Below are 141,648 nucleotides of genomic sequence, written 5' to 3'. Positions count from 1 at the left end.
GGGGTTATAAGGCTTATTTTGAACCTCCCCATGAGATCTCATCTTGATATTTCTCATTTTGAGACTATTGGGTGGTTAAAAGTAGAAGATCGAGTCTCTCAGATTCACCTGTGCATGGTACATAGGACTGTGTATGGGGCTGTCCCCAAATATTTGACTAATTATTTTAATAGAGTGAGAGATGTTCACAGCTACTCCACCAGGGGCAGCTCTACTTATTTTGTACCTCCTAGAGTTAAAGGGGTGGTTCAGGATTTTGGACATCGGACCTCATTTTCAAGTTAGCCTGGTTGTTATTCATCAGTGGAGACAGTTTTCAAAAAATTTCATCCAGTCCTTCCAGTTGCATAGTTCGCCGATGCTAGGCTAGCGCGAGTCAACGGTATAAGCTAGCCTGCCATTAAAAACAGTTTTACCCACTCCAAAGTACACCAAAAGCAAATAAATTATAACGGCAGACTGTCGATGTAAATGTCTGTTGAGAGAATAATGTTAGAAATCAAACTACCCTTTCATTGCATTGCAATAGTTACACTTTGTTCCCTGTATTTATTAGCACAGTCTACAGCAGCGGCGGAGTGATATTAAGTTACCTAGGCAACCGAGAGAGTCTCCACATGACGCAAGTGTATTTACCTGCCGCTGACACTCATCACTACAGAAGCAGAGTATATTTCACTAAGAAATCAACATAGGACTATGGCCACGTTTGAAAGCCATGCCAATGTTTCAGACTTTGGAGACGAGGAATGTGTTTTATTCAACGAACCGTACATGTATGAGCCGGAATACACAGACGAAGAACTAATCGAGATAGATACTAAAAGGGCAGAAATTGAACTGTAACGTTATCTCCACTAACGCTGTCATTGTCATTCTATAAGTTATGAGAAGGGACTAGCTTAATAGATAGCTATAGTAGCCTAACAAAAGTTATTACCTGTTCATCTGCTGTTGGTGCATATGGAAAGACGGCTGGAACTGCATTCCTTGTCAGTGACTTATGAACGTTTCGATTATGGGGTTTTTCAAAGTCGTCTGGTCTAAAATAATCACTACAAATTCGCAACTTTAATAGTCTCTGCCGGTGTCTCGTTGTCCAAGCCAGCAGAAAGAAGCCACAGTTGGTTCCTTTCTGGATCTCTCAATGGAAATTTGTGGAAACTTTTTGCATGACCATCTATTTGGTTTATTTTTACAATTTCGAAATGCACAACGAATCACCATGTTGCCAATTCCTTAGTTTATAATCGAATGTTTTTCAATATCGTTGTTCAAGGCTACTAACGTTACTAGCTAGCTAGACGTCCCGTCTGTAGTGCGCGCGCTTCTGTTCTGTGTTTACTTTTCGGCGCAGTACTACTAACCGGAGCAAAGTAAAATTCCGCCGCTGCTGAGAAACTAGTTCCTGTAAATGTAATGCGATCATTGAGATGTAAGAGTACCGGACCGGTACTTTGATTTCTAACATTATTCTCTCAATAGACATTTACATCGACAGTCTGGCGTTATAATTTATTTGCTTTTGGTGTACTTTGGAGTGGGTAAAACTGCTTTTAATGGCAAGCTAGCACAGATACCGTTGACTCGCGCTAGCCTAGCATCGGCAAACTATGCAACTGGAAGGACTGGATGATTTTTTTTTAAAACTGTCTCCACTGATGAATAACAACCAGGCTAACTTGAAAATGAGGTCCGATGTCCAAAATCCTGAACCACCCCTTTAAGAGTAATTTAGGTAAAGAGTCCTTTTTATATGTAGCAACAAGCTTGTGGAACAGGTTGCCAGGAAATCTAAAGATGATTAGAAGTTTAGTAGGTTTTAAGCTGGCACTGAAAAAATGGTGGTTTTGTAGATGGTTCTATTTATTTTACACCTGTATATAGTAGTTCTCTGGGAAATATGAAAAAAAATACTAGTTACTGATTAGCTAATAGTGAACTACCACATTCAGCTGAGCGCTATTACCTACTTAGTTTCTTGTTAGTTAATAGTAGTTACTAGAATGTTAATAGTTTGTTCCTGTGTAGTTATTCATTAATAAAGGAACTGTATTCTAAATGGTTACCAATACTTCTTTCAAAAACATAGAAAAATCGTACTAACCCTAAACTTTTGGTAGTGTATGTAAAAAGCTGTAACTGAATTCGACTTGTATATCCACGTTTCCTCCTTCGCATATACTTTCCTGATTGTGTGCGTTTGTGATCACATTCAGATCTGCAATGTGGGGCCAACAGCACCTACTCCTTCTGTATGACTCCATGCCCGGCGTCCTGCGCAGACCTTGCGGCTCCTTCAGAGTGCGAGCAAACAGTATGTGTGGAGGGATGTCAGTGCGCCTCTGGCTATGTCCTGAGCGACCAAGACTGTGTGCCTTACAGCCAGTGTGGATGCACTTACCTAGATCGCTACTATCTGGTGAGGCTTTTGATGCATGTAATATACCACAGGCTAAAGGTTATGATGTAAGATTTGAATTGCACCGAAAGATGAAGCGAGACATTGCACTTGCTGATCATGTTTCTCTGAACCCTACAGCTCAAGGAGACATTTGTGACAGACGGTTGTTCACAGAGTTGTGAGTGCACTACAACTGGTGCTGTGTGTCAAACAAAGAGCTGTGGAGACAACGAGGTCTGCACTGTGTACGAGACCAAACGCGACTGTTATAAAAGTGAGCTTTGGATTGAGATTACTTTACTCTTAAAGTATTTTACCAATGAATATTGGATTTTCTGGCTCAAAACATATTTGATAAATATATCATGCATAGCTTGAGACCTTTCTTAGTCTACAAATGATACCAGACAGGATATTATGTGGATTCATTATCATATTACAGATGCTTCAGAAGAGTAGTGCACTGATTTTTAACTTCTTTTGCTCTCTATCTCTCTCAGTGAGTCCATGTTTGAGCTCACCCTGTCAGAACGATGGTACCTGTGTGGAAAAAACTGATGGTTCTGCGTACACCTGCACTTGCGCTGAAGGTTTTGAGGGCACAAACTGTGAGCTCTTTAAAGTCCCCATTGAGGATGAAGATGAGGAAGGTCTGGGTAAGTGAATGTGAACATACTGTATTCTTCAATGCTTAAAAATGAAACCATATATGCCAGTGATGTGTAATCAGAGTTTTTACCTGCTTGCTGTTTTATAGATAGAACATCTATCATCTTGATTGGAGTCCTTGTGCCGCTTGGCGTCATCCTCATAGTCACTGCAATTGTGTGCATTTACAAGAAGTGCTGGTAAAGCCCATTTAAAGCATAAACTCTTATAGTGCAATGATGTCAAAAACGTCGAAAGCCAAGCATTTACTTAAAATAATTTGATTCTTTTTTTGTGATAAATGTATGATTTTTTTTATCTTTTCAACAGCCGCAAGAAAACGAGTAATGAGTCAAGTAAAATTGAACTGAGCAAAACAGGTACATGATAACTGATTGTCTTTCTAAAACACACTATGAGAAGTATAATATGAGCTGTAATATGAGTGTTTTTGTTCACAGCGCCTCCCTATAAAAATCTGGATAGTAAGCAGGGAGCAGACAACAGCGAGCTGAGTGCAACAGCATTCTGAACTGTTTGTTGACATTGATTTGCTGAAATGTGAAGATTTTTTAAAATATTTATTCACTTTAAATGTCTTTGTGGAATATGTCAAGTAACTGGCAAAGCCTCTGTTCATAGTTTTTTAACCTTCAGTAACTTATTTGTAAACTTTATTGTAATTTTTGGTGTGATATGATTGGGGAAACAAGTGCAATTTTTAAATGTCTGTGAACATCTGATATAAAATAAATGATATTTTCTGTCCTTTTATGGCAATTTATTATTATTATTTTGAATAAGTTAACAAGACGATTTATGCCCTGACTGCTTTTATTCAACTTGTTCAAGTGCAACAATCCAATATCCAACAACACACATTTCCAACAACTCTGAACACTTTTGTTAACACTTTAAACAGCATTGTAATTAAAGCTGTATAAAAACAAAAATCCACAAAGCAGCAGTTCAGCAGAAAAGTCCAATTTGTCTTTGCCGACTAGTTATCTATATGATTGAGTGCCACAAGGAACGTCCTCCAGAAGAGCTTATTGGCAGGTCTTTGCAATTCAAAAAATGCAAATAGTCCAAACACACAATACAAGCGCAATACTCAACATATATTGCCTCAACAGCTGATACCTTTTGCACAACTTCTAGCCTCAGTATATTTATACAGACTGGGAGTAAATCCCGTGGTTAGAGTTGACATTTCTCATCCCTGCCACGTCAATTAATAATTGTTCCGTTAAAAAAAAGAGAGAAGAAAAACGTTTTTGAACTCAAAGCATATGGTCCTTTGTTTGAACATTCCTTCTTTTTCCCCAATAAAATAAGTTACAAAAATGTAAATAAAGTGCTTACAAAAAACAAGATCGTCTACATGAAAATTAAATGTGATGAATTGATGCCTTGGAAAGTAAACGTTTTCTGAACTTTTCCTTCTGCAATAAAATGTCTAATTGTGCTAAGTGACCTTTCTTCACAAGTTTTCACTATAAAATAATAACAAATACATAGTCCAAAAAAAAGTAAACTGGCCAAAACGCAAATATGGAAATTACATGTGAAATGGAATGAGAATTTGAAAATTACAACAAAAAAAATCACAGTGTTTATATTAAAACATTTTATCCACATCAACAATATGGTTTTGGATCAGTGTGTTACATTTCTGCAGAATAAGAAGTCTGTCCAAATATTTTTGTTCGAAAAGAAAAAAAAACATTCAAGGTCCTATTCAGAGACAATCTAAAACCATGTGCAATATTCCACAACAAAAGAAAAGCTTTTTCAGTCCTAAGGATGATTTAGTAGTCCTCACATGTAAACATTGATGCCAAGAAATCAATCATAACCCCATTAAATGGCTCGATGGGGTGACACTTTACGCCAGTTTATAATTGATTAGAACTACAGCCAAAGGGTTTGTAGATATGAAGCTCTCTGTGAAAGTCAAATGTTCAGCTTAAATGCATAGAAATCAATACTACTGTATGGCCAGAATCTACCCTGACACTAACCGGGAATTTGTTCCTGGATATCTAACGGGAGAGGGATAAGATCATTCTGGAGCAAAAAATTAGACCACATATTTGAGAGCGCACACTGCAGTAGGAATGTGACCGAATGTTTCTAAATCCAGAAAAGGAGGAGCAGAAATAAAATGGCACAAGCCAATAACACAAGCTCCACCTTCGAGAACCAGAAGTGACTTGATTTAGCTGCTCTCAGGCAATGAAAGGTTGTGTGTGATTACATGGGAAACCTTTATAAGTTGAACACAGCTTGATGAACTGGAGTGTTAACATTACAACAGTGAAATAATTCGATGAAGACCTCAAATAAATATGAATTTTACAACACGTGTGTGTGACTATTGACTGAGTAAGGAATATTTGTGACATGGAGTTACACTGCACGGTACAATAAAGGCCAGACCAAAAAAAAACAAAAAAACATTTCAGTGTACAGGACTGAAAATTAAAGAAACTTTCTGACTGCCCACAGGCACAAAGTTGCGAACCATCTTTCAAGTATTTAAGAAAAACAATAAAAGCACTTTTTACAAAGTGGAATGCAAATGATAAAGAGGAATTAAACATGGGCAGGGAAATGCTGGCAGTGTTGACAAATGAAATGTAAAGACATCTAAAAAAAAATCTATCCAAAACTGAGTAGCAAACAGAGAAGGGGGGGAACGTACATTCGCATGTTACATGCTTTTACAATAGGATTGTAAAGTTGACCATATTGTCTGCACTGATTTTTGAGGACAGATCTACAGAATGGATTTAAAGAGCAATATGGGTTTCATGGAATGTTAGACTCTAATTGGTAGCTAAAAACGTTACCAAAATAGCCAAACTATTTAACTATTAAACCAACATCCTTTGAGAAATTTCAGTTTCTTCAGAAATCCATGTTGACATTCCATGTTGATCTGTGCATGAGTACCCAGACAGCAACATAGTGTCGGCCCAGATCCAGGCAACATCTGGTACATGTGGATTCCATTCGTATCGTACCAGATGTGGGCCGGATCTGGGCCGACACTATGTTGCTGTCAGGGTAACCATAACCATCCATTCTTCCCTTAAACAGTCATAAATACCGGTACACTCTTTTTAACTTTCAGAACTTCTTGACTTCACGTCCTATGGATAAACAATAAAAACCCTGTGTGTTTATGCTTTCTTTTCATTCCTTCAGTCAAAATTGTCAGTAGCTGCACATAAATTGCATCAAAATTCTTTAAAATAAATCACACTGTACAGCATGTAAACAATAAATGCTGGTAAAAAGAACAAAATAAATAGCTATAGAATAGAAACTGAAAGACAACGGACTTTAAACCATTTTTCCAATTACACTACTTCATGACACATGATTCTTTCCCAAAGTTCGAGAATATCCGTAACTCCTCTCCCTGGGTGCGTGTGCATTTAGGTGTGTGAATCCAGAACCAGCACCTTGCACTCACGCTTGGCTATTTTGTCAAGTGACAAAATGTTCCTGTCTGGAGGGAGGTACAGCGGCCGACCAACAGGAGAGCCCACGGGAGGGGTGATGGCCCTGCGCTCCATAACACTGCCTGTCCTGTAAGACACAAACGAACATGAACACTGATCAGTGCTGCAGAAATGAGACAATCATGATTTGACAAAGAAAACATAGTGAAGTGAGGCAGTTGCAAGAGGATGTACCAGTTTGCCATATGATATATCAGAGTTCCTGAACATGTAGAAAATTCTGAATCGGTCAACTAAGATGCTCCATTTCAGTCAGGATGCTGCCTGGCGTGTAAAAAATCTTTATAGAGAAATTATGGAGGACAAATTGTTTCTACTATTAATTTAAAATATTTGTATATATATATATATATATATATATATATATATATATATATATATATATATATATATATATATATATATATATATATATATATATATATTACTGTTTAAAAGTTTGGGTTCATTAAGATTTTGTAGTTTTTGAAAAAGTCTTATGTTCACCAAGGCTGCATTTATTTGCTCTAATACAGCAAAACAATAATATTATGAAATATTATTACAATTTCATGTAACCGTTTTCTATTTTAAGTTGTTTTTTTTGTTTGTTTTTTATTCCTGTGATGGCATGAATTTTCAGCATCATTACTCCAGTCTTTTTTTTATTCCTGTGATGGCATGAATTTTCAGCATCATTACTCCAGTCTTCAGTCACATGATTCTTCAAAAATCATTATAATATGCTGATTTAGTGCTCAAGAAACATTTCTTATTATTATCAATGTTGAAAACAGTTTTGAAACTGTTTTTTTTTTTTTATATTTGTGTGAATCTGTGATTTTTTAATGAATAGAATACATTTTTTTTTACTATTTAAAAGTTTAAAAACATTTCTCAAAAAAAAACACCAATTTTTAAATGGTTGTGTATATTTTTTGTACCAAACTAAATATTAAAATATTATCTGAAATGTATTTAAAACATTGTTGTTTGGCAGTTCATCTTTGTCCTTCCACTATGTGAGTAAAATCAAATATAAAAGAAACATTTAAAATTCATTATTTCTTACTGTTAAAAAGACAGAAATAAACATTTTATATTTACAGAATATATCATATTACAGAACAGAATATAATAGAAACAAATAAGACTTTAGTCAATTATAATGTCAAACTAATAAGTCCCCCGACAGGCAAGTCCCCCCAGACAGCTCACTAGGTTTTGCAACAAACTGTGTGTGTGTGTGTGTGTGTGTGTGTGTGTGTGTGTGTGTGTGTGTGTGTGAGAGAGAGAGACAGACACTGAAAGATTAAACCATATTTACAGCATGTCAAATATGTGCAGGTCATCTGTGTGAATGAGTATGTGCATACCTTGTGAGGTGAAACTTGGATGGTTGCTGGTGAGAAAAGGACTGAGAGCGGCCCAGACTGAGACTGGCCTGATGTCGGTCCAGAATGTCTCTGACCGCTGGACTCGACGGACTGTTCTTGCGGGACAAAGGACGGGCATCAGGGGGAGGGTTGGACACGGATGCTGTGAACTGTAGCTTCAGTTTCATGTGCTGACTCAACTAAAGACAGGAGATAGAATAGCGGATACTGAGGTGTTTACATCCAGTCAGTCAGCTCATTGGTTTTGTTGAAGGAAGTGAAACAGAACAACGAATTGCTCACATGCAACACAGACTTAATGACTCTTGTCTTTACCTCAAAAAGGCCTGCTCGGAGTATCTGGAAAGCCACACTGACGGAGAGGGTACTGCCTTTTCGACAGTAACCCAGGTTACTGAGAGGAGAATGACACACCACTGCATTCACTGCAGGATCCTCTTTCTGTCCACGACCTGAGAAGACAAAATGAGGATCAAAAACCAAAAGGACATGCAATAAAAAGCATAATCGAGAAGTTAGCACACATGCATCAGGCACACAGAGCTATGAGCAGAATACTCATGCAGGAGATGCAGGTTCTAATATGGACGTGATTAAGTCCTAATTTTGATCTCCCCATCATTTCCTGTCCTCTCTGCACTTTCTTTAAAAATAAAATAGCAAAATGTCCCAAAAATGAAAACACAAACAAGCATAAAAAAAGAAGCCAAAACTCCAATAACCATACGGATAAAAGAAAACCTACAATCAAATACAAATGAGTTAAAACAAGGCTGTTAAGTTTGTCCATCTGCAATGAAGTCAGATTGGATTCTTTTGCTTGTACGTCTTTGATGTATTAACTGACATTAGCTCATCTGGCATTACAAATACTCACATAGTCACAGCTGGAGACTCAAACTCTGTGCTATCTACATCTACAAGAAAGAACCACACCCTTTATGAGCTAATGACATTCAGAAATGTTCACCTTTGCTCTCTACTTTGCCTTTATCAGGCCTATAACTGATAGTGTTGCAAAACTTTTTTTTCTTAACTTCACAAACAACACTTCTTGATTTATTGGCAATCTCTCATTTCTTAAAGCCGTCTCACATTTATTGCTATATTCAGGTGCAGTGTTGCCAGATTGGGTGGGTTTCCGGTTTTTAATTATTATTTTTTAAAATAAAATAAAATATAAATATGGGGTGAGGGTGGGGGGACTTGGCAACTAACTGAAATAAGATAAGTTGAAGTACTAAAATTAAAAGTGAAATAAAAATAAATTAAAGCCAATTCTAAATGTTTAAAAAAAAACAAATAAAAATGACAAAAGCTCATAATAAAACTTAAAACGTCATACAACAATCTGACACTAACCCTGACACTTTTTTTTAAACTATTTTACCAGTCCTCAAGGTTATTACAATTTTGCATTTTTAAATTAGTTTTTATTTTAATATCATTTTAAAAAACGTTTTAGTTAGTTTTATTAATGGTTTTGTTAGTTTTAGTATAGTTTTTATTTTGTGAACACATTTCTATTTAGTTTTTTATATATTTAGTTTCAGTAATTATAGTTTAGCAGTTAACAGAACACTTCCAGTTAAAGACATTTAATTTCAGCAAAGTTTAATGTTTGCAGTTCACAGTTAACTCTTGTGCAAACCTCTTAATAATAAAACATTAAATACTTGTTTGAGATTGAACAAAGAAACAAACAAATGCAACTTAAAAGTAAAAATTATTAATTAATACTCATTCATATAAAAAAATTAAATATGGTGTATAAGAAAAAGGAAAAAATATGCGTATGATTATTCTATTATGGTTATTTCAATGATAAATCCTTAAAAAAATATTCTTGTATTGATCCATTTATGCTTTTTGTCTATTGCATATTTTAATATTATATACTCATAGTTATACTCCTATTCATGTGTTCTATTCAGACCAGACATTTAGTTTACTTTTATTACTTTTTACTTTACTATTGTGGGCTAGACATGCTAGGCTACTTGTTTTTTGCCTTTTCGTCTCAGTGTGGTATTTTGTTTAGTTTTACATGAGATGGTTATCCTACTTAGAATTAAGTTCCAGCTGTGTTTGCATAAGCCTAAGGTCTAGACATGATGGAAATATACGTGTTTGGCCATTTCTGCTTCTTAGGCCTGGTTCACACAGAAAGCGGGTTTTGCTTTTAAAAACGGGAAAAAGACACGGGCAATGGAATGGGGAAAATGCGCGCGGTCTCGAGACGCGTCTTTTAAAAGTTGTACATATTTGAACTTGAGTGCAACGTTTTTAGAACGTCATATCATGCATGTGACGCTGCAAAAGACGCAAGACTCAAGCGCAACGGTCAAACATTGAAAAATAAAGTAGCGCAGTGGAACAGGAAAACATGATTGTCCAGTACAGGATGAGAGCTTATTAATTACAAAAAACGATTCTTTCTTTTTACTAATTATTATTTTATTTCAGTTAGTTTTTCAGTAACTGTTGTTGGTTTAGTTTTAGTTTTTCGTTTTTGTAGAAATTTCAATTTTATGAAAATGTTTTTTGACCAATAGTTTTAGTTTCAGTTTTTGTTTACGAAAATAATGTTATTTCTCACCTTCAGGCGTCCAGACTAGTCGGACTGCCAGAAAGTCCTGCAGGTTGTTGAGGAGGGTATATCGCACTCGGAAATGCTCACGGGCCTTGACCGCACTGGGACAGCTGGCGGTCATAATGAAGCGCGGCTGGTCAAGTCTCACGCTGGGGAGACTATAGTGAGTATAGATAAAGTTGGTGAAGGGCAGTTTAGAAGTAGACCACTGTAAGACTGCAATTAATGGCACCTCCAGTCCCTGCAGCAAACAGAAACATGACATTTTATTACAAATATTTATTTTGTTTTTAAATAACAACAAAGTTTTAAATGATCAGAAAGAAGATACACAAAAAACAGGCTGTGAGATATATATTTTTTAGCCTGTACCAAACTAAATTTTACCACATAATGTACTACATAATGACTGACGGCCCACCTCAGTTGAATCATCTTGTGGCTGGTTATTGAGCTGCAGCTGGAAGAGAAAGTTCTGCTCCTCTAGAGCACTGAGCATGCTGGGAAGGTGGCTAGATTCGCTGTCCATTCTATAAAATGATGCCATGGCAACTTCTCCTGACTGATGACTGAAGAAGATAAATGTAATATCAAAAACCTTTCAAACATCCAAAAAATTATATGCTATGGCAACTTCTCCATGACTGAAGATTAAGAAGATAAACATAATAACAAAAACCATTTAAAACATCCAAAAAACTTCTCCTGACTTATGACTGAAGATAAACATAATATCAAAAACCTTTCAAACATCCCAAAAATGATATGCCATGGCAACTTCTCCTGACTGATGACTAAAGAAGATAAACACAATATCAAAAACCATTTCAAACATCCAAAAATTATATTTATTGAACGTATAGAGAGGCTGTGATTTATTATTAAAGAATGGTAGAAAAATCCAAATGCATGACTTTATTTTCCCTGTAAGCCATTACAGTTAATACCAATATTTAGATTTCCTCAGAGGAAAAAGCAAAACGAGGTTAATTTTAGGGCTTTGGTACTATATAAAAGAAGTATGCACCACTTTTTTTTTTAAAAAGCATGCAAATATGAAAAAACTTCCTCATGACTGGTTACATTTTTAATGCTGAAAATGTTATAACTTTTTTAACTTTTATCTTAAATGTCTTAATAAGTATAATAAGTCAATATATAGTCCAACAGATCTTGTGTTAACTACAAAACAATTTTTGAATGTTCTGTTAAGTGTTTCAACTTGAATTAATAGTAGATAGTTTACTTTTTATAGTTTACTTAAGAACAAAACCCTAAACTTTATAAAAACAAGACTTTATAACAAACGATAACCAAAATGTTTGAGGACATTATCAATAGACTGATAACTGTAGTTGAATCACACTCACAGGTGTATGAGGTCACACATAATGTTTTGTCTTACCAAACATTGTCCACCAGCAGCACCGAGCCATCTGGCATCACTGGTAAGTATGAAGCATTGAAGTTGGGAAAAATCTTGACGTCACGCACACACACTTCCTCTTGAGAACTCCCGTTTAACACTGAAACAATCAGATGTTCATATGTACATAAACAGGATGTCTATCACATAAAGAGACAGGAAGCCACAAAGATCAAAAAGAAAGTGAGTGCAAAAGCACTACAGAATGCCTACTGCCCGTCCCACGCACACATACCATTTTAGCCCAAAGATGTCTACTGATGTGCTTACACTATAGCAGTGATGACAAAATGCACTGCATGTAGAACATCAGCTGAATGAAACGGTCACTGTTTGAACATAGTTGCCCGATTTAAAGAAAGGACAGTCTAATAAAGTCATACAAATATAACATACAAACATATCCATGCATCCTCCCTTGAAGACGGTGTGAATAGATATGGGAATAATTCTATAATGAGATATGAATATATATTTCTTCACTCCCTGACATTTGGAACTAATAAGGACCCATTACATCATACTCAGAAGACACACAGACACTCACGGTTCTGAAAAAAATCATAAGAGGCCTTCGTTTTTTTAAGAGAATCACAATTATATTAATAAAGCCTATATATATATATGCTCATCAAGGCTCTTTTTATTTTATCACAAATACAGTAAAAACAGTAATATTGTGCAATATTATTACAATGTATAATGTCTTCTACTTGTAAATATTGTCACATGATCCTTCAGAATTAATTCTAATATGCTGTTTTTCTGCTAAAGAAACATTTTTTTATTATTATCAATGTTGCAAACAGTTGTGCTGCTTTATATTTTTGTTGGAACGGCAATACATTTCCCCCAGGAATCTTTTGATGAATAGAAAGTTTTGATCAAAAGAAAAGCATTGTTTTTTTAAATAAGAAATCTTTTGTAAACATTAAAAATGTCTTTAATGTCACTTTTGATCAACTCAATGCATCCTTGCTGAATAAAGTGAGAACAATTTCTTTCAAAAAAACAAATCTTACTGAATCCAAACATTTTAATGGTAGTGTATATGTATCATTTGCACTCATAAAATGTGAGAAAGAGAAATAGGGCTGACATTACCTTTGAGCACAGTTAAGTGTCTCCCTGAAACTGTCATTTGCTGACACTTCACTGCGGGAGGGGGCAGGACGTTGAGTGTGGTGCTGACTGTTAGCAAACAAGAGAAAATGACACCAATTTAAAACCACCATTCAAAAATTCTTAACAGCATAGGTATCTAAAAGGAAAAATGCCTTTTAAAATACATAAAACACAGCAGGAAAAAAACACATATCTAAAAACATGACACTGACAAGCACACAACAAAATAGTAGACAAAGAAAGAGAGGAGAAATACTGAAATGAAAAAGAAAACTAGGTGATGAGTGAAAAAGGCAGATCCCAGAGGTCCTGATTCAACAATGACATCATGCAGTATTGTGCTGAAGGAAGCAAGAGCTCACCCTGCGCTTTGAAGGTGTTTAGGTCCTGGCGGAACGTTTGGCAGGGGCTCTTTTGTTGGAGGATGCTGAGGTAGCCATGTTCTTGGATCTCAGCTTTCTCCTCTTCTTGCTTCCACACAGTCACAATTATCTTCATCGAGGTAACACAAACATGAACATATAATCAGAAGTGTGATCAGCAACACAGGTGATGTGGCATAGCGTGAGCACTGGTGTTTGATTTCATCATTTCTTTCATTCACACCGTTTGTATTAGAACCTTGCACAAACATGTACAAGTCAGCAGCATAACCGTGTGCCAAAGATGCGTGTGATGATAGAAGTTCCTGTTCTATTTATACCACAATACCAAATCCAAAACACATAACCACATGCATGGATGCCAGACTGAACATGAAAACAAAGACAGTAGCCATACCTTCACTTTGAGAGTGTTGACAGGGAGCTTATCCAGGGATACAGTCAGAGGGAAGATGACCTCATCGCTTAAAACAACTGGCTCATCTACAGGAGACTGAGAAACAAAGTGAAACATGAGACATGGTACGAGTCAAAGCGTCCCTATTCTGCCATTTTAAAGATTCCTAATTTTGTTTTAGAGGTCTCCTACAATAGATTTTTATATGCATCCAAGGTAAAAAGAAAGAAAAAAACATGTTAATTTTCTCCTAATATACCTTCCTGGGCATAAAAATGGGCCAAGATGGGTGAAGATAAAGTAACTTAGCACAGAATAGCCTTCCCCAACTTGCAGACAGCTTTTTACAGGAAGAAGAGTCAGTGTTTTCCCACTCCATGTTAATGGCTTCAACCAGTTCATGGGCAGTTGAAAAAAATGTCTCCCGATTCAATTGAGTTTAATGTGAGACCAACTATTCACTATAGGGTTCAAATCTGAACTCTGACCAGGCCAACACATGAGCCTGATGGACTTGTTCTCAAGCCACTTCTTGGTTGTCTTTTCAATTTGGGCAGGAGCATTGTCTTTCATTCTTGTTTAGAAAACAACATTTCATTTGTGGGAAGCCATTCTGTAATATTATCCTGTACTCCAAAGCATTAAATTACTTTTCAGAGTGAAGTAGCTCACCAAACCCAGCAGATACTAAGGCTTCCCACACAATGACACCTCTTCCTCCATGCTTCACTGTGATAGTGAGTAGTTATGCATTTATTATTATATTTTACAGCAGATCATCGAAGGCACCACTCTGGAGCATCACCACGCAACTCATGTTTCATTATAATTCATCACTCCACCACACACACAACTTTCCATATTCTGGCAAAAACTTAATTCTGTCTTTGATGCTTTTCTAAGACAGCAAAGTAGTGTAGTGTAAATGTAGACAGGCTTTTTAAGTAGTGCATTTGCTTAAATATTTGCTCCTTTCCTGACCACTAATTTGTGGTTAAGACAATTAAATGCTTAATGTTTAACAATTTTTGGGCTTGGCCTTTTTTCTTTCTTTTTTTTGCCCAGGAATGTACATTGCAGCATCACAAAAAAGAAGAAGAAAAAAAGGCCAAGCCCAAAAATGGTTAAACACAAAGCTTTTTACTCCACGTGTAGAGTATCTATGTGTTCTTATGCTTCATAGATAATAACATTGGTCAGTTAGCCACACAATCTTGGGCTAAAGCTTGAGCATCATGGCTCTGTAATGTCTGACTTCTAAAACTGGTACATATTCAATTATTTGCACTATGGGGTGCGACTACCAAGAAAGCAGAGCAAATAGCATGCACTGAATGAACTAAGCCCTCATTTCAATATTGGGTTTTACCTCCCTTACTTGCACAGTCTGTTTGGAAAACTAATCACCATGCTTTGCTTCTTATAAGAGTCTTCAATGTGGGAAAAAAAAACACTTGCGTTGCATGCAACACATGCTTGACGGGCTATAACACTTTCGTTATGGGTGAAGAATTTGCCCTAAACTCAAATAACTGTCAGCAACCATGTTAAAGATATGACTTGATTGCAATGACCATTTGATTCTCTAGACATCATTTACAATCTGCAGATGTTATTTAACCTTCAAAGAAATACAGACGTTTGAGAGGGTGGGGGCTGGGAAAAGCTAATCCGTGAAGTTTGTTTCCTAATGACTAACTTCACACTGAAGCAGTATTTTTCTGTCTTGTTCATATTCAGTTTTTATCCATCTAATACTACTCTTATCCATTTATCCATCATGTGGTGTCTACATGGCATCAGCTCATAGGTGAACCCCTCATGTGAAATAAAAAAATATTAGTTATATTTTTTATAAATGCAGTTTTTCTTATAAATGCATTTCTTTTTGTGTAAAATCTTTCTTGGTTAAAGTTGGAGTGAAACGGAAGTTGCAATAGTCTTTTCTTCCCTACTGTAACGTATATATGCGAGTGAAACAGCTTCTCAGACAAGAAAACGTAGGGCGGGACTTGATTTTGTCAATCAGCAATTGACTGGAACGCTGTGGTTTGCTATTGGTGGATCTCATGTGAGTGACAGGTTATCCCGCCCTCGCACCAGTAAACACGTCATCAGAGAAGAGATGAGAATATTCTATATATAAAAAAAAAAAAAATAGTTATTTTTGATATCATGGTGATTTTTTACTTGTACTTGTAGGTGTTGGAGTCAAGACCGTTATGGAATAATACACATAACATTTTGTCCAGAGCACTAAATAAGTAATAATAAGACTACCCTCAATTATAAATTAGGACAGTGTTCTGCATGGTTAATTTACCAGCAGTCAAGGCACACATCTCTCAACAGTACAGTAACAGGAAATATCACCACTTCCGTGTTATTATAGAGTATATTTGCATTCATTCATTCATAGCAGTGAACTTTACCTCTACAATGAACAGCTATAATCCAAAAGACAACATTGTTTGTTTATGCACCTGCACAGGAGCCTTGCGGAATTCCCTCACGCCGTTGCCGGGGTTGTTGTGAATGAGGAGCGGCTTGCAATCCCTGAAGCCCCGGTACCTCGGGCCCCCTCTACCTGCGCAGCCCACCTCCGCAGCATCATCATCGTCCGTATCCTCCACACACTCGTCCCCGCTGCTGTGGTAGTCGTGATACAGAGGCTGTGTCCGCTGTCGGTTGTCGCCCGGGCTAACGCTGGCCACGGCGCAGAGAGAGCCGGCCAGCTCCCTCCAAGAGCGGCTGCTGTGATGCTCCGAGCCGCTGCCATCAGCTGCCGCAGTGCTCGAGCGCAAAACCAGGAGAAAGCGCACCGTTTCCCCCAGATAAAGGTGACTGCGACGCGGAAGCGTCCGGTATTTGGCCGGGTCCGACAGGTCTGAGATGGGGACGGCCGGGAAATACATAAAGTATTCGCATTGCGATTCCATCATTAACACCATAACCATCACAGCGCACTGCAACCAGACAGACAGCGAAGGTATCCGTTTAGCCTGTGCAGTCTGCAAATAACCCTCCCATTTAAATAAGAAACAATAAATTAAACAAACTCGCTTTACCTTTCAGCTCAATTCACATTAGGGTTGCCCAGATTGAAGAAAAATTACATTCATCTTATTTTTCCACATTTCGGTTGTCTGCCAGTTGACGTATACAATACATTCAAGTGCGGTATATGGCAGGCATGCGTATCGAGTTAAGATGGAGTAGAGCGCGATGATAACAAGGCGAGAATAGTCGCTTGTCGATGAAGGTAAATAAGGGTCTGGCTATTTTGAATAATTCTGCGAATATATTATAATTACTTTATTTGTACTTATATTCAATTTAAATGTATTCTATTATTATTTCCAATAAAATAGTATTTATTTATATTCAGCCATGAATGCATGAGAAAAGTCCAGTGTTTTGAAGCTGGTGTCTCTAATGTCTGAATTTAAATGTAGCTGCAAACACGGCAATTGCTTGAGCTAATTAAGATAATAACATGGTAAATATGGTTAAGTTAAAATGTGTTCTCGTTGAGAACATTTTAAACCTAAGAGTTGATCAAAAACCACTCCTTATTGTCATGCAATGTAGCCCCTTTCTTCACGCCTCTTGGTACCTTTGGAAGTCAGTGAGTGCTTTAATATTATTTTATTTTAGCATAATTTCATTGAAGGCAACACAGATTAAATTGACTAATTTGAATGTTTGCATATTGAACTAGAATCAATGCAAAACTGAATAAAGTTGCCCATGAGAGTATTATGTTCTTATTTACATGCTACAACATGAAAAAACATATGCAAACTTACAGTTCCAGACATTTTTTCCATTGTTTTATCTAGTATATCAAAATATAATGACCTTATCTCATTCAGTACAGAGATCAATGATACGGGCACCACCAATACTAGCTATTAGAAAACATATCTGAAACAAATTCATCACAAAAGGTGTAAAAGTTTAAGTTGTTTTATTTTACTACATACAAGTAACCCAAATCAGGTTGTCCACAATCAAATATTTACAGAGGTTTCCCCATATATTCAAGTAACAAAAAAATAATAAATATGGTAAACAGGTTTGAAAAATCTCAAAGAGAAACCCAACCAGAAACATCATGTGAATCGCATTATGGCCTCAAAAGTGCAGAACAGACATTAATGAGTTTACTTCTCCTGCTCAAATGAAACTGAATGACACTTATAAGAGCAGTGTAGCATTTTTCTCATTTGGAAAGCACACTTTTTAATTAACTTTCTGCCCGTGTCTTTTTATTCCCTTATGAGATGATAGTTGATGTCAGTTGCATCAAATCTGCAAAGATGCAGAATGTGGGCTGCATTTGCCCCCTTTGCACGCCTTCTGAATTAATTTTCTAGTCAATCAATGTAATGAAAAACTGTGTGCCAAATCAAGATTCCAAGCACAGAAACATCAGTACCTCTTTGGTTTATCTTTAAATTGCAGTACCACAGATAATCTAAAGAGTCAGGAGGACACAGAACCTACTGATTTGTATGAGACGCAGGTATTACAGCACAATATTGCCAGACTTATTACAGTCTCATAGAGTATTCACTAAAATGAGGTGAATGAATGTAAAAGTTATTATACATCTCAAGCTGAGCAGGAAATCAATGCTTAAATTCAATTTAGGGTGAATTTCTTCCAAATGTTTTACAAGCAGTAGCATTAATCTTTTCTTTTTCATGGCAGAAGCATTCAATTAGCCAACATCAAAGTTTCTAAAGAGAAAGGGGTATTATCAAAATGGATCATTATGTCTTGAACACTTTCAAATCAAGTCTTTTTTTGTAAAATATAATGCATCTTAATGCAAGTTTAATGCATCTTCATGCATCAATATGTTTTTTAATTTAGCTCCATCAATAACTACTGCATGTGATCTGCAAACACAGAAGCTACTCAGGCCGGAAAATAAATTCAGCGATAAAAACAGTTAATTAACTGGCAATAGAAATGGAATGGGGTATTAAAATGCAAGTCAAAATATGCAGTTGTTTATCAATTACACAAGGAAATGATTGCTACTTATAACCATGCATATAAATTCTAACTATACAATAAATGACACATGAATAGGCACATGACTGTGAGCATACCTAGTGTTTTCTTCATTTCAATAACGTCTGAATTAGAACAGAGGAAATAAATTAATTTGTAATGTAAGATATCGTCTTGCTCTGTGCATTGAAATTTGCATAAAGCTGGTTGTTCATACATGGGGCAATTTGCACAGTGCATTCCAGTCAAATTTCTACACTAAGTTTTCTCAGCACTCACAATAAGAGAAAAAAACATTTACGTTTGAGAGTATAAATGCAGTAGATACACAGAGAAATTTATACAAAAGCATAATAAATACAGCAAGCTTTGATATTAAAGCACTGCTTCACAAAGGTACTAATAGTAAGGCAAAATAACCATTGAGTTTTGGAATTTCAGGAGGAGTATTTTCTGGTCATTAAAGTGTCTATGACAGGCCTCAGAAATTACAGCATTTATCATGCTAATAAACATTCACCATCATTTTTTTTACTCAAAACCTCAAAATAAAAATGCAGAAAATATCAAACTCTAGCAAACATCAAGAGGTAAACAGACTGTTACAGGAAGTGCATTGGCCAATCAATGAGGTTGATAAATACAAATCTACAGCCCATTTTGCCTTATATGAATGGTCATAATTATTTCACAGTGTTAAAAACTGGAGATTTTGTTTTCCCAGACCCATGGGACTCATGATAGCTTATAATGTTTCACGGAAAATCTAACTATTTTAAGCCAGCTTTTGTGTCTTCTCTCAGTTCCCAGTTTTTCAAACTGAACGTGAGGCATATAAAACAAAAGTTTGCAATTCAATTAAAAAACACTGTCAGGATTCCTGTTGAAAAATTACCCATATAAATGGATATCAAATTAAATTCAAGCCACTCTAATGTGTGCCAGACAATGAAGGGTCTGTGAATCCACTTTTGTGGAATTTCTTCATACAGCAAATGGATATCCATATTTGTTTTGCATTTCCAATATCGAATTGCTATTTCAATGGATGCAAAAGCCTACTTTTTTTTTGGTAGTGATACTGGGTGTTCATTTTCAAAAGCTTGGGATCGCTGGGGAAGAAGTCTCTTATGCTCACCATTCATTTAATAAAAAATACAGTAAAAACAGTAATATTGTAAAATATTTTCTGTTTTCTATTTCAGCATCATTACTCCAGTCTTCAGTGTCACATGATCCTTCAGAAATCATTCTAATATGCTGATTTGGAGCTCAAGAAACATTTCTTATTATCATCAGTGTTATATATTTTAACAAATATGTTTGTGGAAAACGTGATACATTTTCAGGATTCTTTGATGAATACAAAGTTAAAAAAGAACATCATTTACATGAAATAGAAATCTTTTGTAACATTATAAATGGATTTAAAGTGGTGGTATAATGCCCCTTTTCACAAGATGTAAAATAAGTCTCTGATGTCCCCAGAGTGTTTATGTGAAGTTTTAGCTCAAAATATTTTTTTACAGCATGTTAAAATTGTTACATGCTGTAACAAGCAAAAACGTGTAGTTTTGTGTGTCTCTTTAAATGCAAATGAGCTCCTGCTCCCGGCACAGAGGGCGGAGCTTCATGAGCTTGTGTGTTAGTAGCTCCGATTACCTCACGCAGACAAGCACTAAAATGCCAGAAACTGTTCTGCCTTTTTTGTTTAAACCGGTGTCGGACAATTATGGAGATACTCAAGAAGAAGTGACAACATGTCGAAGCAACAGGACATTTCTGAATGGTTATTTAATTGATTTATGTTGCTGATGTGGAAGTTAACTATCTTCAAGTCTTTGATTAGCATATTCTGTCATGATAATCTATAAAATCACTCATGGGGGAACTGTTGTAAGATGCCTACAGAGTGACATGCTATTGCATTTGTGTTACGTACTGTATTGCATGTGAAAAGACGGATGCGATAGCTTGAGCTGACTCACAAATGTGCTGTACCACAACAACTCTTCCTCTTCTCAACATGGACTGCGTTCCCGGGGGCGGGGTTTATGTAAATTTTGGGTTAGTGATGTTACTAACCCGTGAGGAATCTCGTGTAGTCCATACCAGCCGTTTGTTGTAGTCCTTAAAAAACGATTTCTTTAAAAGCAAATATCTTCCTTTGCTTTGAACTTTGAGCATTGTAACTTTGCAGATGTTGTTTATGCTCAAACAGCAACATTACACACTAACTAAAGTTAGAAAAGTGAAATCATACTCAACCACCCCTTTTATGTCACTTCTGATCAATTTAATGCATCCCAGTTGAATAAAGTATTAATTTCTTTACAAAAAAAAAAAATCATACTAACCCAAACTTTTGAACGCTATGTACCAAAGATACTTCATCTGTTTAAGAGTGGGTTAAACAGTATGTTTGAAACACTGCAACCACTTACATGACATGTATACTGGTATGTTGCGTTTTTGTACCATTCCATGGCTCGGCTTGGACATGGAAGCACCATTCTCACTTATTCTTAATATCAAACTCACCAACAGTGAGCCACCATCTGGCATGTTTGTACCATTATATCACTCCAGCCACTGCAATGTACCTCTTTACTCCGACACTTACTGTTGTATAAAATAGAGTGTAGAAGGTTAAGATGAGGAGGAAGAGTTGATGAAAAAGTGGTGTGTTGTATGTCTTGGAAATCCCTTCTCCTCTAGTAGTGCAGCACAGAGCCCCGTGGAGCCAAAATGGGTCAGAACTACTGACCTTGAGGCAAAAAAGGTGCAACTAGCTCACTATCTAAATCTTACTTTTGAATCAACCTGATGATCTAATGATTGATTCCGAAACATAATGGTCCCATCCCAGTCCTTCTCCACAAACCTCTTTCCCCCATGGTCTTCAGTCCTGAGTTTTGAGGACTCCCTCCATATTGGAAGCCCTCCAGCGACTGGGGGTTGCTGAGCTCGCGGGAATTGCCGAAGATCCAGCAAGTCTTTGTACTGAATTTCAGGCCTGATCATGCGTAGGCAAGCTTCCCACGTGGCATTGTCCAGTCCCGACTGCAACTCATAACCCAAGATCTTCACTAATCCACTTTGGAAAGGGCGGATGGTCTTGTCTCGGATACGACTGGCTTCTATGGGGCGGCCACCGTCGCGTAAGCAAATGCGAGTGAGAATCTCCCTTTTGGTCCTAAGCAAGCCCACCTCAGTCTCCATTCGACTACGCCCAAAGCGCTCTACTTCCTGCCAAAAAGTGAGATTGAAAGCTTGGTAAAGGTGCCAGTCCAGCGCATTCCACTCACGTAATTTTGATTTTTGCTTGTCTGTTAAAGCCAAGGGGGCTGGAGCTGCTTTGACTACCCATCCTGACCTTCCACTGGGCACTTGCTGCCTGGCGTTTAGGCTAAAAGAAACCACAGCATCTAGTGGCCAGCACAGAGCGTGGCGCAGCAGCACCATAGATTGGTCAAAATACTCTGAGAGAAGGATGAACTTGAAGTTCCGACGCACTGCTGCCACACCGCGCTTGACCAGCGCTAGGCTGAAGTTAGAGGTATGATCCAGACCAAAGTCAAACCACATCAGGTTACGGGCATAATGGTTGTTTCGGAGTCTGGGGTCGTAGTACTTATAGGGGTTGTCTGCAAAATCTCCCAGTCCTTTGGCACGCCTGAAGGCTGGGGCAACGTTTTTATAGTAGGCATAGGATGATTCAGCTAGTGCCAAAGGGTCTCGAAGGATAGAGAAATAGAAGGTGTCAGCTGGCATGACCTTCTCAACCTGTAACAAAATTGAAAAAGAGAATAACATTCCATATAGGATTATTTTCAATCATGTAACTGAACTCAAATATAAATGGCTATAGAAGAGTATATTTCTACAGTTTTTCCTGATCAGAAAGTCAAGATTCTGGACTAGAAGAAAATAAACATGCTATAAAAGTAGCATGAATCTGCAATTAGCTAGTTAATTAGTATCTAACATCTGCTAGCGTCAATCAAAAGAATTTGCATGATTATGTGGTATTTATTATTAATGAAAACATAATTGTGATTATTATTGCATCACCTAGTGTTAGAAATGGCGCTTTTCCACTGCATGGTACGGCTCAGTACGGTTCGGCACGCCACGCCACGGTTCGGCTCACTTCGCTTTTCCACTGCTTGGTACGGCTCGGTTCGATTTAGCTCGGTTTGCTTTTCCACTGCTGTTAGTACCGCTTCAAAGTGGGTGGGATTATAGACTGATCGTTATAGTACCATTATACCATCGGTACCATTTAAAGCGAGCCGTACCGTACCATACCATGCAGTGAAAAAGCGCCACAAAGTGAGCCGTACCGTACCATGCAGTGAAAAAGCGCCACAAAGTGAGCCGTGCCGTACCATGCAGTGAAAAAGCGCCACAAAGTGAGCCGTACCGTACCATGCAGTGGAAAAGTCAATTAAAATTGACTTTTAATAGTCAAGGGTATAATCTACGTTCAAGTAGATATATTCTTTTAAATGTTCATTTAATGAAGACAGAGTTTGGAAAAACTGCTTTTATTTATAGCGCATCAGCTGCCTGGAATGAGATCCAAAGTTCATTGAAACTTGATGTACTTATTTCAATTAATGAGTTCAAGTTACATCTAAACAAATTATTCAAATCTGTCTGCACTTGCTCTTAAAGTTTAATCTTGTTTTATTGTTGTATATGTGTGTGTTGTGTAATTTGTTTTATGTAGTTATGTATATTGTGTGCTGCTACCTTGGCCAGGGCTCACTTGTAAATGAGATATTTATCTCAATGTGATTATTTCCCTGGTTAAATAAAGGTTTAATAAAATAAAAAAAATAAAAAAAAGCAGTTTTAGGCAAGAAAAACAAATATTAATACTAAGGAATCAAATTAGTTTTGTTGCTTTGACGCCTAATTAATTTGATTAAATATGTATGAACAGAGTTTAATTGCAACAGATCTGTCCGAGAAAATGGCAGCTACCATATGCTGTACCTCTGGTTTGTTGAAACGCATGTGATTTCCCATAATGTCAAATTCTGCCACGTGAGGGCCTCTGTATCCTTTCACCCTCTGGGCGATAAAGGGCAGCGGGTAGCCAAATTGGTAGCCCACAGGCAGGGCAAATTTAAGGCCCCGCTCCTCTCCAAAGCGATAGAGCAAATTGAGAACGGTGCTGCTTGCTGTCTTGTGAGTCTTCAGGAACATGATGTGTATGTGGGGCTGACAAGACCCCAGAGAGTCCCCTTGGGAATTGTCAGAGGGAAAAGAGTAGAGGGAGTGAGGCCTTTCTGGCTGCATCCAGCTAATGGAAAGAAAGAACAAATTATGACACAAAAATTATAACAAGAACGAAAATGAAACTCCCGTTCTACTCTAACGGGATGAACAGTGAAATGGGGAAAATAAATTAAACAAGACAGAAAGGCCTGTCAGGTTACAGATAATTACACAAGAGAGATAATTGAGATAAAGTGATTAAGAAAGTAGAGAATAAACACTTCAAAGAGAACGGGTGAGAATAGATTAGCCACAAATAATGAATTCAGAGATACTCTGAGAATATGGAATGCATAATCACTTATTTGTGCCAAGAGGCACATTATATATTATTAGAATAAATTACGTAATACGATACCATACAGAAGAATAATTACACAATACTCTTGACTAGCTAAATAACATTTGATGATTTTTATTTATTTTTGTCATCGTTTCCCCATGTCATTCGAACCTGTAAGACTTACTTTATAAATATTATTTATCTTTATAATATATTATTTTATGTTCAACAGAAGAAAAAAAAGTAATGCAGGTTTGGAACGACATGAGAATAAGCAACTGATGACAGCATTTTCTAAAATAAACAAGGGTAAACAAATTTCCTTCTCAGAAGAGCCTTTCGCAACATGTCACAGATGACTTGACTTTATTTTGCTGCAGGAGTGTTAACTGACAATACTATGTATTTAGGATTTTTATTTTATAAATGTTGTATATAGAGTACAGCAAACAAGAGGAGAATAAATATTTGAGAAAGAATGAAAATAGAAATGGGAACATTTTCTTACCTCTTGTTGAAGATGACTCCCAGAAGTTGCCCAGCAAAAGCGATGACAACAAATACCAGGAGTGCTTTCCATATGGGCCCCAGCCGATAACATCCCAGCCACCGCATTCTCCTGCGACCAAGGGGAGAACTGTTAGCCTCGACTGTGATATTATGCAGCACAGGAGAGTGAAATGTTCAATAATAGAGTATCAAATGATAAAAGACCAACAAATGTACAGTAAAAGGGAAGAGCGTGACCATGCGAAGAATGGAATGTGTTAGAAAGGAGAAGCCGTGATTAGAAACACAAAAGGGACATTATGCCAGAGAAGTGAGAAGACATTCAATATGACAGAAAACCGGAGACAAACAGGCAGGTGTATCTGTTGTCAGGTCAAATCCACATATATAGTTAACACATACAAAAAGCTTAAAGGCTTCTTTTTAAAACTCTTTTCCATGCCTCATGTCGCTATTATATATCTGCACCCTAGACTCTCTACCACTCAGGCTTCGATCAAAGCAAACAGACTTTTGTTCAATGTTCATTGCAAACTATATTATGTTTGCATGAAAACGGGTGTAGAGGGAAATTTAACCGACCGCGAGACAGAATAGATGCAAAAATTGGCCTTTTTCCACACGCTTGCCTCATCTTGTTTAAAAGGATGTTGCAGATTTCGTTCGGACAAAGACAGGCTGCCTCTGTCATAAATCACAGACTGCGCCTAACAGTCTGAGCCTGATACACTTACCGAGCTGACCGTCTGAAAGCCATAATAAAACCCGGCCGGTATCACTATAGATCGGCGCTTGGCAATAGCCTCGGTGCATCTCGGCCGATGCCTTTCAAATCCGCCCGACGAGGTCTGTGTAATGTAAGTGCTCCATCCGTGCGTATATGGTCCGACAACAGAGCGCCTGCACGATTGTCGTCAAGTGCGTTCAATTTCCCGTTTGCTTGACGTGCATGCATGCGCTTCTCTTCAGTTTCTCGATAGGCTAAGACGGAGAAAGGGACTGCTTTGTGTTTTGGGAGAGTGTGGGCGGTGTTTAGGGACCGGTCTGCTGCTATGCGAGTCGAGGTCTGACGTCAGACCTGCTCTTTGCTTACAAGCACAAATCCAGATTTGCAGGAACGATAAGCGCAGACATTATTGCAAGCGGAGCACATAAGTAAACGGCACACCTATCGTTATAATCATGAGATTGCCACGAACACGATACTCTCCGATTTTTTATGACATTTTAGAGCATTAGAGGTACACATGCAATGTTTTTTTATTTAATTTTTTATTTTTTTGCGATAGATATTAGATCAGCCATGGGTAACATAGGTCCTGGAGAGTTTAGCTGCAACCCTGATAATTATTATTATTATTATTTTATTTTTTAAACCTGTATTTAGCCTTAGTAACCCTAAATACATTGATAAGCATGTTCAGATGTGTTTGATTAGGTTTGGAGCTTAACTGCTGGACAGCAGCACTCCAGGGCCGACGTTGCCCATCCCTGTGTTAGATAAACTATTATTTTGCATAAAATTAACTTTGCATGTAAAGTAGCTAGTTTTAAACACATCAAGACCTGACCTTTTGCCAAGTCTGTTGTGTGAAATTGAATATGCCTACTTCCATGCAGTTAGGTATGCGAAAAACATTATATGAGCTGAGTAATATGTCTAAATTCACAGTATTCATGAAACAGTAGGCAAAAAGTACCGGGATGACCTACTTCTTCCACTGAGATTCGGAAGTGTGCATTCAATGGCACGTTACTATCCCATGAGGCCACTGGAGTGGATCTGTGAATGCCGTAGGGTACTTCTCAAACGGAAGGCTGCTCCTAGTGAGGCTGTGTCCTTCCTAGTCCCGCGGAGGCTTGTAGGCTAGAGTCCTCAGCATTGAACGCTAGAATGAGAAGGTCTAGTAAGTGTGCATGCCTACATCCAGTGGCGTAGCGTCTGGGTATGCAGAGAATGCACATGCATATGGGCCTGGGCAGATTGGATTATATGCAGCGTGATGTGGAGCCCAGAATGCAATTTCAACCGATGGGGTCCGTTAAAAATGTTTTGCATGTGGGCCCAGTGCTTACTGAATTATGAACGGTCATGACGCGAAAATACTATTCAAATTATAATTAGAAAAATACTTTACTGCAAAACTGGCTTTCTATTAATGCAGTACAGGTAATGACAACAATCTGTGGTCTTAAAAGTAACAAAAGAAAACATAATATCTTTAACTCCAAAATAATTTTTTGTCTTGCATCATGTAGTGAAATTGGACAAGCTCAATGCCGATTCATCTTCTGCTCATCTTTTTTGTGAATTGGAATGTGTCCAAAGGATTGTGGGTGATTGGGGGACGCGAAGGACACAATGGTCGCGTCCTTCAAAACAGGCCACATGAAGGGGCGTGAAACGAAGGCGGTCTTTAAAGGATCCTCTCAATTGAGACATTTGACGGAGTTTGGTGACGTGGCAGCCGAGACATGCAGCCTTACTAGAACGCAGCCTTCTGATTGAGAAACACCCATTGAAGGCGGCAAATGATGCTGGTCACATGACAGTGACAACATGGCGAATGTAGAATGTCCAAATTTATATAGAACAGAGCTTCCCAAATTTTAGAGAGGCGTACCACCTAAGGCATTTACCAACTGCAGTCGTACATTTTCCTTTAAGGGACAATATATAACTTGATTTTCAGGTGCATTTTTTACCTTTATAAAGGCAAGGTTTTTTTTAACCCTATTAAATGTATGTCATGTTTTGTCAAATTCTGAAAATGTCATTAATTTAATTATTTATATAATAAATAAAGCAATAAATTAAACTAAATCAATCATTTTAATCAAATGAAATCAGATCAACAAAAGTCATCTTTCCACTGGTACAAGCTGCATCTTGCTGCTCAGAGGTGCCCTGAATGCAATTACAATGGCATAAATATAATGTAATGAGATAATGTTTTGAATAAAAAAAATTAAATAGAGAAATCTTACATTTGTCTTAAATTGATCTCCATGCACTCCCTGTGTCTATATATGTTCTTCGTGCTAGTAAGAGCTAAATCCCCACTTTTACAAAGGTACATGTCGAGAATGGCAGTAATGTAGCACGCTTTGCTAATGCAGCATATGCACGCAACCATATCTACATCACATGCACGCTGCTTGTGTGGATGCAGTCAGTTTTGACCCAAATAGATGAGGTAGCCTAATTGATTGGATGTCATGTATGAACCTTTTACGTCCATGTCACGTGCCACAGTTTGGGAACCACTGATATAAAACATTTTTAATGGTGCCAAAGTAATTTTTCAAAAAAACAAATGTATTATCTACTATATAGTACACGATTTCGGACGCAGCTTTGGTCAGCTATTGGCATATGAGATAGCTTGAAACGTTTAGCTTGAAAAGTTAGTCTCAAATTATTGAAACATTCTCAGACATGGTACTTCTTTTTGTATTTAATTTTCATCGGTGATCTGATACCAATTTAATATTGCAGTGTTTGTTCATTTTAAAGTTGCAATGTCTGTATTGAGACATCCATCTACATAAAATTGATTATTGAAAAAGAAAAAAAATGCAGGGTTGTTGATTAAATAGAGGCAGATCTAACCCAGCATGCAATTTTGCTTTTAAAAGATGTCTTATAGGCATCTAAACATGCACAGACATGACGTCTAGGCCAAAACAATGCAAAATTTGGCCTGTCAGTGAAAATTTTATAGACGTCTAACCATAGCCCAAGAGATGCACAGGTTACGCATAGAATAAGCTCATTATTTACTCCCCCTCAAGCCATGTAAATAATATACACCTAGGATGGCTTGAGGGTGAGAAATCATGGGCTAATTTTCATTTTAAAGTGAACTACACCTTTAAGGGTGAAATTTACCTCTTAGTCAAAGAGCTAAGATGCACTATTGACCCGATATAGCCGGACTATATCGGGACATTAGTTAACCTAGACAGTGAAATGTTGGCTATTGCTTGCTGGGAAATGTAAGCTTGCAGTTGATTATAAGAAAGAGAAAGAGTTTATCCAGATTATTCCAATCGGAATCGGACATCATGGATTGCAGTGTTGCACTGTGTTCAGTGTTGCCTAGAGTGAGGACAATGCAACAAAGAGATGCTGAATAGCAGTGCAGAAAACACTGGCATGTCCTCTAAAGATGTAATTAACTAACACCCGCTCACCAGATAAAATCTAATAAAACTGCTTCAGGGATTCTTGGGATGACAAATAGCTCAAAATAGAACCAATAACACTCACTCAATAATCCTGGAAGCATATCCAAGCAAGCAGCTCCAAAAGCTTCTAAACAAAACTGTTATTTTTGAAGCCCTGATCACTAGTCAGTTGAGACAGGTGGCCATTTACACCTTGTATTAATGTCTCGTAACCGCTTGTGATTGGATTTTGTTGAGGGAAAGGATTCTGTTTTGTCACAGCATGCACATTACCTACAACATCAGTGCTATTGTTTAGTACACTTTTCTTTTCTTTTTTTATCCCCAAAAGGAGTGAGAAGGTAGACATCAGGTTTAGATGCTGCATCTGGTGTCTTGGATTTTATCTTTTTTTTTTACCTCATTGGCGATATTAATGTTCTTAATCCATTTTGTTGTAAGTAAATGTAAACATGCTGGACATCTGTGTGTAAAAATATTGGATGCACAATAGGATTTGTGGATGACTTCATGCAATTAGTTGCCATTTAGCAGCTTTAGCAGCTTTCTCTAAAGCAGCTTACAGTACGCTAATTGCTGGAACAGTGCCTTGTAGTAAGTTGCTAAGGAACAGTATTGATACAAAAGTTTCACAGCAATGCCATAGAACCATAAAAGCCACAGGTTCCCCAAAGAACTTTTCAGCAAGCAGTTCTTGTTCTTTGTGCAAAGAACATTTTAATAATCTAAAGAACCCTTTTCCACTATAAAGAACCATTTATTCAATCAAAAGATTCCATGTATGTTAAAGGTTGTTTATTAAACTATCAATGTCCATAAAGAACCTTTATCTCACACTGTTAGATTATTATAAAATGTCTGAATGGAAAATTTGTAGACCAAGCATGATTCGGACTGTTGACACTTCACACAGTCACTTCCCCTTATCCTACCGGGGCGGCAGTGGCTCAGTGGTTCATGTAGGTTGTCTACAAACCGGAAGGTTTGACCAAGTGACCAAAATCCCCGGTTGATCAAGTGTCGAGGTGTCCATGAGCAAGACACCTAACCCCAGCTGCTCCCGACGAGCTCAGTCGGTGTATGAATGAGTGAGTGAATGGGTGAATGTGAGGCAAAATGTAAAGCGCTTTGGTGGCCATTGGGTCTGTGAAAGCGCTATATAAATACAGTCCATTTACCATTACTGCATAGTTTAGAAGGTTAGACTGCATCTTAGAATGCAGTGAATCTGATGATAAGCTGCCTGTATCTTGAATTATGTGTAGAAGGTGACTGTATATGGTGATGAATAGCTTTCATCTCTTTATGGCTCTATTAGTTGAAACCTTTAAATGCAACATTTTGCATGGTTTTGTTTCAGGACCCAGATTTTACAAGTGACAAACAATAAGAAAATATGTATTGAGCAAACGTAACAAAATGTTACAAAAAGGTAAACATTTGTATAAAATTAACATGACATGCATAGTTGGAATTTATGCATATTGTTTTTTTTATTTACTTTTTGATTATTTGTTCCAACAGGCATCTTATAGTTTGAGTGTTTGGTTTCTAAATGCTTCTTAACTTTAATGGTTTCATTCTCTCTGCATCCAATATTTCACTGCACAAAACATTTGATCCTAGGCTAGCTGAAAGTGAACCCAAATTTAATTTAGTCTGGGTCATTTTAGCTTTTGTTTAGTTTTGTTCGTGGCTTTTTGAGGATGAGGGCATGTCACGCAACCTGACCATGTTGGCATTTACCTAAATTGTCTATATGCACAGCCTTTGACGTCAACAACAAAAGGTAAGTGAAGCATTTTCTCTTCCCTTTTAAAACTTGATACATGTATTTATTTTGTCATGATTATACAGTTAGTTGGATATAGCACTTTTTCCTTGCTGTCTAGGATCCAATCAGAACAGAGGTGCGACTTTTAAGTGTTCTACTAATGTAAACTTGTGGTACCAGTAGTCCTTTACATGCATGCCTATATATAGACTTAAACCCTATTTCGTTTAACTGTGGTAGACCTCTGGCCCATCCCCAGATAATGAGCATCAATGAAGGATGATTGGACAATCTCTTAAAGCAATCTTGAAAATATTTAAGTGGAAATTAAAAATTATGGTTCCTGAAAAGTGTCCATCCATGTTTTCTGTTCAAGAAACAAAACACAGGTAATATTGAACCAGTGATAAAACAGTTAGTAATAATCATCCAAATGAACTTTTCATTTGGTGCACCTCTTTCCATCCAGAATCCTGGACTAGAACAATACAATGAGAGCTAGATCATTTTCATAGGTTATTTTTATATCGCACATAAGCCACATGGCTCACTTTTATAATATAAGGTGTTTTTTATTGTTTTCATCATTTCAGAGCTTGACAGTTTCAGTCATAATTCATTTTTATAATGAAAAGTGACCAGGATATGCTTCCCAAAAATCAAGTAAGTCAATCAGTCAGGTTTAGAAAAACATGAGGGTGAATGAGTAATGACAGCACTTTTGGAGGATTCGCTATCCCTTTACGCTTTGTGTGAGAAAGACAATCCCTTTTAGTGAAACTTCAGAACAAGTCAACAGTTGGTCCTTTGCAGAAAGTTGCATGTGTGTGGAAAATTGGAGTGGACTTACAGTCCAACCTTGTTCCACAGGCCATTCACATGAGACCAAAGAAACCCTTCAAGAAACTTAGCAGCTGCTAAACAAGCTTACCTTCACTAATCGACCCCATAGCCGAATAATCTACTTATTTACTCGGGATGACTATAGCAACGGAAAAGCGCATTAGGGTGGATATGTCATTAGATGTTGACCCGACACGTATTCAGGACAAAAGTAAACAGAATTAGCCTAAATAAAATATTAAAGTGACTAAAAAGTAACCAGACTATGCAGAAGAGCGAATACAATGTAAAACTTAATCGCAGGGCAAATGGTTTCCAGAAAATAATGATCAGTAACGTAATCACTGTTAGGTGCGGTCAGATTCAGATATTTTAAGAACCCTGGACGACGCTGAAGTTGGAAATGCACCCTTAGTATTTGTTTGTACAGGTCTACTTACCCAAATTGTGTCTCAGAGAGGCGTCAGTGCAAATCTGTGGTTGTTCCTTTACTCCAAGAGCAGAGAAATTAGTTCGCGCGGCACTCCAGCATTCCCTGTGAATCAAGCCTACGCGCGTCTTCCGTTATCCACCAACTGGCACCCAATGCAACAAAGTTTTGTGTTGATAAACAGCCCACCACGCTGAGATAGTTCACTGTCCTTCAAACTACATTAAACGCGATCTTACTCGTTTAAGAAGTTCCTCGCGTCTGCCTGCTAAGACAATCCATCTGTCCCAACCCCCATCCATTACTGTATCCCCGTCTGTAAGCTCTCTGTGCGTGCACGCGCAGCGCGCTCTCTTCACTCCGTAGGGAGAGTGTAACTTTATCCTGTCTGCTGCAACATCTTAATACCATACTACATTTCAGTGCTTTAGTTGCAACACTGCAGAAATAAAACTGACAGTTGTGTCAGAACAACCATTTATTTATTTATTTAATCCATGATGAAATCTTCTCAACACTTATGAAAATAAATGTCCTTTGACATATGGTTACTTGAAGATCCTTTAACATCCATGGAACCTTTTCATCCAGTTTTTTTTTTTTTTTTTTTTTTTTTTACGGTAAAAAAGGATTTAAAAAATATTACTCACACTAAGTTTCTATGAACTGTTCCCTGAAAGGTTCTTTGTGGAATCAAAAATGGTTCTTGGTCCAAAAAAAATTATTTTAAGAGTGGATGTCTGTAGGCCCATATCTAAATGAGGACCTGACCAACATTTAGGTTTAAAATTAAAAGTTTGGGGAAAAAATGAAAGAATTAAACTTCTATTATAGATTTGTGTAAAATATCAGGTTAAAATTCATGAATTATGTATTATTTTAGGTTAAAAGAGTTTAGCTAGGAACTGTTTGTATCTTGTCAAAATCTCCATAGAGCTTTCGATCATATTTTACCCTCACTAGTTCATTTTAAATTTACCTGTTTCGTGATAAATAATTTTTTTAAATGTTCAAATATTCAGTTTTCTTTGAATTTATTCTAAAGTCAAGTATAAAAACACCTTACATATTCCTAGTATTACTTTTTTGCCATACTTTTTAAAGTCAATAAATGTGGAATAAATGTGTGATCTGTTGCTTCTGACACTGAAGAACTGACAACTGCAAGGTTTTATGTGTCACTGTACACCCAAACTATGCGACCCCCATCTGTTTCGATCACATACAATATCCAAAGCCAAACAAAAGCCCCATTCATCTCCGAGCTCTTGCTCCGCCAGCTGATACTGAATAATGAACCTCAAGGGGAATCTGGGGATCACAAGGCTCATAGTTTTCATCGTCTGAAATCAGACTGAGCCTGGTCACTGAAACCCAGTCTTTTCAGTCATTTGTATATGAATAATGCTTGGCCAATGTTTTGAGTATGTGGGCCTCACAAGCTTAAAGACAAAAAGATGAAAGTCTTTATAAGCAAAACTTAGCAACCTTGTTCTGTCAACAAAGGGGCCAGTTAGAAGATAAATGTTGGCCATCCCAGTCCTGTTTTGTCTTGTTGAAACGGTCAGTTGCCACCTGGATGCATGGTGAACAAGAGTGGGTGCAGATCACTCTGTCAAGGACGTGTCCAAACACATCGGTCGGTGGCCCTGATGAACCACATTGGAGAAACAGCTGGAACCCTAACTCACATCTAAAATTATATTGTCATTTTGTGATGATTGACGATGACAAGAAAAAATGTCTGTTTTCCATTCTTGCAATTGTAACTCACGTCTTGAACATATGGATCCTTTTTCATTTTCAGGAATGTAAAACGAGGCGTTGAGAGATAGTAGGCATACTGTCAAGTCTTTTGTTGTAGGCCTACAGTACCGTGTTGCCATGTACAGTCCTACATCAAATTTTCATCACATGTTTTCCAGATTTTTCAGGATATTTATTATTAGATTATTATTATTATTATTATTTAGCCTATTTGTTTATTTTCCAGTTAAAAAAAAAGGGTTTTGGAAATATATAGCCTATATCAATGCTGCATCAGATTAATGATTGACATCCAGCTATAGGCCTGCAACATCACAGAATGAACTGTAGGCTACCTCAATCTCATATCATGTTTGAAAAAATAAATATGCGTCCACCTGACTACTGTCTGTTCACTTTCAAAGTCAAACTCCACTGCCTGCTCTAATCCAAAACCTGCTTAAATCACACTTTAAGGAAGAGTGGGGGGAAACGACCCCTTGACAATTCGTTTTTTCAAACCTAGTCTGTGGGGTAAAACGCACCCAGCCTCTTGGGGTAGTCATTTCCTGTTCCCACTATCAAAATGACTGTAATTAGGCGACCATGCTCTTGTCACAGTGGTGTTTGGTTTAGTTTGTTTTCATTTGGACATGTCACGTGTCATCTTCACTGTCATTATAAGTTCAGCTGTATCAACTGTGTTTAGTCAATCCTCGTTATCTATTACCTGTGTTTCGTTAATCATGACGTGTTTGCATTTAAGTTCCGTCTGTTCAGTCAGTCTTGGTCCGATCTCCGTTGTAAATAGTGTTGTTGCCTGTTCTGCTGTCTTGTATTTTGATCATCATTAAACCTTCGTGTTGAAAAGATACCTTCATCTTGTTCTGTCTTCCTGCAACCACCCATGACAGTTCTAAACATCACATCCTTTGTTTACATTAAATGTAATCTAAGGTGGTTGAATACAAATATTTGGACTTGTATTTCAAAATTACCTCAAATTAGCATCAGCTAGCCAGTTTGCATCAGCTAACAATATTTTTCCAAATAGGCTGATTTTAGGCTTTCAAGAAGCTTTAGATGTATTATCTTTAGATGTATAGGTAACAGTCAAGGGAGGTGGGTGATAATCAGGGGGCAGTTATCTTAATTATTATTTTTTGAGTTGATTGGTTGATTACCTGAAAATGCTCCTCCCGAACTTTGTTACATAAAACTTCATAAAAAAAGCCATTATCAATGGAGCGCAGATATTATGAGTAACCATGGCAACAGCGCCAGACAAAAAGAGGAATTACTGTACAGTGTTGTTGCTGGTTGTAATTAATTACCAAGTAATTAAATATTGTAATTTAATTAAAGGGATTACTCTTAATTCTTCTGTAATTTTAAATAAAATCTGATGTAATTACATTAAATAGGCTACTGCATAGACTGTAGAAAAATTCTGTATAAAACAATAGTGGATTTGACATAGATTTGTAAAAGGTATTTTTTTAAATGTAACCTTCTCCCTCTACACACTTTGGTCAATTCAAGAATAATTCATGCAATTATATATTGGCATAGGCCACAGCCATTAGGCTACAAATTTAAAACAGTAATATCCTATACTAAACCTAAACTAATCTTGACAAACTATATATAATTTGAAAGCTTACAATCTCTAGTTTACATATTTGGTGACTGATTTTCAAAATAAATTACAGAGGAGCCGTAATTTATCAATTTGCAACAAGAATATTTTCATACTCCCAAGGCGTGTTCAAACCTTTATTTTGAAATGGTGATGAACATGAAAAGTCATGAAAGAATGGTAAACCTCAGTTTGTTTTCATGCGAGAGTTCAAAAGATAGCATCCATTCAATTATTTTAGAAAAAAAGGTCTTAAAATGTTTTGAATATAAAGAAAAAAATAATAGATTTACCATTTGTGATGTGGCAGCGAGCTATAATGCACATACCTGTTCTTTTTGTGTTTCTTAGAGGTTGAATTAATTTCAAAATCTGCCAAACTTCCAATACTACTTCTAAATAGGATTTCTACATCATAAATTGTATGAAAATTGTAAAAAATATAGTTCAGATCACTCAAACAACATATGGAAATGGAGGCGCCAGTAATGTCAACTAGTGAAAAAGTTTGGTACTGCGACCAAACAAAATCTTATGAAAGCTTATTTTTTGAGATATCAACCTAAAATTTGAAACACAACTTGTTCAGATTTTTGGCTTTAATTTTTTTGCATTTTTAGAGTCCACCAGGTTTTGAAAATATATATTTGATATAAAATATGAATAAATAACATTGTACATTTTCATAAACTCAAACTTCTATAACTTTTTTTCTGTTTAACTTTTTTTAATTAATTTCACTTCTACAAAAATCTGCCAAATGTCTTCTTTAAAACAACCAATCTTCCATCTATATTCCAAAGCATTCTTGAATTACAACCATTTAAGTTCAGAATGTGCATTTTGTATTAAAAAAAGAGGGGTGACTAAATTAACCCCCTTTAAGGGGTTAATTTGAAAGCATTAAAAGTGCAGTTTCTTGTCTCTCCTTGTATTGTTCAAGTGGTTGAGGTTGATAAGGGATTTAGTAATTAGTAATAAGACCAATACTTTCTAAAGTAATTATTACATTAATCCAATTACACTGTTGAAGATGTAATTTGTTAGTAATTAAAATTAAACTATTTTTGAGTAACTTACCCAACTGTTATAATATCAGAGGTGAAACTGGAAGAACAGTATGTTATTCAACCTAATTTAAATTTTAGGGTTAGGGTTAGGGTTAGGGTTAGGTGCAATCCTGCAGGCATTAAAGGATGCCTGCAGGATGCAATCCTGCAGGCATCAGGATTGCATGTGGCTAGGTACAATCCTGCAGGCATTAAAAGAATGTGGCAGCAGCAGCTGAAAATGAAATATAAAAACATAATTCAATCAGGTAAGGTTTGAGCATATTATGGGTGTAGGCTACCTGACTTAACAAACATTTGACATATTAAATAACTAAATAGCATCCAGTGTCTAGCGGTGCAGCAGCATTTTTGGCTGAGGGAATTATGGAGGGACTTCATCAGAGCCAGTCACTCCCGAAGATCCATATGTGCCGCCTTGTCTATATGTGTTATTTTTTATATAGGGGATTTTTGATATTTTCATTTATTTTACTTTGGGTTGGGTTTTTCGTTGGTCCCAACAGATTCTGATGGTAATATCTGTCTTTTGGAGCCTCCTGTCCCAACAGAACCCCAGGCAGTAAAAGTAGCCTACTCAATACACCAGAAATTATGACAAATAGTAGGCCTATTATAAAGTGTACTCAACCAAATCCGAGACCTACAGAGGTAATGTTAATATTATGTGTCTACACATCAGACAATCTACACATGCATATTTTTATGAGTAGCCTAAGGCCCGGATCACACCTAACGCGTTTTTCAGGTTCGAAAACGCGAGGCGCACAGCACTGCTAAAAAAAATACCCGATCACACCTGAAATACTAGTTCGCTGCGGGTTTTATGTTGCTAAGCAACCACAGAGTCAGCTGTCAGTCTAATAGCGAGCGAGCGAGCACGCGTGTGCGCGCGCAAAAAAAACAAACAAACTTTGGTTTGTTGTCAAGTAAACTGTCACATTGTAAACTCGTAAAATCGTAGAGCTCCGGGGGTGTATTCCAGAAAGCTGGGTTAATTTACCATCAGATTAACCCTGAACTCTGGGTTGATTAACCCAAAACCTGCTTACTCGGGGTATGTCGGTTCCAAAACACCTGTGTCGAGTTAGTTTAATACTGTCTATGGTTTAAATCAACCTACTGCTAATAACCTTGAGTTAATGCGCGCCCACGGCGAACATATAAAGGCATTTTCAATGAAACGCCGAATTCAGGAGTCACCATGGAAACTAAGGGTGAAAAGTTACGTGCCGCGTACTTTTCCGAAGCGGAGTTAGAAGTTTTAATGTTGGCTTATGAGGAGTTCAAGCCCATTATAATGAAAAAAAGCTATAGCAATCTTCGCCCGTGACGTCACGACGCGGTTACGTGCGCTCTGGTTGGCAGAAGAAAAGTAATGGCCGCTTGCTGCGTAGCGCAAACACAGAAGAAAAATGGTTGTATCGTGCTGTGTGATCGGCTGTGTTAACAGGTTCGATAAGAGTAATTAACCCCAAGAGCTTCTACCGTGTACCTAAACAGCCCGAATCAAGAAGAAAGCTTTGGATTTAGGCGTCTAGAACCCAGCGGAAAATGTCTTGGTTACTAACGTAATCTCGGTTCCCTGAGATGAGGGAACGAGTGTTGCGTAAGCTTGCTTGCCCGAGGTTGGATGCATCTGTCGAGACTACTTTTAGCTTTGAGACAGATCCCATATCGACGCCTGTCTGGTACCAGTCGGCTGCCTTCCAAGGTTCCAGGCGTTCCAAGGTCGTCCAAGCGCGGGGCGGGACTCGGGACTTCAGCCATAGCTGGAGGGGCGCATGTGTAACAGCCCCAGCTGAAGCACTGCTGAGGCCGAGGCCATGCGGCCCAGAATCCTCTGAAAACTTTTGAGAGGAGTGACGTTGCCGGCTCTGAATGATGCCACTAGGCGCTGAATAGAGAGCGCGCGCTGTGACGTAAGCCGCGCTCTCATTGACACATAGTATATTTCTATCCCCAGAAAAGAGATTTTCTGACTGGGCGACAACAAACTCTAGTTCCAATTGATTTTGAGACCCAGATTTTCCAAATGACTGAGTAACAAAACTTTGTGAGATATCAGTTCTGCCTCTGACTGAGCTAGAATTAGCCAGTCGTCTAAATAGTTCAGAACTCGCATGCCCTGTTGTCTCAGGGAAGCAAGCGCCGTGTCCATGCACTTTGTGAACGTACATGGTGATAAAGACAGCCCGAACGGTAGGACAGTGTACTGACATAAATTAATAAACTGACAGATCCACTGACATAAAACCAGTCCCCCGGGCGAATTTGCGCGAGGATCTGTTTGGTCGTCAGCATTTGGAACGATCGCCTCATGAGCGTTTTGTTCAAATGTCTGAGATCTAGGATGGGACGGAGACCGCCATCCTTCTTTGGGACGAGAAAATAACGACTGTAAAAACCCGCCTCGCTCTGTGTCAGAGGGACGGTATCTATAGCCCCTTTTTTCAGCAGTTTGCTATTTCAGCGCGAAGCGTGCTTCGTTTTTCACCGTCATTTCGACCACGGCTCGAAAGCGCGGGGGTCTGCGTGCGAACTGCAGCGAGTAGCCTCGCTTTATTATCTGTAGCACCCATTCTGATACACCCGGGATGATTTCCCATGCTTTTGCACGTATGGCTAGGGGTAGAATTATGTCTAGGCTCGGATCGCTGTGTGAAAGGGATCCGGTGACCTGAATTGTTTGTGCTTGTGACACTGTATTTACAGCGCTTATATGAGGAGGCGCGCATAGAGTTATGGGCGTCTGCTCTGCATATGATACACATGCCGCGAGAGCGGGGAAATGTTTTATGGGAGGGAGCCCTAAGTGTGTGTGGGACACTGAACGGGCAGTGTTTATGAGTAGGGGTGAGCACTGAATAGTGGGCACATTTCCTACATTTAGAACACATTTGGCATAAACCGGGTAAAAAACTCTTAAAAAATAAAATTTTCTGATTTATTTGGGTCGCCGTGAAAACGGCGTTTGTGTGCAGGCGAGCATGTTGTGCAACGGGCTCGTTTGCTGCAATATGAACAGTCACCTTTGAAGCGGGAACAGGGGAAAGTGTGCGCAAGCATTTCAACGGTGGTCCGGTCGCAGCGAGACTTAACCGTCAACGTTTTCCCCTCGTGGTCAGGAGGGCTTTGGAGGCTCGGGATTCACCGCAATCCTTGGTCTCTGCCCCCTAGGGGGAGGCGGTCTTCGACGACTTGACGAGCTTGAGCGCTGCCGAGCATCGGTGAACTGACGGCGCTGGAAAGCTGGCGGCGGAGGCGGCAGCGCCCTTGAAGTCTGGGTAGGCGCCTGCTTCTTCGAGCGGCCTGACACAGAACTAGAGCGCCGTGGAGAACGCCCAAAACAGTGAGAACTGCCATGTTCCTGCCGATAGCTTGAGCGGTGGTCTTAGTAGCTTGCAGGGCTAAGTCTGTTGCGCTGCCTCGGGCGGCGCCCCTGCAGATAGCACTCGTCGAGCCTGTTGCGTGTTGGCTCCTGGGGGGAAGACCACTCGAGGCCGAGGTCTTCGATGGCCTTCGTCAGCAGGCGAACGAGTTCAGTGTCCACACTGGCCCTAGTTCCACTGGTGCTGGCTTGGGTTGAGGGGGCGGGGTCCGGAATGGAGCCTGACCAGTCCTTGCTTCCCGAAGCGGCAAGTGAACAGCTGTCTTTGTCGACATCCTCATCCTCCGGTGCACCGAAAGTGATGGGGACGGAGGCGGAAGCAGACGGGCGTTGGCCATCAGGGACAACCGGTGAAGGCAAATCAGAGAGCGAGGCACGCGGGGAGTTATCCGGCGTGAGCTTGCGGATCGCTGAGGCCTCTGGAGCACTCTGAGAGTGGCGCTTTTTACGGCGGGGCCCTTGAGAGAGCGGCAGTGTGGTGCGGGCCCTTAAGCAGGATTATCAAGGCGGGCCCCCCTACTACAACACGTGATGACGCTACACGCACAAAAAAAAAAAAAAAAAAAAAAAAAAAACTGGTGACGGCGCACCATAACACATTGTTACTGTTACTGTCACTGCTATATAGGCTACACATAGGCCTAAGTCCAAATACATAAAAAATATGCTCACTTACATTATAGCTGCATTTTCCGGGCTTTCCTCTGTGCGAAGCTGTCTATCATATAAAGATCCAGATATCGCGCACGGGCATTCTCAATTGACAGTATGGCAAGTCCAGAGAGACGACTCTGTCCCATTGAGCTCCTGAGATAGCTTTTTATCAGTTTCAGTTTAGAAAAAGAAAGCTCTGCAGAGGCCACTGTCACTGGGATGGTCAGAAAAATCATGAAAGCAGTGCAGTGCAAACCTCCCCGAAACTCGCAGTGATGCAGCTGTTCTCGACGATCAACATCTTTGTCAGTTGTTGCACTGTTTTCATTTGTGAAATACTGTCTTTCAAGCATGAACGGAATGATAACAATTGCATTGGGAAATCAGTAGTAATGTCATCTCTGTAAATCTCCACCAGCCTGTTTGCGCTTTTGAAATCCACTTTTGTGTTTAAAATTTGACGACTCCATATCTGTCTCAAGTTCACCGGTTTTTACTGTTTTGCACGCAATGCGCATGTTCACCCGGGTATTCCCCAGTCCCAATTCGAAACAAATTACACCAAATTCATCATTGTTCGTTTCAAACATTTTATTTAATGATCAGTCAAATATGTTGTTGTCATTATTTATTCAAATCAATAAGCAAAAAATTAAAATGCGATCAGACTATAAGTAGGCTAGTAAAATGCGATAGGGGGACCCGCCTGGGCCTGTCAATCAATATCGTCCAGTCACGCGGGCGGGCCCCTGATTGGTCCGGGCCCGTAAGCACCGCTTACCCTGCTTACCGATAGCAGAGGGAAATGACTTGGAAGGACGCGTCCTGCCAAGGAAGTATCCTTGACATTGAGAAACACCTAGAGTCTAATAAGGGGAGAAGGTTCACTCTCACTACACTTCCGGCTTCTGACTGGTTGCAGTTCCACTCTGATTCCATATGAGGGCGCTCACAGGTCGAGTGCAGAATGAATGGTGGTCTATGGAGCTATACCCCTCAAAATCCACTTTTCTCAAGATATAATTTTTTGTCTAGTAATTTGAATGTTGTATTCGAAAGGAGATGCAAAAAAATTGCACATTGCTGGGTGTTAGATTTTTTAGAGTCACTTATTTGCTTTAAAAAGTCTTTCAAAATGTCAATGACGTCATACACATCATACGACCAGAGATACTGCTTTACGGCAATCCTTCAGGCACTGTGGTGCTTTCGCGCTCTGCACTTTATTTTCTCTCGAGGCATCGCCAGCACAGCTGACACAGGTAAACACACGTGCTAGAAGAGTTTCTGCTAGAATACATTCTGTTCCCGCTTCGGACGCCATGATGCAATCAAGCGGTATCTCTGGTCGTAACCAGTCATTCACTGACCAATCAGCGTTCGTTAGCAGAATGCTAGCGTGTTATGGGCAACAACAACTCAACCTGTAAGAAATCGAAAGGACATAAGTACTCGTTCATTCAATTTTCGACCTATAACCCATGTTGAACTTGCCAAACCTACAATCAAATCTGAGATTTCTCAACGGCAATCGGGTGAAAGAGACAAATTTAGCCGTCTAGCCCGATAGACTCTCATTCATTTTGCACTCGGGCGATCGCCCCCAGTGGAACTCTGGTGGAACTACAACCAAAGGGAGTGAACAGGCTCTCCGCAGACGGGCTCTGCCGATAGTTACGCCCCTGCGTGCAGACCTCACTGCCATAGGCGCAACATTTCACTATCTTGCAAGTCTTTGGAACGTATTTCCTAATTATATATTTAATACTCTTGGAGGCATAGATTTTTTGTTGAAATGTAACTTTTCTGCTGACAAAATTCCTGTAAAATTGGCCAATTTTCACAGACAAGCCCTGCTAGCATGGAAATTGGCATATAAACACAATTTTTCACCACACAACTATTTCATATGGAATAACAAAGACATACTATTTAAAAACAAATCACTATTCTATCATACTTGGTTCAATGAAGGGATTATACTCGTAGGACAATTGATTAATTCAAATGGATATTTGTTATCATATAGGCTACTGAATTTCTACAAAAATTTAAATTACCAGTTAAACCAAGAGAATTTGCCATTGTTCTTGACGCGATCCCAAAGAGTGTGATGTTACTCTTAAAAAATGCTGAGTCAGTGGAAATCAACATGGATAATCTTTGTAGTAAGATTTTCATCGATAATGTTAATGTTTTAAAACAAAAATGTAGCAATAAGATTATAAGGAATGCTCTTGGTTCTGTGTCTTTTCCTGCAGCAAGATTCTTTTGGTCTTCTTTATTTGGATATATCTCTTGGGGTAAAGCATGGAAATTGCCAAGTAAGTTTTGTGTCAATAACAAAATTAAAGAAGTGTCTTACAAAATACTTCACAGAATGTATCCTGCTAAGCATGTTTTGGAAAGATTTAAACTAAATATTTCATATAGCCTACTTGTGAATTTTGTGCAATAGAAAAAGAAACAATTTTGCATCTGTTTTTTCACTGTATTTACTCAAGATTATTTTGGAAAGATTTAGAAACCTTTATTAATAGAAAACTGAAGTGTATGATGGAAATTAGTGTTTTTGATGTGCTTTTTTATACTCAGAATGACAATTTGGAATGTAAAGAACAACATATTATACAGTTATTTGTTTTATTAGGAAAATACCATATACATAAAAAGAAGTGGGCTCAAGATAAACCAAATTTTCCACATTTTATAAATGACTTTACCCTATATGTACATCTTTTGGAACAAACTAAAAACAAAAAAGCAATGAAAACATGTAATGCTTTGAAAGCACTGGATTTTATGTAAATTATATTACTTTTTATTTTATTTTATTTTTTCTCTCTTCCTGGCAGCTAATGTTAATGTGATATTGTGAATATGTAATACCTCTTGTTCTTGTGGCATTGAATAAAAATAAAATAAAAAAAATTTCACTATCTTGCTGAAATCGGAATGTTTGACGGAGCTCCTTCTCCTTAGTTACAGTTGCTGAGCTAGGATTGGACGAGAACCATTCGAGGGCGGGGTTTTGCGAACGGTCAATGGCTTGGCAAAAAATAACTGACAGAGTAAAGTTTTTTTATTTATTATTACATTTTAAATATGCTTGCCTTTCTTTTGTTAATTTGAAAAGTTGAACAATTGTCTTTTTGAGCATATGTGGCATGACTCGACAAGCATTTACTTTTCTCTACATCAGTTTCTTAAGAATAGCCTACAGTGCAATGTATAGCCAATTGACAAGAAATATTTAGGCCTCTTCTCTTGTTTTATAAAGTGTAATCCTTCTGGAGCCAAAATAACTCTTTCCCAAGTCAAAATGAAACACAAAAGCATTCTCCAAAAAGGTAATATTTTATTTTAACTGTTGTAAGATCAATGTCTTTAGTTACTTTTCAGTATTCTTCCTATATAGCTAATAGAAAGAAGGCTGAGGCCCGTCTAACTGGCGGGGGTCCACCTCCACCTCCTCTCACCCCATCTGAGGAGTTGGCTCTTTCACTTAATAAAGGTCGCCCTGTGGTCGATGGTATTCCAGAGGGCACTTCGTCAGAATTTGCTACCTTCCACAACAACTCAAGTGACTTGGTACAATGTAGGTATACCATATTAGTACTTATGATTATTTAGTCATACGTTTGGACAAAATTATCATTAACTCTTGTCATTAGGAAGAAGGCTAAATGCTTCCCAAATGCAGTCATTGTTTCACTTGTGCATTATGCATACATATTCTATTTTACAGTATATGCTGTATACAGTAATCTGTTTTTTTTATTTTATTCTTGCATGTTCCTAATGCCTTTATTCAGTGTCTGTCATACTTTAGTAATTTACACATTATTATTGGATCCTCCTGAACCACACAGTCTGTCACAATTGTTAGTGGTGCATTTTAAGAACCAGTTGCTTTTAGATCTTTCACTTTGTCTGCCAGACAAAGTAACTGTGCATATTTCCACTCTAGGATGATGATGAAGGGACCACATCTGCTGTGACTGAATTAGAAAGTGCTGGGAGACCCACAGAGGTATAATGCATATACTGGACAATGCATAGCTTTTTAGATGGAGTGACAGAGTCTGGGGATGTACATGCAGATGAGGGTCCATCTACCTCTACACATAATCTTAGCAGTGTAAGAACTTGTACCTGGTTATTTACATAATGTTACTATGTGGCAGATTTTCTTCTTTAACCATCTTATTTACTTTGCCTTCCTAGTTGTCTGCAAAGAAGCTGTGTAAGGTCCATCTAAGGCAAATAAAAAAAACTGACATGGACATGGACCTTATACAGCTTCAGAGGAGAAAAGGCTGGCCATTTAAAAAGGACAAACTTGAAATAGAACTACTGGAGCATCGCCTTAAGGTGAGAATCAGATGTGAACATGAATCTGTTTTTTTTGTGTGTGTGTGTGTATAAAGCAATAAATACAAATCTGTCATGTCTCTTTTATTTCAGGATATGAAGAAATAGAACACATTAAATAAAGTGATTTTGACAAATCATGTCTCTGAGCATTCTGCCATCTCTGTGATCTGCTAGATTCAATGGGTGTTGTTCTAGGTCATCTTCATCAGGACAGGGAGGATGCCTCTCTCCTCTTATTGTGGCAATGTTGTGAAGTACCACACAAGCAACTGTGATGTCACATGCCCTATTTGGAGTGACCCTGAGCCCACGCAGACACTGAAACCTCGCCTTCAGAATGCCTATTGTCATCTCCACCTTGGCCCGTGTTCTGCTGTGAGACAGGTTGAAGCGTGTCTGTGGTCCGGGCTCAGGATCAGGGTAGGGTGTCATCATATAGGGGAGGCAAGGGTATCCTCTGTCCCCCAGCAAGTAACCATAGAAGTGTCCTGTAATGTTTGAGGTGTTTTGTAAGTGTAATAAAGACGCATTTGTCTAACAAAACGTACCCTGTTGAAATTTGTTGCACAGAGATGACTCTCTAAATATTCTGGCATCATATACAGACCCAGGCCATTTTGCCTGAACATTAGTGATGAGGTGGGTTCAACAGAATTAAACTGTGGCATTTACTGAAAATCACTGAAGTGTGTTCATCTGTGCACCAGAAGTTGATGGACCTTCCTCCTGCTGTTCTTCCACACTTAGGCCCGGATCACACCTACCGCGTTTTTTTCTGCAGTGAGGGGCGCCTTTTTTTCTATTGTTTTCCTATGGCAGTGAGCGTTCTGCGTGCGGTTTATGCTGTTATATCTAATATTTCACAGGAATATTGATGTATAATTTATTTCCATATTCACTTGTGTCTCCCAAAATGCCTGATAAACATGTTGTGCTAGTGAATAGTGACATCTAGAGGCTTTTAATTGCACCTTTTTCTCACATTATGGGACACATATTGTTTGCCTTAAAAGGTAGTTCACCAAAGAATGCAAGTTCCGTCATCATTAACTCACCCTTCAAACCTGTTATTTCTTCTGTTGAACACAATTTTTTTTTTTTTTTTAAGGATGTTGGTAACCAGACATTTGACAGTAGTCACTTACTTCCATAGTAGGAAAACAATACTTTGGAAGTTAGCTGAAAAAGTGTGTTCTAATTTTTCATATTTACACAGTATATTGAATGGAAAGCAAAGTTACAGTATATAAGCTGTATTGTTCAAGTTAAATTTACTGGCACAAGAAGTGAAATTACAATGGGATGTACAAAATATTGTAATTTGAGTAGCCTACATCAATTTAAAAGTAATGCCTGTGATGCTGTTATAAAAGTAAATCATAATAAAATTCTAAATTCTAACAGTTTTTGTTTTTCACTGGTTAACGGCAGATATCAGGTACAAGTTGTAAAATATTAGTTTAAAAAAAACACCACACACACACACAAACTGATCGTAATTTTATTATTTTAAAATCACCTTTATCATATTCATCATCATTTTCAAATGTTTTGAGAGTACAAAAACAATACACAGTTCTGATTTTTCATAAAGAAAATCAGTTTTAACTGCTTCAATATGAGGTACTAGTCAGACTCCTCACTTCTTGTAATATACAAGGATGGAGTATTTTTCACAAATGATCTTGTCCATTCTACCTTTTCTGAGTCACTATTGCATTTAAGGTAGAGAAATATGCATAATTTCAACAAACCCCTTTTACTACATGTACAAAATACACCACATCTAAAACCCAGCTAGTAAAAATATCATTGTTAAAAAAAATGAAAACCAAAGTAAGGTAATCTAAACTTTGCCTATAAGTAGTAATGCAGCAATACTAGTATATACAGTCAATGAGGCAAGCTTTGGTGTCATTTATGATCATACCCTAAAAGCATGCACATAACATAATTTGCTTCTAAGCATGCAGTACAGTGCTTTAAATGATAACACAAATCCCCATGGGACTTTGTAACCCAATATGACGCACCCCTCTGAGTGGAAAGCACTACAACCTCTCAAGAGATCAAATGTAATGGAAACTATTAGGTAGAAGAGGGCAGGCCAGGAAGGGCAAGGGGAGGGTAAATGGGGGGGGTGCTGGATTCATTCACCAGGGCCTCCACATGGAAGGATCGGCCCCTAGAAAGAAAGGGGGAAGGGCCGATTGTGCTGGAGACTGAGGGGAAGGAGACCTGGGGGGAGAGGGCTGTTCTCGGGGTCTCTCTCTAAGCAGTGAGACTCTGAGCGAGTGAGTGGGACTGGAGGGAGGGGAAGGAGATCGAGGGGATGGAGGGGTGTGCAGGTGGAGAGGGTGAGCCTGTAAGGAAGGCAGGTTTAAAGGGGAATGGGTCGGGGACAGAGGAACAGGGCTCAGGGTGCCAACAGAACTTGTGCTACCAGCCTCAGAGCTGATATGGGGAAGAGATTTCAGCAAGTGGTTTAGCAGACGTGCACCCAGAGTCTTGTCCATCCCGGGACAGCTCAGGAGCAGGTTGTGCACCTCATGCATGCATTGAATGTACCCGCTACCGTATCTTTGTCGAGACTCAAACCCAGTGCCTGGACTGTGACTACCACCTGAAAATCAAAGCAAAATAGAAGCATGGGAGGGATTTTACCCCATGTAATCATAATACAATCCTGCACACAATTTCCTTTGAGAAAAAGTATTGCCTAAAGTCTTTATTTAATAAAACTACAAAAGTGCTCAGTGCATATCATCAGTACACATATAGATTTACATATAGATTAAGCACCTGATCTTATTTATAGATCTTTTACCATGCTTTTAAAACATAGCTTAAATATAGTTGTATACGTCAAGGATATGATATATATAAAACATTTTTTATGTAAACAATCATACATTTCCCCTTAAAGATCAGTAGAGTTTGTTTATATGTTTGAAATAATATTCACTTAAAATGTACGGGTGGAAAAAGTAGGCTGCAATGGTTTTAGCCCAGAAAGTCTGCCTAACCTGGTCCGTGACCTCTTTGAAGGTTCTCCATGTGCTGAACTGTTATCTCAAGAACATCAGCCTTCTCCAATTTAGATTGCTGTGGGAAAAGTGAAAGGAAAATTGCATTTCAATTTATTTATTTTCACTTTCTTTTTATAAATGTATTAAAATGATTTGAATTATATTAGTGCAAATAGATTTCAAATATAAAGAGTGTTTATATTTTAATGATATTTATTTGGGTCACTTACATCCAAATTGTAGGCATCCACCATTATACCCTTTAGTTGCTCAAGGCTTGAGTTTATCCTCTCTCTGCGTCTTTTCTCTATCAAGGGTTTCCGCATCTAAAATTATAAACAAGCTGGTTTTAGTGAGTATGAAATATTCATTAGACATCCTCAAGGGATTAATTCACAACCAATTTGACAATACAAAACTCACAATACACATGCCAATTCTGTAAGGTGCATGTCTGAAGTGTGAAATATTCTCTGGACATCCCAAATGAGTTCATTAAATGTGATTATTTAACATAAACTAGCCTACTGTAAAGTCTTGACTAAATTTACTCAGTCTTGTCAGTATTATTTAAGATTCAATACTTAATCACTGTCATATTCTAACAGCACTAGCCTACTTGAAATATATCAACTGATTTGAGTCAATCCAAGCAAATAATTGTAAGACTGCACAACAACAACAAAAACATGCTAATTACAATTTATTTTCAAGTATAAGGTTTCATAAGGAACTACTCAACATTTAAAAGTTAGATACTAAACAATGTTTAGATTTGCAAAACAATCTAATTGTCTAATGAAATAGCCCATTTAGTAAGTGCTACTGCTATTTCTGACATTTAGGTCTTGTGTTTTTTTGGACAACTCAAACAGCATGTCTCGAATATGCATAAGCTAACTTTTTAAAGCTGCTCTGTAAGGTTGTCTAAAAATGTCCTTTCCTTCACGTTTAAACGCCTTCTACTTGTATGCCGCATGAATAAATGAGTAACGTTACATATTTTGCCAAAGTTGCATACATCACAAAACAACACAACACAAAATGACGACAGCGTCGTGACACAGCCTACCTTTCGCTCTTCTTTTGCGTTGAAATTCTTCTCCGGGCCATTGCCGATATTGGATGCCGTCATTTTTCTGCACTTCTAGTTAACAACTTTTTCGCTTTCCCACGACTATTTCTGAAAGTTTGCGGTGGCGTAGGCTTGATAAAACTACGAACTAAACAAGCTCACTTAACCTCGTTTAACATGTACTCGCACTCCCCCTCAAACCTCCACCCACCGAAATTACCATGACAATACATGGGTGCTTTTTGCTGCACAATTTCCCACAGTCTCGGGTTCGGCCTATTAAATAGAACGAATCCCACGTTCCACGCACAGTGCTGGAGCACTGAGATGAAGCACAGAGTTCAAAAGTTTGAATTCACAAGTGACTCACTTTCAGAAATAGTTACACGCATTTGACTCAACAGAAAAAAAAGAAAGAAAGTGGCTCTTACTTTATTTAGGGGCAATAGGCAACACTAAAACTAAAACTGATATTAGTATACAATAATTGGATGCACCTGTGGATGCATACAATTTATTTATTATCCTGTTAAATTATGTCCTTTAACCAGGTAGAGCATATAGATAAGGACATTAAATGCATCACGTTGCATTTAAAAACATATATATTTCACTGTTGAATTTTAGATGCAATGTTATTCAATATGTAAACAAAAAGAATGGTGTATCCGCTACCCCAACAAAGACAGAGGATGGTAAAGGTTGGAGGATGGTAACGCGCAACAATAGCAAAGAAATCTTAGTTTTTAAGTGTTTTCACAGTGGGAGAACTATACTATTATCTCCTATTTCCCACCCCTTCCTCCACAGCGCGCGACCCATCCCCTCTACCCCTTCACCATTGTTCTTTTCACCTACGGGACGGGCACACTCCACTGAGGCACGCCAAGATCTCTTTTTCTGCTGTTGTCCGGCCATAATGACCCACAGTCAAGGGAATAATAGACAGGGTGCCAAATCCCTAATGGCCATCTTAAACTCTTCAGCAGCCCAGAAAAACACAGCGCCCACAGAAAGACTGATTCGATTAAATAGGAGAATTGGTTGTGATTAATTGACAGTTTGCTGTCACCAACCAGGAAAAAACATGTAAAATTAAACATTAATTTAATAAGTCCTGCGTTTTGGGGAAATAAAAAAAGGCCTATAACATTCAAAAAGTAAAACTTTACACCCTATAAATTAATATAAATAGCCTAACGTTTAAAATATACATGAAAAAATATTAATCAGCTATAGCATATACATGTACAATTTTTAAAGACAAATCAGTTTATTCAAAGCTTCAAACTTTGGCTTCCAATGGCTCAAGTGGATTTTCTTATAATCATTACCTCACAGGTTTTGAGGTTTATGTAAGCCTACTAACTCTGTACAGGGTTTTCAAAATAGGGGTCTGTACAACTCTTCAGAAGTTTTCAATTCTGAAGTCATTCCACGAAACATGTACGATTTGAGTCCCTCTGACTTTTTTTGTGTGTATTTTACCTATTAGGTCACCAAAATCTATTTTGAAAAGCTTTTTCAATTGAAATGTCTCCTTTAATAAAGTTTTTAAAAAGTGACATACATTTTCTTTATATTAGAAATTATCTTTATCTTTATCAGTTGACACCACCTATTTTGTCATGTCCCTCATGGCCTTCTATGAAAGTACTTGGGATATGAATAATAAAATTAGAAAAAAGACCATGCATTTTGCCATTCCCATGAATATCTGTGATTTTTTTGCTGGTAATGTTTTTTTTTCTAAGTACGGTAATAATTATTAATTAAAATCACATTATTTAGTTCCGTACCTCAGTAATCCCTCAACCCCGTTACACAAATCATTCTCCCCCATAAAAATAATGAACAGATCCTTAAGTGACATCAATAACAGGAAGTAACATCATAGAAGTCTTCTGAACAACATTGTGTATAGACACAGGCAAGTTACCAATTCTTTTATAACTAACTAATTTAGAATTGTGATATTGTGAATTCTATTACTTGTGAAAATGATCTTTGTTATTTCAACAATATACATGATTTCTTAATATCATGCATGCCATGTGCTCTCCTGTTATTCACTACATGTAGCAGTGGCCATTTTCGAGCAAAAAATCACATCCCCAACACACTCAACCCCGTTACTTTTTTGCCACGATGCGCACGCATGCAAAAAACACACACACACAAACACACACATCAAAAAAACACACAAGTTATATGTTTTATTTTGATGACCTATTTAGTCCGTTTATAATGTTCTAATGTATACTACGTTGTTTTTCCTGCAGCCGGGTTAATAAAACTGAGTTGCAATTGCAATTTATATCTGTTTTTTTTCTTGGTTACATAGTGAAATACAGTGCTTATAGAAAATCTTACAGTGAATTTGAGTAAAAAACAACTATGTATATTAAGCTGTATTTGTCTCTTCAACCCCGTTACCATCTCCAACCCCGTTACCATCTCCAACCCTGTTAGTCTCAACCCCGTCACACCTACATTTTTATGAATAATTAATTGAATGTTTGTTGAACTTAGTCTGAAATGTTCCGAGCAATAATAAGAATACTGATTTTAGTTCAAATTCTGAAGTTAAGCCACATCTGTGATCAAAAATGATGAGGTTGCTGTCACAAAAAGTGCCCATTTCAGGCTTTAGTAGCCTATAGCATAAGTGTAAAATTGTATGTCAATTTTACATTTACAATTACATTACAAATATATTTTATAATCATATTCAGAGAGCTCTCATAGTGTCCATAACGGGGTTGAAGACTAATAGTGCCCATATCTTAAAATAATTACCAATAATAATAGGGATTTGATGCCTGAGGTTTTTTCTGGAAGTTAAATAAGTAATTAATGTTGTGAGGTGTTCAGAAAAGTAATACATATTGGTAAAAAAATCCAAAAATGTGTAAGTCCAAATCGTACCGGTTTCGCTAAGGCAAAACAATGTTAGGCTTATCAGAATAACGACTCGCAATAAATCAACAAAAATAAAATAATCAACATGATCATCATGCATAGCCTATAATAGGGCATATACTTGTTAATTACCAATACAAAGTTAGTTAATTCGACAGACAAATGTGTTCAATTACAACAGTTGTAAGTAAAATATTTGATTTAGTCTACCACCACCAGGGGGTGCTCAATTTACAACAATGACGTTAGAGTGCAAAAAGAATGCATGCATTTAGCTCAGTGGTTCTCAAACTTTTTACACCAAGTACTAGGCTACCTCAGAAAATATGTGGCTATACCACCATGATAACCAACATGAAAATACAGTAGCCACAGCACCCGTGGGGGATGTGGGTGTTTTAACACCCACACTTTTTCTGCAGTTTTTCCGCAGTTTTGCACAAACGCCTTACTACAGTGGCTCCTCCGTTTCTCTGTCCGCTCTGTGTCTGCGCTCGCTGCGGTTGCCTCCTCTCCCCCTCCCTCTCAAACGTGTGACTGGCTGATGATTGGCTGTTCTGCCTTAAGTCCCGCCTCTATTGGTGTATTAGATTTATCGGTCATCTCGTGCTGAGATTACGCTGTTCTGCACATCCATCCCCCGCACTTTTAAAAAGCTTGCTACGCCCCTGAGTAGCGTAGTAGGCCTAACTATTCAGCTACAGTTATGCACAGCTCAAAAAGGAAGCAGCTGTATTTCTAATAAGAATATTTATCATTGCCAGCCACTTTAAACATTGTAAAAACACAGTTTGTATATTAACACTGCACTGTGCTGCTTGCATACAGGTAAATAAAAAAACTTAAATAATGATTCAATTAAAATGTATTGCATCTAAAAGTGAAATAAAAACTGTAGCCTACTTATAAAGATTATATTATGAAAATGTATTGTACTTAAAAGTTAAATAAAAACTGTACTGTACTTAAAATATTAAGTAAAATATGTACTGTAATTAATAATAAAAAAAAGAACTCAGGCTGTGTATTCATATTTAACCTTTTTACATGTACATGTAAAATATTCTGGCTGACCCATGTGACGTGAGGTTTTATTGTTTCCATGGTGACGTGTCATTGCTTGTCACGTGACATAGCGCTGAATGACTGATGATCTGCTTTTATTTCCTTTTTTATTCAAAATATTCACAAGTTTGATAACTATAGCATGAAGTATCTGCTATTCCAATTGTCAAATATGTGCAAGTGTTGTTTAAACACCTTCAACATTATCGTATTGGTTGAGTTGGTTGAGTAACATTATCGCAATGGGCGGGACCATGTTAACGTTAGTTTGTGCCGTAGACGCAGTTCAGAGAATCGGATCTCACTACAACACGTGAATTCATCCACTTCTCCCGAAATACATGTTGCCGCTTCCATATACATCAGTGTGTATTTTACAAACTCTAACGTTACATGTATTGTTTTTTTTAGTACTTATGTGAATTTAAATGTCTGAAACCTAAAATAATAATTAAGTGGTTGAAAGCACGTCTCTGGCTCAGCGCCAGCCAACACGCGAAAGCACCACGTGATGCACTGACCGTTCTACTCACACCGGTGTGACTGTAAACTCCAGGGACCAGGCTAGACTGATTACACCGGTTTGTTCGTAAGTACGAAATTCTGTGATTCCTCTGGTACCACACTTTGAGAATCGGTGCGATTAGATGATAATGCTACCTCTGATGCGTATGGCCTCGAGAACTTCTGCATTCAGAAATTATGTAAGGTAGGCTATTCCCATGGGCCACTTTTGGGTAAGTCAGTCAAGCACTAAGACACGTTGTGGGTATTTACATTCATCTCTATCAATATCTTGGTACCATTTTACAATAAGGTTAATTAGTTAATGGATTAAACTAACATGTAGGCTACTAACAATGAGCAAATTTGTTACAGTATTTATTAATCTTTGTTAATAAAAAATACAGCTGTTCGTGTTCATTGTATGTTAATGTTAGTTCACACAGTGCAAAACTAATGTTAACAAATAAAGCCTTTGATTTTAATAATGTAGGCTATTAGTAGGCCTAAATGCTGAAATTAATATTAACTAAGATTAATCAATGCTGAAGAAGTATTGTTCATTCTTAGTTCATGTTAACTGGTAACGTTACTTAACTAATGAACCTTATTGTAAAGTGTTACCAATATTTTTATTTATTTTGGTATCAAGATTTTATCCCTGAAATCAGACCTATCCACTCTATAAGTGATCTAGGGTGAAATCGGGTTTATTGGGACACTTTCCGCAGTAATCTCAATGGCAAAAAGTGTCCCAATTCTCCCCAGTGCTTATTGCTGCTTGTCCAAGGAAATGTGCTTCTTTAATGACAAGTTGTTGTTTTTTTTTCTTTGACATCTCAAGAAGAAAATCACATGGATGTATAACAATAATTAAAACTGCAAAAAGAGAATATTAATCACTTTTATTAACATATTTACACATGAGAATATGTACGTTATACCAAAGACTTAAAGGAGCTGTGGTTATACTCAAAACAAGCTGCACCAGGTCAAACGGATGTGGTAGAGAGGGGGAAGGGTGTGGAAATGTGCAGGAAAGAGGGTTTTGGTGTTTTTTTGAACTATTTACTATTAACAATACTAATAGCAAAACGTTCTAAGCAATTATCTAAGCACATATGTCCATATGTTATTTTATGGAAAAGTAACACATTTTCAAAATTACACACATGCAAAATTATCATGCACAAGTACTTACAAATATAGTAACATTTAAAAATACAACAAAAACACCACTGCTGCATTAGTACCTTACAACTAAAAGGCTATGAATCGGTAACAAAATGTAGAAACTTTACAAATATGTAAACGTGGATATAATGCTCTAATATAACTGTATAAGAACATGTTCACTGTAAATAATTATCATAATTTGTTAATCATGTTTGAAATAACACATTACAGAGGCTTCCCAGTGAGAGTCCTTTTTGAAAACAAAACAAGTGGTTCCACATCAATGGCTAAATGAGTCATTTACTTTCTCATAAATGCATATGTGAGACGAAAACCAATGCCCTCTAAAAGGACTCTATACTTTACAGAACACTCATTTTTGCACGTGTGCATGCAGTCAGCAACTCACCCATGAGGGTGAAAAGACTTGTGGCTTCCTTTTTTCTTTTCTTTTTTTGAGTCATATTTGAGTAATCTATCATCTACATCTTTCCTTCCTATTAAAATAGATAGCTATGAGAACGGTCATGTAAACTGTCACTAAGCATGAGACCTGCATGAAAGTTTTTTTTTATCAAAAACGTTGAGGTTGCGCTTACGTTGTGAGCGGGGCACGTGAACGGTTGTTTCCGTCCGAGCTGTGACTGTTCATTTGCCATATTTTGCGTACAGCCTCAACATCCATTTTTCTTCGAAACGTCTCTGTTGTGAAGTAGTACGCCAGGGGGTCCAGCATTGCATTCAGGCAAGCTATCATGAGGCTGTACCGGTAAGCTGTTAACAGTGAGCATGGCCTGGTCTGGGGAGATTTATAGGCATTAAGTAGCAGAAGCATAACGTGATACGGCAGAAAACAGAACAGAAAGATCGCCAAGTTTGTTATTATCATCCTTTTAATCCTTCTGCTGTCTATTAGGTCACTGGTCTGAACAGCCGTGCTTTTGCTTATAGCCCGGACAAGCCCCCATGAGCTGAGAATCATAACGGTTAGTGGGATCCCAAACCCAATAATTAGCGTGGAAATGAGAGCAGCTGTTTGAGTGGCATAGCTAGGAAAATTTCCAAAGCACATGCTGTTGTTTTGCTCCATACTGGAATTTTTGAAATAGATCGGTAAGCTCGTTCCGGTAGTAAGGATCCAGATCCCCAGACACACACACCATGCTTTCTTGCGGCCCTCGCGGACGTGAGGAGACAACGGGAAGCAGACTGCTATGCAACGGTCAAAGCTAATGCACATGAGGAGGAAGATGCTGCCATACATGTTACTTAGCAGTATGAGACCGCTAACATCACATAAAGTCTGGTTCGGATCCCCCAAACCCCCGTGGTAATAGATCCTCACTGGAAGCGTACAAACCATAAGAATATCAGCAAAGGCTAGGTGAATCATGTACACGGTGGTGTGCGACCGTGATTTAGAGTTGCGGAAAAAAATGACAAGTGCGGTGAGGTTGAGGGTCAGTCCAAAAATGAAGACCACTGAATACACAGTAGCAAAAAGCACATTCTGCTGGCTTTGTGTTGAATTCAGACATGTATAATTTGACATTGCTGATCTTAGAATTTACCTCCTTGACTAGTCTTTAATAGCCTGTAATGACATGAAACAAAGGTTGTGTAATGAAATGTTATAACAGGCTTATCAATCTCAAAAGAAAACGTGCACCAAGAAGGGATCTCGCTCTTAATTTACATGCAGAAGTTCTTCAAAGTATTGCAAGCACAGTAGCTTGCATCAGTAGGAAACTTTGAAAAAGGGTCAGAGAGTAAACCTTTCCTCCAACTCAAAGCATTTAGAAACCAGTAGCTATATTTTTTAAGGTCAAGTGACATGAACATCTCAGAAAGTGTACAATGTGCATCTCAGATCTTGCCAGAGTTCTGTACAAGGGTTATGTGAGATAAAGAATAAAAATGAAAAACTATTTTGGTACATTTTATGCTGTTTGTACTGTACATCCCTTGTTTTTACCATGGAACATAAGATGGGTTAACAAAATGTCAAAGTTGTCAAATTCAGTTGCAGTGTTGCTTAGTTTATTTAAATAAATGTATAATCTAATACTTGCACACTACATTTTTACTTAACACTAAACTTTAAAAATACCTTTAAACGAACATTTAATTTTATATATATAAAAAGTTAATCTATTATTCAATATGACATATGCAAACAATGTTTCATATACATAAAAAAAAGTTATTAATAGTCAAGACTGCCCATGTAGACAAGCCATGTAGAGAAGTGAAATGCACTAATACACCTTTTAAATATCGTTCAAATTTATACTTTACATTTACAATATTTCAGATGTCAACAAAAATAAAAAATGTCTCATTCAGATACAGGCACATTTTATTGAACACATTTGATGTGAATAAATGGTTCCTTAAAACAGGTTATTTTTCAAATAAGGAATCTTTAAACAGCTTTGAGTTTTATGTAATAAGTCCTTTATATAAAACTCAAAGCTGTCAAAGATTCCTTATTTGAAAAATGAAACCGTGGAAAATAATAATGTGGATGTTGTAAATACACTCACCGTTTTTGTTATGTGGAAGAGTGTTTCTTTTCGGTTGGTAGTTGGTACTGATGCAAGATAGTTCTTTTGTTGCAGTCTCATCGAGGGCCTTTACTTCAGGAAATGAGTTTGCGGTGAGTGCCTGTCATTTCTGTCTTCTTTTTAATGTGTTATCTTATGCAACATAAAACAAATATAAAAAACACTACTCATCCAAATACCACATTGAACTCCTCCGTAATAGGTGACATAGGTTATTTAAAAAAAGAAAAAGAAACATGCAATAAAAGCCAAAACCTGGTAAAAGTTTTATTTAGAATAAAATGTGTTAAACATCTGGGTACATTAAGATCTTAGTCAAAAAAGGTCTGCCTGACATAAATGTTCATAAGAACCACCCAATCCTTCCTTAAAATTTCTATGTAAATATAAATACATTAATTTTAACATAACATTGAACTATTATTTAAAAGATATCTCAAATTTACAATATAAAATAAGAAAAATACAACTTCAACTATTTACATTTATACAACAAATGAACCCATTTTTTCCACATGGATGGATCAGTGAGTTTCCGGACACATTTTCTCAGTCTATTATTCAATATGACATATGCAAACAATGTTTTGTTGTGGCAAAAATTCATCAAACAAACATCACTGCGTAAGAGACACTCAGAGTCAAATTATAAAATAGAAGTATTTATTCTTGCAAGAATAGGAGCAGTCTAATACACAGTTGTTACCCTGTGCAGAAGAGTGACACACCCCCAGACAGACTGAACCACCTTTTTATCCTAGCTCTCCCAAGGTCTTCTTCCCCCCCAGAGCCTTCCTCCCAGTAGTTTTCCATCCAGTAGTTTTCCATAGACAAGGAAGCCATAACACTAGTTTAGATTCGTCACTAGTTGGCCCACTAAGCCCTCCTTCACCAAATGGCCTTCTGACATCTAGGTCAGAGGTCCTTGTTCGTCTGTTCTCTGGAGTGCCTCTCCCTTCTGCCTTCCCAGGTACATAAACAGAATCTTCTCTCACTACAAGTTCTCACTATGATTCTTTGAATCATCTATATTTTACTAAAGATCAATGAATATCATAAAATCGCCACCACAGTTTCAATCGAGAAGATATAATGTTAATCAGTAGAGTTAAGTTTTAGAGATCCTTTCTTGTTAATTACTGTTCACTTCCACATTTGCTAATGGTCACCGATCGGTGTGGACAAGTGTCTAGTAATAAATCTTGATCCTGTGTTATCTGGTCTGTTGTCCTTTTGAACTTATGCCACCTAAAGGAATAAAGCATAATTTAGACCCACTATCAGAAAGTACCATGCTGAAACCATAAATCAATCAATCAATTATTAGCTATTGCAAGACCATCAGCAAAAAAGCAGTAAATGAATAACTGTAAATGAATAACTGATTGACCTTTAGAAATCAAGTCACCTTTATGTACAGTACATACCTCTTTGCGATTGCATGTACCACAGATGCAGCCAAAGAGGCCGTTGAGCGCCTGGAATCCACAGAGCAGCAGTTCTAAACTAGCAGCCACCAGCAGGGTGGCAAACAGGCTGATGTTAAACTCCACAACATTTTCTGGCTCTTTGCAAGTGTCCCAGATGTCAGAGTTTCCCAAGTAGTTTTCAGTGCTGCAAAATATGTCAAATAAATAATAATAATAATAAAAAGAACAACAAAAAGACATTAAAGGGACAGTTAACCAACATTTTTTAATTCTGTCATTACTCACTCTCATGTCATTTCAAACCCGTAAGACTTTGGTTCATCTTCAGAACACAAATTAAGATTTTTTTGATGAAATCTGAGAGCTTCCTGTCCCTCCATTGACAGCCTACACAACTACCACTTTAACTCTTCAAAAAGTTCATAAAGAAATCGGAAAACTAATTCATTTGAATTGAGTGGTTAGTTAAAATTTTCTTAAGAGACTGGATTGCTTTATATAATTAACAGATTTAATTTAGGCTTTTATTAATCATTTGAACAATGATCAGTGAACATGAACAGAAGCTCAACCGAACCTGCTTGACACACGAGAATGAACCTCATTGGTTCTCGCACGTCAAGAAAACATGCTTGAGCTTCCGTTTACCACAACTGATGTGTGTTGGTGAATGTTTATTAGTGAATAAAAGCCTCAATTTAATCTGTTCAATTAATAAGCTGCTGAATTCATATTGTGAAACGTGATTGTTGTGGTTCTCCATGTAATATATTTTATGGTTTTGTTATAACTTATGTTTTGTTTATTGATTATAAATTATTTTTAGATTTATAATATTGTTTGTATGTATGCACTGTAATAGTTTGTATTTCATGCTTATTTTATCTATTGTCTATGTAAAGCGCTGACTTTTGAGAATAGACTTTTAAAAGCGCTATACAAAATAAAGTTATTATTATTATTATATGGATTGGTTTTAGAAATTCTTTATGAACTATTTGGGCTTTAGATACTGCTTTGGATGCGACTAGTTTAGTGAACACTGTACATTGTTCGGTTCCGGCTGAAGTAGAGCCCGTGCTGCACTATAGTATCCAGCTGCAGACCCGCAGCACCACCAGTTTCAGAACCCCAGCGCCAGAACCGGAAGTAAGGGGCGGAGCTTACGTTCTAAACCGAGTAACGGCACCTAACGTTTTGGAGCGTAATTTGCTTAGACACGAAACGGTATGCTTTTATTACACACGAAACGTCATACTTTATACGTATGTTATAATGATACATTAAGGTACAGAAACATTGGGCTTCACCATATTTTTAATATCGTGGTCCGTTGTATGCATTTATATTTACTATGGTTCTTTTTTTATAATAATTTTGACAATGTATTTACCTACATATTGTAAATACAGTTGTTATGATAACACATTTATTTCTATTTGTATATAGGACAGTTAAGCTGTCATTTGTAACTATACAAGAATATAGAAACTATTTAGCTATTTTAGTAAAATGTTCTTATTAAAGTGACCTATTTACAAGCAGGAGTATGTTGTTTGTGCACCACAAATTGACACTTACCAATCAGGTATTTCAAATAATTGTAAACTAGCATGAGAGAAAATGCCACAAACTATTGTAAAGTGACACATACCATTGTTAAATCAATTATGAAAACTGGCACCATGATCATTCAGAAGTGTGCTGGACCTTGACACTGGCTTTTCAGAATGCAGAGTAGTGTACATCTGTAGATCCTATATATAATGTGGATACAGCAAGTCAAATATTTGAACAAAACATTCGGGCATCTCCAGAAGGAATATATATTAAATTAATTTGTAGTTATTGTAGACTTGTATTGCTTGTCTCATTGTCAATAACTCCGCCCCTCGCTTCCGGTTCTGGCGCTGGGGTTCTGAAACTGGTGGTGCTGCGGGTCTGCAGCTGGATATATCTCGTGCTGCAGGGCAATTGGGTGACTACGACGCTATAGTCGCGGGACAAAACACCGCTCTTCCGTTACGATTACCACAACAAATAAATTCTCCCCACTCAGTGAAACACCCACTGACGATCCTGTTGAATGTGCCCTAGTTATTGGCGATTCTATTGTCACAGTGTCTGGTTTGTGTATTCCTGGTGTCCACTAGAGGTCCTCTTCCTCACGGTGTCATCCACATTATGAACTGCATTCCCCACAATCCTTGTCTGTACCAATCACTGTTCATTGCACTCAGCTGTTCCCCGTCATCATTGTTCCCAGCTGTTCCCTGTTTCATTGTTAGTTCTGTGTGTGTATATATATATATATATACCCTGGTTGTTTCAGTGTTTGTCATGGAGTCCTTGTCTATTATCACACCACTTCCGAGTACTGCTTTGTTGCCTGTTTTGTATTGTTTTATGTTTTGGATTGCTTCTTTGGTTTTGACCTCTGCCTGGACTGGTTATGATTACGGATTACCCTATTAAAGCTGCTATTGGATCTAACCCCTGTTTCCCGTGTGTGGATCGTGACATCTATTACACTGAACGTGAACATAGAGACACCAGCCACCATAGTCACATGTTTGCCGGGAGCCAGAGCGCCTGACATAAAAGCTAATTTAAAAGTGCTGGCTAATGCTAAACGTAAATTCTCTAAGATTATTATTCACGTCGGCACTAATGATGTTCGACTCCGCCAGTCGGAGATCACTAAAATTAACGTTAAAGAGATGTGTGAACTCGCAAGTACGATGTCAGGCACTGTAATTTGCTCTGGCCCCCTTCCTGTTCGCAGGAGTGATGAGACAGTTAGCAGATTGTCATCACTCAATGGCTGGCTGTCTGGGTGGTGTCTGAAATAATATAGAATTCATAGACAATTGGAAAAGTTTTTGGGGCAGACCTGACCTGTTGAAAAGAGATGGTATTCATCCCTCCTGGGATGGTGCTGCTCTTCTCTCTAGTAATATGGCTCATATCTTAGAGGTAAAACATGACAATCTGGGGCTCAGGTCAGGAAGCAGACAGACTGGCTTAACCGACCGTCTGCTAGCTGTCTAACGTCACCCAGGTCAGATAAATCCCATCACATGACTCTTTCACCTAGATATCATCATATAGAGACTGTGTTCCTCGAATTAGGAAATACAAAAAAATTACAAACCCATCTAAGGGTAAAAATTTAATTGATGTTCAACAAATAAAAAACAGATATAATACAAATGAACAAATGATAAAACTCGGGTTGCTGAATATTCGATCTCTCACATCAAAAGCACTTATTGTTAATGATATGATTACAGACCACATGTGCTTTGTTTGACAGAAACCTGGCTAAAACCAAACAATTACATTACTTTAAATGAGTCCACCCCCCAAGATTACGGTTATAAACATGAACCTCGTCTGAAAGGCAAATGGGGAGGTGTTGCTGTAATTTATAGTAATATTTTCAAAATTACTAAGAAGTCTAGTTTAAAATATAATTCTTTTGAAGTGTTGGTGCTAATATAATAGCTAATATCTAGTGTAAATGATAAATCATGTTTGAGATTTGTACTGGCTACTGTATACAAGCCACCAGGGTACCATACAGACTTCATCAAAGAATTTGCAGATTTTCTATCAGAATTAGTATTGGCTGCAGATAAATGACTAATTCTTGGTGATTTTAATATACACATAGATAATGAAAAAGATGCATTGGGATTGGCATTTAAAGACATTGTAAACTCATTGGAGTTAGACAACACGTGTCAGGACCGACTCATTGCCATAATCATACTCTAGATCTAATACTATCACATGGAATAGATGTTGATGCCGTTGAAATACTGCAGCAGAGCGATGACATCTCAGATCATTATCTAGTCTCGTGTAAATTACATTTAGCCAAGGCTGCAAAGCCAACTCCGTGTTATAAATATGTTAGACCTATAACTTCTGCCACTAAAGATGGCTTTATCAATAATCTTCCTAATCAGTTTCATCATCTCAGCATTCCAGATAGCTTAGAAGAACTTTTAACTCTCTCTTTTCCAGCACTTTAGACACAGTTGCTCCGTTGTGCTTAAAGAAGATTAAAGGAAATAGTCCAACGCCGTGGCACAACGAGCACACTCAGGCCCTTAAGAGAGCAGCCAGAAAAATGGAGCACAACTGGAAGAAAACAAAACTAGAGGTATTTCGTGTTTCATGGAAAGAGAACTCGATTACTTACAGAGAGGCTTTAAAAGCTGCTAGATCTGCTTATTTTTCAACCCCATTAGAAGAAAATAAACATAATCCTCCTAGGTATTAACCGGTATTTGAAACAGTGGCTAAACTTCTTCACTTATAAGATTGATAATATCAGGAACAAAATTATAACTATGCAACCGTCTAATACAGTATCGCATCAGGGAGTGCATTGTAGTCTCCCTGAGGAAAAATTTGATTTATTTTTTGCTATAGAAGAGGTCGAATTTTCTAAACTCGTTAATTCATCTAAATCGACATCATGTATGTTAGACCCTATACCGACTAAGCTACTGAAAGAGATGCTTCCAGATGTCATAGATCCTCTTCTTAATATCATTAATTCGTCTTTGTCTCTAGGATACGTACCAAAAACCTTTAAGCTGGCTATGATTAAACCGCTTGTTAAAAAACTGCAACTTGATCCTACAGAATTAGTCAATTACAGGCCAATCTCGAATCTACCTTTTCTGTCAAAGATACTAGAAAAAGCAGTATCCTCACAACTGTGTTTCTTTTTTAGGAAGAAATGATATCTGCGAGGATTTTCAGTCCGGATTTAGACCGTACCATAGTACCAAGACAGCTCTCGTTAGAGTCACAAATTATTTGCTCTTATAATCCGATCGTGGTTGTATCTTTCTATTAGTGTTACTCAATCTTAGTGCTGTATTTGACACTATTGACCACAACATTCTTTTAAAGCTTCAGTTGGTAACTTTTGAAAAAAAAATTTTTTTTACATAGGCCTATTTGTTAAAACTAGGGCCGGGACTCGATTAAAAAAATTAATCTAATTAATTAGAGGCTTTGTAATTAATTAATCGAAATTAATCGCATATAAATATTTGACCTGAGAACAGTGAGAAGTAATTTTTTTCACATGGATTTTTAGTATACCATTGAATAATGACTGAATACATAAGCTTAAGCAACAAAATATTGTTTATTTTTGTTCAACCAAGTCCAGCAGACCAGTGCTATTTTTGCCATTAAGTGTAGCAATAGCCGTTCCGAATTCCTTGTTGCATAGCTTGCACACAACCATGCTCTTATCGACGCTTCCATCCGTTCGTTTTTTATTACAAAATGTCCCATCCACGGGGCCAACCAAAGCGGTCTTGTCAGCTTCTTTGTTCATGTTCACTGTGGTTTGTTGTTGTCTGAAGTTATCAAGTTATGAACATAGACGGTTATGAACGCTGGTGCTCCAGTATAATCGGTCCGCCTAAACTCATCCAGTGAGAAACGCTCCGCGGTGCAAAAATAAGTGTGATTAAAATGCGTTAAAAAATTTTAACGCGTTATTTTTTGTGTAATTAATTAATCTTAATTAACGCGTTAAAGTCCCGGCTCTAGTTACAACTGTTATTATGTCCTGACAGTAGAATATGAGACAGATAATCTGTGAAAAAATGAAGGTCCTCTGGCTCCTCCCAGTGGTCCTATTGCCATTTGCAGAAATGCACCGCTCCCGGTCAGAAACAACCAATCAGAGCCATGGAGGAATGTCTTAGCAGTGTCAATCAAGCTAGTGTACGCGCTGATCACACCCCTCTCTTGCACAGCACGTACCGTCGTTCAAAATCAAGATTGCCGGTGTGCCCCAGCTGTGCTAATGGCAGACAAACAACCAAAACTGCCAATTTCTCGAGTGGCACCTGCTCATACAACAAAGACGGGTAAACGGAAAAAGACCGATGACGATAAACAAGCGAAAAAGAAAGAATTAGAGCCGAAATAAAAGGAGGGTGAACATCGGAGCGGCTTTTCAGAGGTGGATGGAGCTAACGTTACGTGTCCTGAAAGTATTAAAAAAACGATCCAGAGTTAGCCACATTTCTGCTTGACAAGTAAGTATCCCTGCTTTATTTGTTTCATTTTATAAGAACTACACGCTGTGTGGGTGAATTGCTCGTCGGAGCCTATTGACTCGGTGTCAAAACTAGCTTTCACTGTTATGCCGATGATACTCAGCTGTATATTTCTTCAACGAAACCTACCAATTGACAAAATTAACAGAATCCATAGCTGATATAAAAAATTGGATGACTAGTACTAAATTCTGAAAAAACTGAGATTCTAATTATTGGACAAAAAACTTCCTCACGTAATAACCTAGAAAACTGTCTAACACTTGATGGCTGCTCTGTTAAGTCGTCATCGTCGGTTAGGAACCTGGTGTGCTCTTTGATACCAATCTTTCATTTGAAAATATATCTTAAAAATATATATCTAAATTACGCCATATGCTCTCATTGACAAATGCGGAACAATTTGTTAATGCGTTCATGACCTCAAGGCTAGATTATTGTAATCCTCTACTGGGTGGTTGCCCTGCACGCTTAATAAACAAACTACAGCTGGTTCAAAACGCAGCAGCTCGAGTTCTTACCAGAACCAGGAAGTATGACCATATTAGCCCCGTTCTGTCAACACTGCCTTGGCTCCCTATTAAACATCGTATACATTTTAAAATATTGCTGATCACTTACAAAGCAATATATGGTTTAGCTCCGCAGTACTTGAGCGAGCTCTTAACGCATTATAGTCCTTCACGTCTATTGCGGTCAGTTGATAATACCTAGAATATCAAAATCGACTGCTGGCGGTAGATCCTTTTCCTATTTAGCACCAAATCTTTGGAACAGTCTTCCTACCATTGTCTGGGAAGCAGACACACTCTGTCAGTTTAAAGCTAGATTAAAGACACATCTCTTTGACCTAGCATTCACATAATACATTATAGACTTCTATAACTCAATGTTAGGCTGCATAGATTAGGTCAGCCGGAACTGGGAACACTTCCCATAAATCCTGATGTACTCGTTACATCATAAGAAGAATGGCATCTACGCTAATTTTAGTGTCTTTGTTTATCCCGAGGTTTTCCCGCAGCCTGCCGGATCCAGGCCGTATCCATATCTGACAAAAAGACCTTCGCCTGGACCCAATGACAACGCAGTGCTGAAGTGCCAACTAGTCTCTCCCTATGGAGGATCCCTTTACCACTCTACAGATAAAGCATCGTCGGGATAATTTCGGTTTCGCGTATCTACCCTGAAGTGATACAATTCTGTCTAAAAATGTTTAAGGCCAGACAAGTAGTTTGTTAAGGCTTGGTTTGTAGGGAATTACAAACCTGCACACATATATTCAAATGCGCATAACTATAGAATTAATTCTTGATGCGCACGTGAGCGCCATCAGCGTTTCTCACAGGTTCGCATTTAAAGTCTGTGTAGAGAGAACGGTGTCGTCTTAGCGGCCCCTAATTTAATAACTAATGATCGTTGCGACGGAAGTGAATCAATCAAAACAAACTTTAGCTGGAAAATATCTTTATTTAAGAACCGCTATAAAGCCAAAACAATCTCTGTTACCTTAAATGATCCGTTTATCACTGTAAAGCTGTTTTGAAACAATCTACATTGTTAAAAGCGCTATATAAATGAAGATGAGTGGTAGTTGCGTAAGCTGTCAATGGAGGGATAGAAAGCTCTCAAATTTCATCAAAAAGATCTTCATCTGTGTTCCGGAGATGGACGAAGGTCTTACGGGTTTGGAACGACATGAGGGTGAGTAATTAATGACAGAATTTTGAATTTTGGGTTGAACTAACCCTTTAAAAGCAGTTAAGCTCCACAAACTATTTTGATGTACACTATTATGTTAACATTATTTTAATCTCCTGAACATTTTTGCACCCAAAAAAGTTATATTTTAGATGTCATGACCATTTTTCTCTCTATGAGCTCTAGAATTGTTTTCTATAAATGTTCTTTTAAAACTGGAGAGGATGTTTTGGGTTCTGAATATGGGATGGACCAATCGTTTTCACACCTGTTCATGAATGGTCTGCTCCATTGGTCATCTTCAGTCAAGCAAACTGGTCCATTAATCAATGCAAACGCAGCTATAACACCACTGTACAGAGCACCAACCACACCAATTGCAGCAAAGATAATGGACAGGAACATCTATAATAGACGAAAAAGAACACAACCGACTTAGGTCAGTTAAAGGTTCACTAAATGGAAAAATGTGAGCATTGTAATGTAAACATTTTGTTTATGTTAAAGAGAAAATTCTGTCATTATGTACTAATTTTCCTTATGTACTGACTTCCCTTTTTTTGAAACACAAAAGACATTTAGAATGTTTCAACTGTTTTACCCATACAATTGCACAATTGTAAGGTTGAAAATAATCAAAAATATTTGAAAATTAACAAAGACAGCAAACAGTAAAAGCAGATGTCTTTGTTTATTTTCAAATATCTTTGAATATTTTTGTTAATTTTCAAATATCTTTGATTATTTTCAACCCAAAGTCGACGAAAAATGTTTTGGGGAGACATAAGGGTAAATGATGACAATGTGTTACATTATGGGTGAACTATCCCTATAAAATTATTAATATTCCTTGGTAAAGCTGACACACCTGCTGTCCTTAGGCACTAATTCAATTAAAGTCAAGAGAAATAAATCAAATCTGTGACCTTAGCAGAACTCACCCCACATCGGTTTGCACAGCAGCCTTGCCTCCCAGTGCTATGGATGTGAATCGCAGGAATCAATACCTAAAAGAGAAAAGCAGTAGCCATATCAACATAAAAGTATGCTGAAGAAGAGATATAACCTACAATGTATTCCAGAAGCCAGGATGGATGCACTAAATAATGCCAAGAAACTGGTCAGACAACACCAACAGTAATGTCAAGGGAAAACTCAGGGATAACAATAAAATGAGATAGAATTTCCTTACCAAGATACCTCCTCCAACAACGCCTCCCATGTATATGATCTCATCCGTAAGACGGTAGAGCCCCTCTGCTTCCTCCTTTGAATAAATGGTTTTAAAATCAGGGAAAAACAGAAAAATGTTGCAGATGATGGACAGCAGTGCCAGCGGATAGAGGCTGATGCCAATAAACTTGGCACACTTTCCTGTACACATGATATAATTATTCTGTTTTATTAAGGCTCAGAAATATTAAACAGTCTTTAAGCATGCAATACTTTATTCTCGAGTGCTAAATTGATGAGAGGACAGGTTATAAATACTCTGTGACAAGACTAACACACCCATCTGACGTCAGGTCAGGAACTGATGTCACATCTTTATCATATATTAGCTGCCATAAAAATGACTGTACTTTGAAAAGCCAATGTCATTCTGTCAAAAACAGTCCTTATAAACAAACTGAAATATGCTAGACAGAAAACTATTCAACAGCATAACATTCATTGATCAAATGATCCAAGATTCCAGGATATTACAAATGTCATGTGATGCCCATGAATAGATATCATTGCACCTCTTCACTTGGATAATTGGCTAGCAATAACAAAAGCATATGTATAACAATAATCCGTGTATCATTCGTTCAGTCATTTTTTTATTTAATATTGAAAGTAGAAAAATTAGAAAATAGTTCCTTTTTCGTTCCCCCCCCCCCCCCCCCCCCCCACGAAATCAGCTTGATTTTTCGTTCTGAGGTAGAAAAATGAATAAACAGCTTGAATATTTGATTTCTACACGTGAGTGGGAATGAAACGCCCCTTTCCTCCGATTTGTCAGCCGAAGATCAAACTGTTCCGTCATCAATTCTTCCTCAGTTCCGCACAGCAGAATAAGAGTCCTCCGCTGCTGCAGCTGATGTGCGGATTCTTATCTTGTCTTATTCTTATCTACCAAACATATAATTAATCAATTAGGCATTTTAAAATTCAAGCTAGGAGTCTTGGAGTTCTTTTTGATGCCGAGTTAAAGTTTGATAAGCATATAAATTCAGTGGTTAGAGGTAGCTTCTTCCAATTAAGGAATATAGCGAAATTGAAACCTTTTTTGTCTTTTAAAGATTTGGAAATTGTTATGCATGCTTTTATTACAACCAGACTGGACTATTGTAATTCTTTATATTATGGTATTCCTCATGCATCACTTTCACGTCTGCAGCTGGTTCAGAATGCTGCTGCCAGACTTTTGACCGGGACTAGGAAATATGAGAGTATAACACCTGTACTAGCATCCCTTCATTGGCTCCCAGTCAGATTTAGGATCAAGTATAAGATGTTACTATTTGTTTTTAAGGCCTTAAATGGGATGGCACCAAGTTACATTAGTGAACTTTTTCAGAAACATACATCTTAGGCCTTTAAGATCTGCACAAACGTTTCAGCTAATCATTCCTAAGTCTCGACTTAAATCAAAAGGAGACAGGGCCTTCTCCGTTGCAGCTCCTCGTTTATGGAACAGTCTACCTCTCCATTTTAGATCTTGTGCCACCCCTCATCTTTTCTCTCTTGCATTTGATTGTAATTAAATGTCTTTTTAATTGTTTTATACTTTGTTTCAAAATCTTAGATTATATGTGCTGGGCTGTATGTAAAGCACTTTGGACAACGTGCTGTTTTTAAACGTGCTATAGGCCTATAAATAAATGTGATTAATTGATTGATTGAATTGTCATTGTAAAACAATCATTGTAAAAAACGCATTTTATTATTAACCTATTCAGAAATGGTGTAAAAGACCGGTAAATAAAATACTAAATGAACATTATAAACACTATTAATAACATATGCGTATTACTACTTGCCCTTACTGTAGCCTATGCTTTGTCAAATCCTTAAATAAATGGTAGGCCTATTCAGAAAAGGTATAATCAAAATATACATAGTAGCCTATAATGGCCTATTGTGCCCTTTATTACAAACAACATTTAGCCTATTTTAAACGCCAAGCCTAAACAAATTTATTTGAATCTAAACTGAAACTGCCGACGTTGGGTTCGCACATCCCTCATTCGGTCCAACGTTTCGACATTTGCAATGTAACAATTGGATGCTAACTATTAATGTAAAGGCTTCGTACTTAAGTCGAGTATAGCCTACACGAAGGCCAAATCAGCATCTTCAAGGGAAATTAGTTTGGAATAGCAGCAAGTTATGACTGACCGGCACATCCTTTAAATTAAGCTGAATAACTTTTTGCAGGTTTGGTTGACTGTTTTATTTTAATAATGAACAGGCTTTGATGTTAAGTTAGCAATGCCAAAAGTGAACTGATAATATGTTGTGTAAGGCCTAAGTGTCACTTGGATTTGTTCCTCAGCTGGGGAAATAACTTAATAGGCCTACTCTGTCATTTGAAACAGTAAAATGTATATTTGTATTTGTGTAGGCCTACATTCAAAATGACTACAAAATGTCATGCCTTTAAAAAATAAAGAAAACAACATGATGCGCTGCTTGTCCTCCGTCTCCTTGAACTTCTTTCTGGCGCACACCAAGAATTAACCAAAATAGCATACAGCGAATAGCCTTCTTGGCGCACCTACTTTTGAAAGTCAACATTTAGATTATTTGAAGTAAAATGCACTATATAGGCCTAAGTTACTTAGGAATAAATCACAGCGTATTTCATAATAAAAAATGGTAACTTTACAGTCCGGAAAATAGCAAATTATTTCACGGACCACCCTGGCACTTTTGAGAACTGCTGGTCTACACAGAAGAAAGCCCTGTCTAGGCTCTTCCTCGGTACGGGTTGTGTTAAGCCATTCGTTAGAATGTTTGTTTGATGAAAAAAAGATGTAGTTGCAATAAACGTGTTAGGAATCCATTCAGCTGCAGCAGCGGAGGACTCTTATTCTGCTGTGCGGAACTGGGGAAGAATTGATGACGGAACAGTTTTATCTTCGGCTGACAAATCGGAGGAAAGGGGCATTTTATTCCCACCCACGTGTAGAAATCGAATATTCAAGCTGTTTATTCATTTTTCTACCAAAAAATGAAAAATCAAGCTGAATTCTTGCTTTTCGTTTTTTTTGGAAAAAATTACAAAAAACGAAAAAGGAACTGTTTTCTCATTTTTCTACTTTCAAAATTAAATCAAAAAATGACTGAACGAATGATACACGGATTATTGTTATAGATAATGCTTTTGTTATTGCTAGCCAATTATCCATATAAAGTGAAGAAGTGCAATATCATCTATTCATGGGCATCATATGACATTTGTAATATCCTGGAATCTTGGATCATTTGATCAATGAATGTTATCTGCTGTTGGAGGTGTGGGTCGATGTCTTTGTGGCTCTTTACTGCACTCTGAACTTTTCCGTGCACTTATGTACATATCCCACATACCCTCTAATCAGGAATCTAATCAGTTATTTTATGTAATGACAGCATACGTCAAGCATATTGGGAAAGGGATCAAGGTACAGATATGTGAACATTTCTATTATTGGAACATTGTGTATTTATTATAACTGCTAATCTATTTTTTAAGATGGGATCGTTTAAATATAAAAAGTTTAACAAATACTCCATTTAGAGAAATGAAGTGATGTACAAATTGGTTCTTGGTGTGTTCACAAATGATGCAATGAATTTAGCTCATAAAAAATGTGTAAATGGTCTTTCATTACTTGATAACTGTTTGTAATTGCCTATTATGTTTGTACATAAAGGGATAGTTCATCCAAAAAAGGAAATTCTGTCATCATTTACTCACCCTCAAGTTGTCCCAAACCTGTATACATTTCTTTGTTCTGCTGAACACAAAAGAAGATATTTTGTTGAATGTTTGTAATCAAAAAGTTGTGGGGCACCATTGACTTCCATAGTATGGGGGAAATACTATGCAAGTCAATAGTATCTCACAACTGTTTTGTTACAAACATTCTTTAAAATATCTTTGTGTTCAGCAGAACAAAGACATTTATACAGGTTTGGATTGGAACAACTTGAGGGTGAGTAAATTATGACAAAAATGTAATTGTATCCGTTTCCCTTTCCTTTAACTGTTTAACATTAATGTGCTTAATTTTGTAAAACCCATATAAAGAATTCAGATGGATCTCTATCTATAAATTATTTTCAAAGTAAAGTAAAATCAAACCATGACCTCATTTACTACTACTTATTTACTACTGCTATCTCGTCATCAGTTATATCTTTCATGACCATCTTTTGACACATGACTCACAAATAAGCAAAAGCCTAAAAATAACTGCAAAAGCAAGTGGGTCAGTGGCTTGAGCAGTCAATATAGGTTAACTGAAAAACCCACGGTTAACATTCATAAGTAAAGTGATTCCATTTCACACCCACAGTAGAGTAGCCCATTCTTTTTCACTGTAATAATAAATGTCATTAATGATTTATGAATGGTTACACAATGCAGTTAAGCATGTGACAATACCTATTTTGAACTAAAAAGGAATGGCCAGTAGCCTAATTTGAAATACATTAGAAAAATATGTGAACAGAATGGTACCAGTCATCAACACCAATGTGCTATTTTAAAATTATTGTGCCACATTGGTGATATAAATGAATGTGGTCTTTGTTTCAGAATTGCTCTGTCTGTAACTGAATCTCAGGTCCAAGAATACGTCAATGTCATGATTGCTTGTGCACTCTAAATAATGGCCCATGTCCAGGAATTATTACATCCGCTATCTGTAACGCCTTCTGCCGGTTGGTCTCTTGTATCTGAGGGTTTTCGCTTAGCTCCTTCCAGGAGTCTTCATCATGGCAACGTTCAAACAAGTCTCCGGCGACAAGGACTGTACCCTCTGATGTTCCCTTTACCAGGACACTGACATCTCTGCCCATGTGGCCAGGTGTTGGAATGATGGATACCTTGTGGATAAAGTGGATTACCAAATTAGTGTCAACTAATATATAATTACATCAGAAGTTACTTCCCTTTGCTAGTCTAGTTATGGCCCTATACGACACGTGAATAACTTACAAAATCATCAATAGGGTGTGGCTGTCCCTCAGCCAGCTGGTTAGGTAGATATCGATCCCCCACGCTTATGTCACATCCCACAATTATTTTGGCGTGTGGAAACAACCCCAAGTTTCCCACGTGGTCAGAGTGACCGTGGGTTCCGACTACTATAGCAACACTTTCTGGCGTCATACCCTTCTCCTTCAGTTTTTCGACGAGGAAGTCTCGATCCCAAGGACCCCCGGTGTCTACTAGAATATTTTGTGGTCCAGTAATTAAAGAAATGGTACCGTCAGCCCTAAACGAGCCGTCTGGCTCGGCTGTGCAGTATCCCTCTTTCAATACTGAGACGCAATACGGGTGGCCTGAAATGTTGGAATTGATGCCAGATTCACTTTTTCTTATTGAGCGATGCATGTCCAAATGAGCCTGAGTAATCGGGATAATGTTTCAAAGAAACAAAAGGTTAACAACAGCTAAAATGTTATTTTAAGTATCGCTTCATATACTTCTACGGCAAGTCACTAAGGACAAACTAGCAAGGGGGAAATTTTGATATTGGCGTTATGGTACAATCGCGCCACCTTTTGCTGGTAGAAGGACAAGTCAAATGTTATAAATATTTGATAATAATAATAATTAAATTAAGTGATATTTTGTGTGACCTCTCTATTCAATCCCAAGTAAGATCGCGGGAACATGAGCTGCTAGAAGTATTTCCATAAATAAAGGGGAAGTATTACAGTAACGCACATTACGCACTACATCACGTGATCATTTGACGTTTGCATCATGGCGGCATCAGAAGCAGTTGCAGAAACATCATTCATGGATCCTTTTAAAGATATTCTGGTTAATTATTTAATGCCAGAAAGATGTTATGACGAGTTCTTTTTACAGTTCAATCTTTTGCACGGTAGGTTAACGTTTTATTAGTTTAGATGCATCTTTATAGATAAATGGAAGCTAGTTCAAAGATTATTTCCTGGTATAACGATTCAATGACAAAGAGGATTTCTCTATTATTAACTATACACATGACGATTTCTTGCTGGGTCTAGTGTCTTTGGTAGTAATCTGAGGTTTCCGTAAATGCTGTCACAATTTAGGACTCTTAGTTTTGATGTTCTCAGTTTTTAATACATCATACATGTTAATATGTTAAACGTTATAATTACATTATAATTTGCACAAAAAAGTAATAATGTCTGTATAAAATGTGTTATCTGTTTGGCTTATATTAATCTTGTGGGTCAACTTTTACATGCCAATTATATAGTGGTCAGACTATTGAAGTTCTTCTTTGTGAATCTCTACAGTGGATTGTCTGAAGATTGTAATCAGCAAAGGACTAGGCATTGGGATCATCCTTGGTTCTGTATTAGGTAAGGACAATCTCCACCATCTTTATAACACATACAAAACCAAGACAGTTTCATCCAACACTGATTTGTGCATGTTTCTTCATAGTAAAGCTGCCTCAGATTCTAAAGCTGATTGGTGCTAAAAGTGCAGAGGGACTGAGCTTTAACTCTGTACTACTAGAGCTGTTTGCTATCACAGGCACCATGGCCTACAGTATTGCCAACAGCTTCCCTTTCAGGTGATGCTCTTTCTTAAATATGTTAAAGTCTAATTTCATATTTATTTATTTACCATTTTGGTAAACATTTGTCCATACACGCACACCATGCATTTATAAATATAAATGTGCCTGTGAATATTTTTGACAGTTCCTGGGGTGAGGCACTTTTTCTCATGTTTCAAACTGTGACCATTGGTTTCCTCATACAGCACTATGGAGGAAACACCGTCAAAGGTAATGAGACAATTCCACATGTTTATCCATTTCAAAAAATAAAAAAATCTGTGTTGCCTTTTTTAATTTTAATTGTCAGTTTTTAATCGTTACCTTTTGATTGTGTTGTGCAGGTTTGGGGTTTATGGCAGTCTACTTTGGACTGTTGGCAGTGCTCCTCTCTCCCATGATCCCCATGTCTGTTGTCACTACCATGCAAGCCTCTAATATGCCAGCCATCATCTTTGGACGGGTAAGCTAGGCCGAAAGAAGCAACCCTGTTCAACAGATGAACCAGCAGAAATGTATTTATCTGATGTTCTGTGTCTTCAGTTAATTCAGGCTGGTACCAACTACACAAATGGCCACACTGGGCAGCTGTCAGCTATTTCAGTCTTTCTGCTGTTTGCTGGCTCTCTAGCACGCATATTCACTACAGTGCAGGTAACCCCACCATAATGAGCTATCATGCCATATTAAAACGAATAAAATGTCTCTTATGCTCATCAAGACAAAATGTACTGGATCAAAATACAGTAAAGTAACCGTAACATTGTGAAATATGATTTCAATTTAAAAATATTGTTTTTTTTGGTTTTCCAGAATATTTTCGAATTTATTTCTGTGATGGCAAAGCTGATTTTTCAGCATCATTATTTCAATCTTCAGTGTCACATGATCCACATGAAATCACTCTATGCTAATTTGGTGCTCGAAAACATTTCTAAATATTACTCATTTAGAAACCCGTTGTGCTGCTTAATATTTTTTTTTTACGATTCTTTGAGTAGAAAGTTTAAAAGAACAGCATTTATTTTTAAATAGTTTTTTTTTTATGTAAAAATCTTTACGGCCACTTTTGATCAATTTAATTAATCCTTGCTGAAGAAAGTATCTCTGTTTTTCAAAACAAAACAAACAAAATTTACTGACCTGAAACTTTTGAATGATAGTGTAACTTATTTATGATCCTCATTGTTTGAAATTGATAAGTGACCATTTTAATGTGTCCCTATGTCCCTGTACAGGAAACAGGAGATTCCCTTATGGCTGTCACCTACATCATCTCTTCTTGCTGTAATGGTGTGATCACAGCTCAGGTACTCTACTACTGGAACAGCAGCCCTGCCCTCAGGAAGAAGACTCAGTAGATCCGAACGAAAGGCAAATTCAGTGACCATTCAAGTCAACTAAGTGCACTGGACAGCCGATTGGGGATCAGATGTATCCTAATCAAAATGACGGTTCTTGTAAAATTGAACACTGTCCCTTGATCAGTTGTTAAGTGCATTTATTGTTAACATATCAGCGCTTATTCCCGGAGAGGCAGGTATGAATACTGTATAAATTCACACATTCATGTATTCCAGGTCCCATAATTGGACAAAAAAGCCAGTATGGTTAGGGGGTCCTTCTATAATTCTAGATCTTTTCCTCCACCCTTTTTATTCCTTTTTATGGTAGTGGGTGATTTAATTTTTGGACCATTTTCTTAGCTCAATGAAGGGAGTAGTGTCCATATTCTTACATTCAACCATAAATGTACAAACATACTGTATGTACTAAATAATTACTGCCATCCTGTCTCAGAGTATTGTCTTGTTATTAACCGGGCTCACTGCATATTCACTAAAACCCATGTAGCCATTTTAAATTCAACAACAAATCTGTGAAAAAACGTCTACCAAGGTTTTTTTAAACATGAATTGTAAAAGTGACCAAATTGTACCAAATAAATAAATGCATACTTTAAAAAACGCACATATGATAATATGTGTCATCATATGTTAAAGGCAGCCCTACTAGAACCTCATAGGAAAGTATTATCCCCATAGGGGATTGTTTTTTTGTTCTGTGCGTATACAAATCCCACCTTATGGACACTATTTCACAAAGTCTTCCAGAACCTACACCTTGCTTTACACCTCACAATATGTTTTGTCGTTTGACAAAATTAAGGGTTTTCTTTAGGTAATACATGGAAACTAGTAAATCAATCACTGTTGTATTTCTTGCAATAGTACATGTAGCCGTGCTGTCGAGTGTTATCATGATGTAAAGGGGACTGGGTACAATAAAAAAATGGCTACAAAGCACTTTTTTTGTTTGTTCAAGATGGTAGTGTTCACCCATCAAATGCAAGTTGTTTTAAGCTGGCTACAGGTAAAAGGAACATTTCATTTGAATGATAGACATTGCATATTTGCACACATGTGAATTCATTTTCCTGTTATGCATGTGAACATCTATTGTTCATTGTTGGTTTATTTCAGGAATAACATTTTACAAATGGCTGTGACTACGGTTTTTCCATATCTAAAGTTGCAATGTACTTTTGACCTTTGAGTAAAACATTTCCGTTATTTGTAGTGTTTATAACGCACTGTTCACAAAGAATTTCTTTTAGTGTGAAAGGCTTAAATTCATAATCAGTTGTAGAAGAAAAGAATAAAACAGTTTATTTTAAAGTTATCTTAAGTTGAATTTTTTCATTTATCCATTATGGGTGGTTTGAAGTGATGGACTGTGATGCATAAATGTACCACCAGAGAGAGGCAAAGAGTTGGTCAAAATATAATCGCTGTCAGTTTTGTCCACTGGTAGGTACCCTTTACCCTACTAGCTGTTTTTCAGTCTACAGTATATATAGCACAGAAAAGTGTACTGGCAGTACTGGTTCTGCATTCAGTGGCAATTTTATTAAGTCCACCTCCAGAAGTCTGAAATCAGTTAGCATGAAATGCTAATACAATTCATGTTTTAATAGACTACAGCGAGTTGGATTTCTTGGCTTAATGTTGCCGAATGAAGCCTGTCCAGTTGGATGTAATTTTTGCTGATCATTTAATTATACCTTTTAAAAAGTCTTACTTTGTCTTGTAGATTTATAGGGCAGAGTTCAAACAAGACTGAAAAAAAATGATGTAGTATTTCCTTTGAAACTATTTTCACTCTAATAATATGTGTTATATTTACAACTTTGAATAATAATTTTTACAGTGTGGTTGAACAATGCTGAACAATGCTAATCATGCACAGGACAGACAGGATGGCTGAGTGCAAGTGACAGAAAGATGAGCTACAGCCTTCTAATGAGAGTGTTTATCTAAATATCGAAAAGCATTAAAGAAGCAAGAGCAAATTATTTCTGTAATATAATCTCAAATTATTATACCTTATTCATGTACAGACACTTGAAATGACTTCTGAAAATTTGCATTGACAAATCGGGACAAATATTACATCCAATGTAGTCTAAATATAACTTATTTATTTGATTAATTGAACACCTTTGATTAATTATCAGTAATTTAACTGATAGTTATTCTGGCCCCATACAAAAAGTGTGTGCCTTTATTTTACCAGAATAAAAGGACAAGGGTTATTTAGCAGGATAAAACTGAGACTAATATTGAACAAAAAATGTATGAGATGTTTAAGAAAAAACAACAACAATATTAACAGGTTAGAAATCATTTTAAAAGCAAAGGATAAAATAAAAATACAAAATAATTTTCAAATCATTCATCCATCCAACATCCGAAACAAAACACGCTCTGTAGGGTAGTGACCTCTCCAAATCAAATAACACAAAAACAAATAACAAAAAATAATAGGGAAGTGCCACAAAGTCAGACAATGGAGGAGAGTTTTTCTGTAAATTGCTCCATATCTTTGCAGCATTAAAATAAACCACTTGAAACAGGGAACAATTGTCTTTTGACCATATAATAGAGTTTATTTATTCAGAGATTTCATATGTCAGCATAAAAGTGATGCTCCTCTGTAAGGTCATTTAAAGGCATCTTCATAGTCTGCATGTTTTCTTTGGTTGTGCTCGCATGCTCATGGTTAATTAACTGCTTACAATTTAGACTGCACATTCTACTTAAATTTACTGTCAACTCAACAGCATTCCGTTTGCTTTCCTGTAGATAGTGTGTTTCCTGTACTCTACAAAAAAACAGCAGAAAGTATCCGACCTGATGGCTCTCAACTCCACCTCCAACTGCAACCGGCTATTCTTGCCGATCAGCAAGGTTAAGCATAGTTTGTGTCAAACACACCTATTGTCAATGCTCATCACACACTGAAAAAAGTAAATACTACAGGAAAAAAAAACATGTAATTTCTACATGAATAATATAAATAAATAAAAATAAAATTTATGTTAGTACTCAATGTAAGCTTGTAGAAATTCAAGCGTAAATATCAACGTTAGGAAATTAAATAAAACCAACTCAACTTTCTGATACTGGTGTTCCCATCATTCACTGGGGCATGAATAATTAATACGGTTGTATTTTTCACTGTTTTCCAGCTGTACTGTTAAATCTTATCATTGTTTTTGTTGTTAGGTTTAGTAACTTGCTGTTTTGTGTTAATTTTCTACTCAAAATTAATACATTCATACTCAGAAATGATCAATTGAATGTTACCTTTATTGTGTACCAAACATTGAGATCTCTGTGTTTGTAAAAAACGTATCACATTATGCAGATTGTCTACACATATATATTATTTACTTGGAAGTAAAGCATACACTTTTAAATCATGGCTTAATTCAGTGTTATATTGTTAGAGTAAAATGTACTTGAAACAGAGTATTGCAAAGTAGAAAAATTACTCAAATTTAAACTGGCCAAGTTAAAATTATTTTCTTTGTTAATTTTTACTCAACTCAGTTAAGTAGATTTTGCTTAATTCCATATCTGAAATTTACTTTAAAAATCTGCATGCAGAAACTTGCAAAAGTAGAAGTCAATTTTTCATTATTATCATTAAAGGTATTATCAAAAAATATTTTCGCAAGAATGCATTGAATTGATTAAAAGTGAGAGTAAAGACATTAATAATGTCCAAAAAAAAAGATCACGTTTTCCATAAAAATAAGCAGCACACCTATTTCCAACATTGATAAATGTGTCTTAAACACCAAAATAAGCATATTAGAATGATTTCTAAAGTATCGTGTGACACTGAAGACTAGAATAATGGCTGCTGTAAATTCAGTTTGCCATCAGATGAATAATTGTAATAATATTTCACAATATTACTGTAAGTTAAACAAATAAATGCAGCCTTTGTGAGCATAAGAGTCTTCTTTCAAAAACATAAAAAATATAATTTTGAGCATAAGTGTATATAACTTATTTATGTAAATGGCATAAGGAAAAGAGGGTTACTTTGACTCTGTGACAGTGGTAAGGATTTTTTTTTTAATGAACGTATTAATATAATCCATAATGTTGGATTACGCAATCAGTTTATTCTCTCAGGTCTGTTGGAAAGGTCTTAAAGTACGGCCCATGTTCTTATCTCACCTCACCTGAGGAGAAGACTGTTGCCCATATCTGTATCTAATCAGCGTTACGTATACCACCACCTCCTCACCTATATAGGGTGCTAGACAAATATCTTATCCAGCCTATAACGGAAGATTTCATGTGTCAGACCGGTTTGTCAGAGACTAAAGATATTTAGATCTCAGCTAGTGTAACATCACAAGTACGCCTGTTAACATTGCATGCATAAAATCACAGGTGATGGCATTATCTTTTTTGGAAATAGTAATCCTGAGTATCTTGTTTCCCTCTGCCTCTGTTTCACCCCACCTTGCTTTCCTTCGATTTGCTGCAAGACCAGTCTTGCCCAGGGTGTGGTGCGCTCATTAGTGTTAGCTGTCAATCACTCTTTCATTGCCGTGCAAATGCTTCCTCTATTAACCACATTAACCTGACAGAAATGGACACGTGCTCTGTCAAAGCGTGCCACAGATCCCCAGAAAGGTGGGATTTGACGTCTGGGGTCTCTATTATAGACCATTTTCCATTTTATCAAAGCATTTTGTTTGTTTGAAACTGGCTCCTTTAAAAAAAAAATAGAATTGCAGAGAACAAAAAAACATATTTTATAGGGGAAATTATGGTTGTCATCCAGAACAATTCATTATACCTCATTGCGCGCTGAGGTAAGATCAGTGACTACTGCTTTGGCCTCATGCCAGTCTTTTGATGTAGATTTGTTTTGTTGACAAGCAGGAATCCATGTTTAATTTTACTTTGCTCTGAATAAATAAAGTGGAAAAAGTTATGAGGTACACACCTCCCACTTAGAATAGCATCCAAATCTTGATAGTAAAAAAAGATAGAGCAAGATAGGATGTTGATAGATTTGGCAGAAATATCTTGCTACGGTGTGCAGATTTGTCGCTATACCTTGTTTTGCTCTACCTTTTAGTTTTTATAATGTTTGTCTGTGCACAAAACACATGAGCTCTTGTAAAATATACACAAACAGATGTTTCTGTTTAAAGAGGACTCATATTATTAGCCTATAAAATTAGCCATACATTTGACAAGTGGCAGACACAACAGAATGTTATCGGATGAGTCTGGCCACCCCCCTGTTATTGCGTGACAGGCAATGCTCGTCTAGGTTGACTCACACACATGCGTGTCTGCAGCCCTGGTGGCATTTCAACCAACCGTGGCGGCTGTTTAAAAAAAAGGGGAAGAAAAATGTACGCCCACTCACTCACCTGTGCACACACAACGTCTGAGCCTGAGGTAGGCTGACTGACAAGCCATCATGCAAGTGAGCGATGAAACATGTTTTGATGTAGGCCTGTGAACAGGTTGAAGATTAAATAGCGTACTCAGAAAGAAAAACATAGGCTATGTTATTATTTACTTACTCACCCATGTGTCGTTCAACTTGTTATTTTTCTGTGAAACAGAAATGAAAAGTATTATAATACTGAGGAAATTCCACTGTAGAGAGAACAATATTTTAATGAGCATAAACAAAACACCCCGAACAACGTAAATGCAGCCAGAACATGACAGAAGGGTGAGATAATGAAAGAAAGTTCTTTTTGGAGCAAAATATTCCTTTACATCAAGCATTTTATCTTGTATGGGACAAAAATGTTGCATGTTGTTGGTGTGGACCGCATGCTCGTGAATTTTCATAAATGTACAGTAGGCTATAGCCTATAGGCCTTTTCACGGCAGCGCCATCTTTTATTTTTTAGCGGGAATGAAAGCGAGGCTGTGAGGGATAGACATTATGTTCATGTATCTCTTCAGTGGATTGTAGACAACACGAGCGGTGGAAAATTATCAGTGATAATTATACAACTCTTTTTTTCTTTTCTTTTTTACAGCAGATGCCATTGAAAACACTTTAAGTAGCCTATATCCCTCAAAGCCTCGCTTTCATACCTGTTGCTGCTCTGAATTAAGATTTAGGCCTACATTGTGTTTCCTTATTTACACAGCCTAAGTGGAAATGCAATAGGCTACAATGGAATATCAATATTAGTAAATGTGTTAATTCATAGCTATAATTACCACCTTCTTTGCATTCTCTGTTTTTATTTCACCTGTTAGGCAGTGAAGCCTGTGCAGTGTGTGTGTGTGTGTGTGTGTGCGTGCGTGCGTGCGTGCAGGAGGGGAGCGGCTCCCTCGGAATGCATGTAAATAATACGCACCCCCCAGTTTCCAGAGCAACCATTAATCTCGTTTCCGGGTTTATGACGAACTAGTAACATGCTGTCAACGAATTAAAAAAGAATGTACAAAAAAAAGAAGCTGTTTAACGAATAAAAAAAAGAAAGAATTAAAAAAATATGATCATGATCATTCAATGATCAATGATAATCTGCAAACTGGCAACCCAAAATATACCATGGTAACAGTTTGTTTAAGCCTCAGTGGTCGTTGCTAAGTGATGGTATGTTTCTCACCAGAAAATTCAACACCCCCAGTCCCCCGCCCTCTTCTCGACACCCACATTCGCCCTCTTAACCCCCAGCATAGTCAGAAGTCGTCTGACGATAAGCGCAGCTCTTTTGAAACCAAAGTGGGCTTGATTTTCTCCATTTAAACACTTTAAAAAAATTGGTAATGGATAATGATTTACTAGCATCTAACTTGGGAACACGCCTGAACTGTTATCAAGGTTAATGAAAGTACGCGCTCTTCCCAGCAGCCCCCCTCCCTTCGCCCTCCGATTAGCCGCGGCGAGCTTTTACATTTTCATGAGAATGACATTAGGAGGTGAGGGGGTTAAACCCGAGAAGAAAACGGAGAGAAACGACGGCAACGCTAATTTTCCGCACAGCGGGAAGCGAGAAAAGGGAACAAAGTGGTCCAAGGGAGCCTCTCCGGATTCAGTGGCTTACTACGTACACCTGCGATCTCAAAAGCGACGGACAATGTGCCTCCGAAACGGCCAATTACGACCGAGACAACAACCAGTTTTCAATCTGGAGAGAGAGGGTTATGTTGAGGTGGACAGTGAATTTGGGGGCAGAGTAGATGATTTCGCCATTAAATAGTTCCATTCGGCCTGGTTCTTTATTCATCTCTAACTTTTTACGACACAAACGTATTAAAACGAAATAAATATTACAAAAGAAAAACTAAATAACTGCTTTATTTAAAAGTAAATTATATGGCTTAAAATAAATGTTCAACACAAAATAAAAGTTTGATAAATGTTTTAAAAAAAACATTTCCAGTCACATGAGATAATTGATCATCGATTTTTAATTTGTTTGTAAATTGCAAATAAATAAGTGGAAATTAAAATGTATTAATGGCAATTAAGTTTATTTTTTACATGGAACAGGTAAGTCTAAGGGTGTTTACATGACAAGGTCAACTATGTAATAAAAACGGAAAGGTTTCCTTTGCGCTTTCACATACTGTCAAAACAATCCCTGTTCACACGATCTACGGAAACAATTAAAAACGCTGTATTATTCATGTTAGGCCATTTATTGGCGATGTCACTTTGTAAAGAAAAACTACACCCTGAACATGTATTACGCATGCGCATGACGTGACTGTTTTCACAAATTCACGTTTTTGTGGTTTACACAGAGACAATAACGGTATCGGTTTCAAAAACTGCCACTTTGAAACCCTTCTTCAAAAATTTGCATTTTCAGGGCCCCAAAACGCTGTTGTCGTGTAGGCTAAATGAACCGCCAAAAAGCTAAATATTTTCTGTTTTTAGTTGAAAACGCTGCTATGAAACACTTAAAGAATTTAAGCTTGGTTTGCAACCCCTAATGATCTGGGGAGTGTGGCCCGATTCGAGGATTCTCACACAACCGACTTTTTGTCCAAATAAATCCTGTTTTGTCATTACGATTATTTTACTGTTACCCATGCAATCCCAAATAACAAACTCTTGATCGGGCTGCCTCTGACGTGATACTCACAATAGCCAATGAGAGCGAGCAAGCTTCACTAACCAGATGTTGCTATCTTCTAGGCCTACCTAAAACTTGTATAGTGAAGTATGAGTGGAGTATAGTGAAAAATCATCACCCATCTTATATCATCCACCCTATTTTTTTTCTCCTTTGTTTTTTCACCCTTAAAACAAAACTCACTCAAGGAGAACCAGCTTACGACATTAATCATGCTCCATTTGTTTTTCTCCTCAAGTCAAGTTTGATCTCGCTAGTCTACAATAGACAGGTGTGTGGTCTCACGGTCCGGACAAATCTTCTAGTGTGTGGGATTGAAATCTCCAAATCGATCGGTTGAGATTATACTAAATCGGTTGAAACTGCCCTCGTGTCTGTGGTCTCCCATAGTTTTGAAAATAGTCTAGTCTGTCCCAGCCTTAGAGACCACCATGTTGACAACAAATACTTTATTTTTTTAATTTTGGTAGTTATCAGACACTTTCGTCACTCACATCAAATGTGAGTGTATGGCTGACAGCAAACCGTATTTACCACCAAAGGGATTGGTAACAGAACTTTTGTCCCAGTGTGATGCTAAAGGTCCAAGATGACTGCCATAATGTGCATCAAATTCCTTTTGCATGTGACTTGGGATTCAAATAAACATTTACATTCAAATATTTCAAAATGAGAAAACTTGAGACCAGATGTTGTATTTAATTTTTTTTATTCTGTAAAAACAGCCCTTATAAGAGCCACAAAAACCAAGAAATATACACTGTACAAAAAGGTATTTACAACCTAAATTAAAATCATTAAAAAAAAAAATTAAACAGCAAGCTGCAAACTCACTTCCATGGCAATGTAAACGGTTTATCATTGTGCTTAAAAATCACCATTTAACCAAAATATTAGTAACTAACCAAGCTTTGTGGCGGCCAACTTAATTTTTGACTGCCACCTACACACACTTTGAGCTCAAAACAAACCAAGACCTTGACATAACTTTGCATTTTGTTGTCAAAGGACCAAGGTCACAATGGGGGGGGGGATGAAGACAACAGTGCCCAACAGAAAATTTCAGTCAAGTCCACTGAACTCACTGGTCAACCATACTGTAATGGCAAAAGCAGACTTAATGCTGTGGTAGAATGAGAAAGACCAGATGAGGTAGAGAACCTTCTAGTCTAACGAAGTGCATCGACTGACAGCGAAGATCAGTGCATTCGAGTTTGACCCATAAGAGGGAAATGCTAGAATGCTAGGCAAGACAAACTCAACATTTAGCAATCTGTAAATATGGCTAAAATATTGACCATTTACAGGAGTGCAATTTCATTGTAGAGACTACATAAAAGATAATAAAAAATAAAAAAAAGTTAATTCACAAACGTATGTGCACACTGGTATGGTACATATGCATTTTCAGTTATTATTAAAAGTATGAAAACAAAGCATAGTGACTGAATGACTTTCCTCTCTACTACAAATTGGGTAACAGTTTAGAAGATTTCTAATTGGATGAGGCAATGTCAAAGCTGATCGATACTGTCATTTTCATGCTATTTATTTGAAGAATGCCCTGAGATTGTCCAAAACACTACTACATTTATACCCAAATTTAAAGAACTTTGACCAATCACGCAGTTATTCCACGTGCTGAGCCAGTTTGGGCATACAAGTGGGAAACAGGGTTCACAAAACAAAAATTAATTTACACTCCTTAAGGTCTCATGTTGTCCATTGCAATCATTATTGGCTGACCTGTTTTGTCACCAATTAGATGTTAAATCATGATTGCCCACTGCTGCATGAACACCACATGTTCTAAACATTGCACAGAGCACAAAAAAATACTGTTAAAAAAATAAAATAAAAAATAATTATCCATTCAGGAAGAAAAAGGATGCATGTGCTAAAATATCTGGAATTGAGAAAAAAAAGCAGACTTAAAAAGGGTTAGTTCACCCAAAAATGAAAATCCGGTCATTAATCACTAACCCTCATGTCGTTCCGAACCTGAAAGACTGATGTTCATCTTCGGAACACAAATTAAGATATTTTCTATGAAATCTGAGAGCTTTATATCCCTCCATTGACAGCCTACGCAATTACCACTGTCAAGCCCCAGAAAAGTAGTACAGACATCATTAAAATAATCCATGTGACTGCAGCGGTTTAAACTCAATTTCAAGTGACGCAAAATATTAATCTCCAACATTTGTTCAAGAGATCACCACAACGCATGTGTTGTGTGTGTTGACACGAAAGTGGACGTTGTTACATAAACGAGATTAACATTTTGTAAATTATGTTTTTTTGCTCAAAGCACTCGCGTCGCTTCATAAAATTGAGGTTAAACCACTGGAGTCACATGGATTATTTTAAATTATGTCTTTACTACCTTTCTAGGGTTTGAAAGTATCAGTTGCGTAGACTGTCAATGGAGGGACAAAGCGCTAAGTTTTCATTTAAAAAAAAGAGCTTCATTCATGTTCTGAAGATAAACTAAAGTCTTACGGTTTGGAACGACACGAGGGTGAGTAATGACAGAATTTTCATTTTTGGGTGAACGAACCCTTTAATTGTCCATAACGCCATAGTTAGGAAGTTAAAGGTGACCAGTCATAGTGTGATGGCTGCAAAATACAGGAAGAAAAAAGGAGACTGAAAAAGCTAAGTTGCTAGACCGTTTCAGCAGACAACTTCAGATCATTTAAAGCAAGGAGGTAGTAAACAATCAGAAGTGTTCAGTAATCCATACAGTCTATGTGTGGCACTACAGTCCCAATAAGGGTCCAACTAATAGGAGTTCAGGGAGCATTCCCCAAACTTCAGATATGAGTGAGGGGAACAGTTCCACCTAGATAGTGCTGTTGGACACCGGAGTAGGCCCTCTGGTTTGAGCTATCGCTGGTATCCCCACCTGGAATGTACATGCTAATCATGTCCCTCAGGTCCCCTTGGAAAGCGCCACGGTGGTGGTTTGGTACTCCAGTAGGTGAATGGGATAGGGGTTCTGGTTTAACCATAGACATCACTGGACTGGGCTGCTGAGGGCTGCTACTATACGACATTTGGCTGTGGACAAAAAAAAGGGACAAAATAAGCCATTACTAAAATGTGACCGACAAAAGAAGATCAGGGCATCAGACACATGTACAGCTTTGAGAATCTGTATCTTTCCACATATAAAACATCTGTCTCTGCATTTGTTCCAAGTTATGCTGACAAGCGATTAACAGGTCTATACAGGTTAAGTCAGCTTAGTTGTGGTGAATCTGAGCAAATCTATAGGCAAATGCTGAATAAATATGGGCAATGATAAGAAAATATATAAGCATATTATGAATAAATATGCAGTTATGATGAAATCGTCAAATGCTGAATAAACGCATTTATAAATCAAATAAAGTTCAGCACAGAAAGATTATTAATTTACCAACTTACAACTAAATTACCTTTATATAGCCTACAACAATTCTTATTTTGGTTTGATTAAACAAATTTAAAAATTAAATTCCAATATGAATTCTTCACAAATGTTTGATTATTCAACTTTTCACAGTTAAACACGACGGAAACGGTTAACAAATGTATGTGTGCGGGCGACCCACATAACTAGTTTTCTAGTTCCCCAATTTGTCAAGCTTCCCTAGTAGCTACTGTAACAACTGCACTAAAATCCCTTGATAAAACAAACCTGTAAGGACTGGCGCTGTTCATGTACGTCTGTGCCGGAGGGTATTGGAGAGCTGACAGGTCATAGCGGTGCAGTTGCTGCGGGTATCCGAGTGCCTCGCCCTGCATGCCCATATAACCACCGGCGTGACCCCAGCCATAGCCGTCCATTCTCGAGCTGCCACTTTGTCCCTGTGCCACGGCTGAAGCCAACAGGTTGCCGGGTGTGAGAGGATATTTACCGACGTGATTGTCCTTCTTCATGAGAGCTTTGGTCTTACGCCGAGGTTTGTATTTGTAATCGGGGTATTCCTTCATGTGTACAGCCCGCAAACGTTTGGCCTCGTCAATGAACGGTCGCTTCTCCGCGTCCGTTAAAAGTTTCCATTCCGCTCCGAGGCGTTTGCTTATCTCAGAGTTGTGCATTTTGGGGTTCTCCTGTGCCATCTTCCTCCGCTGGCCACGAGACCACACCATAAACGCATTCATGGGGCGCTTCACTTTGTCCATAGGGTCCCCGCCGGGTGGACAAGAAGTTTTTGATCCGTGGTGCGCATTTCCAACCCCGCTGACCGGAGGAGGCATCCCTGGACTGTTCTGGTGGGGATGAGGTTGACCCGCGGTCTTCAGTTCATGCTCCATCATGCTATACATCATGCCTCTACTCACTTTGAGTTTCAACCGCTCAATGCGTAAATCAGCCAATTAAAAGTGTCCAAGCGAACCTAATCAGGTCAAACAAATCCGGCGCAGGTGAAGTCTCTTAGTCTTTACAGCCGGGATTGTCTCGCCAAATTAAACTCCAAAAAAGGAGCAATGAGAAACCGATTAATCAAAACATCTATAGCAAGTTTATAAAAACAAAATAAAGTAAAAAGGTCTCGACAAGTTTCTCAATCTGCTGTTTGTCTCTCTCTAACGCTGTTGAACAAGCCACTTGTTGAGGAGAAAAAATAGTTTGCAGTCCACACTGAACCAATTGTATAATTGTATTCCACGTCTGTCCAATCAGCGCTCAACGCAACCTTTGCTAATTTGCATAACAATTGTAGGGGTGTGGTGTTGCACCACGTCGAAGATCACTTGTTGCAGGAGGTAAGGGGCACACAGAGAGACAGCTAGAGGCTCATTTTATTCATCAGAGAATTCAATTCTAAACATATATTACTGATACGTATTACATATTTAAGTGTAAATGGTCATTACACATGTTTTTATACACTTCAAAACAAACAAGCCTTTAAAATTAAACACAAATGTTGTGAAGCTAATTTTGGACCTGCTTTCTTTGAATCACTTTCTATGACTTAATTAGTTTCACTTTGCACCTTTACAATTTCTGTCTCTTCTTTTGTCATTTCTTAGCCCTGTCATGGTGGGGTCATGTGAACATTTTCTGCGAAAACGAACAGTTTGTTTAAATCTTGTGCGTTTATTGAGCTGTGTTTTCAGGGTAAATTTGTGTGAAATGGGAATTATTACAGTACACACAATATATAATTACAGCGATGTGCCATTACTCCCTTTTTGATGACCATTTTTGACATGTGAATGTCAGAAACTTCTAAAGGTGTGGATTGCTTCTATAATTGCTTGAGAAAAGGTGTGGGTGCAAAGCTTTATGTTGTTTCTTTCTCTCTTTTTGTAGACACAGGTGTGAGTGCCTGTGAGTTTGCAGGTGCTTTGTGAAACATGCGAGCAGCTTCTGTTCGTGACTGACAGTTACGCCTTAATGCCAATCAAACCACAAATTGTGGGGCTTCCTTCTTGTTGTAACCATGTCCAGAAACATTTTTTGGACAAATAGTAAACCACTTTATGGAAAGTGCCTGACTCATTCTGCCGTCCTTTGTTTCTTTGTCACATTTGGTTGAGACCGAACCAAGACAGCTCAGAGAATTTCTCAGAAATGTTAAGTGTAGCCCCCTACAAACACAGATAGCTCAAAGACCTCATGTTTGCATACACATGTGCTCCACATGCCTCTCTTTGACTATTGTATTGCTTTTTAAAGCTTGTGTTTTCATGAGTTTGAATATGTATGTCCAAAACAAGTTACAACACAGTTGTTTTTCCAAAGCGCACACAAAAGATAACCACCCATTCAGCTGCATGGGCTCTAAGCTGCTCAAACACGGATACCTGAATGAACCTGTAAAGGAGAATCAACATGAGTTCTATGACTGAACTAAATAAATACGGCATCTAGACTGTTTTTGCTTATTTGATCTTTTAGTGTGTGCATGCTTTTCCCCCTTGAATTGCAGATTCAAAAATCAAATGGTCAAATAATATTTAGCTTTCTAATAAATAATTATTTTCAATCACTGTCTTACACTACATTACCAAAAACTGAGTATTTATGGATAATATGCTAAAATGTAACTTTAGTAGAGTTCTGTAAAAATTAGTTATATTAAATATCTTTGTTGTAAGTAACAAAATAATTATATAAATGATTACTTCTTTTTAAATTTTAAAATGAAGAATGTGGTTTATTGATCATCAAGCTATCAAATAAAGTTTACAGTAATTGCATTACAAACAAGAGAATCCTGATCAAAATAGTTTTTTCCAAAGAAAAGTATTTTAATAATATCCTGAACTTTGTCTGAGAATATTCACTCACGACCACTGTGAAGCTTTTTACAATCCATGTATAAAAGGACAGTGAATTTGGCACATATTTTTTAACATTTGTGTGTGTGTGTGTGTGTGTGTATTATACATATATATATATATATATATATATATTTTCTTTTTTCTTTTGAAATACCATTTAGAATTTAATTTAACTTTAAGGACAGATGGGGCTTTTTAAAACAATATTTGGCATTCAAAATATCCTTTTTAAGTTAGAGTGTATTAGTGTAATACCTTTTTTGAGTTGTTGTTGTTGTTTTAATCTGTGAACAATGAAAAATTAAATGCTATGTAATTCATTGGGACAAATATGACATTTTGATTTGAAATGGGAAACCCAACTGAGTAAAAAAAATAAAAATTAAGTGGCCCAAAAATGAAGAGACTGAGTACAATGGCTCGAAGAAAGGAGGACGGATGAGGAAAAGCTTGAGGAGAAGGGAGAATGGCAAAGATAAAGAAGAAAAGAGAGACTGAGAGGGGAAGAGGGCAACTTGGAGAGAGTGCAGTTTGTCCCTGAGTCCTCCCTGACAGACCGAGTGAATGGGGCCTCTATTCTCTCCCTTCTTATGTAAATGGGGGCTCCTAGCCATCCGTCACTGCACAGAAAGACCCTGGCAGGCCCTTTACGAGCCTCCTGCTCGCATAATCCCTGAGCCCACAATCATGCGCCCAGCAGGGGGAGAGGGGGAAGTGGAATGGGGGGGGGGAGGTTACCATGCAGACAGTGAAAGTTTTTTCGGAGGGCCACCTACACTGAGCACACATAATCAAAACATTTCTCATAAGGTGTATAGCCCTGGGCGAGATAGAGGGGAGAGGTTGTTATGCCTCCAATGGAGGGCTGTGATAGGAGGAAGAATGTTGGAAAAGAAGACTGTGGGTATAAAAGGGCAGGAAAGAGAGGGGATTGGTACAATGAATTGAATGAAGGGGACGTGGGACAGGGGTACATGATGCGGGAATTAACATAGTGTTTGCGTGATGGACAGGTGAATGAGGGCCCGCACTTTATGTCAGGGGATGTTGGTGAAGCGATCTCGCTGAAGTGATCAAAAGTTGCAGCCGTGGAATTGTAATGACACAGGCCTTCAGAGAGTTCGGATAACTATTGGCACATATGTGTGAATAAAACATTTCCTAATACATCCCCATGTGCTGGAATGACAAGTGCAATGGGATTGGTATGCATCCTGAGTTTGTGGCACAGCTGAAAGCTCCTTTCTGTCCTGTGGATACAGATGGTGTACAGATCTGCCCTCCTGTGGACGCACTCAGAACTTGCTATTAAAGGAGCTGTACTAGGTCTATCTCCTGGCTCTTGCATCAAGAGGTGCGCTTCTCAGGAGTTTTTCACTGAAAAATGGGCACCATATTCAGCTTAACCCCTGGTTTCACAGACAGGGGTTAGATTAAACCAGGATTAGTTTAATTGGGACTTAATTAGTAGCTTTTATAAATCTGCCTTAGTCAAAAAAAAAAAAACATCACTGGTGTGCAAAACAAAGCAGTGACATATTTTAAGATATGCCAGTGCAAGTTGCTTTCAGTTAAAACTGTTCAAACATGCATTTTAGTGTGGGACAAAGCTTAAAGGGGTAGTGCACCCAAAAATGAAAATTATTTTTACTGACCCCCAAGTTGTTCCAAGTTTCTTTCTTCTATTGAGCACAAAAGACGATATCTTGAAGATGTGTTGGTAACCAGAGAGTTGACGGTAGCCATTGACTTTTTTTTAGTTTTGCCCAAATGGGAATAGTTACGTTACATAAGATACATAAGATGTAAGTTAAATAAGAGAACATCATTGATCGCAGTGCAAATAATTGCCATAACAGACGTACATTCCATCACTTTAGTTGTAAAATATACATATTGTTACCAGCAGATTTAGTTAGTTAGGCCTACTTGTATGTTGAAAAACTGAACCTATCTACATAGGCTATCCTCGAACCTACTAAACAATAAAAAATGAATCATGGCATGGTTTATTACTATTATTTGCATATATTTAAATTTTAGTCATCTGCAGTTGTCTTTAAGGCCTATTTATTCAAATTCCTTAGAATCAACATCAATGTTGTGAAAATTAAATTGAACATGGTTCAAATATGGCTGGCTGTGGAACAAACAAGATTCAGTTAGTTAAAACATAAGATTGGTTTACATAATCATTTGTATCTATCGATAATAAACACAAACCTAGTTAGTGTATTTAAAACATATTCAGTTTATTAGTTCTATTACATAAACCTAACTTTTGTTACATTCATGTAACTGACAGTATGCATCGCGCTAACGCTTTCTCAAATATATAACGTTACCTAAATATTTGAATGCATCAAATATTCTAGCAAAATATATTAGATTTATAACGGATTTGACACTTCAAAACATTGCAGTACCATAAGCCATCATTCCTGTTGTGCAGTTGTTGGTGTGTTTATCGTGTATACTTTCAAACACTACAAATGATCTAATAGCCAGAAACACTGATTGGAATGATGATAAAGAAACAAATAGCAAAACGGTGATTAATTTAGCTTCAAAATAAAAACAAACTCAACCAGGGCAAGACCCATACATGTATTACATTAAGGTTTTCAGTTTTGTTTAACATCTATTGATTTATTGTAAAAATAAAGACAATAAACAAGTAAGACAACTTAGCATGTTAAAAATGGGAAATACCTTTATTTCAGACCATTAAAATAAATACTATACAGAATCCAATGTAGAAAAGACTTAATACATGGCTTCTGTCTCAAAAAGGTTAATAATTATCACATTTGTAATAAATTTGTTTAAAAAAATAGCCCTAACCACCCCAAATGTAAACCCCACATCCAAACCCACCCAACAAAAGACAGGCATTTTTTTGAACAATACGAAGACATTATGATCTCTATATACTCTACTACTGCAGTTTGGTCCTTTACATATTTAGACCCCTCCAACACAGTTTGGTGAGGTAGGTTATGGGAGCAAAACTCCTCAATAGGACTTTGATGCAGAGAAAAATCTGAGGCAATACAATGGTGGGTTATCCAATCATATCAACCATTCCAAATTCATTTCTGATGCCTTAAGCCATTCATCCCGCCAGAGTAAAGCCTATTTACAAAAACCGAAAAAGCTACAGCCACGCACACAGGACAACACAAAAGATGTAACAGAAGAATTGGACAGTTTGAGAATTACTTAACCACATTTTTTTAATTCTAGAATTAGATTTGTTCCCACTAACCAACTTCCTTTTGAACTGAAGCATCTTTTTTTTAAATCAAGCAGATTTTAACCTACTCCGATGCTTCTGTAAAAGGAAAATGGCAGTGACTTGCAATTTGGAATAAAAGTCCAAGTCATCCATATAAAACACATGAATCATTATATAGTTTACATCCTTTGCCCTGTGCAAGAAAAAAAAAAAACCTTCCAATGTAAAGTCACATCTCAAATATGGTTAAACCAACACTATCAAGAAAAGCAGGGCGTGTCTCCAATCCATTATGCCAGTCAGTGCATTACCTTTTACACCACACATGCAAATAAGCCCTGCAACACCCCCTTGATCACTAGATGGCACCATTTTAAATGAGCCTTATGAATATTGTATTCATTTTGAGTATTCAATGTGGCCAACATACTGGATATATGAAAATCACACCATCAGAACCAACAGTACTTGATTTGTGAGGGATTTGCATGAAAAGAGATGTGGGTTGGAATGAGACTAAAGAGGGGAGAAAAAAAAAAGTAGGGGAGGAGGAAAGAATGGGGTAGGGGTGTTAGATCAGATCAGCAACGTTCATGGGCATTTCCTCCACAGTAGTATTGTAGAAGGTTTCAATGTCTCGCAGTGTGCGCTTGTCATCTTCGGTAATCATGTTGATAGCAACGCCCTTTCTGCCAAAGCGTCCACCACGTCCAATTCTACACAAATAAAGCAATGTTACTACACAACAGGGACAAATGCACAAATCAGACAACAATCCCAGAAAAAGCTTTGACTCACCTGTGAATATAGTTCTCCCTGTTGGTTGGAAGGTCATAGTTGATAACCAGTGAAACCTGCTGCACATCAATGCCTCTTGCCTAAAAGTAAATAAGTACTGTGAGAAATGGTAACGGATTGAAAAACAAAGCAGTCAGCTAGCAAACCCAAGTTAAATTACAAGCAACAATGCGTTTCAAAATTGTAAATGTCAACTGCTTTATAGTTGTGTTGAGGGACTTGGCAACCCAGGCACTGTGGATATCAGTTAGAATAATCTCCCAAAGAACTTTATTCCCATCACAGCACAGCAGGCTGGTGGAAGAGGGATCCTTGGTGTGACATCTCAGAACTGGAAGATGAAAGGTTGCTTACCAGCAGGTCGGTAGTAATGAGGACTCGGCTGGAGCCAGAACGGAACTCTTTCATGATGACGTCTCTCTCCTTCTGCTCCATGTCACCATGCTATTAAATCAGAGTGCAAAAAGTTAACCACAAAGGCATTTTGGAAAACTATATAAAACACCAACACCCATTACTGTCACTCACCAGAGCAGAAACAGTAAAGTCCCTCGCATGCATTTTCTCAGTCAGCCAGTCCACCTTCCGGCGAGTGTTGATGAAGATTACAGCCTGAGTGATGGTCAGGGTTTCATAAAGATCACACAATGTGTCCAACTTCCACTCCTGAAAGACAGAAAATAGCTCAGCAAATGGAGGGAGATAAAACCCTGCTCTTCCAATAGGTGGTGCTGTTTTCAGACTTAAGTCAAGATCATGTTCCCAGAGACCTACAGGCTCAAAAAGAACTGGCAAGCAAAACGCTTACCAGACATTGAGCACTGCAGAGAGTCTGGGATCAGTTGACACGCATGGGGATCATCACAAAACAGCATTACAACTTTAGTCAAACAACTGTAAACTAGAACTGCAAATGAACATCTTAGGGTAGAGAAAGGAATATTTATTACTCACTCACCTCCTTCTCAACATTGATGTAGAACTGCCGGATTCCCTCAAGAGTCAGCTCTTCTTTCTTAACTAGGATACGAATAGGATCTCTCATGAACTTTGTAGTCACCTCCAGCACCTCCTGAGGCATGGTGGCAGACAAAAGGATCACCTGGTAAAAAGAAAAACCATGCATAAGCTTACAAAACGAGTCACACCAACCAGACCTTTTAATGTTATAGGCATCTTTAGGTTAACAAATGTACAATCATCGTGTTCAAATCTACAGCAATCTAAGCTGATCATGGTGCAGAAGTTATGGACTTTCACAAACAGGGCTTCGATTAAGACAGGATTAAGCTCAATTAGGCTATTTAAGTCTAATAGAAACATGCCTTAGAAAGAAAACATTGTGAAGATGAGTGATCAGGGGTGTTCACTGATATGCTCACAAAATCACTGCAAAATATGCTTTCCAACAGGTTTTATTGTAGTTTTTGTCCAACTCCATTGACTTGTACCTCACATCACATCCAATACAAGTCAGGGGGGGGGGGGGGGGGGGGGGGGGGGGGGAAGACAGCAGCATGTGTCCAAATTTTTATCTTAACCTTTCTATTTCATCAGAAACGATCTGAAAACAGGGCTTTAAGTGTAAAAACGAACTTGTCCTTCAAGCCTTGTCTGTGAAACCAGGGGTTAGTGCTCAGCCATCTTTAATTTACTTTGAAGTAAAATAAACTGCACAGCAATTAACTCATTTGAGGTATAAAGTGTCAGCTGCTTAATAGTCATGAAGAGGGACCCAAGAGCCCAATCATAGTGGAGAGCAGAAACATTTCTCTACCAAAGATTATGATCCCCCAATACAGCATAGGAAGCTGGTAGGAGAGGGTTCTTTGGTGTTGGCACCAAAAATTGTAAACTGAAAAGTATTAGCTTACCTGTGTATCTGTGGCCAACTTCTGAAAGATCTCATAGATTTGGTCCTTGAAGCCTCTGCTCAACATTTCATCTGCCTCATCCAGCGCAAACTGCTTTATATATTTAGGAGCTGAAATGGGAAAATGAGTGTCATTTTCTAAGACATTAAGCACGCAGAATAATAACCTGTGAACCATAGCAATAGACAGAACAAGTAGTTGAGAAAACAATATATGCTAGGACAAGTCTTGAACAAGACAGTCTGCTAAAACAAGTGCCCATAATCTGTACTTACAGAGATATCTGCGGTTAAGCATGTCAAACACACGGCCAGGGGTCCCAACCACTATGTGGGGCACATCAGCCTGAAGCTTCTGAACGTCATTACGGACATTGGTGCCACCAATGCAGGCATGGCAAGATGCCCCCATGTAGTCTCCAAGAGCCAGGACCACCTTCTGAATCTAAAGACGACAAAGACAGTTCAGCAATAATAATAAAATCAACCAAAAAAAATACATCTGTTCTCACGAGTCACTGCACAAGAAACAAAATGGACAGCAAGTCATGTTACAAAATAATTATGATGCGTATCTGTGGCCATAGCATGAAACAGTCTTTGTCTCACTGTGTTGAGCTGACTGGGATGAACACAGCCTTAATTTCCTCTTCCCCTAACAGATATCGGACTTTGCGTCACTGACAGACACAGCCTTGCCCAGTTGATAGGGGACATGCTTAAACTTTCCACACTTTTTCATTTGGAGACAGAAGACAAAGACAGAACCTGTGCTATAGCAAACCTGAATGAGTAATGCTTTTCACCTGTTGGGCCAGCTCTCTGGTAGGAGCTAGCACCATTGCTTGAGTAGCCTTCAGCTCCACATCAACCTGCTGCAGAATGGAGATGGCAAACGTGGCCGTCTTCCCTGTGCCAGACTGAGCCTGTGCAATGACATCATACCCTAGAGACAGAAAACTGCAGAATATTAACCAATGGCCATTCAATCACATGGAGTTTCAAACTGACTAATGTTAAAAGTACTAAGGAGAGCACTTGTGCCCATACCATGAAACAGTCTATGCCTCACTGTGTTGAGTTGACTGGGATGAATATAGGCTTTATTTAATCTGCCCTTACCAGATATAGGTCAGTGTCACTGACAGACACAGCCTTGCCCAATTAATAAGGGGATGAATAACTGAACTTCTAATCGAATATGAAACGACTAAGCATAGATAGACAAATAAAATTCTACATACCCTTGATGCAAGGGAGGATTGCCCTCTGCTGAATGGCAGAAGGTTTCTCAAAACCATAAGCATAGATTCCTCTGAGAAGAGCCTCTCGCAGATTCATATCATCAAAACTATCGACAATCTCCTTCCAGTTGCTCTGAAAAAAAAAAAAACATTTATAGTTTACGCGGATGCACATATACACATGCATGTGTTATTTTATATGAAAATTATAGAAACTAATTAAATGGCTCTTAGACACCAACCTCAATGATACCATCTGGCTCCATCCCCTCAGGGCCATTGTCTCTGGGTCTGAAATGAGAGACTGTGATTAGTACAGCTTTGATGTAATACTCATTTCACATTTACCAGTGTTCAGATGTGAAAAGTCAACTAAAGGACTAAACATAGCAATGAATTGGATTTTATCCAATAATTCAGTCACTCTGTCCCCCTATAGTGTTGGGGTTCATCTACAAACATCCCATACATTTATTCATATATTGTTAAATGTTTAATTAGTTCAAGTAAAACGAAAACTTACTCAGACTCATGATGACTTGTGGGGAAAAAGAAAAGAAAAAGTTAGTCAGAATGACAGCCTTAGTCACTATTCGCTTGCACTGGATCATTCTCCATAAACGAAAGTGAACGGTTTCCAGTGCTGTCAGTCTGCCTAATTATCTTCTTTAGTATTCCACGAAAAAGTCACGGTTTTGGATTACGATTATTTATAAAATATAGCGATATTTCACAGTTAAGACACTGACATCGTGAATTAAGAATATGACCAAGAGGCAGCCATTTTCAGCCAGCGCCATTAACAACGTGGCTCTAGTAACTCGTCGGTCACAATCGATCATCATTACAATGTTCTCTTTTAAAAGCGGTTTAAAATACCGTGCTTTAACTCCGTATTATACCAATCCATGTAGACATTTAATTATAGACCCAAAGTATTCAAGTTAGTTAACGTTAATCATTTCACCGACGACATAGTTTACCTTTTTTCTTTTAAAACTTAAAAAAAAAAAAATCAGCATCTTCATAATTTATATACATTTTAATAAGAGAGGCCTATGTGAGGATAGGCCTCGGGCCTACATCGCAAGAACACTCTATTGTCTCGCCTAGGGAAGGCACATGGCCTACATATTTGCTCCTTTGTAGGCCTACATCTGCGAACAAAACACATATTTTTTATTAAATGGCATCTGATACGGTGATATCTGGTAAAGTACGTTAAAATGAACGTTAAAATTTAGATAATCTGTTTAAAACGAGGATAAGGGAGTGACCATGTGCCGCATGGACGCGCCAGCCACACGAGGAACTGAACAAGCGCGTGAGACACGTTGCGTCACAAAAACCGGCATTCTAACGGAACGTCGAATATACGTTACAAAAAACAGTTGAAAAGACTTTCCAATAAACATTACGAGTATAATCTTACGTTAAAAGCATCGTAGTTACGCTACCTGGTGAAAAAACACTTTTCTGGGTCATTTTTACGAGGCGGGAAATGGGAGAGAACGAACGTGCCAAATCGGCTGATAATGCTAGCTTTTAAATCGCGGATGAAAGACAAATATTCTATATTTTTCCAAAACAACACGTGAAATCAATACTACTGACTACACATTTCCCGTACACCGATCAGCACTTACATAGACATCTAAAAAAATTCTTCGAGCACGTTTTCTTACCTATCTTCATGTTCAGACGACATTATTACAAAGGACTGTAGACTGGCGGAAACGCGCAAATACTTAAACTGTGACGACGACCAAAGTCCATTGATTGGACAACTTCCCGTTCAATCAGATCATAGACCCGCCCAGCGTGTCTTCCAATTGGTCAAGAAACGATTGGTATCTCCCTATTATAAGCGCCTGTTTAAAGACGTCACGAAACGAAAAAAAGAGAACAAATCCTAGCTGGAAGTTGAAAAAACTATTTGCTACATGAACCACATTTTTTAAAAATATATTTGTTTAAGAAATGTGATGTTTGGTTTTCTAGCATCTACATTTTAACGAGAAAAAAAGGAAAAAAAAATCCTAGCTGGAAGTTGAAAAAACAATTTGCTATATGAACCACATTTTTTTTTTTAAGAAATGTGATGTTTGGTTTTCTAGCATTTAAGTTTTTTTAAACGATACATACTTACTTTTATATTAGTAAAATATAATTCATAAATATAAAAAGTTATGCTCACTTCCAGAGAATATAGTCAGAAGTAATGCTTCCCTTATTACCTCCTTATTACCCAAGAGCTGTTTTCCAGTACATAAACGTTGCAAGAGAGTCATCTATTATTCACAGCTATTGTAAATAGTGGGTAATTTAATGTGTGATATAAATAAGCTTTGAGAAAAAAGAAAAAAAAAACTGCTTACTGGGATTATTTCCAGTTTGAAAAAGGGTGAACAAAGCTAACATGATGAGAATACTACCATAATAAATCCTGGGCATTTCAAAATACAACATTATTAATTACAATGTGACTAACAGAATAACAATTTAAGTGTTCTGATGATTACCCAGATTGTTATTTTCATAAGACGATTTATTAAAAACAAAACTGCAGACATGATACGTCACTTGCATCAGGGCACAGTTACTCTCATCTTTATGCACAGAACAAATACAAAACCCAAAACAGAAGGTTCCATTTAGGCAGTATGTCACAAGGGCAAGACAGGCGGTCATCCGTGGATTACCTCAGATCTCTCAGTCAAGATGTTGGCCTCCAGTAAGAAACCAACTGAAAAGGTTATACAAAATAAAAATAAAAGTGAGTGATGAAGAAATATCCTCATTGTGAAGTCTCTCAGGCTTTTTGGACAAATGTATCTCTTTCCTCACTGGTTGTGCAGTCTTTACACAAATATCACAGTGAGAGCTTGCAATGACACAGTTCTTTGTACATAAGTCTCCTCAGCTTGGGCATGTCCTGCTGACGGAAGCTGAAGGGCTGACCCAATGCGAGACACTTGCAGTACTAAAGAGGAGGTGGATAAATAAAGAGAAATAAAAGGTCAATATGTTTAGAGCTGAGAAAAAGACATCAAACAACACATTCTGACAACATTTTTCTGTGCATTTGTGGAGTAGTTTGTCGCATTTTGGATGAAGCATGTTAAAAACTTCATCCCATCAGTCTATTTTTTAAATGGATTTTACTCTAGATAAACAGTTATAAATGTACAGTATTGTGTCAGTTAATCTAAATCTTATCAACCACCACTTATAAACCCCAGACCATGGTCAGCTATATGAAAATGGTGTATGTACAAACCTGCAGGACAAATGCCCCACAGTCACTGTCATTATTCTGTCTGCCAACATTCTGTAATATAAAAAAAGAGGCTTTATTAACTGTCATTGAAACATTTGAACAGCATTAGAAATAAATAAATAAAAAGCCTCACAACAAGTAGCAATTTGTGGAAATGTTCACTGCAGAGTCTGGACTTACCATTTTAAAAAAGCCTTTCCACCCTGTCAGAAAGTCTCTCTTGTCTTTTATCATGGCTTCTGCCTGCAGGTATTTAAAAATATGCTGTGGAGGGGAAAAATGGTCACTTAGCTAATTAGAGTTACAAACACAAAGGTTAATTATTATATTGTTTTAGACATTACACACAGGTTAAAAGAAATGTCATAGTTTGTGGAGAAGATTTTGAGTTTACTATAGCACATAAAACACTATATTTTTATGTGGCTTATACCTTGGGGCAGCGGCGATTAAGAGTTCGCTGAGAGTCGAAGTATGTGATGGAGCGCCGTTTAATATCAACTGAGACCAATGACCAGTGCACTTCTAAATGAATGGGAATCAACAAAAGATCCTTCTGGAAGATGTCCACCTGAAACATGTTTGAACGTGTGTTAATAAAAGCAAGAACAAGAAAAGTTCTGCTGATTTGCTTTAAGGATTAGCACTGAAGAATAGATCCACCAAAATATTGTCAGATGTGTACATGTATATGATCTTGTTAACACAATCTTCAAAGGTTTGGGGTCAGTGAGATGTTTTTTTTATATAATGAAATGAACTCTTTTATTTAGCAAGGATGCATTACATTTATCAAAGTGACAGTAAAGTAGGGCTGGACCCGAATATTCGTTCGGTGGGTTGGTATCCGATTTGAAAATTTGACATTCGAATATTCGTTTTTTTTCTTTTGCACACCTGACATCCCCCTCAAAACGGTTCTCATTCGCGCTTGAATATGTGTTACACAATAAAATCTGGTGAAATATAATACTTAACCTATAACTTCGTTATAGCTACTTAATAAATATATTTGCTTCTTCTTGGACTACTAAAGTGTTCCTGCAACGGGAGTATTCTCTGGCTAGAGCGCAGAACAGCGGAGTTTGTATGGACAGAAGTGCATGACTGAGCTTGTATTTTGGGTTAAGCTGTGTTGCTTTGACATTGTGGAAAATAGAATAATAGAAACAAAATGTATTATCCTTTTTACCTGTTATTATCAATCTAAATTAATCTACTGTGAAATATAGGAGACTTTGAGATTTTACTGGGATGTCACGTGCCCCAGTTAAACCGCCCATGAGTTGAACGTCATGATGATTCAGCGAAAAGACAAAAATGCAGAGGACTTCATCTGTGTAGGAGAACTTTAAATTAAGTGAGGAGGACACGACAAAGGCAGTGTGTCAAATATGCAATTTGAAACTTACCTAACTTACCTTATCTACCCTACTTTGTCAGTGAGAAAAATATTATAAGACTACCTTATTAAAAAAATTGCTTAAGTTAAAAGACCTGTGTGTGTGTGTGTGTGTGTTTTTATATCACTAGTGCAGTGTCCAATCTCTGAGAATATAATAAGTAATTTGTTATATTAGACTACCTTATTTAAAATATTGCTTAAGTTAACAGACCTGTGTGTGTGTGTTTTACATCACTAGTGCAGTGTCCGTTCTCGGAGCATATAAGCTCTGCTCACGCACCGCTTCCCGCTCACGCTGTTCTGTAGTTTATTAAAAGTTTATTAATTCTGAACGCGTCGCGTCTCGCCTGTTAATCTATATTTCACCAAATACGACACTGCACTCCCTTGTGAAGTCGTTTGGATGAATGGTTCTCGAAATAATCAAAATGCAAACGGACAGACAGACATATAGAGATTCCTGCCTTTATTAGAGATAAGAATATGTTCAGCTCCCTCTCTCCGAAGCTTTGAAAATTCGATGTTCATTACTACCGAAACTTCAAAGCTCAAAAAATGGTATTCGGACCAGCCCTACAGTAAAGATATTTATAATGTTTATAATTTCCATTTCAAATAAATGCTGTTCTATTTGAGCTTTCTATTTTTTAAAGAATCCAGCACAATGTTTTCAACATTGATAATGATAAGAAATGTTCCTTGGCACCAAATCAGCCTATCAGATATATTTCTGAAGGATCATGCGAGTAATGATGCTAAAAATTTAGCTTTGCCAACCAAGGAATATATCACATTTTAAAATATACTCAAATAGCAATATTTCATAATATTACGTTTTTTTAATTGAATCAAATAAATGCATCCTTGATGAACATAAGAGACTTCTTTCAAAAACACTACCGTGAAACATTAACGTGAACTTTTGTGAGGTAGTGAAGTTTACAGTTCTTACATTCTTTGTCCACCGTTTCACTCCATCATAACCTTTGGTCCTCAACTTGTCATAAAAGAAACTGTTGAAGAAGTGCACCTAAAAGTAAATGAGATGGCATTAGATACAACAGAAACCACTGAACACAAGTGAATACAACTGAACTATATAGCAGCAAAGAAATGATTTCATAGAAGAATTAAGAAAAGAATATTCACCTTTTCAGGCACTGAATCCATCACAAGGTCTCCATACATGTTCATGATCTTAAAAAATCAGGTGAAATAACAATGTGTGCATTAAGCAGGACTGAGAAAAACTAAATAATTAAATGTATCATGTATAACTCAAAACTGACCTGGTCATTGAGCCAATTCTGTCCATAGAGGGTGCTAAGATCATCCATTGTGAGAACATGACGCTTGTAATTCACCCGGAACCCTTTCAACATGGCAGTCCCTGATGACCTCTGGTAGGATTGAATTAAATTATGCACCACGAATTTCCTGTAGGCACATGGTAAAGAAAAGAAAAATACTTCTAAAGTTCTATGTGAAACACAACAGATGCACAAAGACAAAGAACTAAAAGAAAATTAGTGTATTTGAGGTTATGCATGAGTGAGACCTGGGAGTCTGAGAAAAGTCCTCATTGAAGATGCTCTGCAGTTCCTCGACAATATCATCTGATTGTACAGGAATTAGACTTCCATACTTTCGAAGGTAATCATCAAGAAGACCTGAGAAATAAATAAATGCATGAGGTGGTACCACCACCACCACTGAGTTTGGGGCATTTTACATATTTTAACACCAAGATCTGTGATGACTGAGGAGTATTACATCCTCTTTGGCCTGCAATCTTGGTATAAACCCTATATTATCTAAATATGCTGGACATGCTTCCATATCATAACCTAAAGAGATAATATGAGATAAGATGCATGTTTCTGCAGCTTCTAGACAACAGGAGTTCTACCTTGGACATAAGCAATGTGCTCCTCTGTTAGGACCATCTCCATCTTTTGAGTGGTTGGCTTCACGGGTATAGAAGGATATTCCCGAGCCCCAGTCACTACTGAATTTGACTGAGAATCCCCATGATAACCATTGAAACCATAAAAGGGATTTTCTGTGGAGAGAGAACAAACATTAATATAATGCAATATTAGCTATAATTCTATTTACTTTAAATCAGGGGTTGTCAATCTTTTAGATGCCACATCCACTAAATATCATCATCCTAATGCGAGAGACCCCATCCTAAAATTTAAACGGCAGATATTTTATTTTCATGTATATTGTTAGATGTATGATTTTTTTTTGTTGATAAAATGTATAATTTTATTTTAATATTTATTTTAATCAAATGCATTTAATTTTATATAAAAAAAGTAATGATCTTTTCTATAAACTTTTCAACAGACCTCCTAGTACTCCCTTGCGGCCCTTTGGGGGTCTACATGCCTTAGTCTGAAAACCCCTGCTCTAAATAACAAAGAGAAAAGGAAAAATCTCACCTGGTTCTCCTCCACTTGTTGTCTCCAAACCCATTTGTGATGAGCCCAAGGTGTCACATCCCTGTTCTTGTCTCTTGCCGGCATAAAGGCTATAGCGGCGCCACCTCCTTGCCCGTCGATACCCTAAGTTGCCAACCCATTGCGCCCGCTGTCTCCACGTTTTCCAATTCTGCACAAGCCGGTTGCGTAACCTTGCACTAGATCGTAGTCTTTGCCAGCGCTTCAGTCTTTGCTGCCTAAGTCCACGAAGTCGAATCTGGAAGGGATTCTCGGGAAAGTCTCTAGCTTGAAATTTGGCCTCTCCTTCATGAGAGGACATCTGCTGCCGATAATTGTTAGCAAGCATGACTTGCTGTTGTGATTCAAATGGCATTTGCCAGTCTTCCACTTCATCTTTCTCTTCCCATGAAGCACACTCAGAATCAATCTCTTCCTCATCTTGTTCTTCTTCTTCAATATCTTCTTCATTCTCATCAAATCCAAGCTCTTCATCAACTTCTACCGGTTCTATGTACTCTCCAGTCCAGATTCGCTCTTTGTGAGCTATTTTAAGGTGAATGGGGCTGGTGGTATTGGGAGAGGAGTTTGGATCCATTAGATCACCTCCCATGCCCCCAACACTGCTGGCCTCCTGGCTCACAGTCAAGGAGAGTTCCCCTTGCCAGCGGTTCTGGGCCAGGCTTCCACCACTGTCTCTCATTGTCCACTGGCAACCTGCTACCTGCGCCAGCTTGCCGTCTGCAAGAGTGAAAAAAATGCGAATTGGGGTAAATTCAGTACCCTGAATTTTGTTTCTGATGCAGGTGAATAATTTGCATAATACAGATATGTTATTTATAACTGACTGATAACTGGTTTTGTATACTATATGGTGATTGTCAAAGTGGAGTACATATTAGATATCTGACATGCATCTCATTTAACATTTTAAACATAAAAAATAGAATATATATATATTTTACATTCTGTTTTCATTTAGTCTTATTTAAAAAGATCAAATACAAACGAGCAAAACAATTCAAACAGAAAGCAAGTAACGTTAGCCTATTAGAATTAATACATTCTCACAATAATTTAACAATTTGTTTGCGTTTAACCAAACGTGATTCATGAAATTTGCACATATATTCATGCACAATGGAATGGTAAAATGCTACTATCAACAACAAAATGAGCGAAGAACCATTATACAGATTCACATATAGCATGCCTAATCAAAGCCTTTCAATGGTCGTGTCATATCTAGAGAACAACACATATTTTGTATGTTTTGCAACGACGTTATAAGCCGAATAATTCACGGTTGCTTACTAGGTAGTTTTCGGTCTTTGGCATGTGCAAATTCGCTAATTAGCTGACTAGCTAACAGCTACATACTCTAGTCTCTTGAATTATACCCACATATCACTCACCTTTTACGTGCAGTTTTAAACCAAGGTAAATTAAAAACACACGCGGCAGCTTTGCCTTTATTTTCAATTATTTTAGGGCAAAGAAACCAGATTGTGCATTACGAGGATTTCCACCTCAATCAATGAATACAGTCGCGGTCTTTGCACGAAACCATGAACAGCTGCTGCGCGCAACTGATGACATCATTGGCCTCGTGTAATGGCGTTACAGACCCCTGCAAAATAAAGCATAGCCTACAAATAATACTTATACAAAGATACTTGCAACATGTTAACATACAAAATATTGGATTGAATCGTGTAATGAAGCAGTAGTAAAATAAAAATGAGTTACAAATGGGAGCGTACTGCGTAACCTTCCACCCTTGTACCATTCTATAGATTTAGTTTTTTCTGAATCAAGTAAGTAGGCTAGTATTTACTTAGATATTTAATAGGTTTCAAAAAAGTAAAATGTTAGTGGGTTATTGAGTAGGGTTCCAGTAGCTGAATTTAAATGGCTATCCTCGAAGTAGCCTACATATAGGCTATTTTGTCAGTGATCTTTTTCTATGTCAGTATCGTGTTTCCGGCATGAAGTAAGATCCTATGGTCCATATGCTGTCTAGGTCTGAGTCACAATATGATGGGAAGGAAGAACTTTAAAAAATCGCACTAGTCTGGCTAAATGATGAGTCCTCTGAATTGCAGCATGCAGCTGACTCAACAGATTCACAGCAAATGGGATTTCCCAGAACTCATCAGCTGTTAAATATTATATCTTATTGATATGGTTCATTATTATACAACGTTTTCCACGTGTGTGTTTTTTATTATTATATTTTTTATTGACAGATTCAATTATTGCTCATTGAGGAATAGTTTGGTTGATGCCAATGATTGCATGCATTTAGAGCAGATTTCCATGCAGTGAAGTTGCAGTTAGTTTTATACAAATCCAGTGGGTCATATATATGCACATTTTATAGATCACAAAAAATAAAATAAAAATAAAACATGTATACACCAGTTTTCTATTGGTAAAGTTATGGACAAACCATAATGTTTCAATATTTATGATACAGTATAAATACAGAACCAGGAAGTGAATTGTTCATAAAAGGTATTTTTACCCTAAAGGGTGATTACCATAAGGGTAATGTAGCCTAATACATTATTTCACGTGATCATTTGCATATGTTTGCGTCGTGTCTTTGTGACAAGAAGAAAGTCCATAAATATCCAGTCAAACTGGAAAGACAGGATCAGAGAGGCATGACTGAAAATGTAACTGGGGGAAATAGTCTCTGTTTTCAAGTGCTTCTAATGACGCAGGGCTTTATGTAGTCCACATGTGAGAGTTCCTTCATGCTGAGTGTACTAATACAATAACTCCCAAGTTTCCTGTCACACCCATTTATTTTCATTAAACAATTGGTGGTTTCTTTTATGTCAACACTTCTAATTTTTTTAATGTATGCCTATAACAAGAAATAAGCCCATATTTCCTGGACAGCTGAACACATGGCTACTTTGCTTTGGAATATTGCTTTTATCCATTATCACTGCAATCTTAAACTCAATGTATAGCACCACATTTAAAATAATTTATTAGTAAAAAAAAAGAAAAAGAAAAAGAAGGAAAACCATGTTGTCAAAATAGCTAATATTCAAAATAAATATAAGTTGCAGACACAAATAGACACAGTGTAAAGTTATATTTATTATAAAGAGTATGAAATAATAATATATATATTTATAATTATGATGGGTAATAAAAAAAACAATAACGTGGTTTTCAAGTAGCCTACAGAGGAAGTATAGTGCCTTTTTTAAAAGTAGATTTTTTTATTTATTTTTTTGGAAAAACGGGGGAAAGGAAGAAGATAAATATCTACAAAATCTGCATGATTGTCAAATTTGGGGAGGAAAACAACAGTCATTATTAGTATGATGTAATAGAAAGGTATAAATCCAGCAGGTGAAGAGGGGGAAGTATTGGTGAAGGGCGGAGGACGTGAAGAGGCGGAGTGAGGGAGAACTCAACCCGAAGGCTTTGAAATCACATAGAGACGTCAGACGCAGTCTAAAACACCTGTACTTATTTTAAAAACTACTCTTATGGCTTCAGATAGCCTATGATAGTCAGAATATTACCTTTTTTATAGGCTGTTCTAGAATGGCGGATTATATAGCATTATAACATACCGGCACTTGAAACTCACTGAAAATGAACAACCTAAAGGACATCTTTACCAGGAGTGCATTTGACACCAGCTGAAGAAGTGATTCGATTGTGGACAATCACGTCGATCGTTTATTTGTAAGTACCGGTAGCCTACTAACTAAGTAGCATTCTTATTCTGCAACAAGTGAATAATATCTTGAAATAAGTAATATATTTAATCAAAGTGCATGAGAGTCTAAATTGGTTGGTCAAACTAAGGATTTACTAGGGAATTATGGTGCGTTCAAGTCATCTCGTAGATCGTATTTACGAGTGGAACACACTTGAAGGCCACCAACAATGTCGTAAATACCAGTGGGGAGCTCGTAATTTTCACAAAAGCGTCATTTCCGCTTTGGTGTTGTGTGTGTGTGTGTGTGTGTGTGTGTGTGTGTGTGTGTGTGTGTGTGTGTATATATATAGGCTATATATATATATATATATATATATATATATATATATATATATATATATATATATATATATATATATATACATATACATATATATACATATAATGATATATACGATATGTCAATCTTTATGCAGTTTCCTACCTACAGTGTGTGTAGTTTCAGTTTCAGTGTAGGCCTGTGTTTTTTTATATTTGTTGAAATTACACATTTTGTAAAAAACAAAAAACAAAAAAAAAAACACTGAACTGACATTATTAATGCTGTCATCTGTTTTGCTATTTAATGTTTGTGTACAAAATCCCAGCACTCATTCTGAATATTGAGAGGCCAGGCAACCTTAAAGACTACAACAAATCTCTCAAATAACTGTGATATAATAATTAGTGGCTACTATACTGTTAATTGGAAAATTAGTAATATGTAGTATGACCCACATATTTATTTGTGACTAACTGTCCCATCATAAGTCACCTGCATATGTTTGACACGTTTCTATAGTTTTTGGAGGATTAGTCACACCTTTTGAGAAAAAAAATGCCAAACAAACACAAGCTGTCATTTGTTTCAATGCGCTGGGTTTACATTCCTTCATAACTTTGTAAATGGCCACTCTTTTCTGGTTTCAAGACGTTCACGGTTTGAAAAACATATTTTATTAGAGTGATGCTGTAGAATCTGCCTGATCTATAAGTTCACACCCAGTTTCAGACGAGACTATGAATTGTGAACGGAAACAAACAGGCACGGCTTCAAGTTGGCTAGAGGAAAACAGGCCTGAATGTTGCAACCTGTTAACTGAAATGATTTGTTGTGATAATCTTTCAGTGTCCTCTGAAGATCATTTTTCTCTTGTCTTTCGGGGTGTGGATTTTGGGTGTGTAGTCTTAGAATCTTATTTTGACGCTCTCAGGTTACCTGCTCAGACAAGCCCCCATAGTTTTAGAGAGATCTGGCTGATTATTCACTAAAGGTCATGTGTCTGAGTTGGTCTGTATGTTGTCCTAGTTCTGTAAACACAAGAGTGCAGAGAGTTTCTCATTTTCTCTTTACGCATGCTGATAGAAGGCAATGACAGTGCTGAACAGGCCAAAATAGTATTTATTTTAGGTTTCCTCCTATTCTGCACATAACTTTAAAACAATGCTTTGAATACTTGTGCATACAGTATGAAGCTGTTCGAGGGAGATTTCCTTGCCAATACAAACAAGTTAGAATACTTCAGAGAGGTATTCAGTGGTCATTCATAGCATAATTGCTTTATGAGTTTAATTGTATTGAACAGGTAAATACTTCTCTTTTACACACACATGCCTGAGTTGGTTGGCCATGGTCATATACCTTTCTCCTCATTGGCATCTGCTGAAAAAAGTGGTTTGTTTGGTTTATAAACTTCTCTGCTTCCTTGTTTTGTCCCGTCTGTTGTTATGGTTAGCCTATATCACTGTCAATCGTTGCTGTTTTGGATAGAGTGGTAAATCCAGAAACTTTGCAGCATGAAAAACAAAAAGTTTTATTCAAATTGTATATGGATTATGACAGAAAACGAGCAAAGAGCGCTCCTTTTATAATCACTGAAGCTTGGTGTTTTGCGCTGTGTTGAGCCGACTCTGACAAACTTAAACACCTCTGATTGGCCATTGCGTTCATACTCAACACTCAACAAGTATGTCTGTGATTGGCTACAATGATCAACACTTCGAAAACACATTGTAAATAGAAACCCTTGAAGCTCTTCACAGAGCGCTTCCACGAATACACACGGGAGCATTCGAAAGCATCTGCCTGTCAGCGGGTACTATGAAAAACATTTAAAAAAATATATACAAGTGCAAAAAAGCATTTCTTAATCTTAAAGTTAATGTTATGTCAGCATTTACGAATAGATTATTCAAACCAAAAATTGTATCTGTTAATATTATTTAATGGACCACCTGAGCTAACATGAACTAACAATGAACAGTTTTATTTTTATTAAATTATGTTAACAAAGATTAATACATTTTGTAACAAATGCATTAATCATTGCTCACTAAAGTTAATGCATTAACTAATTTAATCTCAGAGGACCTTATTGTAAAGTGTTACCAAAAATAGTAATAAATGTATTTTGAAAACAGTTTTAAATTTATATAAATCTTTATTTAGTTGATTTATTTATTTAGTTGATAATGCATTCAGTTGAACTACAGTTGAAAATGACCTCAAACAGCCAAACTGGCAAATTTTCACAAATTAGTTATGTGCACCATCCCTGTAAATCGAAACTGGATAAAGTAAAAAAGGATTAGAGCACCTTGCACTTTAAGAGGACTTTCTTAACAAAGCTCTCTCTTGTTTTTTTGGCTGGCTGCAAATTCCCAACAGGCATCCATAGCAACCCAGTGAAAGCTCTTATTCCAACAGCCATGTGATGTCTGTTCAGAAGAGATATTTCAATACAGTACTCTAGGTGTATAGAACTAGTTTCTATGAAAATAAATACAAAACTGGAAAGTGCTAACCAAAAAAATAAAGAATCTCTTTCAATCGAGTGAGTCACACTCTCATATTTTTTAGGTTTATCGTACTTCCTTTTTTTGATCTCATCTCATTGCTCTGTTTGCCTCTCAGAGTTGCTGTGGGACAGTCTTATAATGATGGATCATGACACACAGTGGCTGTACCAGCTCCTCGCTGAAGTGCAGCTAGAGAGATTCTACCTAAGGATGCGAGATGGACTCAATGTGACACGAATTGAACACCTGAACTACGTTAAAGAAGCAGATCTTGAACAGATTGGCATTAGTAAACCAGGTTTGTCTTTTAAAGCAGTTTTTTATTTGAAGATCATGTTATTTTGTTTTGTGTACTTAAATCCCCTTCATGGCTAAATATAATGATTCTGATATCATTATTACCTTTACAGTTTTTCACAATTGCTAAGACACGTTTCTTGAAGCCTTCACTCATTTTCTCACAACATAAACAAAACCAAATCTTCAAACTAATTACAAAAAAAACTTGACTTTTCTGGATAAAATAAAAATCAAACAATCGGCACAAAACCATTTCACCTGTTCTCTAAACCAAACAAAGCTTTCAGATCATACACACATCAGTCAATATATAAACACTACATAACATTCATTAGACACTACATAGCAGCATCCAGAGCATGTAGTTAAATTGTAATATAAATTGTATATTGTATACAGTAAACACATTTTGCAATTACGTAAAAAGTATAATCACAACTTGGTAAGGTGAATATATTGTACACTGTATATATTTAGCAAGTATAGTGCTCTATATCCAGCACTTGCATACTGTAAAATGCAGTAGTCTCACTACAAAAGGTCATAGAAAACTAAATGAAAAGCTTCAGTACAATCTTGTTTTTTTGTTTGTTTTTAAACGACAAAATCCAGTCCAGTACAGTTTTTCACAATTGTTAAAACACTGACTAAACTCTGTCCTCTGAACCCAATTCTCAATTGCCTAAACCACTTTGTCAAATAAATCGCTCTTTCTTCAAAACCTTAAACAAGTTCATGCAGTTAGACACCATTTGCAAAACACGTTTTGCACTGTGATGCACTTGTGTTGCAAAACAGTAACACAAGTGGCAAAAGTGAAACACAACTACCACACAGTTTTCATCGTTTACACACAATGGCCCAAAATTGTTCACGGTTGTTTGTAATGATGTGATCAAAACAACTGTCCAAAATATGAGCCAGTGTGCACAGGTGCACTGAATGTTGATACCAACAATTGAAGGAAACAATCTGAGAGGGAGAGGAGGAAGAGTATGTGTAAGAGGTGGTAAACAAGGAAGATGAAGATGAGGAAGAGCAAGGGACATAATTGCCTGTGATGTGGACAAGGTTCTCAGGCCGAACCCAGCATGAATCTCTCTTTGACCTGGATGTTGTGGTTGGACAACTCTTGAGTTAGCATGCTTTTCATTTAGAGTTTTTTTTTTTACCTTTTGGACATGAACTTAACATATTTGACAAATATGTTTAGGCAACTGAGCATTTGGTTCACAGAATGGGGTTTAGTGTTTTAGCAATTGTAAAAAACTACACTCTTAGAAAAAAGTTTCAACCGTGTTCTATAGCTATAGGGTTCTGTATAACCATAGGGTCCTTGACTCAATTTTAAAGAACCATTTATGCCAAAAAGGTTCTGTATAAGATGAAATGTCTTAAATGATTGCAAAATTCTTTCATGTTTAACATGTTATTTAAAAACAATTCTAGTCAGTGATAAAGCATGTTTACAAAACTTTTTTTTTTAAATGAATTAAAACTAAATCCATAAATTGATCCCATGATGGAAACCCCTAGAAGGTTCTATTAAGTTCCTTTAAAGTTCTATATAACCTTTTCTTATAACGTGTAACATGTTTGTTAGGTCTGTGTTTTGAATTATTTTCTTAGCTTTGTATTTATTGGGGTTTTCCTGTGATTGTTTATTTTTTGTGTGTGTGTCAAAAGGACAGCGGCGATTATGGGTAGCCGTCAAACATTACAAAACCAACATGCGACCACGGTCGTGGATGACGAAGGTATAGTAGTATTTCACATCTTTACATTCCCTCTCTGTTTATTCACTCACTTAGCCTACCTGTGATAATCACTGTCTGTTTTCTGCTAGCCCTTCAATGCTCGCACCCCTGAGGGAAGTGAGCAGTGTAATGGTGTTGGGTCAGGCCAGGGGCCAGAGACAGGCCGCACGCTCCCCAGTCTTATCCAGAACAGTGAACTGATCTGTGGGGAGAGGCTAGGCTCAGGTTCATTTGGGGTAGTTAGGAAAGCAGAATGGCACACACCGACTGGACGAGTGGTGAGTACTCTATGCCAAAAATGAGTATCTACGGATGTCCTCTTTTTGTCTATCATGATGCTTAAACACAGAAATAAATGTCACCCTAATTGTCATGTTTCCCTCTTTTTAAGTTGCCTGTAGCAGTGAAAACCTTGAGGAGTGGATCGTGCAGACAGGAAGACATGGTGACTGAGTTCCTCCAGGAAGTTTCAATCATGCAGTCTCTGGACCACCCCAACATTATACACCTCTATGGTGTTGTCCTTACTCATCCTCTTAAAATGGTAAACATAACTTTTCATCTAAAATCATATTCTTTACTAATATTTGATTCTTTGTATGCATATACATGGCATATAAACGACTTATTCCCTTTTTTACATTTGTTTTATTGTAACTTTACTGTTTATTGTATCATTCCTGTTGACAAAACATTGATGCGAGTGTGATATTGGGTTTTATTACATGGCTTGGTTGAATTCTAATGTAGAATGCGGTCTGTTATTTCTTGATAACAGACCGCTGCTAAGTATAACAGACCGTTGCCATGTAAAACAGAGCGTTGCCATGGACGCAGGATTCTAACCGTAGAGACGGAACAGACTATTTTCTTTAGCGGAAGCCATATAAATAGTTTTTAAATCAATAAATTCCTTTTTAATCAATATTTTGTGTCAAATTATTGATTTATTTGGTAGGTAGCCATGTAATAAGCGGGATAATGTACAGCGAGGCGGTTGTTATAGCGAATACAACCCCTTCAGGCTGATTCAAGACCGAACAGCCTGTCGGTGTTGTATTCGCTATAACAACCGCCTCGCTGTACATTATCCCTTACTTATATAAAAGTTCAATAAATAAGAAGTTAATATTGGGTATCTACATTTTAGATACAATATTTCCATTCACTTTTTTTGTGCTCCGCTATGGAAACAAATGTTCAAATTAAAGCAGAATGAACCACTGCACGTTCCTCAATGAATCAGCGTATTTGAGCGAATCTGTTGAACGAATGATTCAATGACTCGCTTGTAAAGATCTGAATTAATTGTGTTTCTGAACGAAACGGTTTATTCAATGATTCAGTAATTCACTCTTAAAGGTAATAACTTTTCGCTACATACTGGCGTAACAATGTAACTAACAGAAAGTTCAATACAAAATATTTTTTTAACAAGTATAACATCTTGGTGCATACACTGCATTACTTTTTGGTAATTTGTATTTTACTTGACATTAGTTTTTTATTTTACATTATTGTAATCACTCTTAGATAGTGCAGTAAAATAAAACTGTATAAATTTGATATTGTTTAAAGATGTACACTACTGTTCAAACACTTGGGGTCAGTGTTTGGGGTCTTTAATTTGAAAAAAAATATATATATAAACAAGGATGACAGTAAATACATTTATTATGTTACAAAAGCTTTCTATTTCAAATAAAGGCTGTTCTTTTGAATGTTCTATTCATCAAAGAATCTTGAAAAACATTTTTTATCATGGTTTGCACAAAAATATTAAGCATTTATAATCATAAGAAGTGCTGGTGGTGATGCTTAGATGGATGACATAATTACACTTTTTCTTTTTTATCAGGTAACAGAGCTGGCTCCTTTCGGTTCTTTATACGACACTCTGCGTATACGACAGGGAGAATATCCTCTTTCGCGACTCTGGCTCTTCAGCACACAGATTGCTGCAGGTATGGAGTACCTAGAGTCCAGACGCTTCATCCACAGAGACCTTGCTGCCCGCAATGTGTTCTTGGCTGCTAGAGAGCAAGTGAAGATTGGAGACTTTGGACTAATGAGAGGCTTGAATCTGAACAAAGACCCCTATATCATGACGCCACACAAACGCATCCCCTTCGCATGGTGAGAAACTGAATTTAAGCACAAAAAAGAGTTCTGAGTACAATTTCAGAAAGCAAAGAGTAGAAACAGTGAGCTTCATTGTTTCACTGTTACCCACTTAGGTCAAGGATAGTAATTCCAGCCTCCTTTCTGTAGGTGTGCTCCTGAGAGTTTGCGTGTGGGTTCTTTCTCTCATGCTTCAGATGTCTGGATGTTTGGTGTCACATTGTGGGAAATGTTCACTTACTGTGAGGAGCCCTGGTTGGGACTGTCTAGCAGACAGGTATATAGTTGGTTTGATGCAGTTAAACTGTAAAAAAACTGTTTTGTGTTCTGTTTCTGAAGTGCAGCTGTAAACGCCACTATTTACATTGGTGACTAATGGATGCGTGTTGTGTTGTGTAGATTTTGTGTCGTGTAGAGCGGGAAGGTGAGCGGTTGGAGAGACCTCCAGACTGTCCTCAGGAGTTGTACTCTGTAATGCGCAAATGTTGGGCCTGCAGTCCTGCTGACCGACCGACCTTCTCACAGCTCACCACCATGGTAGCGGATGTAAGTGTTAAGCCTCTGCCTTTCATTAAGAACATAATCTAATCTCATTAATATACACTGTTCAAAAGTTTGGGGTCAGTAAGTATGTATTTTTTTACCAAGTAAATGCAGCCTTTATGTAGCCTGGCTAACGCCAGACCCAATTCTCGTTGAGACTTGGGTCTGGGAACCACATGTGCATTTTCTCGTATTTGAGGCGTGGTTTACGAATGCGCCGGCGCCATTTATTGGGTGCTAAGAATGTCTATCGAATGCGCCTGTACGTAGCTCATAGCCAATCGTTTCCATTATACCAGATGACGTATGTAGAGAAATGGTTTAACGCCAAACGCTGCTCTTTTTTCTAAATAAAATGGCGATCTAAACTACTTAGAACAATATCTAAGGCTGCATCAAAAGGTAGCTTCGCGTCTGCTGCCATGTTGACTCCATAGATATAAACAAACTGCTTTGTTGTGTCGCAAAGATGTCGGCATCGTCTTGCTGCTCCCTCCCCGTTCTGTGATTGGTTCCCTAAACGAGGCGAAAATCAGGTCCATGGTTTCCAGACTGCCTTTCAGCGAGAATAAAATCGCGCTGCGCAAAGGCAGTCTGGGGAAACCCAGGCTAGCCTTTATGAGCATAATCATACCAACCCCAATTTTTTGAACTGCACCACTTGTGCTATTGATATTACAAAAGATGTATCTAAACTCAGGATGTATTCTTTCTCTAATTTCTCTCTCTTTAATGTATTTTCAGGCACAGCCAATGGAGGTTCGTGCCGTGAAAGATCTCATAGATCCCAGAAAACTCTGTCTACAGGCGAATGATCTAGTGACTGTAATAGACCATGGGTAAGAGAGCCCATGGGCAAACAATATTTTAATTGATTTTTAATTTGAATGTATTTTTCTTTCTTTCTTTTTGTTTATTTTTGATATTGTCTATCGTTTATATTCTATATGGTCTATTTCCTTTACCTTATGCTCTTTGGCAGTATTGTTAACAGTCATGCCAATACATCTTAGTTGACTCTGACTCTGATAAAGGTCGTCGTGGGTAATTATTAACCTGTCTCCCCTTCCTTTGACTTAGTAGCATTCCATTCATAGTTCAACCCTTAGTTTCAATCAACAAAGAAGTTTTGTCAGACTCTCATGCAAACCACACTTGGACAGTACAAAAATTCAACATTTGACAACAAATTCCTCATAATTTAATAATTACAGAAAAACTAGTTACCAATGACTTTAAACAGTTTTAGATACAGTATATATTAGTGACATTTGATACTATTGAAATAATTAACATATGCAATATGCATTGGCAGAGAGATGAAGTTTGGAGTGCAAATTAAGAACACATGTGTTAAAGCAGGCCAAGACTTGACAGAAAAGGGAAGGTGCTGTGGCTCATTCATTTAAATGTATTTGTAAATTAAAAGTAGAGAAACCAAATAGGGCTTTATGGAAGTCATCTTAGATGCTATAAAACGGACTATGCTATGCTCTTCTGTATCCTCATAGGCTGGAAATTTGTGAGTGGAAGGGGCAAAACCAGAGAACTCTAAGTGTTGGCTGGTTCCCCCCTGTGTTAGCTGCCCCCGCTCTCACAGCAGCAGCTCCTGTGTCTGGTCCGACACGCAGCTGGGCCACCCCAGAACGAACAGATGAGTGAGTGACATTTTAAATTAAGTTGTAAACTATAAGGGACGGGTTGAATTTACCAAAGAGCTGAATGTTACTCTAATGGGACGGTTTTTGTGACTTTTGCCATTCAATGTGAACTTTTCAGCTTCAGACGTTGGAGGATTCCATTCGCAAGAGAGAAGCCAGACTCAAATCTGAAGAAAATGTCAGGTTAGAACTTAATATATACTGTAACAAACGTCTCAGATTATCATTTGAGTATTATTGAAGGGTTGAACGTACTACAAAATAGGCTGTTGTCTTGTACACATACACTAGCATTCAAAAGTTATGGGTTGGCAAGATTTTTTAAATAAATTAATTCCTGTATTCCTAAAGGATTCATTAAATTGATCAAAAAGTGACAGTAAAGACTTTCACATTGTTCAAATAAATGCTGTTCTTTTAAACTTTCTATTTATCAAATAATTTTGCAAAACAAGTATCATGGTTTCCACAAAAATATTAAGCAGAACTGTTTTCAACATTGATGATAGTAAGAAATTTTTCTTGAGCACCAAATCAGCATATTAGAATGATTTCTGAAGGATGTGACTGAGGACTGGAGTAATGCTTTGCCATCACAGGAATAAATTACATTAAAATATATTCAGTAATAATAGTAATAACAATATTACTGTACTTTTGATCAAATAAATGCAGCCATGCTGAGCATAAGAGACAAAATCATTAAAAAATGTTTACCAACCCTCAAATTTTTAACGATAGTGTATCCAATCCCATTCTGTGTCCTACTCTCAATCTTCAGGCATATCGATTAGCCTGGAGTCCATCCTTGATGTTTCACAAAACAAAGGTCAAGGTGCTGGCGGGAATGGAGCTCAGAGACCCGACCCACGCAGACTCATGCAGAGTAATTTGATGAAAGACCCCCGCAGGTTTAGTGATGCTGTTGTCATCCCACCTCCACGCCCACCACCCCCCAGCATCAAATGCATCAGCCCACCAACCACCAGCTTCAAACCCCAGATGATGTTCCATGATCGGAGAACAGTAAACCCAGCTGGCTGGACCCCTCTGACTCAACCACAGCTACAGACACAGTTCCAATTCCAACCACAGCAGCAGTGTTTAGGGACTAACAACCTTGTCAGGATGGCACATCTGGCCAAGTCAAGCCCTCAGTTAGATGATGGCCTTGAGAAAGAGAAGGAGAGAGAGAAAAAGCAAGAGAAAGAGAAAGAAAGAGAGCGGGAGAAGGGAAGGGAGAGGTATCCACCACAAGTTAACAAGGAAGCAGTCCTAGCACAGGTATGCAGATTTCTTCATGTTCAACATCTTATAAATGTGATTTCAGTACTATTTATATAAAATTTTATAAAGAACTTACAGATATTAGTTTATATATATATATAGAATTAGTTTATATATACAGAGATTACAATTCAAATGTTTGTGGTCAGTAAGGTTAAAGTAAATAATTAAATATGATTTCGCCGGTAGAACCGGTGTCCTAGTTACACCCCTGGTCTCCACCTCCAAACTCAAGGTGTTCTTTGCCCTTCACCATGTTGGTTCTGCCACCGCTAATTTAGTTTTATCCATATCCACCGGGATGCTAGCTCTGCCTGTTTGGTAATGTTTCCTAGCCCTGCCATCAATCCCAAGCAGTTCAAGGGTCCTTCAAAGAGACCAAAGCACAATATCAGGTTTGAGGCTAATATGGATTATTTCCTCTGGAAATTTGAGCTGCTTTTTAAGGTCTGACCGCATCTCCCAGTCGTTTGCCGTGGCCAGGACTCCTTTACTCCTCATCTCTGTTGTCGTGCTCTCCCAAGACCTAAGGAACTGAATGAAACAAAGCCCCTTAAGAAGTTGTTTCGGCTTCTTTCTTGCCACAAGAGTTAAAATTAGGTCATGTTGCAACTTGCCACCAAAATTTCCCATCCACCAAACTTGACCTCTCGAGGAGTGGACATGCTCAAGGTTAGCTGGCTTTCCACTGAGCGTGCCACTCTGACAACCCCCATGTATGGAGAAAAATAAGAACACAACCGCACACTGTTGACTTTACTCTTTTGTTTTATTCAAAGCGAACAATGCGTTTCACTTATAGCGTCCTCAGTCAGTCCCCATGTATGATTTGATGGAGTAACTTAATATGGTAGTCTTCCATGTTCCAGATGTCCTGCCAGGTCAAAAACTTCTCCCGCACACTGCTTATTCATGGCGCTCCTCCGCCTCCCTCAATGCACTGCTGGCTAACCACTTGTGACCTGTTCTGATCTCAATGTCCACCTGACGTACTCTTGGGTCTTTACTGTCTCGCAGCATCATCATCGCCGGCCATGTTTTTTATACCTTATACTCCACCACTGATGTTACTGGCAGCTGCATCTTGCTGCCTGAACTTTACAGACCTATGGAACAGAAGATTTTCGGAATGCCCTACCATATCCTCAAATAGTTGTCATTGAGGTCTGCCTGTGTCACTTCCCTAAGCTCTTCACTGGCTTTTCTTGAACCGTTGGAATGGTGTCCTGCTTGATCTTAAAGCGAAACCAATCCTGGACATGCCCCCTCCTCAACACCAAACTTTGCAGTTTTGAACTCCATCCTTGCCCAATCAGTGAGCTCAACCAAGTCCTAAAAAAAAGTTATATTTTTGGCAAATGTACAGGCCCTTACACACCAAAAGTGAAATGAATAAACCTCAGGCTGAAGGAAATGTAAATTCTCGCCTGTACTGTAGAGGACACAGCTCAAACAAACCTTTCTGCTGTGCTGCCATTCTGGATTTCAAAAGAATATGATGCACGAGAAGAAAGTTCTACACTCTTACTTAAGCAATAAAAACTAAAAAATTAAACACAAAAGTGATGTTTATCTAGAGTCATTTTTGCTTATTAGTATGGTTGAATTAGATAATCAAAGGTCAGCAGCTAAGACATTGGTTAACAAAGTGAGATTAAATAAATAAAATATATTTGTGTAATTCAACATTTAATTACTGCAGGTTTGCGTAATATTTTGCATTTCACTCCTTTTATTAATTTTAAGAAATACTCAATTGTGCAATAGCCTACTTTTGGTGCAAGTTTTTGCTCACATTTAGTCTAGAACTACAATAACCATCACACAGTGCACACAAACACCATTGCACTTACTCCTGATTTCTCTCAATATTAGGACAGAAGAGCTGTCAGTTAATGAATGGAAAAAACAAAAATACTTTTATTTGTTTTTCCTTGTAAATGTATAAGTCATTTGTTTGTTTTTTTGTGTGTAATATAATTCTCTTTTGTCATCAGGTTCAGGAGGCGGTGCATGGAGTGACCATCGAGGAGGCTCAGAGAGCTCTGCATCGCAATGACTGGAATCCTGCACGGGCGGAACAGCAGCTTAAAGTAAGAGAGAATTAACACTTGTTCAAAGTAAATTACTTCATACATTGCAAACATTACTTTGATTCTCAATGTCATTCACTGTAATTCTTTTGATTTTTCCTTGCATTATCAGACAGACCAGCTCTATTACATGAATCAGTGCTCTCGTGAGGACTGTCAGAAAATCCTCTCCCGCTACAACTGGGACCTGCATGTGGCAAGCCGTTACGTATTCCGACTGGTTAAAGACAGAGAAGGAACTGCAGCGGATAGACGAGGAGAAAGAATTTAACGCAAGACAATGTTAACCATTCAGATTGTTCATAATTATTGAGGATTTAAAGTTTTTTGGGATATCACTGAATTGTCAAGAGGTCACACAAAAACTCTGTTTTTCTACCCTGATCAACTTTCCATTCACTTCCAATGTGAAACTATCTATAGTGACTGTATTATTTGCTTGATGGATAAACTGTTGATATCAGTTGTTATTTTACATCTGTTTGGAAAGACAGCATAATCATTCGTATTAAATGCACAATGTTTTTTAACAGATGTCAGTCCAGTTGCCATTGATAACTGCTTGTTAATTTACATTTTTTTTGTATTCAAATTGTTATATGTTTATGTGATGAATTCAGAGACTGTGTACATTTATATGATTTATAGAATGTTAAAAAATATTTGTATATGTTTAATAAAGTAAAATTAGCTTTTTTGCAGATTTTTCATACAATTATAAGAAATTTAAACATAGGTTATGGAAAATAAAATGCTGTGTATTTTCCATAGAGACGACTTGGTTTTTCACCAGTGTTTTAACAAAAAAATTCCACATAAATACCAATGGTGAGGTACAAATGTGTAGCCTATATTTATCACAAGAACAATGTGTGCCATACAATGCTGACAGAAAACTACCAATACGTTATTGTTTCTGCAATTGTAAAGCATTTTAAACCTGTGCTTGTATTTCGACATTAAAACAAGTCCTCATATGGTACATGAATCATGATGTCCTATTCATTTTTACATCAATACTATAATGGGAAGTGCTGAGGCTGAAAAGAAGAGTTGCTGTACCCAAAACAACCACAATGTGTCATAGTATCACAAATATATTTCAAAGAGTTATTAATGTAGGCCTAGCTACTTCCATTCTACTGTAAATATTTGTTCTGCAAGCATAATATAGTGGCACCATATTATCGCAAGGAAACCTTGCTGTCTCCAAAACTTGCCCAAATCGAGACATTTTTAACGGACAAGATGCCAAGCCAACATTGGATTTCTCTAGGTGATGTAGCAGTCTGCAATTTACTCGACTTGACCTTTCTAATGATGAATGAACTGAATGAAATAATCTCTACTGAGTCATTATTTTGAGTAGCCTACTGTTATTGCCATGTTTTTGTCTTTACACATTGGAAGATGTGTACACAGTCGTGTGTTTCATGCTTCTCTTTGGCCGAATGTTAATTACTTGACTGATGGTATTATTGACTTGATCATGTGAATTAAGAGTAACAGTTGTTGCATTTTCGCCTTGTGCAAGGTTTTTCTTGCCAAAAACATCAAAATTGTTAAAAACACCAAAAATTAAAAACATCAGCCCAACACATGATACATTTCTGTTTTATTGAAGATGTTACCTATCCATTTGAACAGGAAGAAAGTTTTTATTATAATGAAAGGATGTGTGACTTGGGTGATTGGGACACAAACGTTAAGGATTGGGACAGCATCTGTTCATTAATTTAGGGTAGTGTAAGCATATTTACTGTATTGCACTAGTTAGTTCATACTTTGATATAATTCTATATGCAATATTTATTTTTCTGTTCATTATTTAGAGTCATGTTTATTTCTGTTCAACTTTATTTTTTCATTGTTTATAAATCCATCCAGAATTCATACAGTAGGCTACAACACATGTATTTGAGGTAAAAGAAGGCCATTGAAACATTTTATAATCTAGTAAACAAATGCTTCAGGACCAAAAATTCATACAAATAAAATTAGGTAAACTGATCCAAATCTTTTTTCTGTTTTTTTTGGATGAGATGCAAAACAGCAATTAACTGTATTTAACCTGTACAAACCTTTAATGGAAACATGAATATGGTTTATTACTGCAACAAAATTGGTTTAAAAAAAAGTGTAACTATGTTTCTATTTTTAGAATTTGGTCGTTTTATTTAAGCAAAATCTAGATAGTTCATGAATTTATTTGTGGTTGAATAGGGCTTGCACAAATAAAGCATTTGGGAACCACTGATTTAGAGCATACAGAGCATAAACAATGGTTCTCTATTAAGAGGTCAATATTAAAGCACTTAATATTTAAGCACCAAATATTAAAGCACCAGAATCGTGCTGTCCCATCCACCCAAATTGTGTTGGGACAATAAAAAAAAACTAATTCTAAATATAGAAACAGGATATTGACAACTTTTTTACTGATTTTGAATCAGTAGTGCTACTAGTGCATCATATTCGTGTTTCCATCAAAATGTTGTACAATAGTAGCTACAACAATTTTAGAACCTTATTATAAAAACTAACAAAAGGGTTCCACTTCCTGTTTGATGCCTGCCCCGCCCACCTACAGGATGTCACACCAATAAGGGCATCCAACTTTGATTATGTGGTCTCACAGCTAGGGCTCAGCTAAAAAAGGTTTTATTTTCACTCAAAATAAACTCTGTATTATACTGTCACATTCAACCTTCTGTTCCAATCACTATAAGTTCACTATTGGTTGTTGGTCTCAAAAGCCTCTGAGTGCTATAGATGGGCCAGAAAAATCTGCACACAAAATATGATGAGATTATTCAATTACAATGACTGCCTTTGATGAAAATAAAAGGAAACAGTAAAGACGAGTAAAAGTATGTAAGTCGACTCGCAATGTATAACTGAAAGGGACAAGTCGACCGTGGTTGGACTGCAAGAAAATGCATTAAAACAACGACCATGCTCTTGTGCATAAAAAAATATGATTTATTTCAAAGTCATGTGATTATCAGTTTAGGAGTAACACAGTCTAGCATAAAAGGGAATGTATGTATTTTTTATTTGGAGACGGAACATCAATCCACTCATGCAATGAAGTGATAACACGTGATGTATAACAAGCGACATAGGCATAATACATCTCTTTTCAGTTGTGGCTTTGATACACATCACTGAGGATTTAGATCTAATGATCAATATCATATGGAGCTTGATGTTTAAAAAGTGATATTATATAGGCAAAAGGATACATACTAAATAAAAACGAAAGTGAATGCCATAGACACGATGTGTTAGAAACTAATCTCAGAACATGATGGCTCATTACGGTATGGAAGTACATATGACTGCATTCCACTTCTGCTATCTTCTCTGAAAATTGTATGATTTCTATTTCAAATAGCCCTAAATGCTCCTCCTTTGAACTTTCAGTTCATAGAGAAAAAAATATTAAGTGTTTTTTTTAGCACCAAAACAGAATATTAGAACGATTTCTGAAGGATCATGTGTATGTAATGATCAGTAATGATGCTGAACATTCTGTTTTGCCATCACATGAATAAACTACATTTTTAATATAATGGAATTGAAAATATTTCACACTATTGTTTATAAAAAATCTTGTTTTTACTGTATAAAATTTTTCATAAACAAAATCTTATCGACCCCAAACGTTTGAACGTTAATATAAATTAATTATTATATGTATATCAAGTCATTGGGAAAAGTTAAAGCATATTTTGGTACAATAACAGGAGTGAATGGAAATTTAAATATAACTGCTTTTTAAAAGTTTAATTAAATAAATTATTTGGTTCAGACACACTGAAGACGCTTTGAGGAAAAGTAACTGATTAATTTGTGACTAGAAAATAAAATAAAATATTTTTTTAGTAGCCTAGGTAATTTCTAGTGCCATTGTAGAATTTACCAAACAATAGCGCATCCTACTATTCATTATCAGTGCAAAATTAAAACTTGCAAGTGGCATTGACCAAGCTTATGGATTATGGATATGTTCCTGGAGAATTTGGATATTATTACTAAAATACGTTAGAAGAACATCACAAATTTATAGAATGTATTTAGACATTTTTCTGATAATTATTTAACCTTGAACATTGCAAAATATGATTCCAGTAAAGTTTATAAGTAAACTGGTTAGACGAGAACAAGTATATCTTGACTTCCCATGGAACTTTTTGACTTCCAATTCCTATGTGCCATGGCAACAGTATATTGTCAGTTCTGTCTGGAAAGCAAAATCTGATTATGAAAGCTAAATACTATTTATGAAAAAGAGTGACAATAGAAACTGTGTCACAAATCGCTCAGCTACGCCTCCCTCTGGTTTCATCCGCTCCCTCTCTCCGGAATTCTAGGACTGCAATTCCCTTCTCTCCCCCCGGTCATTATCTATTCCCAGCCCTGCATAGTTTGTCTTATCATTCTCATCACCGTCACCTGTGGATTATTATCTTCCCTTTATCTGGACTGTCTCCCCATTGTTACTTTGCGAAGTCTTGTTTTGCCCTGCTGACATTTCCGAGCGTTATTCCCTGCCTGTTTATTATCTGTGTCTTTGATCCCCGCCTGGACTCTGTTCTATGAACCTTTGCTGCCTGCCTCGACCTTCGCCTGTGTTTCGTTACGAGTTCTGGATTATCCCTTTAACTGTGTCTGCACCAGTACATGTCTGCTTCTCTCTGCTTTATAACTTGTGTGAATAAATTACTGCAAATGGATCTTCAAGCCTCTGACTCACCCTTACAGAAGACTTCGCCACCAACGGATCCAGCAGATTTCCACCGCCTGGCCCATGAAGTTTCGTCACAAGCATCAGAGCTGGTCGCACATCGCCAGCAGTTGGTTAAACTGACTAATCTCACTGAAGAACTGGTAAAATCTGTTCAAGCACTCACTCCAGCAATCACGGCCGCTAATCAAGCTCCTGCACCTGCCGCGCCAGCTCTTCCTCAGCCTGTTGTGAGTAGCCTACCTCTTCCAACAATCTCAGAATGTCTCACCCTGAAAAATTCAATGGATCACCTATCTCGTGTAAAGGTTTCCTGATGCAGTGTGAGATTTATTTTAACCAGTCACGGGAGCACGCCACCGACGACAGCCGTATCTCCTTTGTGTGTTCGCTCCTCACTGGAAAAGCGCTGGAGTGGGCAACGGCGATGTGGTCAGGAGGTCAGCTCTCTACTTTCTCGTATGATCTTTTCGTTAAGCACTTCAGAGAGGTGTTCGAACATCCAGCAGATGGAAGGGATCCGGGGGAACTTCTTCTTTCATTACGCCAAGGAACCTCCACAGCGTCTGACTACACTCTCACGTTTCGGACACTCGCTGCTCAGACGAACTGGACTGAGGAACCTCTCAAGCTTCTGTACCGCAAGGGTCTCATCTCTGAACTTCAGGGAGAGCTAGCCTGCCGCGATGATGGAAAGACTTTAAATCAGATCATGGATCTCGCCATCCGTCTCGACCACCTCATCCGGGCTCGACGCTCATCGTACAAAACTAACCTCTTTGTTAATCCTTCTGTCAGCACAGAACCCGAGCCTATGCAGATCGGCTTCACACACATCTCTTCGGCCGAGCGTGAGAGGAGGAGGCGGAATAACCTATGCATGTATTGCGCGCAACCTGGTCACTTGAGAGCGTCCTGTCCTGTGAGACCCCCTGGGAGATCCACATCCACAGATTCTGTTGCGGTGAGTCCTCATGTTTCAACTTTAAATTCTCTTGTGTTGGAAATTACCCTGTATTCTAATGGAAAGAGTGTTAACACGACCGCTTTAATTGATTCTGGAGCGGCAGGGAGTTTTGTTGATCTCGCTTTCGCTAAAACTCATTGTCTTTCCCTTATTCCCTGTGAGCATCATATGGCGGTGGCAGCACTGGACGGGCGCCCCCTGGGGACAGGAAGGGTGCAGTACATCACACAACCCCTCACTCTTAACATCGGTTCGCAGCACACAGAAACTATACAGCTTTACACCATTAATTCACCTCTACACCCTGTAATTCTAGGATTTCCCTGGTTGGAGAATCACAATCCACATATTTCCTGGTCGGAGAGAGGGATTTCCCAGTGGTCTTCCTATTGTCAGAAGAACTGCGCACCCGCTGTCCAAGGTCCTGAAGCATGCCTCGCCCCAGCTAAAGATCTGAATCTTCAAGATGTACCGGCAGTTTATCATGATTTAAGCCTGGCATTCAGCGAGAAAGAAGCTGATTTACTACCTCCTCATCGAGCTGGCGACTGTGCCATTGAACTTTTACCTGGGGCAGTACCACCTCGCGGAAGAGTTTACCCGCTATCTCAGCCTGAGACGGAGTCCATGAAAACGTACATCGACGAGCAACTGTCCAAGGGCTTCATCACTACCTCCACTTCCCCGGCTTCAGCTGGATTCTTTTTTGTAAAAAAAAAGGACGGCGGTCTCCGGCCTTGCATTGACTTTCGGGGTCTAAATGAGGTGACTGTTAAATATCGCTATCCCCTGCCTTTAGTTCCTGCTGCCCTGGAGATGCTTCGCACAGCTCGGTTCTTCACCAAGCTGGACCTGTGGAACGCATACAATCTAATCCGGATACGGAGGGGTGACGAGTGGAAGACGGCCTTTTCAACTACTTCCGGCCACTACGAATATCGGGTTATGCCGTTCGGACTTTCCAATAGTCCCTCCGTGTTCCAGGCTTTCGTCAACGAAATCTTCCGAGACATGCTCAACCATAACGTCATAGTCTACATCGATGACATCCTGATCTATTCTGAGACTCTCGAAGCGCACGTTAGGGATGTGCGAGCCGTTCTGAAACGCCTAATTGACAATCAGTTATATGCCAAGATCCAGAAATGCGAATTTCATCAGACCCGAATCTCTTTCCTGGGCTACATTATCAGCGCCGAAGGGGTCTTTATGGATGACAGCAAGGTCCAAGCAGTGGTCAATTGGCCGCAACCCTCTTCTGTGAAGGAGTTACAACGCTTCCTGGGGTTTGCAAACTTTTATCGCAGATTCATTCGCAATTTCAGTATTATCGTGGCTCCTCTCACATCCCTTCTCCAGGGGGGGGGGAGGAGATTCAAGTGGTCCCCCGAGTGCACTTCTGCATTTGAACGGCTGAAGGAGAAGTTCACCACGGCCCCCATCCTTCATCACCCTGATCCTGAGAAGGAGTTTATCGTGGAGGTGGACGCTTCTAACACCGGAGTGGGTGCTATTCTATCTCAGCGTCATGGCAACCCGGCTAAAATGTTCCCCTGCGCCTTTCATTCTCGCAAGCTCAACTCAGCAGAACGTAACTATGATGTGGGCGATCGTGAACTCCTAGCCATGAAGGCGGCTTTTGAAGAATGGAGACATTGGTTGGAGGGCGCGCGTCAACCCTTCACTGTCCTCACAGACCACAGGAACTTGGAGTACATCAGATCCGCCAAGCGTTTGAACGCGCGTCAAGCTCGCTGGTCTCTGTTCTTTTCCAGATTTGCCTTCAGAATCACCTACAGACCGGGGTCTAAGAACGGGAAGGCGGACGCGCTCTCTCGTCTGTTCGACAGTCCCTTTGAACCTTCCAAACCTGAGTCGATTCTTCCCTCCACGCTGATCGTGGCACCCGTGCAATGGGACATAATGGCTGAGGTTATCGCTTCACAACAAAATCACGCTGCTCCACCTGAATGTCCTGCGGATCGACACTATGTTCCTCACGAGCTCCGCCATCGTGTTCTTCAATGGGTTCATTGCACTCCCAGCGCCGGACATCCCGGTATTTCTGCTACCACTCAGCTCGTTTCTAACAGTTTCTGGTGGCCCACCTTGCAAGCCGACATCATCACTTTCATCCATCAATGTGTAACCTGCAGCACCGTCAAATCCTCGCATCTCAAACCTGCTGGTCTCTTACAACCCCTACCCATTCCTCAGCGTCCCTGGTCACACGTTGCCGTGGACTTTGTCACGGATCTGCCTCAGTCTCAGGGATTCACAACCATCCTGTCAGTAGTCGATCGTTTTTCCAAGTCATGTCGCTTTATCCCTATGGTGGGATTGCCTACTGCCCTTCAGACAGCGGAAGCTCTTTTAAATCATGTGTTTCGTCTCTTCGGACTTCCAGACGACATTGTTTCAGATCGTGGACCCCAGTTTACATCTCGAGTCTGGAGAGAGCTCTGCAACAAACTGAACATCAACGTAAGCCTCACATCTGGGTATCATCCTCAGGCCAACGGTCAGGTAGAACGGCTCAATCAAGATCTCATCCGTTTCCTGCGCACCTATTGCCATCAGAACCAGCACGATTGGAGTCGTTTTCTGGTTTGGGCTGAGTACGCCCAAAACTCGCTGCTGAAACCAGCTACAGGATTAACCCCTTTCCAATGTGTTTTAGGCTTTCAACCTCCGCTCTTCCCGTGGACTGGAGAACCATCTGATCTCCCCGCAGTGGACGCTTGGTTACGGCGCAGTGAGGCTACCTGGGACTCCGCCCACGTCCACTTGCAGCGCGCTATCCGCCACTATCAGCAGCACGCAAATCGCAGAAGGCGCAGGGGTCCCCTCTACAGGCCAGGCCAGTGGGTGTGGCTTTCCACCAGAGATCTCCGCCTTAAACTCCCCTGCAGGAAACTTTCTCCTCGATTCATCGGCCCATTCAAGATTCTCCGCCAGATCACTCCTGTCTCGTTCCGTTTGGCACTACCTGCTCATTACCGCATCTCACCTACTTTTCATATGTCTCTTTTCAGACCCGCTACTACCCCCAGGAGAGAGGTGGCCCAGGAGGTGACCGCGCCAGTGCAGGCTCCTCCCATTGAGGTCGGTGGCGCAGAGGCATACCGGGTGCGAGGGGTCCTGGATTCCAGACGCCGCGGCGGTGGTCTACAGTATCTCATTGACTGGGAGGGATACGGCCCAGAGGAGCGCTCCTGGGTTAGGTCTCAGGACATTCTAGACCCCTCATTACTCACCAGTTTCCATCAAGACCACCCAGATCGACCCGCACCTAGACCCCGTGGACGACCTCGCCGCCGGACAGGCCCTCGCTTCCGGAGCCGCTCGCAGGGGGGGGGCTCTGTCACAAATCGCTCAGCTACGCCTCCCTCTGGTTTCATCCGCTCCCTCTCTCCGGAATTCTAGGACTGCAATTCCCTTCTCTCCCCCCGGTCATTATCTATTCCCAGCCCTGCATAGTTTGTCTTATCATTCTCATCACCGTCACCTGTGGATTATTATCTTCCCTTTATCTGGACTGTCTCCCCATTGTTACTTTGCGAAGTCTTGTTTTGCCCTGCTGACATTTCCGAGCGTTATTCCCTGCCTGTTTATTATCTGTGTCTTTGATCCCCGCCTGGACTCTGTTCTATGAACCTTTGCTGCCTGCCTCGACCTTCGCCTGTGTTTCGTTACGAGTTCTGGATTATCCCTTTAACTGTGTCTGCACCAGTACATGTCTGCTTCTCTCTGCTTTATAACTTGTGTGAATAAATTACTGCAAATGGATCTTCAAGCCTCTGACTCACCCTTACAAACTGACACTTTCAAGAAACACGACCGAATTATTATATTCCGTAAATTTGATTAATATCTGTTGTACAAGTGGAACTACCAATGGAAACACATGTCTGAATATTTCCAATGCATATCACGTGTTGAAATTCACTGATGATGAAGGCAAGTGAACAGATAAGGCCCCATGAGCCCATTTACATATGTGTGGGTTTCTACATTCTAACAAAAGTGGCCCGCCTCTTCATTTTTCTCTATGACAACATCAGTATGTATAGCCTACTCTATACTGTCACGCCATACCATACCATCACTCAGACCACATCCATAATATCGAGAGAAAAGGAGATCTCTGAAAAGCACACTTCCTCAAACGGAAAGTAGAACCATCAAATCGTCTGGAGACATAAAATGTGGATTTGCACCAAGTCCTTATTAATCCTTACAATCTTGAAAGACTGCACAGTGGCTCCTCAGAGACTTACAATGGAATTATGACAGAGAAGTGACTTTGCACAGTTTGAGGTTGATTCAATTCATTTAGGCCCTTATGTAAATCTCTTATGCTCACCAAGGCTGCATTTATCTGATCAAAAACACAATACAATTGTAATATTGCAAAATATTATTACATTTTAAAATAACTTTTTTTAACTTATATTACTGATCCTTCAGAAATCAATCTATTATTCTGATTTGGTGCTCAAGAAACATTTGTTTTATTATTATTGATGTGCTGCTTAACATTTTCTGTGGAAAGCATGCAGCATTTTCCCCCAGGATTCTTTAAAGAATGGAATGTTCAAAAGAACAGAATTTATTTGAAATATAATTATTTTTTAACATTATACAGTCACTTTAATGTATCCTTACAGATTAAAATTGTTAATGTCTTTCAAAAAAAATCTTACTGACCCCAAACTTTTAAAGGTAGTGTACATTTCAAAGAATGCTAATGTTTGAACACAGATGAGAACGGTGCAAATATTTTTAAGGCCACAACAGTACATTTGAAGTTAAATCAATAAATAACTTTTGTAAAGTTACACAAACACAATTACATATCATGTTGTCTTATGTCTTTCCTCTAATAATTCTGTAGCTGTCTTCTTTAATGGATTATCTACAGTATTTGTATTAAGTATATATTATTTTCTATGCAAAAAAAAATTATACAATCAAGAAAGTTGGGAGTTTACATTTAAGTCTTAAAGGGCAAGTGCCCTCAAACTGAGATTTTCAGTCAGAGTGCCAGGGATGGGATGGAGAATGGTAGCAAAGGCTATTACCAAAACATTTTAAGGCATTTCATGCTGCCTTTAATACTTTTAGAAATAAATGTCCACCTTTTTCAAAGAACAGGATGTTCTATGATGAAGAAGAAAGAAAGAGAATGGATAGAGATTAGTCCAAACAAAAATCACTACTATAATACTATGGGCCAGATTTAATTAACGCAAAATGGATCAAGACATGCATTTTTCCAGATTTAAATATTTAAATACCCATTAAAAACCCATCCTCCCATAAATGTTGTGTCTGAAAGGGAAACTTCAACAAATGCATATGCACTAAGGTCAGCCACAAAAATAATTGTGTCCACACCTTTTCATTGCGAATTGTTCATTGCATGTCTTTAATAAATCCTGACTGTTTCATGCCAAAAGAGGGTTTCCGCTAGCGCAAACTGTTAGTAAATCTGGCCCAATATATTTTAACACAATTCATTTCCAATAAAGTTTAAAATGCCAGATCTGAATAAATTTCTCTAGCATACAATTTATACAGCTGTCCAGTGAATCACTGAAAACCTTCTTACTCACAATGAGGAAGCAAGCACTCAATAATACAGCCTTCATTTTAACATCCATGTCCAGAGGGAATTGGATACAAAAGTTGCTGGCATCAGTGAAGCATTTCTTTAAGAAACCACTTCGTTGTTTTATGATTTGACCAATTGAATTCCCACCATTCATGCCTTTTACCTAAAGACAGACCTTATTACTAGTTGTACAAAACATGCATTGGTACACAAAATGCAAAACACCTTAACATGTTTGAGACTAAAAAATTTTTTTTTCTAGCAGTAGCATTGCCTGAAATAAAAGTTACCTCAAAGTTTATGTCACCACAGCATTTGAGAGGAAGAAATGGCCCCTGGATTTTCAGCAGTACCTCATTGTTGGGACCCAGGATGGAGAATTTTGGTAAAAACCAGGACCACTCCTGTTTCACTGCTTTCACAAGCCTATGGTAACTCCAAGGGGAGCCTGTACCTCAATCTGAGGGTGGAAAATTCACATCAAGTAATAAATAAGAAAGGAAAGTATGTGAAATGTGTGCAATAAGTAGACACATTAAAGGGGGGGTTGAGTATGATTTCACTTTTCGGTAACACTTTACAATAAGGTTCGTTAGTTAACATTAGTTAACTACATTAGTTAACATGAACTAATAATGAACTGCACGTATACAGCATTTATTAATGTTTGTTCATGTTAATTTCAACATTTACTAATACTTTATTAAAATCTTGTTAACATTAGTTCATGCACTGCGAACTAACATGAACAAACAATGAACAGCTTTATTTCTATTAACTAACGTTAACAAAGATTAACAAATACAGTAACAAATGTATTGCTCATGGTTAGTTAATGTTAGTTAATACATTAACTAATGAACCTTATTGTAAAGTGTTACCCACTTTTCTAACTTTAGTTAGTGTGTAATGTTGCTGTTTGATAAACAACCTCTGCAAAGTTACAATGCTCAAAGTTCAAAGAAAAGGAAGATATTTGCTTTTAAATAAATCGTTTTTTAATGACTACAACAAACGGCTGGTAGGGACTACACGACATTCCTCACAGGTTAGTGACATCACCAACCCTAAAATGTACATAGACCCCGCCCCCGGGAACACACAGTCCATGTTGAGAAGAGGAAGAGTTGTTGTAGAGCACATTTGTGAGTCAGCTCATAGCATCTGTCTTTTCACATGCAATAGAAAGTCACTCTGTGTGCATCTCACAACAGTTCCTACGAGTGATTTATAGATTATCATGACAGAATATGCTAATTGAAGATAGTTAACTCCACATCAGCTACATAAATTCATTAACTAACCATTCAGAGACGTCCTGTTGCATTCTACATGTTGACACTTCTTCTTGAGTCTCTCCATCTTTGTCTGACTCCGTTTAAACATAAAAGGCAGAACAGTTTCTGTCATTTTAGTGTGTCTGCGTGAGGTAATCAAACTGCTAACACACATGAGCTCTTGAAGCTCCGCCCTCTGTGTCTGGAGCAGCAGCTCATTTACATTTAAAGGGCTAGACACAAAACGGTGCGTTTTTGCTAACCCTCAAAAAGTGACAACTTTAACATGCTATATAAAAATATTTGTGGGGTATTTTGAGCTAAAACTTCACACTAACACTCTGGGGACATCAGAGATTTTTTTTTACATATTGTGAAAAGGGCATTATACCACCCCTTTAAGTTATTTGAGGCACCTACAGTTACAGGTAGTTACATAATATAATTGGTTTGAATCAGACTGTCATTGAATCACTTAGAGCCGATACCGAATTCACAACATCACTTCCTCGCGAATCACGAGTCATTTATTCAAATGAACCGGGAATTGTAATGCATAGGTTTGTGAGACTTTACATCTCTCGTTGTAGTTTATGTACTAAAACATTCCTTCACAAAGCAGTAACTCTTGTTAAAAATGCAACTATACAAACATCTTTTTTAAGCGAAAAAAAAAAAGTTTCACTGATTCTGCTTAATGTCACTTTTGGTGCCAATGGCATCCTCGTCGATTTGTTGTTGTGGTCTAAAGCCTTAAATGTTGGAGCTCCTTTCAATATCTATATTAAGACATTTTAATTAGATGTTGCATAACCCTTGAAGAGACTGATAAAGTCTTCTACCTCTTGGAGGAAGCAGCGCATTGGTCTGTTCATCCGTATGACCTCTTGGCCCACTTTGTTTTTAATTTGCATTTGAAAACTGCGCACTGAACCAAAGATATTGCGTGTGCAGCAGTCACTTTTTTCTTTTGCGAGGTAGATCTCTTGACCGATGCTGTTCCTGATCTTATACTAGTTGTTGGTCTCAAAGCCAGTGAACACTGTAGACAAGTATGATCAAAGTTTGTCAGATTAAAGGGATAGTTCACTCAAACATGAACATTTTGTCATTAAACACCCTCAAGTTGTTCCAAACCTGTATGAGTTTATTTCTTCTGTTGAACACAAAAGAAGATATTTAAAAGAATATGGGTAACCACCCAGACAGTTGACGACATCCATTGATTTCCATAGTAGGAGAAAAAATACTTTGGAAGTCAACGGCTGTCGTCAACTGTCTGGTTATCAAAATTCTTTCAAATAAATTTTCTTGTGTTCAGCATAAGAAAGAAACTCATAAAGTTTGGAACAAGATGAGGGTGAGTAAATGATGACAAAGTGTTTGGGTGAACTATCCCTTTAAATATGGCACAGGTAAAATTATGCAATCTATCAGAAATTATTAAGGCAAGGACAAAAATGCTTTTAAACATTGGCAGTGCTCTAATATGATTAAGTAAGAAACATGAACATGGCTCGGAGAAGACTCACTCTCTATACACGATACTTTTTGGTGGATAAGGATCTGATCGATCTGAAATGCACAAAAAACGAAACAAAACAGTCAGACATCACACTTTAAGACAAATGTATTGATAGAACGAGAGAGAGGCCCACCTGAATGAGGTACTCGAGACCGGGTGGGACTCCAAAAGGTATAGCCAGCGGTGGAACTGCAGGTGCTAGAGACATTCACGAGGAGGAAAGAGATACATCATCATTAGCCTTCCATTGTCTTTACAGCATTAATGATCATTAAATACATCCATTCCACACACAATTTCCTTATGACTTTAAAATAAATAACATTTGAACATCTAAATATTACATCACACTCCTATATACATTTATTCTGTTTACCTGCATATGGTTGAATCTCGTGAGGTGCTGGATTGCTTGGACCAGGCGGATCCATGACCAGCTGACCCGGAGCTGGATGATTCACTGGCTGGAGCTCAGCAGGAGGAGCCGGTGCAGGACCTTCAGGCAAGAGATTTGGAAGATTGTTTTAGACTGGAGAGCCTAGTTTGAGACGATAATCAAAAAATTTTTGTGTCCCACTATTTGTATTGATGTGCTTCTGTGTTCTGGATCATTGAATGAACAGACAATAAAGAGACAACAAAGTACATTTGAAAATATGAACTTTTATTGTATATGGAAAGTGGAGCCTTTGTTTTAGTTGAACATTTGCACATCTCAATGTAACACTCAGATACATTTATTCTGTACCTGCATATGGCTGACCATTGTGAGGTGCTGTGACCGGCTGAACTGGAGCTGGTTGGTTCACTAGCTGGATCCCTCCAGGTTGAGGTGCCGGATCTTCAGGCAAGAGATTTAGATGACTGTTTTAGACTGGAGAGCCACGTTTGATACAATAATAACAACACTCAGTTATACATTTATTCTATGTTTACCTGTATATGCCTGATCCTGGTGTGGTGCTGGATTCATAACTGGCTGAACTGGAGCTGGTTGGTTCACTAGCTGGATCCCTGCAGGTTGAGGAGCTGGTGCAGGACCTTCAGGCAAGATATTTGGAAGACTGGAGACTCCTGTGGGATAGGCGGCTATGTACTGTCCTGGCTGAGGAATTGGATTTGGAAGGTAGTTTTGGACCGGATAGCCTAGTTTAAACAATATTCGATAAAGCAAGTAAAAAAACTTGGCAAGAAATTTGGAAGACTGGAGAGCCAAGTTTGAGACAATAATAACACTCAGTTATACATTTATTTTATGTTTACCTGTATATGGCTGAACCTGGTGAGGTACTGGATTACTTGGACCGGACAGATTCATGACCGGCTGAACTGGAGCTGGTTGACTGTCTGGATGGATCCCTGCAGGTTGAGGAGCCGGTTCAGGTACTCCATAACCTCTTGTGGGATAGGCGGCTATGTACTGTCCTGGCTGAGGAATTGGATTTGGAAGGTAGTTTTGGACCGGATAGCCTAGTTTAAACAATATTCGATAAAGCAAGTTGAAAAACTTGAACTTTTTATTTTTACACTCTAAAAAATGCTGGGTTGTTTCAACCCAATTTTGGGTAAAATATGGACAAACCCAAACGTTGGGTTAAATTTTTACATTACATTTTTAACCCAACGTTTGAGTTTGTCCATATTTTACCCAAAATTGGGTTGAAACAACCCAGCATTTTTTAGAGTGTAATAATCTAGTTAATTTGAAGATCTAAATATTAGTATAAACTGCCCAAACATACATTTATTCTATGTTTACCTGCATATGGATGACCATGGTGAGGTGCTGGATTGCTTGGACCAGTTAGATTCATGACCAGCTGAACTGAAGCTGGTTGGTTCACTGGCTGGAGCTCTGCAGGAGGAGCCGGTGCAGGACCTTCAGGCTGAGGCATGGGATTTGGATGGTCAATTTGGGGTGGACAACCTAGTTTAGTATGACAAGACATCTTCTGAGTTTCAGATCATAGACATCCATCTTTACACACCAAAACTGAGTCTGAGTGAGAACGACATTGAGAGCTACAGTGGGTGGTCAGACTTTCAGTGAATAACCACTTTGGTCTGTTCATCAAACAAAGCTGTCATATGGCCTAGTTTTAGGATCAAGGCTTTTTCTAAGCAATGTTGAACTTGATGGTTAGAAGGTGATAACTATTCAGGGACATTTACAGAAGAGAAAAAAGAACGTTGAAGCCACTCACGGTTGACAGACAAAACACAAACGGAAGCTTGTTGTATAGAATGTGCCAAAACTAGTTAATGTGCATTTCACATGCACCAGTTGTTTAGAATGAAAAAATGTAATTCAAAGAAGAAAATTCACTTCAAGACAAATCACATAGCAGTAGTCTTCTGCAAACAATGGCACTGTAAAACTGTGACTACTAACTAAATAAAGACATTATTATTATTATTATTATGGTAACACTTTAAAATAAGGTTTTATTTGTTAACATTAGTTAATCACATTAGTTAACATAAACTAACAATGACCAATACTTCTTTAGCATTTATTAGTCTTAGTCTAATGTATTTTTAAGATCAAAAGTTGTATCTGTTAACATTAGTTAATGCACGTGAACTAACATAAACATTTTTAATAACTTACATTAAGAAAGGTTAATAAAAGTTAAAATCATAGTGATCCTTGTTAGTTCACGTTACTTAATGCATTAGTTAATGTTAACAAATGAGACCTTTTTGTAAAGTGTTACCATTATTATTTAAAACGAATAAAACGTCAGTACCTGGCTCTGACATTTTGACGACAAGTCTGTTGGACTGCACAATCACCTTTTGTTAGAGAAGCAGCACAACCTCTGTGGTGATGGAGGGAAAATAAATAAATAAATAAATACATTTTTACACAATTGTATTTGGGTATTAAGAATGATTTCCAACAACTACAAAGACCACTGGTAAATGATCACTTATTAAAACTCTGCACAACATCTTACCTAGGATGCTCCTCGAAAAAGCCCAGTGAAGTTCTTTGGTGTTGGAATGATTGTTAGGATAAAGGAATTAATAATATTTTGTGATTTCCTTTCGTTTAGCGTATGCAGATACAAACACAAATGTTTGTGGCATTGTCCTATATGCACTTACACTTTCTGTTTTTATAGTATATCCCCTCCCCTTTTCTTACATATTCAAATTAACAACCCAAGAAAGGTGCAAGATTTTTTTTAAATCCTATTTACCTCATGCCTCACATTAGTCTTAGCAGGTAAAATGTGAGATAAGAGATTTTAGCATACATAACATAAAAAGCACCACAAAATGAATGAAGACATTAATAAATTGACTAAATTAGTTATTATAAAGTGTTATTAACTTCAGATCAGACTTATCCATCTATGCATCCATGTAATTTATTATGTAATTTAATACAAAGTGTTGATCTAATCTGAATTTGGGACCTGATTTTGGTCAAAATGGATTCCCAGATCTACAAAAAAAAAAAAAAAAAAAAAAACTACTTAATGGTCTATTTTTTTTTTTTTTTTGCTTATTCTTTAAAATATGAACCTGGGAAGTTGTAAGGTTAGTGGTTCTTAACGAATTAGGGGGCCTCAAGGTGACCTAATTATTTAAAATAAGACAAAAACAGAAATTATAATATTATAATTAATTGACATCAAAAAATGTTGTCGCACTGTCTCCTGTCTTTGTGTGTGTGTATATGGAGGTAAACCTAAAGTATCATTCATTTTAGGTAATGCTTCTTTCCTAATTTTGTTTAAGAAGATTGACAGGTATTGTAAAAGTGTAAATGTTAGTTATTTTAGCTTTGGCTCACATCTGAAAACCTTTATTTAGATAGGCCTACATATTAGTTCTGCACACTGTTAAAAAAAAAAAAAACAATTTTCTGGCTGCAGAGTTTCCAGAGAATGTCTTTTAACAACAGAAAATGTCTTTGAATTAAAAACAGATAATCTGTAAAAAACAAAACAAAACAGGGATTTCACTGTAAATTGCCTTAAACCTTTTAAGTTTAAAAACTACTATTTATAATATAATATGTAAGTAATGCGAGTATAATATTGTGAAAATTTAATTTGAGTTCAAACAAAGAATATTTCTTAATATAAAATTAAACTACTGGTCAAACAGCTGAATATATCTGAAACTCAACTGAATAAAATAAAATAAACCAAAACACTAACAGATCTCCCTTCCTATTCAATAAAAAAAACATTAACTTTCAACATTTATTCTTTTTTTGAGTTCAACTATTTTCTAGTAAGTGCAAGTACAAGTAAATTTGGCTATTTGAAAGTAAATGAATGTATATTCTGGAAATAATTTAACAGATTTATCTTTTTAATTCGACAGTACTTTTCTTTTTTAACAGACATTCTGTGGAAAATCTGCTGTAGGACAAATTACCTTTTTTTTTTTTTTAAGATCCATAAACAGATTTACAGTTTCTTACTGTTAAAATACAATATCTTTATCTTAACCCCATCAAAATCCTCAGTGTTAAATGAACATTGCTCAGTGTACACACTACAGAATGTTAAAGTAACACTGAAGCAGTGTTGAAGTTAATGAGATATTTAACATTAAACACGATTTCAGTCTATTTTATAATTGTATTAATATTTAGTGCATTTCAAAAATAAAGGAAAAAAAAATACACTGCACAGCTACTGTAAAATGTATATATTTTTACAGTGCACCAATATGCCGGTTTTAGAACTTTTCCTAGAGCCAGTCATAAAAATCACACAAATCACCAACATAATATTATACGTTTATTATGTATAATGTTACACTAATATTGCACATAATACAAAGTACTAATATAAACACAGACAAAAAGACACATGTATATTGATTATGGATGGGTAGACCAGGGAGTTTTGTAACTGTCAGTTGAACCAATTAGTAACTAGCTACCGTGGTGGTAAATTTGAATAACATAGAAAATTTGTGTACAAAATTTTTAAACTGATGTTACTACTATTTTTTACAATGTATAAGTGGTAGCCTACTTACTTTAGAGAACAACTTTCATTTGCAGTGTATAATGTGAGAAAATATCAAAGTTTAAGGAAAATAGTGACCAAAACACAGACGCTAAACAAAAAGTGTTAAACATATTTGTAAATTGTTATCTATATTTAATATATTCCCATACTGATAGAAGGACAGTCTCTATATGGCAAACCAGGACAAAAACATTGCCATGTGGTATGTAACGACAGAAAACTGACTTAATCGTTTTACTCAATTATTAATAGTTTTCAGAATTATTTCCTGAATTGTTATTTGTATGTCATGCTACTTATTTATTTATTTAATTGGCAAACATTTCATATTTAAGACCATCCTAAGATTCGAGAGCGGGTCAATCGGAAGCTGGTTTTCCAAGCGCTATTAGGATTATTAAGTAGGACACTATTTCTTCACACACTGAATAAACCCTACTAGTCAATATGATTTGGCTTTCGGCTTACAAAGTAACATACACACAGAAACCATGCAACTACTTGGTTGTTTTTTTTCCTCAAGTCAGTAACTTGCTAGTTGTACTGCCCACTTCATCATGCATTATTTGGCTGTGTAGGAACATTTGTGTACATTGACAAAAATGCTTTGCATTTAGCACAATAAAAGTGAATTTTCTTCTTAAAGACAGAAAAATATACTTTATGTATGAGAAAAAAAAAACATGCATATGGTTGATTTCTAAGAAAAAAGATAACAAAAACATACAAATGTTAGCTGCTTGTGCTGTAACAGTAATTTGTTCAGTGATTTATTCTAGGTAATGGCTGTTTTAAAGGCACCAGTGAACAGTTACTCATGATAGCTGTCATTGTAAATATTGCTGGTCATGTGAACATTATAAAATGACCATGAACATGACCTTCGGGTTCACGGCAGTGGCAGCTTTCTATAAGGTTTGGTTACTTAAGAAAACACAGGAAATAAAGGAAGTCCAGACTTGGAGGCCATCCACAGACTGTGGGAATTTCATCAGATTAAAAAATGTTTGCAAAGTGATGCGAGTTAGTTGAAAATATGTTCCTTTATAAGTAACTTTTCAGGAGCTTTAAGAGAACACAGTATTGCGCTGGTTTGTGTCTCCAACTTTTTCAAAGAACATGAAATCCTATGAAAAGAAAAAGAGAACAAAATCAAAGAGTCAGAACAGATATCCAGTGGGGAAGAATGTGTTCCAGTCTATGTGATTTCTATATTTTTATATTGATAGTAGTTGCATAATGGTAAACGATCTGTGCTCGTATGCATACTGGAATGCCCTCTAAGGCATTACCTAGCACTTCAGACTACCATCTAATGTGTGGATCATTAAATGTGTTGTTAGTTTAATACTCACAATAAGGAAGCAAGAGCCCAAAAGTACAGCCTTCATCTTAACATCCATGTCCAGAGGGAACTGAATGCCAAAGTTGTCAGTGTCAGTGAAGACTTCCTTTAACAGGCCGCTCCACTGCTTACTGATTCGACCGATAGGCTTCCCACTACCGTCTTTGCCTTTGAGCTAAAGAAAGAAATAAGACTTTATGGCGAGAACCCACCAGCTTTTGCTTGATTTGCAAGATTTTGCTTGGTGTAATAATAACATCTGCCTATGAATTTCGATTTCAATCCAATTCTAAATAGCTACCTCGAAGTTCACATCACCACAGCAGTTACATGCCAAGCAGGGTCCCTCGAGCTTCATCATAGTCTCCTTGTTGGCCCCCTGGATGGAGAATCTTGGATAACAGGGGTGCCAGTCCTGCTT

At 37.7% G+C, this 141,648-nt stretch overlaps 13 protein-coding genes across 22 annotated transcripts in view; 3 read left to right on the top strand and 10 right to left on the bottom strand.

Moving 5' to 3' along the window:
* The window catches only part of zanl (zonadhesin, like), a gene marked incomplete at its 5' end in the record, with an annotated part of 37,506 nt that extends 33,633 nt beyond the window's left edge, over positions 1-3,873 (top strand). Inside the window, 6 exons of the mRNA XM_079592507.1 lie at positions 2,220-2,422; positions 2,543-2,678; positions 2,905-3,060; positions 3,162-3,252; positions 3,383-3,432; positions 3,514-3,873. Of these exons, the coding sequence (XP_079448633.1) occupies positions 2,220-2,422; positions 2,543-2,678; positions 2,905-3,060; positions 3,162-3,252; positions 3,383-3,432; positions 3,514-3,584 (707 nt within the window). The 3' untranslated portion in view covers positions 3,585-3,873. The remainder of the gene's footprint in view (positions 1-2,219; positions 2,423-2,542; positions 2,679-2,904; positions 3,061-3,161; positions 3,253-3,382; positions 3,433-3,513) is intronic.
* A 781-nt stretch (positions 3,874-4,654) lies between these two features.
* On the bottom strand, positions 4,655-17,088 carry trappc14 (trafficking protein particle complex subunit 14). Of its 3 annotated transcripts, XR_013795193.1 has the most exons (12): positions 16,954-17,087; positions 16,369-16,851; positions 13,886-13,981; positions 13,468-13,597; positions 13,085-13,171; positions 11,960-12,080; positions 10,976-11,123; positions 10,561-10,795; positions 8,277-8,413; positions 7,941-8,140; positions 6,130-6,652; positions 4,655-6,050 (listed from the first exon to the last, which is right to left on the bottom strand). XR_013795193.1 is itself a non-coding variant. In XM_079591881.1 (11 exons), exons 2-11 carry the CDS (start codon positions 16,840-16,842, stop codon positions 6,499-6,501), a joined length of 1,782 nt encoding a protein of 593 aa, XP_079448007.1. In that variant the 5' UTR covers positions 16,843-16,851; positions 16,954-17,088; the 3' UTR covers positions 4,655-6,498. The 3 variants fall into 3 exon arrangements, 2 of the variants coding, with proteins under 2 accessions (XP_079448007.1, XP_079448008.1); XM_079591881.1 differs by having other exon boundaries at positions 4,655-6,652; positions 16,954-17,088; XM_079591882.1 differs by having other exon boundaries at positions 4,655-6,652; positions 16,369-17,064.
* A 752-nt stretch (positions 17,089-17,840) lies between these two features.
* On the bottom strand, positions 17,841-32,587 carry gal3st4 (galactose-3-O-sulfotransferase 4). Of its 2 annotated transcripts, none has more exons than XM_079600758.1 (4): positions 32,241-32,587; positions 24,991-25,101; positions 23,915-24,224; positions 17,841-22,696 (listed from the first exon to the last, which is right to left on the bottom strand). In XM_079600758.1, exons 2-4 carry the CDS (start codon positions 25,095-25,097, stop codon positions 21,707-21,709), a joined length of 1,407 nt encoding a protein of 468 aa, XP_079456884.1. In that variant the 5' UTR covers positions 25,098-25,101; positions 32,241-32,587; the 3' UTR covers positions 17,841-21,706. The 2 variants fall into 2 exon arrangements, with proteins under 2 accessions (XP_079456884.1, XP_079456883.1); XM_079600757.1 differs by lacking the exon at positions 32,241-32,587 and adding an exon at positions 25,727-26,056.
* A 13,620-nt stretch (positions 32,588-46,207) lies between these two features.
* On the bottom strand, positions 46,208-50,213 carry her8a (hairy-related 8a). Its single transcript, XM_079598035.1, has 4 exons — positions 49,209-50,213; positions 48,367-48,462; positions 48,134-48,212; positions 46,208-47,730 (listed from the first exon to the last, which is right to left on the bottom strand). Exons 1-4 carry the CDS (start codon positions 49,269-49,271, stop codon positions 47,261-47,263), a joined length of 708 nt encoding a protein of 235 aa, XP_079454161.1. The 5' UTR covers positions 49,272-50,213; the 3' UTR covers positions 46,208-47,260.
* A 4,385-nt stretch (positions 50,214-54,598) lies between these two features.
* Positions 54,599-57,551, bottom strand: LOC306991362 (lysophosphatidic acid receptor 6). The gene is made up of 2 exons (XM_079599109.1): positions 57,425-57,551; positions 54,599-56,472 (listed from the first exon to the last, which is right to left on the bottom strand). Exon 2 carries the CDS (start codon positions 56,428-56,430, stop codon positions 55,474-55,476), a length of 957 nt encoding a protein of 318 aa, XP_079455235.1. The 5' UTR covers positions 56,431-56,472; positions 57,425-57,551; the 3' UTR covers positions 54,599-55,473.
* Positions 57,552-57,702: 151 nt separating this feature from the next.
* mblac1 (metallo-beta-lactamase domain containing 1) lies at positions 57,703-73,415 on the bottom strand. Its single transcript, XM_079594927.1, has 7 exons — positions 72,874-73,415; positions 72,570-72,761; positions 67,870-67,944; positions 67,619-67,684; positions 66,946-67,082; positions 58,873-59,059; positions 57,703-58,693 (listed from the first exon to the last, which is right to left on the bottom strand). The coding sequence occupies exons 1-7, from the start codon at positions 73,270-73,272 to the stop codon at positions 58,685-58,687; spliced, it is 1,065 nt and encodes a 354-aa protein (XP_079451053.1). The 5' UTR covers positions 73,273-73,415; the 3' UTR covers positions 57,703-58,684.
* Positions 73,416-73,501: 86 nt separating this feature from the next.
* Positions 73,502-77,125, top strand: mpdu1b (mannose-P-dolichol utilization defect 1b). The gene is made up of 7 exons (XM_079594955.1): positions 73,502-73,771; positions 74,175-74,240; positions 74,326-74,458; positions 74,589-74,674; positions 74,788-74,906; positions 74,987-75,097; positions 75,682-77,125. Exons 1-7 carry the CDS (start codon positions 73,648-73,650, stop codon positions 75,802-75,804), a joined length of 762 nt encoding a protein of 253 aa, XP_079451081.1. The 5' UTR covers positions 73,502-73,647; the 3' UTR covers positions 75,805-77,125.
* A 7,451-nt stretch (positions 77,126-84,576) lies between these two features.
* Positions 84,577-88,508, bottom strand: sox19b (SRY-box transcription factor 19b). Of its 3 annotated transcripts, none has more exons than XR_013796698.1 (3): positions 87,565-88,508; positions 86,263-86,942; positions 84,577-86,029 (listed from the first exon to the last, which is right to left on the bottom strand). XR_013796698.1 is itself a non-coding variant. In XM_079605117.1 (2 exons), exons 1-2 carry the CDS (start codon positions 88,197-88,199, stop codon positions 86,696-86,698), a joined length of 882 nt encoding a protein of 293 aa, XP_079461243.1. In that variant the 5' UTR covers positions 88,200-88,508; the 3' UTR covers positions 84,577-86,695. The 3 variants fall into 3 exon arrangements, 1 of the variants encoding a protein (XP_079461243.1); XR_013796699.1 differs by having other exon boundaries at positions 84,577-85,964; positions 86,413-86,942; XM_079605117.1 differs by having other exon boundaries at positions 84,577-86,942.
* A 4,347-nt stretch (positions 88,509-92,855) lies between these two features.
* Positions 92,856-99,166, bottom strand: eif4a1a (eukaryotic translation initiation factor 4A1A). 3 transcript variants are annotated; one of them, XM_079589876.1, is made up of 12 exons: positions 99,003-99,094; positions 97,841-97,855; positions 97,560-97,608; positions 97,318-97,450; positions 96,880-97,019; positions 96,350-96,518; positions 96,075-96,184; positions 95,159-95,302; positions 94,729-94,866; positions 94,555-94,644; positions 94,201-94,280; positions 92,856-94,118 (listed from the first exon to the last, which is right to left on the bottom strand). In XM_079589876.1, the coding sequence occupies exons 1-12, from the start codon at positions 99,023-99,025 to the stop codon at positions 93,974-93,976; spliced, it is 1,236 nt and encodes a 411-aa protein (XP_079446002.1). In that variant the 5' UTR covers positions 99,026-99,094; the 3' UTR covers positions 92,856-93,973. The 3 variants fall into 3 exon arrangements, with proteins under 3 accessions (XP_079446002.1, XP_079446004.1, XP_079446003.1); XM_079589878.1 differs by lacking the exon at positions 97,841-97,855 and having other exon boundaries at positions 97,560-97,621; positions 99,003-99,166; XM_079589877.1 differs by lacking the exon at positions 97,841-97,855 and having other exon boundaries at positions 99,003-99,155.
* Positions 99,167-99,489: 323 nt separating this feature from the next.
* Positions 99,490-106,243, bottom strand: senp3b (SUMO specific peptidase 3b). Its single transcript, XM_079600462.1, has 11 exons — positions 105,865-106,243; positions 104,453-105,190; positions 103,912-104,064; positions 103,561-103,672; positions 103,292-103,439; positions 103,152-103,199; positions 102,955-103,032; positions 101,031-101,168; positions 100,778-100,861; positions 100,598-100,648; positions 99,490-100,300 (listed from the first exon to the last, which is right to left on the bottom strand). Exons 2-11 carry the CDS (start codon positions 105,150-105,152, stop codon positions 100,190-100,192), a joined length of 1,623 nt encoding a protein of 540 aa, XP_079456588.1. The 5' UTR covers positions 105,153-105,190; positions 105,865-106,243; the 3' UTR covers positions 99,490-100,189.
* Positions 106,244-107,840: 1,597 nt separating this feature from the next.
* Positions 107,841-121,729, top strand: tnk1 (tyrosine kinase, non-receptor, 1). The gene is made up of 14 exons (XM_079600449.1): positions 107,841-108,166; positions 111,097-111,279; positions 112,968-113,038; positions 113,128-113,316; positions 113,430-113,582; positions 114,897-115,174; positions 115,310-115,436; positions 115,559-115,705; positions 116,447-116,541; positions 117,214-117,360; positions 117,482-117,546; positions 118,145-118,647; positions 120,648-120,743; positions 120,856-121,729. The coding sequence occupies exons 2-14, from the start codon at positions 111,120-111,122 to the stop codon at positions 121,012-121,014; spliced, it is 2,190 nt and encodes a 729-aa protein (XP_079456575.1). The 5' UTR covers positions 107,841-108,166; positions 111,097-111,119; the 3' UTR covers positions 121,015-121,729.
* A 13,040-nt stretch (positions 121,730-134,769) lies between these two features.
* Positions 134,770-137,958, bottom strand: LOC307012505 (uncharacterized protein). 3 transcript variants are annotated; one of them, XM_079639240.1, is made up of 8 exons: positions 137,840-137,958; positions 137,630-137,701; positions 136,639-136,806; positions 135,816-136,025; positions 135,628-135,720; positions 135,256-135,375; positions 135,013-135,077; positions 134,770-134,929 (listed from the first exon to the last, which is right to left on the bottom strand). In XM_079639240.1, the coding sequence occupies exons 2-8, from the start codon at positions 137,640-137,642 to the stop codon at positions 134,798-134,800; spliced, it is 801 nt and encodes a 266-aa protein (XP_079495366.1). In that variant the 5' UTR covers positions 137,643-137,701; positions 137,840-137,958; the 3' UTR covers positions 134,770-134,797. The 3 variants fall into 3 exon arrangements, with proteins under 3 accessions (XP_079495366.1, XP_079495367.1, XP_079495368.1); XM_079639241.1 differs by having other exon boundaries at positions 137,676-137,701; positions 137,840-137,948; XM_079639242.1 differs by lacking the exons at positions 137,630-137,701; positions 137,840-137,958 and having other exon boundaries at positions 135,816-135,984; positions 136,639-136,665.
* Positions 137,959-139,632: 1,674 nt separating this feature from the next.
* The window catches only part of LOC307012517 (phospholipid scramblase 1-like), a 3,963-nt gene continuing 1,947 nt past the window's right edge, over positions 139,633-141,648 (bottom strand). The window contains exons 3-5 of the mRNA XM_079639268.1: positions 141,529-141,648; positions 141,238-141,402; positions 139,633-141,009 (exon numbers count right to left, since the gene is read on the bottom strand). The exon at positions 141,529-141,648 is cut by the window's right edge and continues 42 nt beyond it. Coding sequence (XP_079495394.1) covers positions 140,950-141,009; positions 141,238-141,402; positions 141,529-141,648 — 345 coding nt within the window. The 3' untranslated portion in view covers positions 139,633-140,949. The remainder of the gene's footprint in view (positions 141,010-141,237; positions 141,403-141,528) is intronic.

Source organism: Phoxinus phoxinus, assembly GCF_949152265.1.
Source record: "Phoxinus phoxinus genome assembly, chromosome: 2".
Classification (NCBI taxonomy): Eukaryota; Metazoa; Chordata; class Actinopteri; order Cypriniformes; family Leuciscidae; genus Phoxinus; species Phoxinus phoxinus.
Note: the sequence above shows the minus strand (reverse complement) of the source record. Positions and strands in the feature narration are given on the sequence as shown.

What these genes read in the sequence shown, in the direction of transcription:
- her8a (XM_079598035.1), bottom strand. Translation starts at nt 49,271, where the DNA reads ATGACGGCATCCAATATCGGCAATGGCCCGGAGAAGAATTTCAACGCA. An exon ending in TGGATGCCTACAATTTGGAT is followed by an intron (nt 48,213 to 48,366) that starts GTAAGTGACCCA and finishes CTTTTCCCACAG; the next exon opens with CAATCTAAATTGGAGAAGGC. An exon ending in TCAAAGAGGTCACGGACCAG is followed by an intron (nt 47,731 to 48,133) that starts GTTAGGCAGACT and finishes TTTGATTTTCAG; the next exon opens with GTGGTAGTCACAGTCCAGGC.
- gal3st4 (XM_079600757.1), bottom strand. Translation starts at nt 25,749, where the DNA reads ATGGCTTTCAGACGGTCAGCTCG. An exon ending in GCTTTCAGACGGTCAGCTCG is followed by an intron (nt 25,102 to 25,726) that starts GTAAGTGTATCA and finishes CCTTGGTCGCAG; the next exon opens with GAGAATGCGGTGGCTGGGAT. An exon ending in TGCGTTTCAACAAACCAGAG is followed by an intron (nt 22,697 to 23,914) that starts GTACAGCATATG and finishes ATTTTGTTACAG; the next exon opens with GTTGAGAAGGTCATGCCAGC.
- eif4a1a (XM_079589876.1), bottom strand. Translation starts at nt 99,025, where the DNA reads ATGTCGTCTGAACATGAAGATAG. An exon ending in CCAGAGAGCTGGCCCAACAG is followed by an intron (nt 96,519 to 96,879) that starts GTGAAAAGCATT and finishes TGTCGTCTTTAG; the next exon opens with ATTCAGAAGGTGGTCCTGGC. An exon ending in ACATCAATGTTGAGAAGGAG is followed by an intron (nt 94,867 to 95,158) that starts GTGAGTGAGTAA and finishes TCTGTCTTTCAG; the next exon opens with GAGTGGAAGTTGGACACATT.
- senp3b (XM_079600462.1), bottom strand. Translation starts at nt 105,152, where the DNA reads ATGAGAGACAGTGGTGGAAGCCTGGCCCAGAACCGCTGGCAAGGGGAA. An exon ending in TGGATTCAGTGCCTGAAAAG is followed by an intron (nt 103,033 to 103,151) that starts GTGAATATTCTT and finishes ATTTACTTTTAG; the next exon opens with GTGCACTTCTTCAACAGTTT. An exon ending in TTAATCGCCGCTGCCCCAAG is followed by an intron (nt 100,862 to 101,030) that starts GTATAAGCCACA and finishes TCCCCTCCACAG; the next exon opens with CATATTTTTAAATACCTGCA.
- mblac1 (XM_079594927.1), bottom strand. Translation starts at nt 73,272, where the DNA reads ATGCATCGCTCAATAAGAAAAAGTGAATCTGGCATCAATTCCAACATT. An exon ending in AGGCGTTACAGATAGCGGAT is followed by an intron (nt 67,945 to 72,569) that starts GTAATAATTCCT and finishes ATTTATTCAAAG; the next exon opens with GAGGAAGCAGAGGGGCTCTA. An exon ending in TTGTTGGAGGAGGTATCTTG is followed by an intron (nt 67,685 to 67,869) that starts GTAAGGAAATTC and finishes TTTCTCTTTTAG; the next exon opens with GTATTGATTCCTGCGATTCA.
- tnk1 (XM_079600449.1), top strand. Translation starts at nt 111,120, where the DNA reads ATGATGGATCATGACACACAGTGGCTGTACCAGCTCCTCGCTGAAGTG. An exon ending in GTGACTGTAATAGACCATGG is followed by an intron (nt 116,542 to 117,213) that starts GTAAGAGAGCCC and finishes GTATCCTCATAG; the next exon opens with GCTGGAAATTTGTGAGTGGA. An exon ending in GGGCGGAACAGCAGCTTAAA is followed by an intron (nt 120,744 to 120,855) that starts GTAAGAGAGAAT and finishes TTGCATTATCAG; the next exon opens with ACAGACCAGCTCTATTACAT.
- LOC306991362 (XM_079599109.1), bottom strand. Translation starts at nt 56,430, where the DNA reads ATGTCAAATTATACATGTCTGAATTCAACACAAAGCCAGCAGAATGTG.
- LOC307012505 (XM_079639240.1), bottom strand. An exon ending in CAATGGTCAGCCATATGCAG is followed by an intron (nt 135,376 to 135,627) that starts GTACAGAATAAA and finishes TCTTGCCTGAAG; the next exon opens with GTCCTGCACCGGCTCCTCCT. An exon ending in GTCTCGAGTACCTCATTCAG is followed by an intron (nt 134,930 to 135,012) that starts GTGGGCCTCTCT and finishes TGTGCATTTCAG; the next exon opens with ATCGATCAGATCCTTATCCA.
- trappc14 (XM_079591881.1), bottom strand. Translation starts at nt 16,842, where the DNA reads ATGGTTATGGTGTTAATGATGGAATCGCAATGCGAATACTTTATGTAT. An exon ending in CTGCTGGTGGACAATGTTTG is followed by an intron (nt 11,124 to 11,959) that starts GTAAGACAAAAC and finishes TATCTTCTTCAG; the next exon opens with TCATCAGTCAGGAGAAGTTG. An exon ending in CACAAGATGATTCAACTGAG is followed by an intron (nt 10,796 to 10,975) that starts GTGGGCCGTCAG and finishes TGTTTGCTGCAG; the next exon opens with GGACTGGAGGTGCCATTAAT.
- sox19b (XM_079605117.1), bottom strand. Translation starts at nt 88,199, where the DNA reads ATGATGTATAGCATGATGGAGCATGAACTGAAGACCGCGGGTCAACCT. An exon ending in AACAGCGCCAGTCCTTACAG is followed by an intron (nt 86,943 to 87,564) that starts GTTTGTTTTATC and finishes TTTTGTCCACAG; the next exon opens with CCAAATGTCGTATAGTAGCA.
- mpdu1b (XM_079594955.1), top strand. Translation starts at nt 73,648, where the DNA reads ATGGCGGCATCAGAAGCAGTTGCAGAAACATCATTCATGGATCCTTTT. An exon ending in GCCAACAGCTTCCCTTTCAG is followed by an intron (nt 74,459 to 74,588) that starts GTGATGCTCTTT and finishes TATTTTTGACAG; the next exon opens with TTCCTGGGGTGAGGCACTTT. An exon ending in TGGAGGAAACACCGTCAAAG is followed by an intron (nt 74,675 to 74,787) that starts GTAATGAGACAA and finishes TGTGTTGTGCAG; the next exon opens with GTTTGGGGTTTATGGCAGTC.